Genomic DNA, 144179 nt, shown 5'->3' on the forward strand with positions numbered 1-144179 from the left:
GCAGAATCTGACCCCAAAAATGTTTTTTTGTCCCTTCCCCATACCTTACAGACTGAGGTTGTGTGCTGTGGCATTGGCGGCTGCTCATAACCCCCAACACTCCCTGCTAACAGCACTCTCTCTCCTGACACCTGGATCCTCGGCTGGCGCCTCTCCCGTTCTCCCACCTGCACACAAGCTACGCCAGGCGGTGAGCTCTGCACCCAGGACTCTCTCCTACCACCTCCCACAGGCCGTGCCCACCGTGTTGCCCCAGGCACAGCCTGGGCTGGCCACTGGCTGCATCCTGCTTTCCTGCATGTTCCAGGGGACCATCCTGTTCTCTCCCAAGAATCAGCAGTTCTGCCCCCACTGCAGGGGCAGCAGGCTGATTCCTTGATGACTAAATGACCATTATAGGCTTGGCTGTCTAAATGAAGCTTACAGTAAAGCTTTTTCACTAAAGTTATTTATTATGCAAAAGAGTAAGGCTCTAGCAAACCAGTATAAATTAAGACCAAGCAGAGTGGGTTTTCCATTCATCACCATGTGCCCTTTTATTACACAGCTCTGTTCTAACACGTCAGCTGAGGCTCTTTTTGTGATGCCACTGTCCTTTGGGATCTTTCTAGGTTCGAGCTATACCAAGTCGTCCTTCAAGGCCTTCCCCATTTGATGAGATGGGTTTGTCTCATTCCATGAGGTGAGCAAGTGGCTGCAAAGAACGTGGTCTTGCTTCTCTCGCTGCCAGCTCACCTGTTCAACATCTGCAATGACACCGCTCTGTTCTTTCATCCCAGACTCTTCACAGCTCGCTTCCCTGTGACAGCATGGGCTCCTTGAGGGCAAGGCTAGGCTTGTTCATCTCTTGGTCCCAAAAGAGGGCCTGGCATACAGGTTCTATCAAGGGGAATGTACACTTGATTGCAGGAGGGCTCCTTCACACCCCTCCCCAGGCCTGTGGCTCCCCTGCTCCCACCCCTGATCTACCAATACCAGCTACCACCTACTCCCACCTTCCTCTCTGCCCCTTTCCTGGCCCAATCACCAGTTACCTTGAAATTAGGGGGCACGGTAACAACTGAAGCCAAATTTACAGCAGCAGCAAAGCTACTCAAAAGCTGACAGAACGATACAGACTATTAGGACTGGCACTAACATTGGTGGTTTCTCTGGGGACTTTACAAAACACACCCTGAATTCAGTTATGTTTGAGAAGGAGGAGGCCCGGCTCCCAGTTAAGACCCTGGAGCTGCAGGGAGTAGGGCCTGCCTACAGTCTCCAGGAAACCAGAAGACCTGAGAACAAGGTGCATTCACAGTGGACTCCTCAGGGAAGGGCATGGGGATGCACTCTCTCCCAGTGTCCAAGGACAAAATTCTGTGTGAGTTTGGAATTGGGTATGACCAAATGTTACAACTTGAAGCATCCCACTCATAAAGAGGAATACTTGGGTGGTGGAGAAATATGAGTGAACTGGGTTATAAATGCTTTATCCTGTATCTTTGACAATCTGGCTGTCTACAGGTCTGGCCTGTGAGTGCTGAAACTCCAGCAGCTATTAGCGAGGGGGCAGGGCTTGCATGTGGAGGGCGTCATAGGTGTCCTTGGTGGCCTTGCTGAGTCCCTGGGAAAAACAAATGAGAAAAGAAGAGGAGGTCAGAAGCCCTGTGTGGGCGTGAGCCTACCTGGAGGCTAAAAGGCATCTGCTGCAAGCTGGCCCGTGCCCTCCCCCCACGCTCAGCAGCCCGGGAACTGTCCCCGAGGCCACAGCTGAGGGCTCTGTGTTTTCGAGAAGCTGGCTGTGCTCAGGGTACACAATTCACACCGATTTGCAAAAACTAAGCACCCGACTACAGTAACATTTTCTTTTTAAAGTTATTTTTCTTGGTTGGTTTACTTCAGTCTTCTCACCCACCCTACTAGGTGTGAGGATAAGGCAGGGTAAGGCCTCTGCAAGGGCCCCGAGCAGTAGAGAAAGAGGCAGGAAATGGCTTGTTCGGTGTCCTTTACTCAAGACCACACAGCGTCTGGGCAACTGCCACCTGTCTGCCTTGCTCTGTTCCCCCAGGGCTCCCCTCGCCACCTCCTTAGAGTCAAGTGATCTGCTTGAAAGGCTGAATCCCAACCCTGCCTCAGGGACTGACTGGCAGAGCAGTCACTACAGGCCTGAAGAATGGGTGCCCTTGGCTTGCCAAGTTCAGCTGTTGAAGAGCTGGCACTGCCAACAAGAAACACAAGGGGGCCTGAGCGTGGTCCTAGTTAGACGGCGCCGTCCTGGGAAGCAGGGCCGGCAGTGCAGACCAGAGGCACCGCCAGCTGCACTTACCTGGTAAAGACCGTCCTGCCCCTTGCCTCTTCGCCGCTGGTTCTGTGGGAGTGAGACAAGAAAAGGCTAGAAAGTCAGACAGTTGGCAGCGGCTTTCCTGCTCAAGGGTCCTACTCGGAGGGCCCCAGATAGTCAGAGCTGACCATCTCCTAGCCAGCAGCCCTGCCCAGGGAGAGAAAGGCCCTCAGGTCACTGGTTAGACCTTGGCCTCTGCAGAATAAGGTGAAGCCGGGCTCTGACGAGGCCCAGGTTTGCTCTGCCCGACGCAGACCCTCATCAGATTCTTGGATCTGGGCTGCATGGGTGCTGGCCACATTGCCCACTGCTTGGAATAATCGGGCCTCCCTGCAGCTCTCAAAATTCTTGGCTAACTAGGAAAGTCACTATGGAGGTTCCTCAAAAAACTAAAAGTTGGATTACCATATGATCTTAGAAAACTACAATTCAAAAGGATACATGCACCCCAATGTTCACTGTGGCACTGTTTACAATAGGCAAAACAGGGAAGCAACCTAAATGTTCATCAAAAGATGAATGGATAAAGAAGATGTGGTATGTATATATGACAGAATATTACTTGGCCATAAAAAAAGAAAGAAAAAATGCCATATGCAGCAAATGGATGAACCCAGAGGTTATCATACAAAGTAAGCCAGAGAAAGACAAAAACCATATGATATTACTTACATATGGAATCTAAAAAGACTATACAAATGAATTTATTTACAAAACAGACTCACAGACTTATAGAGCAGACTTATGGTTGCCAAGAGGGTAGGGGGAAGGATAGATTGGGAGTTTGGGATTAGCAGATGCAAACTATTACTGACAAAATGGATAAATTATAAGGTCCTACTACATAGTACAGGGAACTATATTCAATATCCTGTGATAAACCGTAATGGAAAAGAATACGAAACAGAATGTATATAATCACTGAATCACTTTAATTAACACAACACTGTAAATCAACTATATGTGAATGAAACAAATTAAAAATAAATTTTTTATCGAGTCATTTATACTCCTTGGGAAAAGCAAGTATGTCATGAGTACAAGCTCCAGCTGTGGAGTCTGTTCCGATTCTGGCTCCCTAGCACCAGCTTCGTGACCCTGGGTGAGTTACTGAACCATGCGCCTGGAAGGCACACGTCTCTCCAGGTTATTGTGGGAGTTAAATGAGGCCATCTGCCTGGAAAGCATGAGCCAGGCCAGCAGTGTGGGCACGCTGCATGTGCAGCTACACAGGGACCAGACTCAGAAGGCTCAGTGCTCCGCTCTCACCATCTGGACGTCCTTAATCGTGTGTGAACGAGGGTCCCACCATCCCAAGTGCTGAACACGCTTTGACACACATTAGTCACTTGATTATTATTAATGGGACAGATTTTACCTTTTCTTGCAAACCATAGGCCACTTTAGAATTTAACTTGGTTTTTAATCCTAAAGAGCATCAGTCCTTTCTGAGCACCTTACATTCTATCAAGAGATGACACAGCTGGATTAACCACTGCCTCTGGTGGCCATCCCATGGGCTTTTGCAGGTGACAGGAGGAAGGCATGGGACTCTCTGGAACATCCCCCACACCACCCAAGCCTGGGGAACAAAGAAAGAGCAACACTCACGTCACTCTTCATCCCGATCTCACTGTAGGCCTCCGCCATCTTGTCTTTTCTTAGCTCCTGAAAAAGAGGGCATGAGACACTGGTTTTACCAACCAATGTAGAAAACTGTGGACCCCCCTGCAAAAGGGAACCTCTAGATTCCCAAGTGGGGGGGGGGGGGTTTCTAAATTCAAGGCTCCAACAATCAGCTCCAACTCCACCCTCTTCCTTTGGAAACCTCTGAAAGCCAGCCCTTTGCATTGAGTTGAGAAGCTCAGGTTAGAACCTGAGATAAGATGTGGACTCCTAGCCAAAAGGCACACATGTTGGACAATGCAAGAGCTCACTCGAAGGGCCCAGAATTATTTATTTAAGCAAGTTGTCTCTTTACATAGCCAACACCATAGGAAGAAGTAGCTCTCTTTACAGTAGGTTACCCCCCTGCACTGGTCCCCCACACACTGATCAACACCCAGAATGGGGAGGTTTTCAACAAGAGGTGAAACTCAGGGACTACTCTGGATCCTAGGAACAGGAGTGCCTCCCAGGGGCTTGCCCAGCTTGACCTCACTATCCCTGCCGGGTCCCAACCAGGCTGACCCGGGAACTCCAGCGGCAGGCACAGGGGCCGAGAGAGGGAAAGCAGGCCGAGGGGCCTTCCTACAAGCAGCCACTGCAGGCAGCAAGCAGGTGAGGTGTAATTCGGCCCCAGGAAGTGAGAGTCAAGTTGGGCAAAGACCACAGGGCAAGAAGCCAAACCTTTGTCCAGAGCCCTTCTCCAGCCCTACCCCCCAAATTTCCAAGGAAAAACATGCCACCTCCTCTACTCACATTGTACACGACTTCGTGGGGGTTCTTCTTCCTCTGCTGGGAGAGAGAAGGGGAAGAAGTTAGCATGGGAGAAACAGGAACCCAGGCCAGGGGAGCTGAGGCTCCTTCCCCCCGCCCCTTCCCCACAGCTGTGGGCTCCTCAGCCCACGTCCCCCCCACCGGCGCCTGCAGTCCCGCTCAGCCGCCCCAGGGCCCTCATGGCCTCATGCTCCCTCATGCACACAGACACGCTCTCACACCCAAGCTGAGCTCTTAAGACCCCACCTCGGGCCTCCTCCAGCTGCTCCTTTTCCCACAGTGTGTGGAGTTTACAGCTGAAGAGGCAGAGCTGCTAAGAGCCTGGTATCAGCGTTGCCACATTCACACAAGAAGGCCTGTGTGACGCAGAAAGGCGCGCGGGGCAGCGGCGGGGGACGGGGTTGCCAACGGCCGCCTGGCCAGGCCTCTCACACAAGGTCCAGCACGGTGAAGAGCGTGCGGGCCCCAAGGAGCCCTCCTCTAGCTGCCTGGCTGACCCGCACACACACACTCACGCCCGCAAACACAAAAGGCCTTACCGGTTTCGCCCCCATCTCAGGGTCGAAGCCCCCTCTCCTATCCAGGACTGCATACTCCTCTCTTCGGCCGACATTCAGCTCCTAGAAGATGCAGAGATGAGTCAGAGATGAGAAAGCAAAGCTCAGGAGGATGGGGCCGGTAGGCCAAGGGAGTTCTTCAAGAGTGGCGGCTCACAAAGGAAGTAGGGACCAGGGGATCCATCGGCTACGAGCATCTCGGAAAGCCTCTCAGAGAACATATTACTGGGCGGGGCGGGGAGGGAGTGGGCGGGGCGGGGAGGGAGTGGGCGGGCGGAGGGGGAGGTGCATGATCTATTCGATCAAAGTCCCACTGCGCGGAGACAGTGAAATCGCTTCTCCACCGCAGCGAAGATCTATACTTTCCTTTTCCACCCCCATCCCTCTGGTCCGTGAAACCGCTGCCGGGCGGGGGCTCGCTTGGAGCAGGCACCGCACTAAGGGGGCGCCCGCCGCGCAGCACACCGCTAGGGAGCGGCATCCTCCCAGCACCTCCACGAAGCAGGCATGGTGACTGTCTCCGTTTTACGAGTTAGGAAACTGAGTCCCAGAGAGGTTAAAACACCCTGCAGGGCTAATGGCCGCGGACCAGACCCACAGCCGAGCCCCTGGCCGCTGTTCCCCCACGTCCCGGGAGAGGCGTGCACCTTCTAGGCTAGGCTCTCCGGAAGAGGCGGACTTACGTTGTAGACCGGGTTCTGGCCCTGCTGGTAGGCGGGGACGTCGGCACTCCTGCTGAACTGGATGGGGAAGAGGAGAGAAAGCGCTTTACTTTCTGCGCGGGCAGCCTCGCTCCGCTTCTCCACTGCAAACGCGTGCGCCCTGTCTGCTGGGGCTGGGCCCCTGCGAGACCCCGGGGCCTGAAAGCCTCATTTCTGAGCCCAGCTCCCATTCTCCTCGCAGGAGTCAAGGGCAGTCACCGCAGGTGCCCCGGCGCCCGCCCTGGTTTCCGCTCCCAGGCCCGTGCCCTCGCGCGTGCGCAGAAGCGCCTGCCTCACGGGCCGCGCCCACTGCGCTCCGGGTTTTCCCCCGGCCCCTTCCTCCCAGGGATTCGGAGAACTAGTTGAGAGGTGCCACCTCCTATCTTGACCCCTGCGGCCGGGTGCTTTCCATGTGGCACTGTGTCCTGAGGACCGAGGCTTCGTCTCCCTTTGCCCACGCCACGGCCACCCCCACTCCCCGCCCCAGCCCCTGGCTGGAGCTGCAGGGCCCTCGGTGAAAACCCATGCTCTGGGTTAACATTCCCACGTAGGGATGAAAACCGGATTTGAAGAGAAAAGGCTAGCCAAGCCTGGGTCTGCAGTTGGACAGCAGGGTCTGGAAAGAGACTGCAGGCTCCCACCTCCCTGCTCTTCACTGAAGCATAACCCCCTTTCCTGGCAGAACCTCTGCCTTGAGACGCCTAAACGTTCACACATCTGTATGACTCCTCACTAAGACTCCAGCACCAGTGTACACTCATCCTCCCACTCTTGTCCGGCTAAGCGAAACACCACCCCCCACCTCTCCAGCCCACCCAGTGTGCACACTTGGTTGGTCTCTGCTTTGCCCGTGGATACCAACCACTCATGCTTGAGACTTCCCAAGACCAAGGCCCTCTGGACATCCCCCGAGTTGGGAAGCCCCTGCCCTCCCCCCAGAGGCCAGTGGCACCAACCTTCGCTCTCAGAAACAGGGCAGTGACAATAACGCCATAGATGAAAAGGATCCCGTCCAACAGGTAGCAGAGTTTCGGATCGAGCAGGCCAAAGCTCTGCGCCGCTGTGTCAAGAGATGAGATTGATTAGCCAGGTCCAGGTGAAGGAACATGTCTGGTTGGGGGGGCGGGGCGCGGGTACCATGACAGGTGAAGGAAATCATGATGAGGGCTGGATGCATTCTCCATACCCCATTGGACCACAACCTCTCTCCCGCCTTGGCCCAGCCTCTGGGGAAACCTAACCTGCCCCAGCAGGGGTCACGGCACGCGGCAGGGCCACAAAGCCTGGAAGACAGGAAGGAGGTAAAAACTAAGTGGGGGAGGTGAAATTGTCCCTTGTGCACACTGTGCATGAAAACACTGGTGCTGCTCCCAGCGTGGGAGCCCAGATAGGTGCGAGCCCCATGTGAACCACGTAATCTGGAAGCCACCCCAAATTGCCAGGGGGCCCCCCAGAGTATGTGCCATGCAAACTAAAGTACAATGGGGTTCGGGAAGGAAGTACAGTAAACAGCATTTTTTGAAAGTTCACTACCCTGTGAGAGGAGACACGGATTTAGCCTAGACTGTTCTTCCTGCCGGGTGTGTGTGCAGCAACTCCAGTGTAAAACGGGGTGTAGTAGGCGTCTAACTCCTCCCCTGCCTGCTCCCACGGAAGCCGCAGGCCCGCGGCCGCAGTCTCTCCCGGGCCGAGGGCGCCCTCTCATGGCCGCCTGCAGGACTACCTCGGGACTAAGGGAGCGGATACCGTGCCCTTGAAGGCCTCCTCCTTGTTATTAGTTCTGTGACTTGGGGCAAGTTGTTTACCCTATTTCAGCTGCCTCTTCTGCTGACCAGGGTGAAAACTATAACATTCCTTTAGTGTTTACTTCGTGCTAGACACCGATTTGATGTAATAGCTCGTCAGTTCCTCCCAACAGCACCACGTGGACACAGAAGCAGGGAGAACTCCGGATTTAGTCAGGAGCACTCAGCAAGTAAGAGGCAGGGCAGGTGAGCCCAGATGGTGTATCTCCCCAGCCCACCCCCGGCCTCCTGGGCCGAGCCCTGCCCTCACTCTTGCAGGAGCAACGTTTTAGCTTCTGCCACAAGCCCCCGAGCAGGTGATTCAAGGCTGCACCCGAGTCCCCACCCCCAGCCCTCTTGAATCCTCTGTTCTCAACCCTTTGACTACTTCCCTAACTCAGGACCCTCCACCCCCACGCCCGCCCCAGGCACTGAGTTCTTTGTAAACTCCCCATAGTCCTTGCTCAGAAACCGTTTTCTGTCTGAGTAAAGTCTAGCCCTGACTTAAGCTCAGGTCCAGCCCCCGCACAGGGTCTCCCCACACTGTCCCTCCTGCCCTACCTGCCTGCCTTTACCACAGTCGGTTCCTCTATCTGCCCACGGTTGCGAGTGCTCATCTGCCGGAGTGGGACTCGGTCCCGCCATCACAGCCCCTAGTGAGAGTTCCCTGTGCTGGAGGAGGCGCGAGAGCCTGCCTCTACAGAGCACGCTACAGACACAGTGTGCTGGGTTATGAAATTCCCCTCCTCTGGGATGTAAGTGCTGGACAACAGTGGCTGCATTTTCCGCATTCTTGCCTCTTCCTTCACTCCCAACATCAGAGCACAGACTAGATATATGGAATTTTCACGGAAGATACCAGGCCTCCTATGCAAGATTGGCCTGACCTCTGGCCCTGAGGTGGTGCTGGAAGCCGCTGCTGACCGAAGGTAGGGGATCTGAAGGCCACTCCAGGATTCTAGCCTGGAAAGTCCCATGGACAGAAGAGCCTGGCCGGCTACAGTTCATGGGGTCGCAAAGATTCAGACACGACTGATCACACACACACACCACACACACTGAAGGCCTATGGGAGACAACCCAGCCCCCTGCAAAGGCCATGTTTGGTGGCCACTCCACCCTAGCTGGGGTTATTTTTTTTCCTTTTAGGACTGGAAGGGTGTCAGCGGAGATTTATTTGGGTGGTTGAGATTCAGAAAAAGGGTTGGGAGAAAATCGCTCAGTTGCCTGTCACATAAAATGAGAGCAGAAAAATTACTGGGCAGTAAATTTAGAACAAATAAGGAGAAATATTTCTTGGTGTTCTGCAGAGCCAGTGCAGTGAGGGAGAGGATTTGGCCCCTCCCCAGAGATAAGTAATAGGAACGAATTTCTTTTTTTTCTTTCTTTTTGAACAGCAGCATGATTTTATGACCAAAGACAAATGTGCTGTGTGTGGTTTGGTCAAAAAAGGATATTAATCGCCACATACACCCCAGGGTGGAAACTTCCCTCTGTCTAGTCCAGCTGTGCCCATGCGAGGAGGAATGCGACTGATGAAGGCAGTGATAATCCAGAAAGTTCCTTGAAGGGACCCAGGGCCTAATTCAGTTGTGTGGCTAATTAAATATTTATTGGGCATCTGCTTGATGTCAGGGGATATTGAAATAGAAAGAACCCTGGATTGGGTATCAGTGGGTTCTATCATTAGTCCTTCCTCTGCCACTAAGTAGCTGTATGGTTTTGGGCAAGTCACCTCACCTCTCTGGGCCTGTTTCTCCGTCTGTAAAATGGTGGGTCATCCTGTCTACCTTAAGGGTGTGGTGAGAATCAAATGAGAGAAGGTACTGGTAGGTGTTTTTATAAATTTCTTCCACATGTCTAACATTTGAGTAGGGCCTTCTGAGTCCCTGCTCTTTTAGGGCTCATGTCTTAGCTCTTGAGGCCACACCCAGGTTGGAGGGGCTTCCCTTGGACAGCAGGCAGCTTTCCAAGATGACAACTCAAAGACAGGAGCCATAGACACTCCTAGGTTCTGGCTTCTTCCGTGCCTCCCCATCCCCAAGAGAGAGACCCATTTTCCTCCTTCCCGGAGCATCTTGTTTCTGTCCCCACCATATTCAGTCCCTAAGAGAGGTATTTAATGGGATTATATGGTGGCTGTTTTCCTAAACAGGAGAATCTGTTTTATTTCACACTTCCCATCCTCTGCACCAGATCTACAGCACCCAAGAGAACCCCAGAATTTGCACAAGTACCCAGATACTGATTAAGAGTTCTCATTCTCAGCCCTGGTCGCATGTTGGGATCGGCCTGGGGTCCACTCTGAGCCCAAGTTCTCATTTGATTGTCTGGGGAGGGGACTGGGCCAGTGCGCAGTAGAGCCGAGCTTCAGAGCGGCAGTGTCCCTCAGGCCCAGCCCTTCTCAACATACAGCTGTGCCCTACAACAATATAAATTCACTGCCAAAAAGAGACAGAAAGCAAAAGCAAAGCCTCAGCCTTTTATATGCACTGTAATTTTTGTGTACTTCTCAACTGTGTGCTATTGAACTTCTCTAAGCCTCAGTTTCCTCATCCATAAAACAGGATAATATTAACTGTCTCATTAGGTGATGGTGAGGCTTAATTATCTCAATAAGATAATTAATGCCTGGCATGTATTAATAATAAGTGCTCTGTATATCAGCTATTGTTATCACCATGATTTTTTTTTCCCCAAATCACCACCAATATATTTGTTTGAGGGAGAAAGGGTCAAATCATGTCAAGAACTTTTAGAGCAGACAGGATTAGGGACACCGATCTGCCTAACTTCTGGGTGTTCACAACTGCACAGGAAGAGCATGTGAGGCGACACCAGGTGACCAAAGAGCACGATGGGAGGATGCATTCTGAGGAGGTGCTGCTTCTTAGCAGAAAATGAGGACGGAACCTCCTAGAGCCCAGGATCCTCCTAGCACAGGCCAGGACATGATAGTGACCTGGTGAAAAAGAATCTCACCCTATTTGCAAAGCAAAAGAGCAGAGCTCCCAGCTGAGCTGCAGAGTGAAAGCTGGGGGTGGAATCTGACCCCGTGATCCTTCGCCTCCAATCCGGGCCTCCACAAACCGTTCTGTTATCCCCTGCACAAGGCAGACTCAGCAAATTGTGAAGTTAGGACGAGTCTTCCCAGTTCCCAACCCCATTCCACTGTATCCAGGTCCAACAGGTGACCCAATCCCAGGGCACAGACCCAGCCTCTCTGGACCCCCACTTCTGGGCAGACATATGGCAAATATGGGAACAGAAGCCCAGCTGGACTGGAACCCATCTGAATACTGATAGGTTGCAGTTGTCCTACAGGTACTCCAGGATCAGTCCTCACCCAAGGTGGTCAGGCTGAAACAGAGCAATTATTTAGGTGATTCCAGTTGCTCCAGGGCAGAACACAACCTGGCAGAAAAGAAGGCTGGAGCTTCAGAAGAGCTGACCCTGCACATCCAAGTGCCTCCTGCCGTGGATCCGGGATCAAAACACAGGGAGCGAAGGGGACCCAGTCTGGGACCTGCGGCTGTTCACCACCGTGAGACTGCCTGCCCGCATGCTCACTCCAGTCTCCATCACAAACGGTGTAGGTCCAGGTGGTCAGGGCCTGCCTGAACTGGGAGCCTGGATTCTAGGTGTTTCCTAGCCTCCCTTTGTCATCATACTGTCATCTATCAGGTAGGCACTGGAGAAGTGGGCCAACAGCATGATAAACTGGAGCCTTCCTGCCAGGTGGCATGCGTGAAATGAAAATAAAACTTGCGTGAGTGTTGCTAAAAGAGCTCTCTAAAACTAAGCCAGGAGACCATTAAGAAAGTATGACTTATGAACATCTCAGCCTGGATGGAATCTGATCTTTTGACCCAGTGATGTCACCCAGAACACCTGCCAGAAATTCAAGATACTTACTAGACCCTTACCTTAAAATAACTCACGACAACCTATCTACTTATGGAACCCACACTCTAAAACAACTTGTGATTCCTTAAGGACAAATATTTTCCACCTCATGTTAGAGCCAACCACAGTTCTCAGCAGGCGACTCTTAACAGCTTGGTGGCTTTTTGTCTTCATAAACCCGATTCTTTCTCTTCCTCGGAACACTCTTTCAGGGTTACCTGAATCTGCATCTCCTGAATTGCAGTACTTAAGGCCCCAATCAACAATGACAACAAAATAAAGATTCCAAATAAACTCTTTGCTTATTTGTAGGCTCCTGCATGATCAGATGCCTGGAGGCTCCAGGGGAAGCCAGGCCTTGTTGCGGAGGGAGACGCAATGTGAAATGTTCACAAGCTGCTGTGATTAAGTTTCAAAAGCCAGCAAACAAAAAGAGCTGTGAATTCAGAGTTAGGCAAAAGCTCTGTGTCCTGAAACCAAAGGTGAGGTGCACGTAAAGCAGAGAGGTGTGTCAAAGTGTGTCTCTCCACATGTTGCGTCTAAAAATGGTATGAGTTGTCTTAGTGAAAGTGAGCCCGCCCATCTCTATACACCCAGTTGTCACCTTCATAAAGGCCCAGAGTTAGGAAGTTTCATGGCACTGACCATTAACAGAAAGATCCTGGGTCCCCAAAAGGCAGCCTGAAGGCACTAGAGTCTGATTTCTCTGGATGAGAGGTATTTGAATTATGTCCTTTGTCTGTCTCCCAGGCAGACTATGAGCTTCCACAAACAGACGGAACAGGACTTATCAACCTGGTCCTGCTGTCACCCAAATCTGCAGACACACACTGATGCCCATCTCCCGCTCCAGCAAATCCTTTTTAGGAGCAGGGTGTCTGTCGAACTCCATCACATCCAATTAGTAAGGATACTGCCCATTTGAATCCCAACATGCACTTTTAAAATAACTTCCTGTACATGATCAACTTTGATTCTCATGAGAGCCCAGAAGGTGAGCAAGGGGCTATTACTAGACCCAATTCACAGACCGATAAACTGAGACCAGAGGAGTAGAGTACTTTTTCTGAGGACACGTGCAGGTTAGAGCCAAGCTGGATGGGACACTGAGTCCCTGGTCCCGGCTGCTTGTCTAACCTCTCTGCCTAAGGTGCACCTCCCCTTTGGTTGCAGGACACAGAACTTTCACCCACCTCTGAATTCACAGCTCTTACTGTTTGCTGGCTATTGACACTTAGTCACAGCAGCTTGTTAACTTTTCGCATGGTGTCTCCCTCCCCACATGGCCTGGAAAGCACAGATGATGCATTTTGGTTTCACTTGCTTATTTCCCCTCCTCACCTAGCACATACCAGGCCACTTAAGAAGAGGAAAGAGCATGAGCTTTAGAGCCAGAAAGCCTAAGATTTAAATTCTGAATCTGCTTCTTACCAGCTTTGTGGTTTGGGACAAGTTTCTTAACCACGCTGAGCTTCAATTCCTCTATCTGCAAAAGGGGGTTATTAAGTCTGACTTCACAGGGGAGTTATGCAAATGAAATGACACCGGTGTGTGGGGAAAGTGCCCTGTCTGGCGGCACGTGCTGAGTGAGTCCTGGGTCTCAGGTGACCTTCTCCACCATGATAGAGGCTCTGAAGGTACAAGCAGCAGCAGGAGTAGACCTGGGCTTCCCACTCCTTCATGCCAAGGTTAGGGACAAAACCTGGGCAGTTTCCCCAGCTCAAGATGGAGCGACGCCCCTTTCAGTGTATATGAGGATAAAACCACACAATGCGTACATGGAAAATGCCTGGTATACAGCAGGAGCTCAATAGTGGGTGGACATCCTGAGAACTCTTGGCTTCACCAAATGATAACAAGCTAACTTACATCTGCACTGTGTTCAGCTTAGAGAACTCTTTGCCCTTGAGTTATCTGGTTTAATCCTCAGAACAACTCTGTATGATATGGGAAGAATGATGCCACTTCTATTCAGATGAGGAAATTGAGTCTCAGAAAGATTACTCGACTAAAGAGTTCCCAAGTTTTATCTGATGCAAAGTCTCTCCACTCTATCTGGATGCTTCTGGAGTTTCTCTCTTCCAGAGAGCTTCCCACCTTTTAAAAGAATTTCTTCTCTGATACCCCCAGCCTCTGCTTGAATATCTCAGGTGACAGAAAGCTCACCACCCCCAGTTACTGGTGGAGAGCTCAAATTTTCAGAGCTTCAAAAAAATAGCTTTGGTCTTAGATCTGCTTCCAAAAGCACAAAGAACACAAATTCTCCCACATCTATAGGGACTGTAAGATCCCACCCACGTCCAGCTTGTCTCCCCCTTAATAAGAAGCCCTTTAACATCACAGCAAGAACAAACCCTCTGAAGGCAGACAGCTTGAGTCCGAATCCTGGCCCTGCTGCTTAACTAGCTGTATGAATATGGGGTAATCACAGCCACCTCCCAGGGTAGATGGGCTGGTGAGCTCTCAGTACGCAGGACCTGATGGTGTTGATTCTAATGGCCTCCAATTCAGGTAGGAGGAGACAGCTTCCAAGCCTCCTGAACTCCTTCTGCCACTCCAACCTTGAGCTCAGGGTCTGGCTGCTGCCCAGCTGCACCTCCAGACTCAGAGGCAACTGGTGATGACATTGCAGGCTAAGAATTTAGAAAACAGGAAGTCGTGTGTGTTCAGGAAGGCAGCAGTGATGGGTGCTTGTTGCTGGGAGTGATGCCCAGCCCGTCCACCGCAGCACCTTAGGCATCCAGACCTCCCCCTCAGGGGAGTGGCTCTTTGATTGAACAACTAACTTTCACTGCAGCAGGGAAAATCTAGACTAGACTCACAGGATGATAGTTATAACCACTAGTTGAAGATTCATTTTGTGCTAGGAAGCACATGTGAGTTTTCCCGTTTGATCCTTAGAGCAACTATGACTATACAGCTGGGGAAACTGAGACTCAGAGATGTTTAATAACTTGCCTGCGGTCTAGAGCCGGGGCTAAACCTAGACCTATCTGAATCCATAATCCAGATACCGTGTGGTCCAGAGTCCTAACCACCAGTTGGTATTGCCCTTGGACGACTTACTGGTCTTCAGGGACAGGGAGAAAGGAGCCTCACCAGGCTTTGGAGAACTTCTTTTTCAGAGGATCCATGTTAGTAAGTGATATTAACTTCACAAATGGCCTTCTTTCTTTGAGGAGGCAGAAGGCTGAAAGGCCTACGGGGTTAATAGCTACAGCTGGCCTGCCATCACATGTGAGGCCAGCACCCACACTGGCCAATGCCTAGAGAGGCTGATCCATTTGGGAACATCCTAATCACCTTGACCTACATCCTTTGTTAGTACCAGTTAATTTTTTAACACTTCCCTTTCTGTTGGAGTATAGCTGGCCAGTAATGCAGTGCTAGTTTCAGGTGGTACCGTGTAATTCTATCTGCTTAGCTGTTGTGGCCGTGCTGGTCTCGGTCGCTCCGTGGGCTTTCTCTGGTGGGGAGCGGGGCCAGCTGCGGGGTGCAGGCTCCTCGCTGCAATGGCTTCTCTTGTGGCAGAGCACAGGCTCTAAGGCACACACGCTTCAGCAGATGTGGCTCATGGGCTCGGTGGTTCCGGTGCTCGGGCTTAGTTGCCCTGCGGTATATGAAATCTTCCGGAACCAGAGACTAAAAAATGTCCCTTGCATTGGCAGGTGGACTCTTAACCATTGGACCAACTTTCTGTTAAGGGCTGAATTGTGTCCCCTCAAAATTCATATGTCCTAACTCCCAGTGCCTCAGAATGTGAGTGTATTGGAGGTGGGCAGCCGGCATAATTTCTACCTTCTGAGAAAATTGTAAGGAGGGAGCACATTGCATGTAAGCAAGAACCTAGCACAGTTCCTGACACATAGTAGGTACTCAAAACACCATGATAGGCCACTGTTATTAGGAGAAGCTGCAGGCATGGTGCTAGGCAGTGAGGAGCAAGCAAAAACACAAATAAGTAGCTTCACAGTTGAGCAGGGAGGTGAGAGAGACGCACAGGACGCTGGGGACAGCCAAGGGAGACGGCGCTCGTGCTCATCCGTGCTCTGGGGGTAAAGCAATGACAGATCGTGACCTCCCTTGGTAAGCAGAACTCACATTTCAGCTCTTTCCATTTATTACATCTTCCCAGTGGCCCCTCAAGGCCAGCAGACAAGTCTCTCATTTTAGTGGACAGCACTTACTCTGTGGCAGGCAGTTATAAACAAGTTATATATACACGTGTATATATAGACACACACACACACACAGAAAGAGCAGTATCTATGTATATATGTATATATATCTACATATTTTATTGCTATTGTTTAGTCACTAAGTCATATCCGACCCTTTTGCAACCCCGTGAACTGTAAGCTGGACAGATCTTACTTGCTCCACATTGCAGATAGAGTCTGAAGGTCAGGGAGGTGAAGTGACTCCTGAGGCCCCGTGCTGTGCATGCCGCAGAGCCAGGAGAGAGGCCAGGAGGAAGCTGGAGGAGAGGCCAGGTCTTGCCAGGCCTTTGGTCTTTCACACAGCCCACAGCCCTCACAGCGTGCTCTTGAACATTAGCCCCATTTAAAAGAAATCCACTCTAGAACAAAACCCTCATGTAAAAATTCCAGGCAGGATTTTGCCATTTCTTTGAGACTTTCATTTATTCTGTTAGCCTGCAGATAAACCGTCACTGTATGCAGAGATAAAAGCACATTTTTACATTTATTGATGTTTATTACATCATTATCTGCAGGAGCAAAACAAAAAGAGGTAGAAGAAGACAAACAATGTAAATGTCCACCAGCTGGAAACCAGATAAATAAATTTTGGTATATTTATGTAAAGCAGTTCAAATAAACAAACACAACAGATAGTTCTATATGTGCTGCTATGGAAAGATCTTCAAGATATTTAGATTAAAAAGCAAACTCTGGAATGATGTATACAATACTTGTGCATGAACAAGAAAAGGCATATTACATAGCCTGCATATGTATGTGTGCATGATCAGTCACTCAGTCGTGTCCAACTCTTTGCAAACCCCTGCACTTAGCCTGCCAGGCTCCTCTGTCCATGTGACTCTCCAGGCAAGAATACTGGAGTGTGTTGTCATTTCCTCCCCTAGGGGATCTTCCCGACCCAGGGATCTGACCCTCGGCCCCAGCGTCTCCTGCATTGTAAGCAGATTCTTTATCGGTGAACCACTTTGGAAGCCCAGCTTGCACATGTATACTTATACATAAAAACGTATCTGGATGGTTTATGTTTGGGATGATGAACAAGTTCTGGACACATTCGTGATTATGATAAATCTCTCCATTTAAGGCTCTTCAGCTTCTGTAAACATGGCTTATCCTTTTTGGTGTACAAGTTTTGTACACAATTTGTTAAGTATACTCTCTGTTTGAGAAGAAGCCACTGACCAGGAGAAAATATTTTTGAATCACACGTATAAAAGAGGATTGAGTCCTGAATATATAAAACTCTAATATACATATGGGAGTTGGGGAGAGAAATTGTTCTGTATCATGTTTGTGATCATGGTTACGTGAATCTATCCAAATCTTACAGCTCATAGAACCACACACCAAAAATAGTGTATTGTTAATTATCTTACTGTTAAGTCTGTAATATTAAAAAATTAAAAATTTATGACAGTAAAAAAAAGAAGTCTAGAAACAGATAGTGGTGAGGGTTACACAACATTGTGAATGTACTTCATACCACTGACTAGTACTCTTAAAAAATGGTTAAATGGTAACTTTATATGACTTATAATTTACCACAATAAAAAAGTATCTATACCTATCTATCTATCTACCTATCTACCTATATATTTGGATTGCTGCATACACAAAATACAGTATTCACAGTAACTCTGGAGAGGAGGGAGTTGAGGGAGAGTTTGGGAAAATTTTACTTATTTTCTACTTTGCACATTTTGGGTTCTTTGAAACTTTGTGATAGTATATTACATTTATAATGTTAACCCGACAAAAACAAAGGACAAAAACAAAACCCTTAAATAACTCCATGTTTGCGCAGCACAGTTCTAGGCAAGCAGAAAGTGAAGGGAGGGATACAGACCTGTCCATTTAGCAAAGCACCTTGAACCTGACTGTTGCACAATACATTTCTGGTGATGACTTACTGGGATTTGGAAGTAATTCAAATATACAGAAATGTTTACTCTAATGGTATTTTGGGAAATTTTAATACCTTTGTGCATAAACACAGAAACAATTACTCCTGATGGACAGCACAATCATAAGTGAAAGTGAAGTCACTCAGTCGTGTCCAACTCTTTGCGACCCCATAGACTGTAGCCTACCAGGCTCCTCTGTCCATGGGATTTTCCAGGCAAGAGTACTGGAGTGGGGTGTCATTTCCTTCCCCAAGGGATCTTCCCGACCAGGCATCAAACCCAGGTCTCCCGCATTGCAGGCAGACGCTTTACCCCCTGAGCCACCAGGGAAGTCCGCAGCACAATCATAGTTGCTGTTACTGTTATTCAGTACTGCAGAAAAGACATACTTTCATACTCAAGTTCCTCCTTGCCCCATCCTTGACACGAGCACCAGCCCAGCAGGTGAAAGCCGCTCTGACCCACTGCCTTGCTCCACTCATGCCACTGCCCCTGGGAGTCAGGCACCTAAGAAGCCAAGCAGAGTTCGAGGCATCAGGAGCTGCGCTACCAGAATAACCCAAGGGAGACCATCAGACAGAAGGCAGCCAGAGAGGCACTCTTTGAAGCCCTCATCTGCCCTCTGGGAAGGCTCCTACTGACTCCAGGCAATTGAGGCTACCTTTCCCGGCTTGCACAGCACCCACAGCAAAAACCTGTGTATGTCTCTGCTCGCCTGATAGCCCCTCCAGCCAAGGCGCGCCCTGAGCCTGGGGCTGTGCTTGGTCCACTGCAGAGGGCCCTGTGCTGGGCTCCTTTGGATACATGCTGGCAGGCTGGGGGCAAGTCACAGGATGAGGCCTGCCTACCAAGCTTAGCTTCTCCCAGACTGGTGGGAGGAAATGCTATTATGATTTGAAATTATACATACTTTAGCGGGCAGGGTAAATTCGCTGAGATTTTAGAGGCAAGCCTGAGCCTTCATGAGGCCAAGTTCACAGTCCCCTATCTGGGGTCCCTCCTGGAAAGGAGATGGAAAGAAGCAGTGGAAGGATCTGGGGCTTCTCCTGAGGTGGTCGTGCTCACTTACCCCTGGGCCCTGGCCACCCAGCTGTGCCAGGGGTGGGCCCTGAGCCCACCAAGTGCCGCTCAGAGGCTGGGCTCTTCCCTCCACCCACACCCAAAGCCCAGGTGTGCCATACCCCAGCCTAAGGTTACCAGCCGAATTCATGAAGAATACCCCTGCCCAGAGGAAGAGGAGTTCTGGACTGCGCGCGCGTGCACGTGTGTGTGCGTGTGTGTATGTGTGTGTGTGTATGTGTGTAGGGGGCCTTAAGGTCCTTCCCCACGAGGCCAGGGTGGGCTCTGGGCGCTCACCCTCTCGGTGCGGTTACTGGGAGCAGCAGCTCCACCCCGGGCCCACAGCTGTCTCCTAGCTCGAGGTTTCCTGTCGAGCTCAGCCATCCAGGGCCTGGGTTATCACCGGAGATCTCCCTTCTGAACCTGAACTGCTCGCACACTCTCAGGCACCCGCCCCCACTTGCGGTCCCTTCACCCCGAACCGCACCGCCCCCGGCCTCTGCGGGGAAGTCGGCCCGGCTGGGAGCGCTCGAGGTGGGGGTGGACGGGGTCGGGGGCAGCTGGATCCACTCTGGACCTGGGGGCTGGGGCCGCAGGGGCTGTGTCCCGGACGCCAAGGAGAACTGGCCAAGGGTGACCCTGAGAAGCAGGGACCCGCCGGGCCCTGCGGAGTGAGGAGGTGGGGGAGCGCACGCGCAGATCGGGAGGCCTGGCTCTGGGTCTCCGAGAGCGTTGAGCGCGCGTATCCAGTCTTAAGGCGCGGAGGACAGGCCGGGGCCTTCCGGGAGGCCCAGGAGAGAGAAGGCCCTCTGGAGACAGAAGCCTCCCCACGAAGAGCCTCCAGCCTACGAGCTCTGCGCCCCCCTTCTCAGAGAGCCAGGAGGAGCGCAGGGATCTCTCGGTTCTCACACTGAGGGTACTCCGATGTCAAAAGATGCCGCTCTCAGAGTCCATAGCGGCTTTCACTTTGGAGCCCTGAACACGCGGTAAGCCGCGAGCGCTGGATTTTATCCGCCCCCCTGCTGGGGCAGCGCTGTGTGGAGCTCTGGGAATCCACAGGTGGACTGCCCGTGTTGGGGTGTGTTCTCTCCCACCCAGCCGAGGGGCGAGGGGCCATGCCGGGAGGGCAGGGCCCCAGGAGGTAGCCCTTGTCAGCTTCTCCTGGTTTTCTCCGACATGAGCTAACCAGGTTGCAGGACAGGGTATTATTCTGACTGAGGACATAAAAGTAATTGAGCTAGCCCCTAGGTGAAGAGGGGTTGTTTTACTCCTCTGGACTGGCAGCGGACCCGAAGCTCTCAGCAGTGCTGGCCTGTTTGGTCCGGGGCCTGTGTCAGAATCACTCCAGAGTAGCTGAATTAGTCTCTAAAGGGAGATCCAGGGATCTGCATTGTAACGTGATGCCCCATGTTCTCTCCTGTGCTTCACTTCAGGCTCTGCTGCCTTCTGGGTTGATTGGGTCTGGAAGGTTCTAGGCATACATCCAGCCCCACCTGAACATTTGTGGACAGGCTGCTCCTTGAAGGAAGGCAACCCCAAGGCTCTCTGTTGTACGCACAGAGCAACCCCACCAGGACCAGCACCCCCACACTCTGTCACTGTTGTCAGGGAAACCCAAGGGCCCGCAGCCTGACACTGCAGGTGCATCTTAGGTTATCTTTGGTGCCTCTCATTCCTCACATTTCATTGTGCCACCGTGTGATCTTACATGCACATCATGCTGCCCCTGCCATGACTACCTGGAGTTCTGCTCAGTTTAAAATAGACTCACAAGGACAGTCCTGAAATTTCCTATCTTTCTGCTGCTGCTGCAGCTAAGTCGCTTCAGTTGTGTCCGGCTCTGTGCGACCCCACAGACGGCAGCCCGCCAGGCTCCTCTGTCCCTGGGATTCTCCAGGCAAGAACACAGGAGTGGGTTGCCATTTCCTTCTCCAGTGCATGCATGCATGCCAAGTTACTTCAGTCGTGTCCAACCCTGTGCGACCCTGTGGACAGCAGCCCACCAGGTTCCTCCATCCACAGGATTCTCTAGGCAAGAGTACTGGAGTGGGTTGCCATTTCCTTCTCCCTTCATCCTTCTAGTTCCACTTTTTCCACACCCAGTCATTTGCTGAGGACCAGCTTGCTGGCTGCTGGGGCCTGCCTGGGTAGCTCTCATATCCACCCATGTCTTGGTAGATTTTGAACAGCCGGCATGAGATGCCATCCTGGGTGGTGCCGGGAGCTGGGGTGGACCCCTCACACTGCCCAGCACTGTCTTAGCGTGAGCCTCTGCTCTGGGCACCAGCGTCACAGCGGCTCTGAGCAGCTTAGGGGCCCTGCTGGTTTGCTCAGGGCTGTGTGGAAATAGGATGGGGAGCCTGGTGAAGCATGCTTTCATCCCTGTTGCAGGATTAGTTGGTGAGAGAGAACAAGTCCAATTTACCAGGACAGACCAGGACAACCCTCAAACGAAAAATAATGTGGCAGCCAAAATGGAGCTGGCGTCTCACGCTTGAATATTGCCACTGATTTATCCTGGATGAACAAAGGGTGAAGATCACCTACCAACCCTGGAAGATGAGAAGTGCTGTGAGTTGAAGCAGGGAGCCTGGGAATGTAGGAGTAAGTGCAATCTTGTATGTAAACAGGCACTCGAGAGTTTTCCAAGATGCTGCCCACAGCTCTACACCCAGATCCTGCCTTTCCCCTTCCCTCTAGTAATCCTTTTCATGTCTTTCTCAGCTCTCTTGTTCCTCTCAGGCTTCCTTTCCAAAAAGCTCCAGCCCACACCAGCTTCCACTGCAGTCATTATATTTTTTTAGTACAAAGAGCACTTTGTTACTCTCACTGTGTCTAAAGGATTCTTTTCTACTCAGCTAATGCATGTTAGTAGGGGTAAAGAAAGAGCCTGGCTTCTAGTTCTTTTGATTCTATCATGTAGAAAGCCCAGTGGTAGGCATCACCAAGACATAATCGCTGGGATGATTAAGAGGCTGATTGATTGATTGATAACTATTAATGCATAAGAATGAGATGGTTGGATAACATCACCGATTCAATGGACATGAGTTTGAGCAAATTCCAGGAGATAGTGAAGGACAGGGTAGCCTTGCATGCTGCAGTCCATGCAGTCACAAAGAGTCGGACACAACTGAGCGACTGAACAACAACAATGATGCATAAGACACGTGAATTTTGCCCCTTACTTTTCAAAGAACCTATGAGTTGGAAGAAGCCTGAAAGACTGTCTTTATGGGAGTCCGGGCTAACACCATTACCTAAGGTGAGTGACCTTATGGAAACTATTTCACCCTTGGTTTCTTCACCTCCAAAATAAGGCTGTTCATATAACAGTCACTATGGTTCCCTCCAGCTGTGATCTGTGTTCAAGCTAGTTATTAGGAAAAAACTACTCAAGATTTCTTAATGAGCAGATGTCACAAAAGTGTCAGATTTCCAAAGTGCCCTCCCCCTTCTCTGGTGTCCCTGCATGAGCATGAGTAAGTAGGAAGAAATGCCCTAGCCCCTGAGCCTGCAAAGGAGAAAGACTGGCAAGGCCTTTTTTCATGAGTGAGTTCCAGGCTGTGAACAGCCCCAGGCCCTGCCATGCAGGACGGCCACCCAGGGGCAGCATCCTCAGCATCCTACTGGCAGCTGAGCAAAGAGCAGGCTGAGTCTCACCCAAAAAGGATGAGTCTTCTGGGAGGACCAGACAGTGGCTTCCAAGAAGACTCCTCACCTCATCCTTCCATGAAACTGTCCAGCTAAAAACTTTTACTCACTTTTCCAGACTCAGATCAAATGTTACCTCCTCTGGGAAAACTGTGCTTCCTTCAGGCAGAACTAATCTCCCTTCAATGGTCACCTGTTTCTATTCTATGGGGTGCCGGAAAAATCAGGAATCATGAGTTAAATTTATTGTTAAACAGAATTGTAGTTACATTTTTCAAGAAGATAGAGTCAATATGTTTTCCTTCAACTTTCAGATACCTGTTCAGGTAAAGTACTTCTAAACTGAAGAAATGGATCCAATTGTTAACCTTGTTTTTAAAAGATAAAAGAAATACAGTACTTTCTTTGTGTTTTCAAGCCTTTTGGACACTCTGTAGTGTATTTCTTGTGTTTTTTTTTTTAACATTGACAATTGCGCTCATTCCTTTAAACTTAGAAGGATTTCCTGATAAGTTGTCGGGAGGTTGAAGTAAATCATATCGAGCATGTTGTTTGAAAATGTCGTTACCATTCTGTTTAAAAATAAGTTTATGATAATATTTCTGACTTATCAGACATTGTAGCTTTTAATACATGTTCACTAAAGATTTGATGACAGGTCTGTCTTAAAAATTAAACTCCACAAGAATATATTTTATTCTTCTTTATATTTCTTTCTCTGCAATCCCTACCTAATGCCTGCACAAAGTAAGAGATCCTAAGTGTGTGATGAAGAAATAAATGATAAATTCCACCTGGATTCACCCCTGCCCTTGCTCTCAAGCTGAGCCCAGAGTGGGCTGCCTCTCTCAATTCTGTTTTCAACTCTCTCTCCCTAATCTCCAAAAGCTTGACAAGAAGAAATAAGATTATTTGTCTTTATGTCTCAGATGTCCAAAAGAAATGTGAGTGGGTGTGTGTAGCAGTGTGCAGGAAAAGCCCAGCTTCTTACCCGCGGAGAGTTATTTCTGAGTTCCTGAGGTTGGAGCTGGGTGGGCGTTGGGATCACCTGAGGGAAGGGCAGGTACATTCCCAAGTCTTTTGTGCCTGCTCTGTGTGGGGAGTGGTGGAGGGGGAGCTGACTGATTGAAGCCCAGCCAGAGCTGGAAGGCTTTCCTGGAGGTGTGTTTGTCAGTTTGGCAACCCTTCTGCGCCCAGCCCACGCCCCATGAGCACTCGCCTGTGACGTACCTCGTTCTCATGGATCAAAGGCCCCGCAAAGCCTGATGCCCCTGCAGCTGCTGGGGACGTGGGTGATTGTGGGCTGAGAGTCAGCCTGCCGGCCTGCCATCTCTGATCACAGCTCTCTCCCATGAGAGGGAATTCACCCCATGGCTCCCAAGCCAGCCTCCACCCTCCCTCTTCTCTGGTGGAGGCAACGTGGGACGGGGGAGCCTGGCAGGTCACCTCCTCTCTTGCTATCTCAATTACCCCATAATCTGGGTTTTCAGGATGTCTCGCCAGGACAACCAGAAATCAGTGAGATCTACCAGAGCCTGGGACACTTGCAGAGCACCCTGTGACCACTCATATTTAACCCTCAGTCTAGATTTATAAGCGGGCTTCCTGAGTGACTCAGATGGTAAAGAATCTGCTTGCAATGTGGGAGACCAGGGTTCATTCCCTGAATCAGGAAAATCCCCTGGAGAGAGAAATGGCTACCCACTCCCGTATCTTGCATGGAGAATCCCATGGAGAGAGGAGTCTGGGGTTGCGAGAGTCAGACATGACTGAGCAACTAACACTAGATTTATCAGCATATACACAGAGGTGCAGATATCACTATAGAGAAGTAAAGGAAGAAAATTCATAAATCTGTTTATAGTGCTTTCATTTCTGGTTTTTGAAATTACAGATGATTTAAACCTTTCTTATGCCTTTTCCAAGTTCTACAGTATATTATATAAGAGTACAGAATTTTTAAATAAGAGAAGATAGTAAAATACATTTTTAATGCCTTTTATTAGCCTTCTCCACGCCTTAGATGTGCTTTAGATCAATGAAAATCTAAATTACTCCACATTCTTCACATACACATGTAGACAGGAGGTAGGCAGCTGATGGGATGCTGGAGTTAAAGACTGGTTCCAGTCAATTCACAGAGTAGTAGAAGCCCACGGTAGAAGTAGTGGGACGTTTAACACGGTACAACCCACGCAGGACTTGCTGCCATCACAGACCCGTCAGGGCCGATCCCAGTCTCCTCCCCGCCTGGCTCTCTTCAAGCCCAGGAGGCAGATGGAAGCTGTCTGCTAGTCCTATTCAGGGACTGGCATTCCCCTCTCACGTCCCAGGACAAGGACCAGGCTGGGGTTTTGGGTTGCTCTTGGGTCACAGGTCAACTTTCCTGGAATCCCTCCCGAAACCCAGCTCACAGGAGAGGCCCTGAGTCTGGCCGTGCAGCTGGACTGGTGTGGTTTAGGGAACAAAACCTGAGTGATGGGGGGGATGCTGGAAACAATGGTGTCCCTTGGATATCCGAACAGGCAGGTTGTTCGACCTGGATCGGGACCTAGGAGTGTCTGCATGTGTGAATGAGTGTGTCTATACACACAAGAGCCCATGAGAGAGGGCACGCCCCGTGTCTCAGAAGTGTCTACACCAGGAAAGGTGGTTAGGTATTCCTTTGGGCCGGAGCCAATCCCTGGTAGGAGAGGTTTGACAGAACACTCTAGGCTCATCTACAGAGAAGAGGCACTTGGGCTGTTTCCCAGAATGGCTTCTCTCTGTGAGAAGAATGTGGCCGCAGGAGAAGGCGGCCAGACCAAGGCTGGCACTCCTGGAGAGAGCCCTCCTTGGCTGAGGGACTGAAGCCCCTCCAGCCCGCCTCCTGTCTGCCCTCTCCTGTGTCAGCCTGTCTTCAGTCTGGTGCAGCTCCTCTCTCGGCCTTTCTCTCCAGGGTCTCCCCCCGCACTCCCCTCAGTTCTCCCCGTCTAGATTTCTGTCGCCCATCTCCGCTGCACCTTTCGTCTGTCACCAGATGGCCGCTTCCTGAGGCGGCGTCAGTCCCTGTCGCCTCACACAGACTTGGGTGACACGTTGCCAGCAGCCCTAGCCCTAAGAACTTGGCAACTCCTTTGGGTTGATCCAACTTTCTGGAGGATGGACAGTCACCCGGCCATCCTGGCAACCCTTCCTAGCGTCTGTATGTGGCTTTCCTGCGTGACCACTGAGCATGGACTGCTCTGGGCTGGTTAGCGTAGAAGTCACACTGTCCACTCTGGTAGAGGAAGCATCCAGGGAATTGCAGTCAAGACTGCCGTGCAGTCAAGACTGGTCCTGCCTGTGACCAGGGGGAGCAAACCCTTCTTAATCTCCAGAGAGGCCAGGTATAGACGGCAAACTCAGAAGCCACAGTCATATCAGCTGTCCTTCATGTTAGCACACCAGGATGCACCCAGTTAGTGCTGCTTATCCCTGCCGCCATCTGACTTCACATGTCCAAAACCCTGGCAGCAGAGACTGGGAAAAGTCATCATTGGTTTTTTTGTTTGTTTGTTTTTTAAGGGAAGGGGAAAGGGAGGGTAGCACACATACACTTATTCACAAGAAAAAAAAAGTCTTTCATGGAGATAGTCTGCTGGGAGTAGTCTGCTGGGATATTTAGAATCTAGGATTGTAACTTGGCATCTCTTTTGATCCTGCATTTTAGCCTCCAATTTAGTGGGATCTTGACATTGCACTAATTATTAGTTGAACATTAAGTTCAAAGGGTCACTATTTTTTGTAACATCAGACATTTAAAGTTAAAATTATTGACCACATTGAAGTGAGTGCTTGAAATTTGATCTGAATCTGCATCAATTTATTTCTTAAAATTATTAAATTAAGGAGAATGTCACCCTGTTGCCTGAATTTAAACCAGTGATTCATTTCAGCTAAAGAAGTTTCTTATTTCAGGAATGCTACATCCTACAAATTAAAGGGGGATGGTCAGAGAAATGGTGAAGAAGAAAAGGTTTGTTTGCTTATTTGTTTGTAATATTTTGGTTCCTGACTTAGGAAAAAAACCACCCTGGAGATGACCTTCTCATTCCATCACCCCTAGAACAACAAAACACCCCCAGAGATCCTGATACTGCTAATAAGGCACATTCCTTTTATAACTGCCTTCAGAAGAACCCCCTGCAGTTGTGACTATGCTGTGTGTTTGGTTATGCACTGCTTTTCTCCAGCGTGTATCAATTGTAGCTGATAGCAATTGTCTTTTCACTGGGCAGTACTAAAACTGCTTTTACATTCTCTTCCTTTGAGAAGCTTGATTTATAAGTGGAAATAATAAGTTCATAATTATTCCCCCAAGTAGGAGCCAGTCTTCTTGAACAAAACCACCCCACGATTGCAACCACACAGGATGAAGTCAGTTTTTCTGAATTCCCAATTTATGCATTCTCAGAAGGCACCTAATTTATTTCCCCATCATGTATTTGGGCTTTTCACGAACACTTAGCACCAAATACAGAAGCACCAAATACAGAAGCTGCCTCCCTGCTGCATGGAGTGTAAGGGATTCCTCAGCTGAGGAGGAATTTGCCTCCAGATCTTAACAACTCTAAGGGTGGCTTTCCTTAAGAATAACTCAGAAAAAGTCCTGTTAGTAAACTCGCTGGGAGAAGGGGCTGCTAGAACCAGCTGCCTCCTGCTCTGGGCAAGGGTGCTGTCTCCTGAAGCAGTCCAAATACCTGAACTCCCCAAAGCGGATTTTCTCAGCCCCTGATCCCTTTTCTGAAAGCAGAAAGCTGGCCAAGCAGGAAGCTGGGTGAGTGAAGGAAAATGGAGAAGAAAGGGAAGAATTTTGCCTGCAGTTTTCTACCTTCAAATCACTGGAAATGAAAGGTGACACTGCTGACCCAAAACTTCCGTTATCTTTGTTTTAAAAGCAAACATTTTAAAATTAATGTAAGAATAAAGCAAAAAGAAAGATTAAGAGAAATACAGTTGCTGGAAAAATTCAAAGATTGCAATATTTATCTGCAGTTTCTGTTAAAAAAAATGATGCCTATTACTTTAGAGCTACATTGTATTAATTTCTGGAGAAGGAAATGGCAACCCACTCCTGTATTCTTGCCTGAAGAATCCCATAGACAGAGGAGCCTGGCAGGCTACAGTCCGTCGGGTCACAAAGAGTCAGACACGCCTGAAGCCTTAGCACAGCACAGTAGAACCCAGTGTTAATCCACTTTTCTTCTCTCTCTCCCTCTGTCCTCTCCATCTTGCTCTCTCTCTTCCTGCCTTTATTTCCTTTTTAAATTAATATCACTGTCTCTTGCCTTTCTCGCTTCTCCTCTTCTGCCTTCCATCTTCAGTCTCCCTTTCCATATACTCCCCCTCCTCCCGCCCTCCACCCATCCCTCCCTTCCTCCTGCCCCTCCTTCCTCCCTTCCCTTCCAAAGACCTGTCCAGAGGTGGGATATGCTTACGACCTCATACACAGAGTTCCCGTGAGACTCCCCACTGCCGTCTACCTCGCCAGCCTCCTTGGGCTGACCAGCTCCTCATAACCCAGCGGGTGGTGAGGTAGAAATCTACTCTTCCTTTCCTCCTCCTGTAGTGTTTCTCCGGCTCGTTGTAGGTGAGGAACAGGGCAGTGATAGCACTGGTTTCCTTGAAATATTTCAGGGAACATTTTCTTTCACAGTGGGAATTATTTATCTAGCCCAAACTGCCAGAAAATTCTAAGCATCTAGTCATTTGGAGGTCATTGATGACTGGTCATGCCCTATCCATATTTCTCTGGCTACAGTTGAAGCAGTTCTTTGAGCAGTCAGCTGGGTAATATTAACTCCCTTTCCTTCTTCTGTGCTAATTTGAGTTCAGATGATACATAGCCAGGCACAAACACACTCCTGACAGCAGTTGCCAGGGAATATTGCTTTTTTGGACTTTGACATCAGCTCCAACTCTGAGTGGAATTTAAGTGATATTTACTGCATAGAAATTCCTCTTTGGAGCCCAACCTTTCTGGCTTAGCCTGCTGACAACACATTTATTCTGGCATCAACCAGCCCAAGACTCAAACTTAATTAACTTCACTGGGGGCTTGGGTTGCAGCTTTGGGGTTTGTGGCTCAGCACAGATCTCATGATTGGTACCAATCGTGGCATTTAGAGAACCTCAAATCAAACAAATTCACAAAGAAAAAAACCTGCCTTCTTCACACTTTTCTGACCATTTGCCAGGTTAACTTCAACCTCCTTTAGGGAAAAAAAATCAGTTTGTCTTTGGAGTGATACAAAGTGCTACATGATTTTGTGCATTAAACTCCATCTTTATGTTGTACTACTTTAGACTTTTTTTAATGTTAGAATTTGGAACTAATGGTTTGGGGAAATTTTTCATTTAGTGATGATCTGCAAAATAATTATTCCCCTGCTCTGCTTTTTCCCTGCATTTTCACCCCAACTTCCCCCCTGAGTTTTAAGGGTCACCTGTGTGCTGTGGTTAGTCGCTCAGTCGTATCTGACTCATTGCGACCCCGTGGACTGAAGCCCGCCAGGCTCCTCTGTCCATGAGGACTCTCCAGGCAAGAACACTGGAGTGGGTTGCCATGCCCTCCTCCAGGGGATCTTCCCAACCCAGGGATCGAACCCCGGTCTCCTGCATTGCAGGCAGATTCTTTACAGTCTGAGCATCAGGGAAGCCCAAGGGTCACCTAAATACTGAAAATAAAGTGTAATTCAGTTTCGTTTATGAGAGAAAACATAGTGTATGTATATTTATACATACATATATATACATGCATAGGTACATACACATACACTGAGCAGCAGTTTCAAGAGTGGGGACTGTTAAGTCAAGTGAGTAGTCACTGGGTAACATGAGCGTGACGTGCTGGAACACCCTGATTAGCTAGTTAGCGGTAAAGCATCTGCCTGCAATGTGGGAGACCCAGGTTCAATCCCTCAGTTGGGAAGATCTCCTGGAGAAGGAAATGGCAATCCATTCCAGTATTCCTGCCAGGAAAATTCCATGGATGGAGGAACCTGGCAGGCTACAGTCCATGGGGTCGCAAAGAGTCGGACACGACTGAGTGACTTCATTTCACTTCCATATCAATACAAAGGCATCATAAGACTTGGCTCTTGTTCCAAAATTCCAAAATTACTTTATCCAAAAGGATAGCATCCAGGCCAGAACCCAGAGGCGACTGAAGGTTTATGATGAATGCTCATCATTGTGGTGCATGCCCGCTTTTTAAAATTTACTGTGGGCTCCAAGCTTGTTAACAAAGTTTTGCCATTTGCTCCTGGCTAATTCTGAGGTGAACATTATCTGATTTTCAGCACCCCTTCATGCAAACACAAAGTCCCCAGTGGAGGGCCCCAGCCACGAATCACCTATTTTCCACCTCTGTTTACCACCTGAAAACCCCCACATCCCATTTGGAATGGTCAAAGGACATGAATTCTGTAGGGGAATCTTCCTTTCAAATAATTCTGTTGCATTGGGTTATTAGTGCCTTCCTGCCTGCTTCTCAGCCTTAGTGACCCAGAAGACAAACTTGGCAGATAAATAGGAAACGCAATAAATGTTTACATTCCTTCCCCAGGGACCCTGGAGCTGGTTGGTGCTTGCTCGAAATGTCACAAGGAGTAAAGAACCCTGACCTGAGTGTTGGGAGCTGGCTGTTGTGACTAGCCTCTCTACGGGCTTGCCTGGTTTTCAGTGATAGTTTGGGCCTGTCTTGAGGTTCTGCTTTATTCTTATATTTAAGGGTCTGCCTGTGGAGAAAGAAATGGCAACCCAGTCCAGCATTCTTGCCAGGAGAACCCCATGGACAGTGGAGCCTAGCAGGCTACACCCCATGGGGTTGCAGAGAATCAGACATGACTTAGCGATTGAACAAGTGTCTGCCCATACACCCGCTCAGCACCCTCTGTTCCCAGCTCCTAACCCAGCCAGATGAAACCCAGCAGAGCCGCTACAACCCAGTGACCTAAGGCCTCTGTCTGCTCGGTTTAATATCCGTATGGTACCTCTGTGGGCTATTTCCCACCCTGTACACTTCCTCATTCCAGATATTTGGTAACAAATCGAAATTGCAGGGGCCATATTACATGACACAGTTCTCCAATCCCCTTAATCAATTCATAATTGACTTTTAAATCACTTACGTGCAAAAGCAAATAATAATATCCCCACTGTTCAGTAGCTAATAAATTCTAACTCATGAAAACTGAGGGAAAAGGCTTAGACCATAAACATTAAATATTTATATAGATATCACACCCACATAGACATATAAAAGCACATACACATTTTAGGCATCACTATTCTTTAGCTTCTTAGGTGATATCCAATAAGGAAAGATTTCCAGCAGGAAAAAAAAAAATTAAAGGAAGATTTGTTGCCCTGAAATAATTATAAGAAAATATCCCTGTAATATCTACCCTCCTTTCCCAGTAAAATAAAAAAGAGAATTCAAAAATACTGAATTGACAAAATTATTTTTTCTCTATTGTGTGAAAGGTAAGTTAATATCCACAAGAACTTAGAGTTCCCACACTTGAAAGATGCTCTATAAATACAAAGCATCATTATTATTTTTTATTAATAAATGATATTTATTTATATCATTTAGTATTGAACAGAGTCAATTTTTTCATCTGAACCATTTTTCAAACCTCTCACAGTACAGGCCTATCTGATGGGAGCTCTGACGTGAAGCCAAAACACCTCTCACAGACACAGAGAGATTATCAATCAGTTTAATGTAGATTCCTCCAAGTCAGCCTCTCAGAAACCCAGCAGGGCTGTCTCAGAGCTGCTTTCCTTTAATTAAGTCAAGTGAATTACACAGTGAGCCCACGTCGCTGGGCTCACACAAGGGAAATGGATGATCTTTCCACTCTCACTACCCTGCTCCCAAGCAGGAAAAACCGAGGTGAGGGAGCCCTCCTCTCTTCCCAGGGCAACCCATTTAGCACAATAGTAAAGCATTTGCCTGCAATACAGGAAATCTGGGTTCACTCCCTACGTGGGGAAGAAGGGAATGGCCACTCACTCCAGTATTCTTGCCTAGAGAGTTCGAAAAGGCTACAGTCCGTGGGGTCACAAGGAGCAATCATCACTTCACTTCCAACCTCTTCCCACCTCCCCTGCCAGCCCTGACATGACCGTTGTGTCCACTCTTTGCAATCCTGTGGACTGTAGCCTCCCAGGTTCCTCTGTTCATGGAATTTTCCAAGCAAGAATAGTGGAGTGGGTTGCCATTTCCTACTTCAGGGGATCTTTCCAATCTAAGGCTCAAACTCTTGCATCATGCATCTCCTGCATTAGCAGGCAGATTCTTTACCATTGCACCGCCTGGGGAGCCCTGCCTTCTGCTTATTGTAACCAACAAATCTGTAGCAGCTCATACTCCTATTCCTGGTCAACTGGTCTCTCCTGGACGGAGCTCCTTCACTTCCCTGGCCCATTGTGAACGAAGGGGATTAAAAATAATATATTCTTTTTCCTTCCAAGCAGTGGAAGGAAGCCGCTCTCTCAAGCACATAAAGGAAGCAAACTGCACTCAAAAACGGAAGTTTCTAAAACTAAAAATAAGTGATCTGCTTTTTAAATAAATCTCTTTTTAACACTTTGGCAAGCAGGATTTATCCATTTGCAGAGTTGAACCCACTTGAATAATCCAAATGTACTGGCTCTAAACAAAGGCCCATCAGACTAATCAGCTTAATTGGAAAATGGAGACATAGGATTTTCAGTTGTGCAATTCAGTTGCACATTTATTCAAAAGGATTCACTGAAGAAAGGGATCGACTCTCGGCCTGGCCTCCAGGACTGGCTGACTTCCAGCCTGCTGAAATGGCTACCTTTGATGTTGACACATTTAAGATGGTCCTAAGCATTGTAGCAGCGTTTTTTAATCTGGCATTTTTGTTAGCCAAACATAATTTTATTCTCAAGAATGATGCCATTACTGGAGAACTGGGCCTGAAAAATGAGGGAGAGATGAAGGAAAGGGTACAGGCAAATGATCTGAGGTTTTAGAGTAAATCAGTCCCTGGAGTTCATTTGTTTGTTCCTAGCCATTGCAGAAATGTTTCTAAGTGCCTGCTGTGGGCACCGAGGTGGTCACAGGGGCACTGTTGCTTTTGCTGATGCCTCCCAGACGTCTTGGAGAGAATAAGGGTCTTCTCAATCTGCTTAAACTCACTCCCTTTGTGATCTCATCATTCATTCTCAGGGCATTAAAATCCCACCCATGTGCTGTTGACTCTGGAGCATTTGTATCTGTAACACTGACTCTCCCCTGAAATCCAGACTTGAACATCCATTTGGAGATCTAATGAACAGTTCAGCTCTAACAGGACCTCCTGCCCCAAACCTGCTCTTTCTCTGGTAATTGAGTAAATGTTAGGATGAATTTGATTTTTCAATTGAAAAGTGACATTTATTTTTATATTCTTTATAACTTTTCTGATAACAGGAGTAGAAATGTTAAGTATAGGAAAATTAGAAAATATAGAATATGTTGAAAAAGAAAATTAAAATTACCCATAACTCTATCACTCAAACGTAATCACTGTTAACATATTATGATATTGTTACATGCTTATTCTAATGCATTTTTTCAAATCCTTAGGGGTTTTGTTTGATTCTACTTAGGATTATGTTTTTCTTTTTCTTTTTTTTTTTTTTTTTTACTATTTTTGCTATATACAATTATTTAGCCACTCTGCCTATTATTAGAAATTAGGTTATTGTTGATATGTATTATAAATAGTGTTGTAATACACATCCTTAAACATAGATAATAAATTAATTAATTAAAATTCCTCTGATTATATCTTAAGAAATAAATTAAGACACAGGAAAATGCCGCCAACAAGAATAAATTTTTTGGAGCTCTTTAAGCTCAGGATTGAATTACTTTTCAGAAATCCGGTGTCAGTTTATCCTGAGCAGTTTTTGAAAGGCTCCAATTCATTGTAGTCTCACCGATCTTGGGTATTATCATTAAGCAAACAAAAACCGAAACAGCCTACCCGTAAGGAAAAAACAGACTCTAATTTTACATTTTGCATTTCTTTGATTATTAGTAATGTTGAATATTTTTTCATGCATTTTCTTTGTGTGTCTCTCTCATTTTATGACTTGTGAGACAATGACTTTTGCTTGCTTTTGTTTTTTGGTTTTTTTTCGATGTGCTTTCTTTAGTGTTGGCCTCTCAGTCGTGTCCGACTCTCTGCAACCCCATGGACTGTAGCCCACCAGGCTCCTCTGTCCATGGGATTCTCCAGGCAAGAATGCTGGAGTGGGTTGCCATGCCCTCCTCCAGGGGAGTCTCCCCAACCCAGGGACTGAATCCAGGTCTCCCACATTGCAGGCAGATTCTTTACCATCTTAGCCGCTGGGGTTTCTTGATTTATTTCAAAAAGTATGCTACATACTGGGGATATTCACAGTTTTCCCATTATACTTATTGCAAATATTTTTCCACTTTGTCATCTACTTTTCATTTTGTGTCTTTCACACATATAAATTGTGATTTAAATCACCAATTTTTTTGCTTTTAGTCATATGCTTAGAAAATGTTTCCTCATTTTGAGATCAAATATATTTTCACTTATATTTTCCTGAAAGTACTATTTTCAATGATATTCTGAGAAACACTCACAATAAAAAACTTAGGAAGAAAAAAACAAACTTAGGAAGTGTTCTACGCAGCAGCTCAGGTTGGCAGAATTATACCTCTTATGTGTGAACACACCACACACACAGTGTGTGTACAAGGCGAAAAGCAAGTCTAACAAAACTGACTTTATCGGTTGAGACGCAACAAAATTAAGGAAAAATTGTAGACTTATGTCAAGGAGGCAGTAACAATATAGCCAAGATCACTGTTTTACAGCCAGATTAGAAAAGATATAACTGTACTTCTACTAGGATTTTGCCGCCATTAAAACTGGGTCCTAACAATTTTACTTTTATTTTTATTAACTCCAAATTAACTTTTATATTTAATTTGTCATTTTTTTAAAAATAAAAATCAAAGGAGGCAGAGGTATGTGTAGGAAATGTTTTAAATACATATTCGTAAATGAGACTGCTGCCCATCTTGTGGCTCATCACGCCCCTCCCATACACTACAACTTCTAGACAGGCTTGGGTGGCCCCCTAGCCTAAAACTTCCCTGTCCTATTGGGCTGGCACACAGGGTCGTGGACACATATTGATGCTTACAAACCCTCCACTCTGGACCCTGCTGTCCGGCCTCCCTGGCAAGTCTGCCTGTGGGGCCTTTACCCTACAGCCCAAATATTCTATAGATCAAGACTGGAAAGCTGGACTCCTCAGGTGTCTGCTACCATTTATTTTCTTAAGTTGTACACACACACACACACACTCCCATAGTCTTACAGAGAAATCTATTCTGAGACCTTTGCTTGAAACACAATATTTCCATATCAGACTCGCTGATAGAGTCTCCAGGTAGTCCTGTCCTCTGAAATGACCAGCCTCCATCGGAGCCTCCACCCACGACCCCCAGGAGCAAGCCTGGCTTCTTCCTCCCTAGGCTAGCCACTCTGGGTCTTCCTATCATGCAACTTCTATCTGAGAGCAGTTTCCACCTGGATATTGTTTTGAAAACGAATGCAATTGCTTCTTGCCTAGTTTCAGTTTCCCAGCAGATGTGATACCTCCAGTGATACCTCCAGTCCTACCTCCCGGGATCCCCAGAGTTTCTCAGCTGACTTCTCCTTTAACCCTCCTTGAAGATGAGGAATGGCTATTATCCCCACTGTGTAAAAAGTGGGGGTGGGGGGACTGTCCAGTTCACACAGTTGGTGTGTCCACTGTGAGCCCTGGGTCTCTCTTTCCTCTGCCGCAAGCAACTCCATGTTCTCCCTTTGGGTATGGACTCAGCCATCAGACAGGAGCCCCCAAAACATTCCTGACTGGAGATCTTCTAGACCTTGTGGAACTCTCACTGGGAACTCTGCCCGCTTCATGTGGCGTTCTGTCACCGGGTGGTTCTGCTTGTCCCCAGCCTCCTCGTCACACTGACCTGCCCTTGGAAGCTCACTGCGTGTGCTGTCCCCTACTTGGGGGCACCTTGCGGATCTGAAGGCCCACCTCGGTCCATTCCCCTTGAGTGTTCTGTGCCCTTTCCACTTCACACTTGTCTCTGGAGGGCTCTGCCTGCTCTACACAACCCCTGCCACCCGCCCTTGGCAGATTAGATAAAGCTATGTAAACCGGAGGTACCCCACTACCTCCTCCCTAAATGTTCCTCTCTGATTTGCTTTCAAGATAAATCTGCCTAAATATAGATAGATAAATAGAGATACTGAACTCTCACTGCCCCCCTTTCCTTCTGCCTGGTTCTGAGTCTGGGGGTGGGGCCAATGCAGGGGAGGGGGAGCCAGCCTCAGGGAAGTTACTGCCTGGGCCTTTAAAGTCAGATTTTTATCTCTTTTCCCCTCCACCCACCCACCAGCATAATCAACGCATCGCTGAGACACCTGCTTGGGTGGGGGTGGCGGAGCAGCGGCAAAGGGGGTAGAGGGCGGCCAAGTCACACTTGCTTGTTGTATAGAGAATTCTGCTCCTGGCTACAGAGGCCAAGAGAGACATCTCTTTTGGTTACAGTGGCCAGGCACAAAAAAGACTCTTAGGGAAAGACAGAGCCCTACCGTGGAAATACGTCCCAGGTCTGGGCAGGAGATACACAACATGAATAGGACTCACAACGTCAATACTGGATGATACATCAACGTGGATGATGCCAAAGAGTATTGGACTTGAGTCAAAAAGAACTTTGGAGTCAACCTGAAGAGGTTCCCCTGGCCAACAATAGAAACACTTAAACATCCATAAGAAAATGACTACAATGGACTAAAACTCTTAAATATGCTTAATTCTATGCAGTCATCATGACACTAGAAAAACCAACACATTCATCACTTTCCTTTGCAGGATGCTTAGGCACCAAGTCTTTACTTTGTATTTTTTTACTTAAAAATCCCATACTTTTGGTTACAAATGTCTCAAACATACATGAAAATAGAGTAGTGGAATGAACCTCTGTACACCTATCATTTGACTAAAAATGCTCAGCCCACAGCTCTTCTTTTTCTAAATGCTCACCTACTCTCCCCTCTTGGGGTCAGTTTGAATTCGATCATAAAACTGTGTATCCATCATTTTATGCAAAGATAACAAACCAGTGAAAATAAGCATTTATTCTGGGTATTTATCAGAGTAACCAAACAGTGAGGACTTTATAGAAATATTCCACTAAATAGATGAAAAAAGAGCTAACTCCTAGTGAAATAGCAGCTCTAAAACTAAGCGACGATCATCAATGGCTTCTCATGTCACCAAAAGGGACATCATGAATCTCCTGATAAAAAACACCAAAGCACCTTGAAGTATACTTGCTACAACACCTAACCTGAATCCCATCAAGCCTCCAAATCCAGCTGCCAGTTTATATAGTACATGAGGCAGGAACATGAAACCACAGGGATGAAGTCAGCGAAATCCATACTGCGGGAAACCATGGGATAGACAGCCTAGCATCCTCAACAAGAAAGTTCAAGGAAATAAAGAGGGTTGGGAGGAGGGCAGGGTATGGGGAAGGAAAAGTATAGATATACACGAGATGAAGCCACATATAAGCCAGTTAGGTTCTCATTCAAACAAACACACTGCTATGTTGAAAAAGGAAAAAAAGCAGATTGGAGAAATGTAAACCCTGACCATATGTTTGACGATCTTAAGGAATTGATAGTAAATTGTGTAGGTAGGATAATGGTATTGTAGTTACCTTTTTAGAAAGTCCCTAACTTTTAGAGATACATACTGAAATATGTATATATAGTTTATTATATTATTTTCTCTATATTTATTTATATTTTCTCTCTATATATATTTCTCTATATTCTCTATATTTATTTTCTCTATATTGTTTCTTTCTGCTCTTGGAACAGAAAGAGCAACCCTGGTTTCCCCCTTCAGAAGTCAGGGATCTGGTTAGAAGTGAAGCTTCAGAGGTAAGTATAACATGATGGGTTGAATTGGCACATCTCCCAGGCTGCTGGACTTTGAGATTCTGGTTAGCTTTCCAAGGTGAGCTCTGATTCTGGAGCTTCTCTGTGCCTCCAGGGTGCCAGACCCACAGCTAGGCCTTTGAACACCTCGAACCCCTACTAAGCAGGGGAAAAAAGCAACCCTTTCAGGGAGTTTTGGGTTCTTCTCCACTCTACTTAACTGCATCCTTAATCCCTATATTCCCTTCCTTTACCTATAAAATCAGAGCAAAATCACTAAATTCAGACGGTTGTCATAAGGGTAAAATGGCATAGTAAATGTGAAGCTGCTGTATAATCAAATTAATAGCTCACCGTAATATAAGAACTAAATATATTGAAGGCTAGCTATGTTCCAGCTTTAATTCTAAGAGCTTTACATGCATCATCTCATTTAATCCTCGTCAGTCCTGTCAGGGGTGTACTGTTACTATCCTCAACTCACAGATGGGGAAATCAAAGCACAAGGACATAAAGGATCAGTGCCAGATTTGTGTGTTTGTTCTTAATGTGCAAAGATGGAGAGGCTGCCGGCCACCCAGTTACAACGAGGGACAGCAGTAAGACCCCTCTCGGAAACTATCTTCAGATGAAGGCTTGTGGGTCTCTGAAAGGTCTCTGTTCGGTGGAGGTGGCCCTGAGAGGGTAGCACAGTGAGCTTCATGCACTGCGGATGCCTTACTGTGAAACTGCTCATTGCATCCCTCTCCCTCCTCTTTCAGGAGCCTGAGTGAAATCAAATCAGGGGACACCCAGAGGCTGTTAAGGACAAGGACAAAGGTATTAAGGACAAAGTCCATGATCTTGGGCGATTTTACCTGGACCCTGTCCTGCCCCCAGCCTCAGGTGGTCAGTGCCAGGTGACAGGCAAACCAAGCTGCCTTGCTTGTTCTCAGGCAGACCCGGGGAACGGGTACCGGGTGGCTACTAAATGTGCCGCCTGTGCCGTGGCAGTGTGCGGCCAGAACGACCCTCCCGAGCTGCGCCTGGCACCCATGCAGACTCTTGCAGACTGGCTCTTGTGACTGCTGGTGCCTTCTTGCGAAATCACAGTGTAAAACTGGGAACGACCTGGAGACCACAGCTGCGTGCTGCCACAGCCGGACTCCCCCGCCACCTCCCGGAGCCAGGCCAGCCAGACCCTGACCCAGGCTGCCCTGGAAGTTCCCAGTCCAGCCGCGCTGAGGCCCCTGGAAATTCCTAAACACCTTCCTTCTGGGCTGTGCCCTGAAGGACCAGACAAAGAATCAAGAGGCTTGACCAGCCAGGCCTTGGCCGTGTGACGGGCTGAGAGGTTTGGGAAGGGCACCCTTTGTTGCAGTTCAGTCGCCATATGTCAAAGCCGCTGAATTTCTGGCTACACTGCAGGTGCCTAGGGCCCAGCACACACAGGCGGAGAGGCTGGCTGCGACTGGCCTTCAGCAGGCGGCCCCACAGGCAGCCCCATAGCTGCACTTCTGTTTCTAGCCATCCAAGGGGACACAGAAAAGCTCGGACCTGCCCGAGTGGAAAGGCCACCTGGCGAAGGGCCTTGAGGCCATGAGGAATGGCTGAGATGAAGCTGCTAAGCCTGGCAAAGGCAAGACCTGGGGACCTCAGAGATGTTTTCAATATCTGAAAGTTTGTCTCCTGGAAAAGAGCCTCAGCATGCGAGTGTGTGCGTGTGTGTGTACTTCAGGTCAGTAAAAGACGCTTCACTGAGAACTGGTTGGAGAGGCCATAGGGCAGTAGGAATGCTGGCTCTGAGTCAGAACGTCCAGAGTTAAATCTCACCTTCTGTGCCTCAGTTCTCTTGTCTGTGAAGTGGGAACAGAAAATAATACTTATCTTCAAGAGCCATTGTGAAGATTAGAATGAGTGAGTATACACAAAATGATTGGAATGGTCTGCTACCTGCTCAATTCTCAATAAATATTAGGTTAACATGATGTTAACAACTGTCCAAAACAGAAACTTGTATGATATGATAAATGAAGCAGCAGGATTAAAGTTGTATGTGATGTGATTTCTATCTTGTTTTTAAGATGCACATTATTCTGAAAGAAAACTAGAAGAAAATACCACAAAATATCAACAACAGATTAAGTGATTTCTGGACAGTAGGATTATGAATGGTTTAAATTTTTACACTTCTAAGTTTTGCAGATTTTCCAGGTAAGCATGTAATACAGCATAAACAAAAAAATTTTTTTCGAAGCCATCTCTATTTTCAAAAGGTCCAATGTGCTTAAAGATGTAATGATATCCTGGTCATTAAAAGGGTTTAAAATACACTGTCACTAAAAATATTCAAACCCACATGACTAATGGACAGTTGTGGTATTTATACTATTTAATGTCAAGCATGGAAGAAAGCCAGTGCGTAAAAGCAAAGATTGGAGAGAAATCAGTGACAAGTAACAGTGGTTACTCTACAGAGATGGATAACTAGGGTTTGGTTGTTTCTTTATTCTTCTCTGTACTTTAAACATTTTCTAAATAAAATGTGTATGACTTTGAAAATGGTGGGGGAGGGACACTAAGTGGAATGAAAACTAAACCAGAAAGAAATCAAAAGAAAAGGAGGTCAGTCTCAATAAGCTCAAAGGCTCCCCTAGACCTGCCGGTCTAGTTTCCATGACCATAACTCTGTGACCACAAGATGGTGGCAATTACATGACATGACACATCCGCCTTGATCTACCACACACTGCAGCCCAGTGATGGTCATGCCCCCCTCCCTCCCCCTTCCCCTTCAAAACCACCTAGAAGTTCCGGCTTGCTTTTGCATCACATTGCAAACCTCCCCTCCCACCATGCGGCTTCAGTGTCTCAGGCTTTGGTCACTTAACTTTCCACGTCACTCCCACCTCAAAGGCCTGCCTTTTGGGGGCCTCACTAACCCCAGCACTCTCTGTGCCTGGGCCACAGCTGATCCCTCACCTGGGACCCCTCCTCCTGTCAATGCAAGCATTCGGGTTCTACCCATCAGTCAAGGTTGTCCTCCTGCAAATGCCCATTTTTTCCTGCACCAACTAATTTACCATGACTACATTCTTTACTGCTCTTGACCCTGTGTCTTGTTTGCCCATTTGGATGTGAGCGTCTCGACTATGGAGCCACATTTGCTACTCCTCTGTTGTCTCCCATGCCCCAAACCAAAACACCGAGCTCCATGCTGAGCAAGGGTTACTCAGAGTCTAAAAACGAAACTGGCTGAACCATTTTATCAATGGCCTCTGCCCCACGGTCTGCCACCCCAGTCCCACCCTAGGCTGAGATCCAAATAGGCAGACATGCAATGGGTTTGAAAAGAGAATAGACCTGGCCCAGGTAAAGATGATTTGTCAGAGTAACCCTGCGGTTAGGACACAATCCTGCCCTGGAGTGAAAGAAACACGATTCTGACTTTTCTCTGAACGTTCGGTATTTGGTTTAGAACTTCTCAACATGTGCCAAATGGAGAAGAACTGGAGAAACTTTGGTAGGGTCGGGACAGTGAGAAACAGCTGGGAAAGTGGAATAAAAAGTAAAGAAAATAGGGTGAATTCAGCTGGAGAAAGCATGGATAAAGCAACTCTCTTGCTTTTTCGATGATCCAGCGGATGTTGGCAATTTGATCTCTGGTTCCTCTGCCTTTTCTAAATCCAGTTTGAACATCTGAAAGTTCATGGTTCATGTACTGTTGAACCCTGGCTTGGAGAATTTTGAGCATTACTTTGCTAGGGTGTGAGATGAGTGCAATTGTGTGGTAGTGTGCCACACGCTTACTGCCAAATTCAGACTTAAAATGAAGAAAGTAGGGAAAACCGCTAGACCATTCAGGTATGACCTAAATCAAATCCCTTACGATTATACAGTGGAAGTGACAAATAGATTCAAGGGATTAGCTCTGATAGACAGAGTGCCTGAAGAACTATGGACAGAGATTTGTGACATTGTAAAAGAGGCAGTGATCAAGACCATCCCAAAGAAAAGAAAAGCAAAAAAGCAAAATGGTTGCCTGATGAAGTCTTACAAATAGCTGAGAAAAGAAGAGAAGTGAAACACAAAGGAGAAAAGGAAAAAGGAAAGATGTACCCATTTGAATGCAGAGTTCCAAAGAATAGCAAGGAGAGATAAGGAAGCCTTACTCAGCGATCAATGCAAAGAAATAGAGGAAAACAATAAAATGGGAAAGACTAGAGATCTCTTCAAGAAAATTAGAGATACCAAGGGAACATTTCATGCAAAGATGGGCACAATAAAGGACAGAAATGGTATGAACCTAACAGAAGCAGCAGATATTAAGAAGAGGTGGCAAGAATACACAGAAGAACTATACAAAAAAGATCTTCATGACCCAGATAACCATGATGGTGTGATCACTCACCTAGAGCCAGACACCCTGGAATGCAAAGTCAAGTGGGCCTTAGGACGCATCACTACAAACAAAGCTAGTGGAGGTGATGGAATTTCAGTTGAGCTATTTCAAATCCTAAAAGATGATACTGTTAAGGTGCTATACTCACGATGCCAGTAAATCTGAAAAACTCAGCAGTGGCTACAGGACTGGAAAAGTTCCATTTTCATTCCAATCCCAAAGAAAGCCAATGCCAAAGAATGTTCAAACTACCACACAATTGTACTCATCTCACACCCTAGCAAAGTAATGCTCAAAATTCTCCAAGCCAGGCTTCAACAGTACATGAACCGTGAAATTTCAGATGTTCAAAATGGATTTAGAAAAGGCAGAGGAACCAGAGATCAATTTCCAACATCCGCTGGATCATCGAAAAAGAAAGAGAGTTCCAGAAAAACATCTATTTCTGCTTTATTGAATATGCCAAAGCCTTTGACTGTGTGGATCACAGTAAACTATGGAAAATTCTTCACGAGATAGAAATACCAGACCACCTGACCTATCTCCTGAGAAATCTGTATGCAGGTCAAGAAGCAAGAGTTAGAACTGAACATGGAACAACAGACTTGTTCCAAATTGGGAAAGGAGTACATCAAGGCTGTATATTGTCACCCTACTTATTTAACTTATATGCAGAATACATCATGAGAAACGCTGGGCTGGATGAAGCACAAGTTGGAATCAAGATTGCCAGGAGAAATATCAATAACCTCAGATATGCAGATGACACCACCTTTATGGCAGAAAATGAAGAAGAACTAAAGAGCCTCTTGATGAAAGTGAAAGAGGAGAGTGAAAAAGTTGGCTTAAAGGTCAACATTCAGAAAACTAAGATCATGGCATCCGGTCCCATCACTTCATGGCAAATAGATGGGGAAACAATGGAAACAGAGAGACATTATTTTCTGGGGCTCCAAAATCACTGCAGATGGTGACTACAGCCATGAAATTAAAAGATGCTTACTCCTTGGAAGAAAAGCTATGACCAACCTAGACAGCACATTTAAAAGCAGAGACATTACTTTATCAACAAAGGTCCGTCTAGTCAAGGCTATGGTTTTTGCAGTAGTCATGTATGGATGAGAATTGGACTATAAAGAAAGCTGAGTGCTGAAGAATTGATGCTTTTGAACTGTGGTGTTGGAGAAGACTCTTGAGAGTCCCTCGGGCTGCAAGTAGATCCAACCAGTCAATCCTAAAGGAAATCAGTCCTGAGTATTCATTGGAAGGACTGATGCTGAAGCTGAAACTCCAATACTTCTGATACCTGATGCAAAGAACCGACTCACTGGAAAATACCCTGATGCTGGGAAAGATTGAAGGCGGGAGAAGGGGGAGACAGAGGATGAGATGGTTAGATGGCATCACCAACTCAATGAACATGAGTCTGAGCAAGCTCTGGGAGTTAGTGATGGACAGGGAAGCCTGGCGTGCTGTAGTCCATGGGGGTCGCAAAGAGTTGGACACAACTGAGTGACTGAATTGAAGTGAACATGCTAGTCTTTACTAGATGAAGAGAACCGTGGCAACTGTGCATGCTGTGGTGGTATTTCACCTCTCAGAGACAGCCACCCTCCCCAGCCAAGCCCCCGGCATAGCAGGAGGGCGCTTCCTACTCAACCAGCCCATGAGCCACCTCGAGATCTCTCCCAGCTCCACAAGTTTAGCCTGGAGCCTCTTAAACCTGAGACAGTAGGGTCTGAAGGATGCAAACAAGGGTGATTGTGGAATATTCTTCTCAGGTGACCTTAGAGAAAATAGAGATATTTTAGAGAATGGTTTAAGCAGGATTTTTGAAACTTTTTAACTCTTTGATCCACTGTCTTTCAAACCAAACATGAAGATGCATGTGTTCCCCATAAAAATAGTAATTATTTTGTTAAAAAAGATTATAAAGTATTTTTATAATCTTGTTTTTAAAATTATTTAGTTACAAATAATTTATTTGATTTGTGACTGGCTACAATTTCTTGGCTTTTATCATGCAGTCTTGGGAATTTTTATAATGTGAAAGAACTTCAGCCTACAGCTTGTTTTCACATGTAAGATTTATGTGAATATTAAGTCAGCAATAAGATTGATATAAAGCACAGTTATAGTATCACCTGAGACTCAGTGCCTGGTGTATTGTTTCTCGATCATTATCCATTAAGAGGTGTTATAAGAAAATTGTTATGTATGCTGCTGCTGCTGCTGCTGCTAAGTCGCTTCAGTCGTGTCCGACTCTGTGCGACCCCATAGACGGCAGCCCACCAGGTTCCCCCGTCCCTGGGATTCTCCAGGCAAGAACACTGGAGTGGGTTGCCATTTCCTTCTCCAAGGCATGAAAGTGAAAAGTGAAAGTGAAGTCGCTCAGTCGTGTCTGACTCTTAGCGACCCCATGGACTGCAGCCCACCAGGTTCCTCTGTCCATGGGATTGTCCAGGCAAGAGTACTGGAGTGGGTTGCCATTGCTTTTTTCTGTTGTTATGTATAATAGAATACAAAACCTTGGAAATAACTTACATCTATTACAATATTTTAAGTGTAGTCAAAGCTATACCTTTGTTAAAATTATTTTCATTTATCTGCTCTCCTAAAGCTTTCTCTTAAAGTGGCTCCATAAAAAAAGAACAAGGTATCTCAGTGCTCTGACTTCCCCTCCTTTGGGCCTAAAATGGTGAAAAACCCCTTCCTGGCTGCTTTCTGTCTTTCAGATCCACTCAGGCCATCCTCTCCGCCTTGGCCGCCAGCTTCCCTCTGCCCATGTGAGACGGGTTGGGGTTAGGGGTGGGGGGACAGGGACTCTGCTGGTCTTGGACTCACCTTCCAGTCTGATCTCAGATTGGTTCATGGATGCCTTGGGTAGGTTCGGTGGCCCTTTCTGGTTTTTGGCCCAAACAGATTCCCTGCTATGATGAACTTGTGGCTTAGACGGTAAAGAATACGCCTGCAATGCAGGAGACCCGGGTTTGATCCATGGGACAGGAAGATCCCTTGCAGAAGGGAGTGGCAACCCACTCCAGTATTCTTGCCTGGAGAATTCCATGGACAGAGGAGCCTGGCAGGCTATAGTCCACGGAGTCTCAAAGACTTGGACACAACTGAGTAACTAACACACACCCACAAAGCTTTCTGTTTCTCTTGGGAGAAAGTTGGGAGTAGGGTGAGGTAGGATTTTTGAGAGCCCATGGGGAATGCACATTTTAGTGCCATCAAATATGGGTTGAAATTGAAAGAAAAAATTAGAATTACTGCTCTGATTATTTTGTGTGAAAAGTCATATTTCTTTTTGAAAAGGCTTAGTTTTCTTTTGGCCACACCTTGAGGCATGTAGGATCTTAGTTCCCTAACCAGGGTTCAAACCTGCATCCCCTGCCTTGGAAGTGCAGGGTCTTATCCACTGGACCACCAAAGAAGTCCCAAATTTCCTGAGAACAGATGCAGTAAGTCCATGATGCAATCCAGTTCTGTGCATTAGGGGCTTAAGAAATAGCTTATTGAATTGACTAATACTTAGTACTCCAGATGGAGACACATTGAAAATTGCACTATTGTCCCAACTGTCTCCAGGGGAAGTAGAGGGGAATTATAAGATCATCCCTTCATTTAGCACCAAGAAACTTATAAAGAAATCTTGCTTGCTCATTTCACAGGGGACACTGAAGCACAGGGCAGGTGGAGAAAAAGCCTATGCTGGGTGCTGAGAAGGCCCCGAGGCTGCACTGAAGCTGATTTCGGCCTTTGGCAAAAATCACTGGGTGTGAATCTTGACCAAGCAACCTGCCCTGCCCCAGCCCTGGTCGGGGGTCCTGCTCTATTCACCCTCTGGACACCCTGGAAGGCAGCCCAGGCCCTGAAGGGGCTGTCCCCTGAAAAGTCCTCTGACCTGAGGATGATCTCGAACCCCCATCCCTGCCCCACTAAGGACAGCACTGTCCCCCACCATTCTGGGATGAAGGAGTCAAAATGACACCTCCTCTCTCTCGTAACCTTTCAGAATCCAAAGCTCCAAGCTCATATGGTCTCCCCACTGCTCAGGAAATGTTGAGCTCCTGCAGGTACTGATGATAAAGAAAGAAGGCAGGTGGGTCTACCCCACCAACACTTGACCCCATCCAGACACTGTCTTCCCAGTTGTACCTAGATTTTGTTTTGAAGCTCTCCTCACTGCTGCGGGCCAGGTGGAGTGAGCCTCTTTTCTCTGAGTGTGCAATGGGCTGGCACCCAAACAGTGGGTTGGCGTTCCCTTCCTGCCCTCCTCTGCCCACATCCCTCTCCCATCTCTTGCCCTCCCCAGAAGCAAAGCCCCTGCAGACTGGGGCCAGGTGCTGACCTTTAAGAACACAGAGGGCTGACAGAAAACAGAGGAAACCCAACTGCTACGGAAGCAGCAGGGAGGCCCGGGCCTCAGGCCTCCCAGCACCGCGGAGGACTGGAGGGACTTTAAGCGATTCTTCTGGACTCAAGTCCAAAATGCCTTGTGCCTCTTGTACCGGGAAGGACCCTGCGAGGGGAGGTGGGGTGGCGGGGGTGGGGGGCCTGTCAGACACAGGCTGCCACAGTGCTTCAGGCCTGAGCCGAAGTTTGCCTCAAGGCAGGTGAGAAACTAAAAAGGCGGGAGGGAGAGGCCTGGGGGCCCTTTCTGAGCTGGCCGATCTGATCTAATATCCACCCTCCCCTGCCCCCATGCTGCTGGCTGAGATCACAGAGCAGCTAATCAACACTCTAACACCTTCCGCGTATACATTACAGTGTCCAGTGAAGACGATCCAGCCCTGCTCTGGGATTGCTGTCTGGACCCCACGAATCGTTACCCTCTGCCCCCTACCCGCTTTCCCACCAACCTGTGATGTCGGCATGCCCCCTAGTTTTTCCCCACCAGGGTGTCTGTTACTGTTTCCTATGTTCCCCACACTGGTTATAAAGTGCATCTCATTCAATCCTCAGATCCTGCCCAGGGAGACGGAGCACAGTCTCCCCATCTTACAGCGAGGAGGCAGACGCTCAGGGTCAGTATGTTATCTGCCCAAAACCACACAGCGATGGGTGGAGGAACACATTACTCTGTGAGGGGTGAGGCCCACTTTACCCACAGTGTGGCACCGGCTTCTGGAGGCCAGCTGGGGCACGGTGCACCATGAGCCCCGTCTTGGCGATGATAATGACACTGAAAGTATTTTGCATTTGGCCAGCACTTTTCAGCAGAGCCCCTTGGATCAGACTTGGGGCATGAACTGAGTCTGAGAAGGGGTGCTGGTCCCCTTTCCTCCTCCAGCCCAGGGGTGACCTCAGCCACTTCTTGAGGGATGTGAGAAATGGTTTGCCCACCAGACTGGTTGAAGCAACAGTCAGAGGTCTCTCAAACAGAGGCTATCCAGCTGCCCACAGCGAGTGTCCCTCCGCCCTGTATCGCCCACACCCAGTGCGAGGCAGGGCTGGGGGCAGAGGACCACAGTCCCAGCTCTGCCTGAGGGGCAGGTAGGTCAGGACTGCGAGAAGTGGGACAGAGGTGGGGACGCGCCGGTCAGCGGGCTGCAGGCACAGCCCTCCCTGCCTCCATTCCTCAGCTCTGGCACAGAAGCCAGTGACCCACTTTAATTTTTGTCCTATTTCTCTGAGATTAACGCAGTCTTCGGGAGTCTCATTCTTTTAACTCTGATCATCATTCAGACACCACCTGCCCACCCTTGCCCTTCTCCTCCCACTGACTTCTCCCTTCCCCACGAGCTGCCTATGGGCATGGGGATTCCTTGAGGCTCCACTGCAGTCTCCTGGCTCTCAGCAGCCCCATCCTTGTCCTTCCCCTCAGGAATCCCAGCGGCTAGGGTGGAGGTCCTGGAGGAGGAGGTGCCAGCTGGAGCCCTCTGGCCAGAGCAACTGAAGGCCTGTCCTACAATTAACTCTGACCATGGCCACTTGAGGAAAACAGAGGAGAGGACATCCCTGGCTGAGCAGGTCTGCAGATGGCCTGGGGCACGGGACAGTGGAGGTTGGGAGCCCCGGGATGGAATTCGTGGCCCTGCCCCTTCCCGCCTGCCGTGCCTCACCAGACGTTTCAGAGGAGAAGCCCTACAGCTAGTAGACTGATTAACAGTTCAGCAGCTGTCTAATTGCAGAAACTCAGCCCCGGCCTTAGATTGTTGGAGACTCAAGAAAACGATCTTCCATGAGCACCCCCAAATCAGGGCCCCCGTCTTACTCCTGGAGTGCTGGCAGGCAGAGGGGTCCAAGTGCCAGGCTCTTGTGGGGGAGGATTCTTGGCCTACCACGTCATCCTCGGCGGTTGAGACCCTGGCAGGCATGGGAAGTGTGAGGGGCAGAGCTCAGGACAGATCTCCTTTCTGCCCTGCCTCCAGCCCCAAATCCCCACATACACTCTGGGTAGGATTTAACTATTTCCCACCAAGAACAATGTGAGCTTTGCTTTCTGCATCCCTCTGGCTGAGCCCCAGAGGAGACCAGTATGGTTGTAGGGTGGGCATGGGGAAAGAAGCCGCACGCTGACAAGGTTGAACACCAGGACTTTAGCCAAAAAGAAAGTGATGGGGGTGCTGGAGTGGAGGTAGGGACAGGATTTGCAGTTGGCCACCTTCCAAGAGCCTCCTTCCCTTTGCCTCCCTGTCCATACTGACCCCCGGACCCCTTAAGGGACACACCACCATGCTCTGAGGGGCAGATAAACTCAGCTCAGCTGCTCCCAAGAGATAATAAGAGAAGAAGCATTTGTTAGCCAAAGAAATGAGCAACATGGAAAAGTCAGTGGAAAGAAAACATGTTTTGATCACAGCAAGATCAAGAAACTGGTTTGATTCTTGCCTCAACCCCCTCATTTTTCATATGAGAAATCAAATTCAGAAGGGACACAGGACTTGCCTGAATCATCGCAGCTCTTGAGAGACAACTCGGGGAGGTGGCAAGTGCCCTGGCCTTGGGGACCCAAGTGCTCTGGACAACGAGCAAGTCACTGAACCTCTGTGAGCATCAGGGGCCAGCTCTATAGGGTTGCAGTGGGGCTCAGCAGAGATTGCTTATGTGAAAATACTGTGTCAACTGAAACACAAAAAGTAAACAGAAAGGGCTCCGTGGCAGAACTGGGACCAGAACTCCGATCTCCTCAGGCCCAGGCCCCATCCAGCGCCTCACTTCAGCTGAGGGCAGAGCATCAATCTGGAGGGCACAGCTGCACTGGCAGGCAAATCTGTTTCTCACGGTGCAGAGGCCAGTCTCTGCTACCACATCCTCTCTCTCTGGCTTGTGGGACCTGCTGCCTGCTAGGAGGGTCAGCACAGAAACGCCCCCTCCCACCCTGTGAGAGAGCTCTGACCGCCGACACTGGGCCATGGCCAGCTGCTCATACACCCTTGCATGAGTTAGGAAGAGGCATCTTTGCGGAGGCTGGGCTAGACAATCAACACCCCTCCTCCAGGCAGGCGCTCCTGGGCCCCCACTGTGAGGCGGCACAGACATACTCCAGGACCCACCGGCAGCCTCGGCCCCGCCCCCCCAAACTGATAACAGTTGGCGCACCATTCAGAGGGGTCGCTAGCCTCACACGGTGAGAGCCGGGCCCACTATCCTTCCAACAGCGCTTTATCTGGTGGTTTGTCTGTGCGCGACAGACGACAGAGCCAAAGGGAAAGAGCACCCGAGGGCGTCAGAAGATGCAGTCCTTGTCCCACATCACTGCCTCCTAGCTGTCTGCCTTGAGGCACTCAGTCAGCCCCCCAGAACCTCAGTCCCCCCATCTGCCAAATGGGGACGCCAATTCCTCTCTCAAAGCGTTTGCAGTGAGGCACAACCCAGATGACACTGAGAGTGCCTTGTAAAGTGAAAACCAGGATATGGTTCTAAGATGTCACTAGCAGGTGTTCTAACAAAAATTTTTAAATAATTTTATTGTTAAGATAATGGTTATCTTGAGACTTTTTTTAAAAGTAGAAAAAAGGCTTTCTCTGATGAAGCAAAACCAGTATTTCCCTCTCTATATGTGCACATGTGCTTTTAAAGCCAGTTATGGAAGCATATTCTTGTAGTTAAAATAGTTATAAAATAAACTCAGGGCAGTGAGTATATGGTAAGAGCAGGGAGGAGGCTGTCCTGAGAGTCTCTGAAGAACGGGGCTGCCTTTGGGCTTGGTGACTTCTACGAGTGTGAAGGCAGCTGCTTGCCCCTCCATTTCATTAGTCCACACCTCATGGAGAGGCAACTTGAAAAGCAGGGTCGAGAGACACATAATGGATTTTGTGAGGCCTACACGAGACTGATAAAATCCAGGGCAGGATTTTCCCAAAAGGGATGTGCAGAATAAAAATGGACAAGAGAAAGAAGAGTTCCTAGAAGGATCTCCCCCGTCCTCTGTTCTGTAAGGACAAGGTTTGGGACAGTTTAGGGCTACACAGGGGGCACAGTGGTAAGGAATCCACCTGCAATGCAAGAGACGCAGGTTTCATCCCTGGGTCGGGAAGATCTCCTGGAGAAGGGAATGGCAACTCACTCCAGTGTTCTTGCCTGGAGAATCCCATGGACAGAGGAGCCTGGTGGGCTTTGCAAAGAGTCGGACAGGACTGAGCGACTGAGCACACACATACCCATGACGGTTTAAAATACACGTGGTGTGAAATTAGCACTCCAATAACAAAGACAAAAGGGCTCCCACATCACTTTCTTTGAAAATATGTATTCAAATATTACAAAATGTTATCACAGGATTTTGTGTCTGGAAAAGGGGCTAATTAAAGATTTCCTGCCTGCTTTATGAATAGGTGACCCTTCCACTGAGACTCCAGCAAGGTTGTGTCTATTTAGTTGTCCCTGTTCATTTTCTTTCTGTTCATCTGGCTTGGTCATGGAACTCCGTGGAAGTGTGACCCAGTTCAGGGACCAAAGAAGCAAAATGCTGCCATTCACTTTAGGCTGTGTCTGCCCAGAAAACTAGCACCCTGGAGACTGGGACCAAGGACAGGGACTTGGGTCCTCTCTCCTGAGATCCGTGAACTGAGATGTGACTGGCCTGTGGGAAAGAGGTGGAAGGGTTCCTGGTTGATCGGTTTTCAAAGGGCAAGAGCCCAGCTGCTGGGCAGCAGCAGCTTTGTTGGACCAGGGCAGCCCCTCCCCGGGTTCTCCCCTCCTCCCCCTTTCTCACAGGCACTTTCCTGAAATGAAAGAACCGAGATGACTTCATCCCTTCAAAAGCGGCTTTAAAAGTACATGAAACACAAGAGTGAATGCCACGCAGCCCTCCTTCTGACCTGTGTCCGCACTGAGGTGCTGGGACCAGCAGGCCTTGGAGGAAGCTGGCTTTCTGCCCAGGAACGCCCCTCATCTCCACCCCCTTTTCCTGACCTTCTGGCCCGAGTAAGGAACAGTGGCTGGCTCATCTTTGTGTCCCTCCCAACACGGAAAACCACAGCAGAAAGCAATCCTTGTCCCTCAAGCAAATACATACGGGCAGGAGGGTTGATGTACATCCAGAGGGCCCCTGGACTTGTGATTCCAAAAACCTCATTCCAGACTGCCCTCAAGCCCTTCCACCTTTTCACCTCATCTTGCCCCCATTTTACTTAATTTTTCTTCTCGTGATCTTTCTATTTCCCCCTCTCCTTCTCCCTTTTCTCCTTTGACATCTCAGAAGAAACCTACATAAACAGCTATTTTATTTGCATGTGTGTTAAACTCGTTATTTGTTAAATTAAATAGCCACTTTTTGGTATATTTTATTCTATATTTATAAATTCTGAAATCCTAGTTTTGCCATCTCTTTCTTTTAAAAACACCACCTCATAGCTATTAAAATGGTGATTACTGGACTTCCCAGGCAGTCCAGCGATTAAAGCCCCACACTTCCACTATGGGGGCGTGGGTTGAATTGCTGGTCAGGGAACTAAGATCCCACATGCCACGTAGCATGGTCAAAGTTTTTTTAAAAAATAAAATGACTACTATCAAAAATAGAAAATAATGAATATTAAGGAGAATGTGGAGAAATTGGAACATTGTGCACTACCAGAGGGAATGCAAAGTGGTGCAGCCACTATGGAAAACAGTTTAGTGGTTCCTTCCTTGGAAAATTAAAAATAGAACTACCACAGAATCCAGCAATTCCACTTCTGGGTATGTACCCAAAAGAACTGAAAGCAGAGTCTTGAAGAAATTATTTCTACACCCATGTTCTAACAACATTATTCACACCAGCCAAAAGGTGGAAACAACACAAATGTTTATCAACAGATAAATGGATAAACAAAATGTGTATACACAGAACAGACAAGAGCTCAGTCTATAAAAAGGCAGGACCTGATGCAGGCTACAGCATGGGCAACTTCTGAGGATGTTATTCCAAGTAAAATAAGCCAGATACAATAGGAAAACTATAGTAAGATTCCATTTATACAAAGTACCTGGAGCAATCAGACTCAGAGACAGGGTAGAATGGCGGCGGCTGGAGCTGAGGGGAGGCTGCAGGACGAGCTGCTGTTTATTGGGGTAGGGTTTCAGTTTTGCAAGATAAAAAGACTTCTGTAGATGGATGGTGGTGGTGGTTGCACAACAATATAATATACTCAATCCCATTAAGTGCACACTTAAGAATGGTTACGGTGGTAAATTTTATGAGTATTTTACCACAGTGAAAAACAGGGGGCAGGGGGGTGTGCAGAATCTAGAGGCACATACTGTTAAAACTGTCTTAGGCATTATGACTGTCGCATTCCACATGTGTGCGGGAGGAGGAGGAAGAAGAGGTGAGCAGGTTAGGAGTCGTGGTGGGTAGACTGCTGTCCACAGTGAGGCTTAACCTCGTAGCACCAAGGAAAGCAGGAGACCTCGCCTCTATCGGTCCATCCGTTACTCCCTGGTTCACTGTCACTTGCTTTTCTGAGTCCAACATGTTTTAGCTTCTAGAGGTGAAGGCAGGCAACAGCTGGTAAAGTTTAGAAGCCAATGTGCACAAAGGAAAAAAACAAAACAAAACACCCAGAGAACAACAGGCTGGCGAACTCTGTGAAGCCTCTTACTAGCAGGGAGGGGAATTTTTCTCTCCCTTCTCACAGGCTGCTCTCTTCAGCTTCAAATCATCAACAAACACCTCGGCTGGGGTTAGCCCCAGGTGGGGGACACCCCATGCCCTAAAACCCCCTTCTTGAACTGACAGTTCAGTTAGCCCCAAGTGGGGGTGGGGAACCACTCGAATCCATCTCAAAGGGACCCCTCTGTGGGTGGGTGAGAGGGAAGGAGGCTGAAATGGCAGTCTTGTCCACAGATGGGACACCAGTGTGGTGTCTGCCTGGAGGAACAGGCCCCATAGTCACAGAAAGCTTCATTCCCAGGATACCATGGGGTCTGCTGGGGGCTGAGAGGAAGGTGATCGGGAGTGGGAGGTGGGGGAAGGGTTTTTTTGGATTTCATACATAGTCCACTTCTGGGCAGGCAAAAATTATTTCACTGCCACCTCAAAACTTTCCTGCCCACCACCCACCACTGCCATTTACTTAATTTTCCTCCTCTTTTCTTTCCATCTTCCCCTTTCCTTCTCTACCTTTCCCCTGTCTGCTTCACAGAGGAAGCATCAAGAGACAGCTATTGCAACATAGAGATCAGATGTGTGGTTGCCAAGGGGACGAAGGGAGGAAGAAGGATGGACAGGGAATTTGGGGTTGGTAGGTGTGAACTGTTACATTTGGAATGGATTAACAACAAGGTTCTACTGTAAAACACAGGGAACTATATCCAGTCTCCTGGGATAAACCATAATGGAAAAGAATATGAAAAAGAATGTATGTATGTGTAAAACTGAGTCACTCTGCTGTATAGCGGAGACTGACACAACAATGTAAACCGACTATACTTCAATTAAAATAAAGCTGCCGAGAGAGGGAGAGAGAGCTGGTCCTTAGTTGGGCTCTTTCTAAGTATGGCCCCTGGTTAAGGGCTAACTTGGGTTGTATCTTTGGATCCTCACATGATCCATATGAGATAGGCGTTATGGCATCCACTTTACTGATAGAGGTTCTAAGGCTCAGAGAGGTTACATAATATGTTCAAGTTCACACAGTTAGAACCTGGTAGAGCTCAGATTCGAATGTTAATGGTCTGCCTTCAGAGCCAAGACTCGTCACTATGTTGCTATATTTTTTTGCAAATTCTCTTTCCTCTTTTTTCTCCCAGTCCTCTTCCATGTCTTTCTCTTACCCTTCCTTTTCCTAACACAGTAGATTTGTTGATAATGGTGTCAGCAAGGAATGGAGGAGAAATCTGACTGATAAGAAGAGGAAGGAGGCAGCCAGGCTCAAGCCCCACTCATGACACTAACGTAGATTTATTTTCTGCCTGTCTTTTCCAAAATGTCTGAGTTCCAGTGCTAGAAGGGAACTTACTAATCATCAATGTCCAAGTCTCCCATAACGTACCAAATAATAGGATCAGAGACATCAAGTGATGTTCTTTTTTTTTTTTTCCAAGTGATGTTCTTAAGGCCACATTGCTAGCTAATGGCAGAGCTCAGGCCCAGAAACTGGCCACCTAACTCCATGATTTCCCTGTTCTATAGGCCTTCTCTATAGGTGGATGCTGCTAGGTTTACTTATCTAGAATCATTCATTTGTTCAGGAAGCATTTGCCAAAAACTTACCCTGGTCAGGCATGGAATCAAACCCCACGAGAGACCGAGGACACCTGGTGTGTTCTCACTCTTGCTGAATCTGTGTCTACAGGGGCAGCCTGGGGGACCCTGGACCTTCTTGCTGGGGCTCCAGGGATTGCGAAATGAGAACATGATCTGACAGGGTGCTCTCAGGGGTGATCTAGGCTGAGTCTTTCCCAAGTTATTAGTGGGGCAGGACGAGTATGGGAATACAACTGGTCCAGGTGAATTGTCCAGGGTGGGGGTGGAAAAGGTGGGAGGTGGAGACGGCTGATAAATAAAGCTTGCTTCCTGGGAGCCCTTTGCTGTCTCTGTTAATGGTGTACAGCCGAGGCCTAGGGCCAGTTCAGCAAAGCCTCTGCCCAAGGATTAGAGACGCGCTTCAATCCTGTCTGAAAGTTTCAGATAATCTCGTTTTACATGGGACATGGCCAGGTACTTGGCGTATTCCAGAGACCAGTACTGGGTTGACTTGAGGATTCAGAGTTTAATCAACATTGTAGCCCCTCACACTAGTGAGAGCAGGACTTTGTTGCAGTTTGCCCGTCTCTGACACGGAAATAAGTTCCTCACCATCAACCTCTCAAGTCTGCTGTGAGGGTCAGATGAGGAAATAGGTGCAAACTAGTCACTAAGGTAGTAACTAGCACAAAGGCAAGAGCGCTCTTGTGGTTGCATTGTCGGAGTTTTATTTTGCACTGTGGCTTTCCACAATCTGCATCACTGGATTGTTTTAAGGATCAGGTAAGAGCATGAATGAGGTGTTCCTCAGAGAGAAGGAGCTTTGCCTTGTATTCTGTACCCCTTCTAGGGCCTGGATACAGAGAAATCTTTATTAATGCAATTGAGTTTAGTGCAATGTTGAATGTGACATTTTGTCAAAAACCACCAGTGTGGGAGAAGGCAATGATTACATCAGACTTTAAAATCCAATGTACTAATTGGATTTCATAGTTGAAATGAGGGCTAGAGACCTATTGTGAGGCCTTATCCTAGAGAACTAAGTTCCTTCTCCATTTGGTTCTTGTCCCCAAAGCAGTTCAGGGACCTCCATTCAGACACAGTGAGGAGGACAGGTCTGGAGGAGAGGAGGCCTGGTGGCCCAGGTGGCCACCCGAAAGATTCTAGCAGACTTCTCATACTATCTTAGGAGTACTTTCAAAGTCCAGCATGGGAAAAAGTTTCCAACAATGACATAGCAATTAGGATCATGGCTTTGGTATGAGACAGTCCTGAGTTTTAAATCCAGGTTGCCGACAAAGGTCCATCTAGTCAAAGCTATGGTTTTTTCAGTAGTCATGTATGGATGTGAGAGCTGGACTATAAAAAAGCTGAGCACCGAAGAAATGATGCTTTTGAACTGTGGTGTTGGAGGAGACTCTTGAGAGTCCCTTGGACTGCAAGGAGATCCAACCAGTCAATCCTAAAGGAAATCAGTCCTGAATATTCATTAGAAGGACTGATGCTGAAGCTGAAACTCCAATACTTTGGCACCTGAAGTGAAGAACTGACTCATTTGAAAAGACCCTGATGTTGGGAAAGATTGAAGGCAGGAGGATAAGTGGATGACAGAGGATGAGATGGTTAGATGGCATCACCGATTCGATGGACACGAGTTTGAGCAAGCTCCAGGAGTTGGTGATGGACAGGGAGGCCTGGTGTGCTGCAGTCCATGGGGTGGCAAAGAGTCAGACACAACTGAGCAACTAAACTGAACTGAACTAGCTACTTTTTAGCTATGTAGTCTGAGATGAACCTGTTTCTTCTATAAAGATCTGTAAAATCTGGATATCATGGGGCTGTTACAAATGCTTGAGAGGAATAATTGCAATAATGAATGGTGTGTGCTCAGCCCCTAGCTTGGTACTGGTAAGTGCATATTAAATGCTGGAGGCAGGGGTAGTTGTGCCCCAAAGAGTTAACAGAAGCTGATACTAGTAGAAATTCTTGGACTTGTCTTATAGAACAACAGATAACAGAACAGCTTATTAAAACCCCTTTGCTTTTTAAACTGCCTTCATTGATTAAATCTGCTTTAGTTTAGTTTTTTTTTTCCCTCTCTTTAATTGCATACCTTCCCGGACTCATGCATTGCAGTTGTTTTACAGGGACTTGGAGTCAGCTCTTGTCCAGTGTGAACCAGCTGGGGCTGGTTAGGGCCCCTGATCTTAAAACTGGGCCTGCATGGGGGTCTAATGAATGGCATTTTGGTGTCAGAGAGCTGACAGAGGCTTCTCTTACAACTGTCAAAGTCTGGAAAACTCTAGCCTCAGATTGTGCTAAGTGTATCCATGTTCAACATGCATCCAGAGGCATGTAAGTGAGATGCACCTGCGCAGAACCCTGTGGCTGCACCTTTTCCCTACCTCCAATCACCTTTCCCATGCCTGCGACCACCCTGTTCGTTCCATAAATATCCTAAACCCCATCCTGTGGAGGATCTGACTCTTTGCACAGAGTCGAGCAGGCAGTAGGAAGAAGAAACTCAAGCAAGAAGCAGTTGAATGTCAGAGGTGCTAGGCCGAGAGAGAAATTAGCAATACCAGCTGATGAGCAGGACTTCGTGGGTGGGGCTGAGAGGTGGACATAGGGTAGGAGGAAGAAAGACCACAACCAGGGAGACAGTAAGGCAAGACAAGAGTCTGACCAGGGACCGAGTTGGTCAGAGGTTTGAACTTTGGGGACTCTCCCTACCTGGCCTCCCTTCATTTCCTGAGAGATCTCTGTATGGATGTGTCTTCTGCAGTCATCTGTCACCGTCATAAATGTCTGACGGGGATGATAGAAGAAACCCGTCTTGGTCTTTGTCACCATGGTTACAAATGGCTATCAGCTTTGCCCCTTGAAGAGCAGTCCAGGAGAGGTGTGATGTGTGCTCTGTCTCACATGAGATCACCAACAGATGGGGATAGGCCTGGAGTTTAGGAAGCTTCATGAGAAAGGTGGGTGATGCAAAGTTTGGGCCCAGGAAGGCACCAGAAGCAGGCCCCAGGAAGTAGAGACACTGAGGGGAGGGGAAACCTAGAAAGTCTATTGCCAGGAATTGATTCCAAGGAAATAACCCCAAATGTGGATCTGATATATGTACAGAAATGTCTGCAGCAGCAATGTTAATAATGCGCCAAATTGTGAAGACATTTAAATGTCTGACAATAAGCAGTGGTAGAATAAATTATGGCACTCTATCGACACTAAAACTGATATAAAGAAATATTTAACAAGAAGGAAAAAGGGCCATGATTTATTGTTAAATGAAAAAAACAGTTACAAAACTAAATGCCCATATTCAAACCTCGAAGGATAATCACCAACATCCTAATGAGTTTTTGTTTTCTCTTTGTTCTTTTCCATAATCAGTATGCTTTGACCTTGTAATCATTAAAATATGAAAAAAAATGTTGTGTTTAATGTGTGCGTGCAATGCAAGGTTCTAAAAACAGGCAATAAAATCTACCCAATTTTAAATAAGATGCAGCAGAGTGACTGACTTCCAGGTCATGTTTGTTTATCTCTCATTTTCTTTAGTATTCCAGGGCAGGAGAACCTTTGCACTTTTAGGGGCAGCATCAAGTAAATAGAGACATAAAGATTGTAAAGGCTGTTTGATTTGGAAACAGTACTGGTTTCCTTAGATAACAATTATCCTAGAATTTAGAGTTAAAATAAGACACAGGATAAGAGGAAGGAAGCTGGTAGTACAGAAAGAGTACTTGTCTGGGAGTCCATCCTGGGCTGTAGACTAGAATAGCAAACTGCTAACTGGAACAAACTTAGAACTCCCTATCAAAGGGACACTGAATCCCATTTGTGACCTAAATTCCACCTCCAACATATTTCTGGCTCAGCCACCAGCTTTTCAATTCTGCCTCCTTTCTTGGGGCCAGTGAACCTAGTGATTGGGACAAAGGGGATCCCCTAACGTTTTTACCAAACATAAATTCCATGATCAGAAGGGAAGAGAGGTGGCCCCCTAAAAGTCACCTTCATCGTTTTCCCCAGGGCTGTCCTGGCAAAGCATGCTTTTGAAGGTCTTTCCTTTTCTCCTTGGTGCCTAGTATAGACCCTGCTGCAAATGTGTGATGGGTGCTAGCAGCTAGGTCTTGGGATCCAGGACTGTGGCAGCTCTCTGCCACCCTTCCCACCCTTTAGCCTCTCCTCCAACTCTGGCCAAGGCAGCAGCGTCTGTGCTGCTCATATCAAGAACTGCCTTCCCATCCACCCATCTGTTCACATTTCTATCCCTCTGTGGCTTGGTGACTTTGGTTGTTTTTCACACCCCCGATCAACAATGCTTTGGCATATTTCTACGTGAACTGACACCTTTCCAACCTTTTCTTCTGGAACATGCAGGTCCCTCAAGAGTCGGAGAAGCAGGGACACTGAAGTGAGAACAGGTTGAGAGGGCTTCCAGGGAGCTGAAGACAGGCATACGCTTCAGGGATCATCAGAAAATCCTAGATGCCAGCCCAGAGGGACTTGGTCATTGCCCGACACTCCTTTTGACATTTCTACTTTATCCATTCAGTTATTCATTCTTTTTTTTTATTATTATTTATAATAATAGAAAACATTTTTTACAGGCCTACCATGTGCCTCTCTCCATCTAGGCCCTTGACACACATTATCTTTAATTTTCAAGTTCTTTAAGGTAGGCAATCTTCATTTTATGAAGGAGCAGACAGTTTTTAGGACTTTCCCGGTGGTACAGAGGATAAGAATCTGCCTGACAATGCAGGGGATGCAGGTTCAGTCTCTGATCTGGAAAGGTCCCACATGCCACAGAACAACTAAAACCCATCTGCCACAACTACTGAGCCTGTGCACCTAGAGTCTGTGCTCCACGAGAAGCCCGCACTCACCACCGCTAGAGAAAGCCTGCGAGCACCAGAGACCCAGTGCAACCAATAACTAATTGATTCAAATGTTAGAAAGGAGCAGTTTCAGAGAGGTCAAGTCACTTGCCCAACATCACGTAGCTAGGTAAAGCCAGAGTTTCAATTAAAGTCTGGCTGTCTCATAAATCTATGCTCTTTCCACTTCCTGTTGAAACTGACCTCCCTCAATCCCACCATCTAGATGGAAATAAGAAAAGAAAACAGAAGAAGGAATTTGCCAACTTGAAGACACAGTACCAAGTGGCTGCCTTCCATGAGTTATAGCTGTCAATCTTGGGAAGAGCCTTCCAAAAGCCAGTCTCACAGGGCAGCCCTGAGGCTGCCTGACTTCACCTGATGTTGAGAAAGTGCTTAGCCTCCTGTACTGGGCAACTTAAACCAAAATGAAGTTAGACTAGATTGTCCATCAGGCCAAATGCATCACTGAGTGACTGACCAACGAAAATGATGGCTTTAAGCCACTAGTTCTCAACCAGGGGCAGACCTTGCCCCCTAGGATTTGGGCAACATCTAAAGACTTTTTAGATTACCACAACTTGGAGATGCTGTGGATAAGAATCCACCTGCCAATGCATCTAGTGGGTGGAGGGCAGGGATGATGCTAAACAACCTACAAAGCACAGGACAGTCTCCCACAGCAAAGAATTATCCAGCCCCAAATGTAACAGTGTAGAGGTTGAAAAGCTCTGAGCACTCAATCAAAAGCTATTTGATGCAACCGGAGACCAAATATCAAAAAGAGCAGATATTTTTCTTCCTGTACAATTGTCACTAGAGTTAAATTGTACAAGAGTTAGTAGTAAAAATAAAGGCAAAACAGATTAAAGACCTAAATTATGGATGGCCACTTAAACCTCTTAGAGGAAAACATAGACATAGATCTTCTGGACATAGATTGCAGTAAGACCCTTTTTGACCCACTGCCTACAGCAATGAAAATAAAAACAAAAATAGACAAAAGTGGGACCTAATTAAACTTAAAAGCTTTTGCACAGCAAAGGAAACCATAAACAAAACAAAAGACAACCCTTGGAATGGAAGAAAATATTTGCAAATGAAGCAAGTGACAAGGGATTAATCTCCAAAATATACAAATAGCTCATGTAGCTCATTGTTTTTTTAAAAAAGGGAAAAAATGAGCAGAAGACCTAAGTAGATATTTCTCCAAAGAAGAGATACAGATGGCCAAGAAGTACATGAAAAGAAGCTCAACATCACTAATTATTAGAGAAATGCAAATTAAAACTACAATGAGATATCACCTCACACTGGTCAGAATGGCCACTATCAAAAAATCTAAAACCAGGACTTCCCTGGTGGTACAGTGGATGAGAATCTGCCTGCCAAGGCAGGAGACACAGGTCAGATCTCTGGTCAGGGAAGATTCCACACGCTGCAGGGCAATAAAGCCTGCAGCACAACTACGGAGCCCGTGCGCGGAGAGCCCGTGCGCCACGAGAGAAGACGCCACAATGAGAAGCTTGGGCCCTGCAGCAAACAGTAGCCTCCGTTCGCCGCAACTGGAGAAAAGCCCATGCACAGCAACGAAGACCCAGCACAGTCAAAAATAAATAGCTTTTAAAAATCTACAAACAGTAAGTGTTGGAGAGAATGTACAGAAAAGGGAACCCTCCTACGCTATGGGGCAATGTAAAATTGGTACAGCCAATTTTCCTTAGAAAACTAAAAATACAATTACCTATTCCAGCAATCTCCCTCTTGGGCATCTACCTGGAGAAAACCATTATTCAAAAGCGCATGCACACCAGTGTTCACTGCAGCACTATTTACAATAGCCGGGACACAGAGACAACCTAAATGTTCATCAATAGAGGAATGGATAAATAGATGTGATACATATAGACAATGCAGTATTACTCAGTCATAAAAAAGAACAAAGTACTGCCATTTGCAGAGACACAGTTGGACCTATAGACTGTCATATAGAGTGAACTAAGACAGAAAGAGAAAAATAAATATCATATATTAACACATATATGTGGAATCTGGAAAAATGGTACAGATGAACCTATTTGCAAAGCAGAAATACAGACACAGATGTAAAGAACATCTGTGTTCTTTTGTATGGACCTCAAGAGGGGCAAAGGTGGGTGGGATGAAATAGGAGACAGAGATGGACGTATATGTGCTACTGTGCATGAAATAACTGACTAATGAGAATCTGCTGTGTAGCTTGGGGAACTCAGCATTCCGTGGTGACCTAATTGAGAAGGAAATCTCACAAAGAGGGGATGTATGTACACACGACTGATTCACTTTGCTGTACAGCAGAATAACACAGTATTGTAAAGCAACTACTCTCTAACAGAAATTAATTTAAAAAATATGGCAAAATGGATCTTTCCAAATAAGAGAGAATAAAAAGTTAAACATTAAAAAAAAGAGTCCACATCCTGTTAGGCCAGTTAGTTGGCACTGTATATTTTTTCCAGTTTGCCTTCTTCAAGAGTGGACCATAAAATATAATTAGCTCTTCTTTGGTTTAAAATCAGAAATGGAAAATTTAACCTCTAAAAGGAAACAGAAAATGAAAAGTATGTGTAACAATGAAGTTCAAGTGCAAATTTTAGTTGAGTGCATTCTTTTTTGTAAGGTTTTATATCTCTTTGCAAGCCCCCCTTCCAGGCCACAGATACACACATAACCTGTCCACATGTAACTGTGTAGGAGAAAAGCTTGGATTTGAATCCAGAAGAATAGAATTCAATTTCCAACTCTACCAACGAATAATCTTGAGCAAATCACCTATCTTCTTTAAACTTTAGCTTCTCCACCAATAAAAGGGGGCTAACCTATACATTTCAAAGTGATATGAATTTTTCATACAGTAATTTACATTAAAGCAATTCACAAAACTATGAAGTGTGATTTAACTACTCACAAGATGACAATCACACACACAGAGGGCTTCTCCTCCACAGGGCATGTGTTCTTTTATTATATTTTCTCATTTTATCACTGCCTATGTAAGTTTCTCTTAGGTGATACTCTATTTCTTATGCTGCACTGGAGAAATACTCATTATATTTTGAAAACAAGCTGAATTCAATTTATTTTACTCATGTCCCAAAGGAAATTATTACTTCTCCTTAATAAGATTTATTATTATTAGAAAACAACACATCCTGTTACAATGAGAAAGCTTAGGATAAACAGGCAGACATTTATGATGTAGCTTCCCATTTTCCCAATGATGAGATCTTGACATCACCCAATACTTTCTTGTCCTACAATAACTCTTACCACTTTGAGCCAGACTCTAAATGCTCTATAATTCTCACCTGTGTTTGTCTTTCCTTAACATGATGTTGGATTTTTACTTTCAAAATCAACACAATTTCAAGGATTATAAAAAAGTTGAAAATAGAATATCATCCTTTCCTTATAACCTGAGCTTCTGGTAAGAGTAGAGAGGGGGTCTGCACACATGCTTTGTTAATTAACTTTGATGCTCTTGAAGCACTGGTAACAATCCTAACACACATGATTTCTCATAATTGCCTTCCACCCCTTGCCTGTAAAGGCTTGTTATGCAGAACAGAATTATTTTGTGGGTGAATAAGATGTGTGTCATGACGTGCTGTGAGTTCCTGAGAATAGAAACTCCTATGACTAAATTCCCCATGAACACAGCAAATTAGAGAAAATAACAAATGCTTTTATCCCTCAGGCCAGCCAAATCACTTCGTGTTTCCATTTCACTTTAGTGAGAAAGTTATTGACCTTGAAGACGCTACCCCAACAAATGTATGCCATTTTTGTTTTAAGTTCCACACCTGTGCTATCTGCTCACTGAAGTCAACCACCCACTTCAGCTCTGCAGCTGCCTAAGGAGGACACCTCAGGTGTCTCCCTGGTGCCATGGGCTGGGATCAGGCAGAGACATGCAGATACTTACTGATGGGGCTTTCTTTCAAACACAAAGCTGGAAAAGTGGGCATATTTAGTGGTGGATGTAGATCTGAACCCAAGCATCTGACTTCTGTTTCCATTGCTGTTACCCAGGGGTGGCAAAGTATGGCCTACAGCCCAAATCTGGGCAGTTACCTGCTTGTAAACAAAGTTTTTTGGAACACTGCCATGCTTACTGGCAAAAACAGCCACAGACAGTATGCAAACCAGTAAGCATTCTTTAGTAAAGAATCCACCTGCAATGCAGGAGACCCCAATTTGATTCCTGGGTCAGAAAGATCCACTGGAGAAGGGATAGGCTACCCACTCCAGTATTCCTGGGCTTCCCTTATGGCTCAGATGGTAAAGAATCTGCCTGCAATGCAGGAGACCTGGATTTGATCCCTGGGTTGGGAAGATCCCCTGGAGAAGGGAAAAGCTACCCACTCCATTATTCTGGCCTGGAGAATTCCATGGACTATGCAGTCAGAGAGTCATAAAGAGTTGGACATGAGCGAGGGACTTTCAGCAGAGTTGAGTAGCTGTGAAAAAGACCTATGGCCCATAAGCCTAGAATGTTCACTACCTGGCTCTTTGGAGAAAAAGTTTGCTGAGCTCTGTTTAACCACTGGGTTTCATTCAAGACAGTCCAATGGTAAATGCTTTAGGCATGAAAAAAACAAGTGTCTGGGACCTTGCCTCCAGAATCTTTCAATTGGAAAAATGAAGTGTAACCACATAAAAAGTTCATTAATAATACAAAAGTTGGATGATGACATGAGTCAGCAATTAACGACAGCCCAGGGCACTGATCTTATGAACCGGTGGATATCAAGGGCTCATGGGCTGGGCACCAAGCCCAGCGCTTTTCATGCATTAAAGAGTTTGCTCCTCACAAAACCCCTCTGAGATAGGTATCATTATCCACATTAAACAGATGAAGAGCTCCAGATCAAGAAAGCCTTTATTTGCTCCTAAGGACACACAGCTGGAAAGTACTGAAGGTAGGCTTTGAACCCAGTCAGTGTGACTCCAGAACCCATGTTCTTCATCGTCCATTGAGAGCGACAGATGGTGAAAACCTGAGTTCAGTGAAGGGAGGGGTTATTACTGGCTGGGTGGGCTGCAAAGGCGTCAAACCAGAGATGGGATCTGAGCAATGCCAAGAAGGATGGAGAAGAGTCTGAGAAACAATTCTCCCCACATTTTACATTAGTCAAGAGCAGCTAGCCCTAGGGAGGGGGCTTGGCCAGAGGACAGGTCTTTCCTAGGACTAACTGCTCCTGGATCCAATCTGAACATCCAGTAAGTGTTTACTCACAGCTCTCAGTCAATTGCAGACAACCCTGTCACCACACATCAGGGGGTGGCCCGGAGCACAGTGGGTGAGCAAATGGTGCTGGCAAGAGGTTTGTGTGCAGGTGTCTGGTGGCTGCCCCTGTGCCCCTGGGAGAGTGCCTGAGACAGATCTGTCTCAGAGCTATGGAGAGAGGTGCGGTCAGCAGCACCCGAGCCACCCAAAGAGAGGCTCAGGTCTGGTCTCAGCACCCACACCGCAGGCCCTCCTCTGCAACTGTGTTCATGGTGGAGGTCAGCACACTGAGGGGCCTGGCAACGGCGGGCATGCAACCTAGGCTGCACCAGTCCTGGGACAAATCTCTTAGTCACGGAGAGCTTCGGTTTCCTCATCTGTAAAATGGAGAACGGATGCCAGCTTCACGGGGTTGTCATAAGATTGGATGGGCTGTGAGATGGGACCCCACGTGGAAACACCAGGTGCACGGAGGCACTTGATAAACATTCAAGATGGAAGTTAAAGGTAAATGGCAAGCTGGCAACAAGGGAAGGAATCTGAAATAAATGAAGACTGTCCTACTTCAGAAAGTGGTTCTTTTCTCCCAAATCAGCTGAGCAAGAGGGATTCCTTCCTGAGGATGTGAACCTCACAGAGTGACCTTCTCTTGCAAAGGAGGGGGCCGTTTTCCAGCAGTAGAATAAAAGTGGTGCTGCTTCCATTAGAGTCAGTTGCTCCGGGTCAGCACACTCTCCTCCCACAGCCTCCCACACCCACATCCCAGAGCTCTCTTCGGGTGCCGTTTGTGAACAAGAAGAGAAAGAAATCCTAGAAATTATACTATTTGCCACGAATACCTTTTTAATACATCTTCCTGTCCCTTTCCTGCCTCCTAATTCTCTGTCTCTCTCTTGATCTCTGTCTGTCTCTGTCACACACACACACACACACACGCATACACACACAATCTTCTTGTAATATTAGAGAAAGTCAAGCCACTCTGAGTCCTGGTCTACTCATCTGTATTTGGAAACAAGCAAGTCTCACTAGAATAAAAATCTATTCATAATTAAACACACTCACACAGCCATTCCTTGTAATCAGGGCCCTAATCCTGTTTCTGAAATGCTCGTGGACTGCAGAAAGCTCTAGAGAGCAATGGCCAATTCCTGGTGACTGTTCGCAAGAACTTGTTTAAAGCATTTGTTAACTCAAAACTGAACTGGAACAACCCTGCCTCACAGCTGGGGCCCCCCAGCCCTGGAAACACTTTGTTCTTTCGCCAGCCGAGGAGAACACACACAAGGCAGGAGGGGGCGGCCGCAGCTGCCCCCCTGGCGCTTCCCCCTGTCGGAGTCCCTGTGCCATCCAGACTGCTGTCATGTGGAATCTAGATGGAGATTGGAAAAAGAGGGCCTGGAGCAGGGTCTGGAACTGTCTAAAATCCAGAACAAGCCCTGCTGCTTGAATTACCATGCAGACTCATTTCTAGATTGCAGAATGTGCTGGCGATGTTTTTCTAAAGGGCAACCCCGGTGCTCCCAAGATGGGAAGCACCCTCCCCTCTGACATGTTTATTCCATCTTCCGGAGGAAGGGAGGGGACAGAGCTGGCTCAGCAACCCCACAGACTGCATCCACACCAGTTACTTCAGAGGGAGCTTGACAGTCAACCAGGCTGGAAACGAACACTTATGCCTTGGGCTGGAAGTGTCCTCCCCTTAGCAATGCCTGATGGCAAAGACCCCTGTGCATTTGACATGCCTCTTTTCTTTCCTCACTGAAGCACATCATGGTGAACAACAACCAGTGTTCAAAACAAATAAACTGAGCCATCACAGACACAGCCCTTCCAGATAGTCTTAGGAGAGGTTGAGAAACATATTCTAGTATTTAGGTAAGAAATTAAAATGCTGACTCAAATCATAATTTCAGCAAAGAACATGGTGCTTGGAAAGTTTCACAATCTCTCTGTATCCCTGAGGCACCACTGTTAAGAAGGGTGTCTTAGTTCAGATTCTTCCAGAAGCAGACCCTGAGATGAAGCTTGGAGTACAGGTTCTTTATTTGGGAGATATTCCCAGGAAGCACTGGCGGGTGTTATGGACTGAATCATACCCTGTGAAAGATTGTCGTATTCCTAACCCCTCCCCACCCAGTACCTGTGAATGTGACCTTATTTGGAAATAATGTGCTGGCAGATGCTCAAGTTAAGATGAGGTCACTGGGGTGGGTTCTAACCCCATAGGTCTGTGTCCTTACAAAAAGGGAAAGTTTAAATGCAGAGACATACTTCCACATAGGGCAAATGCCATGTGGAGTTGGGGGCAGAAATCAGGGTGTAGCATCTACAAGCCAAGCAATGGCAAAAATTGCCAGCAACCACCAGAAGCTAGGAGAGAGCATAAAACAGATTCTCTCAGAGAAGGAACCGACACCCCACTAATTCCTTGGTTTTGGACTTCTAACCTCCAGAGCTGTGAGAAAATCATTTCAAGCTATGGTACTTTGTTACAGCAGCCCTAGGAAATGGATATAGTACATATGTGCAGGAGTCTGGCGGGAGCAGAAAGGAACTCAATAAAGGGGGGCCTTATCAGCTAGTTACCACTCTTAACAACAGGGCTTCATGATGCTGGCAAATTTGTGGAAATAGGTGGTTCAGAGTTAGCATATGTGACAGCAAGGCTATCTGGGTCTGAATTCAGTCCCTGGCCCAGAGCTGCCCCTGCAGGGCGTTAGGCCTCCGGGCCTGCCGGCACCTTCTGCACTGCCTCCTGCGTGGCCAGGGGCACAGAAGGGAGCAGTCTCTGGGACCCGAGCAAGGCCTCAGGCTGAGAGGGGCAATTGGAGGCAGCTGGAAGGCAGGCCAGGCACTGAGGGGGAGGCCAATGTGGTATGAACATGCATCATCCACTACAGAGGACATGCTAAACCTTCCCCAGGCTGTTAGGAGTTTCCGTTGCAGGGTTTAGCACCTAGGTTATCTAAGAAGGGTAAAATATTACTGACCTCTCTTTTCATTGGGACAATCCTCCCAATCAGTGTCCCTAAATTATGTCCCCTTAATCATTCGCCTGTCCTGATTGCCATGGGGATATGAGTAGGAAACGAGAGTCGCTCAAAAGGAATGGAGCGTCTAAGTCCTTGCCTGGGCATTTACGTTCATACTGCGGTCCTGCCTTGGATGCGTTCCTCCTGTTCTTGGGGTGTCTTCCTCTCCCCTCTATGCACTGAGTCCTACCCATTCAAATCCTGTGACCCCAGTGTGCATCCCTTTGTTCCTCCAGCGTACCTTTCTGAAAGCCCTTACATTTGAACTACTTGATACTGTTCTCCACTGAACTTTTTTCAAACGATTCTGCAGACCATTTAATAGCAGTTCTCTGAAAAAATGCATGCCAAATTGGGTCAAATCAATTCATACAGTATTACACTCTGTTTCTCCCTCTCTTCCTCTTGGGGATGTGTAAGGCACATTTGTAGAGAGAAGGTTCTGACAAGTCCTGCAGTGAAATGACAACAAAAGAAACTTTCCTTAAGTTTGCTCAAACTAGTGTTTCCAGTATGTCTATCCCTTCTTGCTGTGGTACAGCATTCCTATCTTGCAGAACACAGTTTGGGAAACAATGCCTTTGTTATAAACTTCAGTGAACAAGACCTTTAGGAGTCAGCTCCTCTGGATGAGCCGCTGGCCCAGGAAGGGAGTCAGTACTGGCCTTAAGTGGGAGTGGGCTCCATGCCACCGTCCCAAGGGCCATGAATGTGAGGTCCCCCAGGCTCTTCACCCCAGAACCATTCTGAGGGTGGGGAATGAGTTTCCAGGGACGGGTGGGGCGCTACTAAGAGCCCTTCCTAAAGTAAGACATTCTGTCCTAACACCAGATCTGCCCTATCCCAGCTTTTTGTGGCAAGCAAACCTCAACTCCTACCACAAAGTTCATAACAAATGTAAGCTATTATCTCCCAGGGGCGATATAGTTCATAGTGGGGGCCAAGCTGCCTGGGGTCAAAGCCCAGCTCTAGTTCATGCGCCACTGGGCCTCAGCCCCCGACCTGCATCACGGGGGCACCAGCAAAGTGCCAGAGGACTATCGGACCTAATGCATGTAAGCAACACAGAGAACAAGCTCCTCTCAACAGGTGTTGACTGTTCCTGCAGCTCACGTCACTTCACCAGACCAGTCAGATACCTCTATCAGGTCTTGAAACTGTGAGTTCTCTGAGCATGGCAACTGGGACTTATCATTGTGCAGTAGTTGACATGTAATGGTGATTTCTCAGAAAGTATATTCAGGATGAGTTAAAGGATGGCTATGCTCTGTATTTTATTTCTACTGCTGACATTATTTCCAACAACAAAATGTTTTGTTATAACATACCCGCTTCACTAATAGGAAGATAACTTGATTTTCTCTCGTTGTAGTCTTTTCTCTCCAGCTAGAGAGGACCTGTCATGACTAGATGGCTGCCAGGGCCTTTGATCAGAGGGTCACTGTCCTGTGGTCTCCACGGCTCCGGGCAGTCACAGCAGAGGTGTTTAAGATGCCATTGATTTATCTGTCTCTCTTAGTTATGAATGGGGTGCCAAGCAGGGAGGTTCTATACCCAAGTAGAACCGCATCACAGAAAGCTCTTAAAAGGAAATTCTTTCAAGTCCAAAGGGTCAATCTTGCTCATCCTAGGAAGGTCATCCGGTGGTAAACAACTGATAAGAAAATCTGGACACATCTCTCCTTTAAGAAAGTTAAATGTGTCTGTCTATGCTGTGAAAGGGCTTTCTCAGTGGCTCAGCAATACAGAATCTGCCAGCAATGCAGGAGATGCAGGTTGGATCCCCGGGTCAGGAAGATCCCCTGGAGGCAGGCATAGCCACCCACTACAGTGTTCTTGCCTGGAGAATCCCACGGACAGAGGAACCTGGTGGGCTACAGTCCACTGGGTTGCAGAGAGTCAGACATGACTGAGGCTACTTATCATGCACACACGTATGCTATGAAAATCCACTAAGTGAAAATTCACACTCATGAAAACAGTTGAATTAGAAAATGAATTCTTCTATTACTAAATGATTTGGTAACACTCTCCTAAGTAAGTGTTGTTATAATATTCTCTTCCACCAAACTTTCAAAGAGACTCATCCAGCGGGGGGGAAGGTCCTTTTGTATGTGGTTAATATTTTTTTTCTTTTAAAAAGCAGTTTTGTTGAGGCATCATTTACATATAGTAGGCATTTTCTGAACCTAGATATGGTAATAATATAAGGAATTTGGATCACTCGTTTGTTCATTAAACTTTTATTTTATATAGACAAAAAGTACTTTCCCTCCACTCAAGCTTCTACACACCAAGTTCCCACTGTTCTTAAGATTTTTGTCCATTAATCCTGCAGGTCCTAACCTGCCCACCTACAGGGCAACAGGCTGAGGGAGGGCCTTGCTTTACAGCACCTGCTCTTCTGTAGCCCCTGAGAGAAGATCAAGTCAGCACTCCTCCCAGAATCCTGTTAGGAGCAAGACAGACAGAGAATAGGCATAAAGAAAGCTAAACACACATGCATACAAATAAATAGAGCCAGAGTGCTTCTTGTCTCTTGGACCGCCATTTCTTCTCCGGTAAAATCCAAAAGTAGAACTTAAAGGTATCTATCTTTTTCAGCTCAAATATTCTGTGATTCTGTCATATCAGGGAAGCCCCACTTAGGTCACAGAAAATCTTTCCAGAGAGGCTCCGTTCTTACCACTGAAAGTAAAATTCACTGACAGCATTCCCCATACCCACCCCAGCAAATCATGATATTACCAAAGCCACTTTTGATTACAAAATAGTTACACTATATGAAAGGTGCATTCCTGATGATTTTCCAAAATTCTAGTTAATTTCTCACAGGAATAAATGCAAAATTAGAGCCACATTATTGTAAATAGTGCACATAAATTGAGACCTTCTTTGTTAATTTTTTGTATTGCATTATTTTGCATTTGTATAATTCAAAATCCCATTAAATGTGATTTTTATATTCCCTTGGAAAGGATTTTTTAAAAACCTTCAGAGAAAAGGAATGAAGGTGATAGAAGAGAAGGGTAAAGTCCCATGGTCATACCTGATGGAGAAAGACTGTGGGTTTGAAGGAATTCTATGGGGAAGGCATCCAGGATTATAGAGAGGACTCCCTAGAGAGGACTCATTACAGGGAGCGCACCTAGGCCCATTGAGAGGACTCCCTAGAGAGAGCCAAGCAACGCAACATCGTCTTCCTTGGGTAATCATTCTGCACTGAATCTGAGATGATTAACCAATTTGGAGGTTAGATGCCTTTTTTTTTTTTAATTGAAGTTACTCCAGGCTTGCATGCTTCTATGAAATATTCAACCCCAAATTTAAAAATTCCTAAACAGCCAAATCCTCTCTTTATCCCTCGGCACAGAGTAGCCATTTTGTGCTCTTAAAAATGACTGACAGGAATTTTCTGAGGAAGCTATGGTCAAAAACCAAACCAGAAATTAGACTGGCTTTAAATCTGAGGCTTTGTGTTTAGAGCCATAGCTAGAAAATGATGTGTTTTTTTCCTAATGAAAAAAATCAAGAAATTGTCATGAAGATCAAAAACTGCTCTCCAAACCTTCCCTTTTACATCCTCCCGCCAGGCGACTTTGGATTGCAAGAGTTCGTGATTATAACTTTATTCACAATCCGTTTTTGGTTTCCAAGCAGCTCCCTCTCCAAGATGAAATTACAAAGCCTTGAAAATTAGAGGCACCCTTCTGCTCACCCCAAAGAGCTATTGCTGATGAGATGCTCTGTTGAAATGGAAGGAATTTGCTTTACAGCAGCCTCCCTTGTGGAATTCTGGATAGGAACATTTAACAATACAGCATTTGCAATGGGCAGGTGAGAGCTGACCAAGTTTTTAAAGGGGATTTCACAGGCCAGGTCAGCAGGGAGATGGATGGGTGAGCTGCGGTAGATACAATTATTTGACTTTCTGAGCTGTTCTTTTGAAGCCTCTACACTTAATAGAAAGAAATAGAAAAATCCTCTTTGCCAACCTTTTGTAGCTCAATCTTTATTGTTCCCACCGAAATCCAAAGAAAACAGACAAGATTCATTTTGTCCATAAAGCATTTGTGTATTTTATATAGGTCTGGGTTTTGAAGTGTTGATAGTGAAGTAGAAGAAAAGACAAAGTTTCCTCTCTAATCTGAAGAAATCAAAGGGAAAAAATTTCTGAAACTCTAAAGCCTAACTTAGAAGTCCTGGGTGGTATCTCCTGATATATGTCTCTTTTGCTATTAAACTCAGCATGGAAATTAGCACAGGCTCACAAAATGACAGAAATTAGACTAAACCATAAAGAAGCAAGCCTGTAGGGAAATTAAGACTTTTTCATAAAACCTGAAAACATGACCTACAGAACTAGGGAAGCTTTCTCTTAAAGAAAGAAAGCTCTTCTTTCTTTTCAGCATCCATCTCTCAAAGACTGGTCTGGTTAATGGGCTGGTTGGGCCAGCCATCTATAGGATTGTTTGTAGATGAGAAGTGCTTGGTAAATACTCACTCACGGATAAGTCAATTGGTTTACCAAACAATTTGTTTTAAGTGAAAGATTTTGTTTTCATTTTAAGTTAAAATTTTCCTTTTTTTTAAGTTAAAAATTTCTTAATTTTTTATTCCTGGTATCAATACCACAATTTATGGGACAATATACCTGATATACTGAAAAGAAAAAGAGAAAGCTTCAAGTGATAAAAGACCTCAGGAATGTACATCTGATATTACAGTGCATTAATCAATAGCTACACTTTTTGCAAACTGTGGCTATGACAGTCCTGAATAAGAAGGCTTTCTGTTTAAGCTGCGATAACTTTTCTGACTATGGTCATCATTCCTTCTGTAGCACATTTTTACAGCCCCTTCAGTGCAGTTTGGAGGACTGTCTCAAAGTAATCTGCAGCTTTCCTGATAACTCCTCGCTCTCTCCTGCTAAGAACTTTAGCCCTTTTCTGCTGAGTTGTTGGAACCTTCTGATACCACATCCACCCCTCCACTACCAGATCTATGACCACCAACAGAGGGACTTGAACTTCTTCCACCAAAACTGTCCCACTTCATAGGCACATAATTTGATTGCTGTTATTCACTATAATTTCCAAATCATTATAGTATCCCCACTACCATAGTTACCACTGCGAAAATGTCCTCCTTCGTTGTAAGCATTATATCCTCTGCTACCATCAGCATTTCTGTTACCTTGGTTTCCATATTCTGGCCCACCGCCACAATAGCCTTCTCTAATGCAAGAACCAGGACCATCGTGATAGTTGCCACCATCACCTCCAAATTTACTATATCCACTATCGTCTCCTGCTGCCACCACCTCTATGACTATAGCCTCCTCTTCCATCAAAGTTTCCACCATGGCCAAAGTTTCCTCCCTAGCGCATAACATTGCCACAAAAGTAGTCTTTCAAATTATATTCTTCTGTATCTTTAATGCCACCAATAGAAATTTTCTTCACTGTTAAATGGAAGCTTCCCTGGTGGTTCAGATGGTAAAGAATCTGCCTGCAATGTGGGAGACCCGGGTTCTATCACTGGGTCGGGAAGACACCCTGGAGAAGAGTATGGCAACCCACTCCAGTATCCTTGCCTAGAGAATTTCATGGACAGAAGAGCCTGGTGGACTACAGTCCATGGGGTCGCCAAGAGTCGGACATGACTGAGTGACTAACACTCTCCTTCACCTTCTTTAGGAAGAGCTCTCTTTGACTTTACTACACACCCATCAGCCTTGTGTGGTCCAACACACATTGCCCCATCCACCTCTTGTGACTACAAAAATAAGTCACAAAACTAAAGACCCTGGAACATTTTGTTTGGAGGTCTCTCATGACCACACAGTCTATGAGTGTGCCCCATTTCTTAAAGTGTTCTATTAAACTATCATCTGTAGTTTCAACACTCAGACCACCAAGCAACAGTTTTTTCAACTGCTCTGGTTCCTTTGGATCAAAGCAGTAGCACAAAGACACATAAAATTCTGAGTATTTTAGCAAGAATGGCAGATTTTGCTTTAAAGCAGCAAACTTTTTTTAAAAAATCATATTTTCAACTAAGTACTTCAAAGAAAACACAGGGCAGAGAATTAAATTCTTGTCACCTTAGAAAGGTCTGTAAGGCCTAAAAATGCGCCGGCAGAAATTTCAGCAAAAATGAGACCATTTGTAGCATTTTCTGCTGGGCACCTCCTCCCTCTCCCTTCCAATTCCGAGCTCACTTTCCCAACTGTGGAGTGAGGAGGCCATTGAAGGCCATTGTGCTACGCAGATGGTTTGAATAACCAGATACTGAAAATAACTATCACCCATTAAAAACAACAACAACAAAAAACTATCAGTCTGGCAATATCAACTCTCTACAGCCAAAATAGGTTACTAAGAGCCACTTTATTGAATTGCTTATCGATCTATTTTGAGGGCAGAGAGAAAGAAAAGCATCAAATGTATTTTGACTATGAATTTTGAGGGTCAAAATTCATAGGATGACCACTGTGGGAAGAACTGATGAGAATTGGGGAACTGGTGGCATTTTCTGCTGACTGGTATGTGTTGTTGAAACTCTGTGTGCTGGGCCTCCACTGAGAAGCGCTCACCGTGGGGAACATTTGTGTTGGATTTTTAACTATGAGTTCTGAGAACAGTTTCCCACTTTCCTTTGTCACCTTAATGCTGCTGATAATGTCAACAGTGAGTCCAGGAGGTCCTCACATATCTGGACTTGATTATAAGAGGAAGACTGTTTCCACAGGTGGGGGCAGAGTAGGGTCAGCATTCTAGGCAGAGGGATCTGAGAGGAAGGTGGAAAGAAAGAGAGCAGCCTTGGGAAAAGGGCGAGTTATGAAAGGAGTTCTTAGGGCAACTGAGTGACCTGGAGAAGTCTCTGTATTAACATGGATAGACCCAGAGATTGTCATACTGAGTGAAGTAAGTCAGACAGAGGAGATACGTTGTACGACATTTCTTATATATGGAATCTAAAAATAAATTTATTTACAAAACAGAAACAGATTCACAGACTTAGAGAACAAACTTAGGGTTGCAGGGGCGGGCGGAGGAGGATGCGGGGAGGGGATAGTTAGGGAGTTTGGGATGGACATGTGCACACTGCTGTGTTTAAGGCGGATAATCAGCAAAGACCTACTGTATAATACAAGAAACTCTGCTCAATGCTTGGTGGCAGCCTGGATGGGAGGGCAGTTTGGGGGAGAATGGATACATGTATATGTATGGCTGAGTCCCTTCACTGTTCACCTGAAATTGTCACAACTTTGATAATCAACTATACTCCAAGTAAAATAAAAAGTTTGAAAGAGAGAGAGAAAGAAAAAGGTCTCTATAAAGGAGTTGCTCACACCTCTCCATAATCCTAGAGATTCTAGTTTGGACAGAAGTTGTCTTAACTCCCTTCTGCCACAGAATGCCTGGAATGGGTTCAGCGACATCTCAGCTCCGCCATTCTCCTGCCTAGATTGCCAGCTCTAAGCTCAAGCAATGTTTGCCCTTCTTTCTACAGAGCTGTCCTGCTGCCACCAGCTTCCTCTTAAATGCGTAGAAAACCACTCACTGGTGCACATGGAGAGACATACCAGCAGATGCAAGACACGTTCATTTGCATGCAGACAAGCACACACGTATACGAAGCATGCCAGTGAACTCACATGCTGGGACACACCAGAACATGTGCACAAGCACACAGCCTCACTCACACCTTCACACGTACACTGGGGCGCAGACACTTTTACCTCGAGCAGAGCACGCAGGCAAACACACACCGGCACATGCGTGTGCTGCACCCACACTGAGCTGCCCCATGCTGCAGTCCCCGGGTTCACCTGATTCTCCTGGCTTCTCCGGCCAGTCTGCCTCCCAGGGCCGCAGACTGCAATCTCCACCTCCACCCCACCAGGCCATCTTTCCTACTCTTCTCCCTATGATAGCTACCCACTCCAAGTCTCCCAGGCTGTAAGATGAAAAAGCAGTTCTAACTCAGGGCTGACATTCACATTATGGTGTAGAATCAGAACAACATTACATGGTGGGGGGCTGGTGAAATGTAGGAGCATGCAACTGACGTTCTAGTACCTACAGCAATACAGAGAAGTGGGGACTTGTTTGATCTTATGTGGTGGTGTTGGTTCTAAGCCATTCTCCCCAGCTCCAGGGTTTGGTGAAAGCCACGCACCTGTAACCAGCACCCCTACAGACACCCGGAGAACCCCCCCGGAGACTTCTCTTTTCCCAGTCTTCCTGCCGGGCAGCTTGGGGATCAGCCCCACTAAGATTCACGGATGTTCAGAATCTGGCAATTTAATGCTTCTGCTCTGAACATCAGACTTCTTATCTGTTTGCTTTCCCCAGTCAGCAGCAAAAGGCTTTGCACTTTCAGAGCTCAGCCCAGGCAGATGTAAGTGGACTCAAGGCTAAAATCTGACATAAATAATTAATAATTGATTGTAGACATTTGTTATTTAAAGATAATTCTCCCACTCCTTTAGGATTTATATTAAAAAACTAAATCTCAACTCAAAGTCTATGTGTAATATTAATAGTACACTATTCTTTTAGAAAAAGTCACCCCACAAAATCTTACACACTTAATTAAGATACATTGTTACCAAGTAGATCGATTAAAGGCTATCATTTAGGATCAAATCTTCTCAAATACAATTTAATTTATATTTTGATCTCCACCTATGCATAATGTGGTAGCGGCAAGGAGGAGTGACTGCATACACAGAAGCTGGTTGAATTGCAAACTGAGGTTGGTCCCTCTCAAGAAATGCTCCCAAATATGTGCATTTATTAAGAGGAAAACAGAAAAGATGGATTTTACCATTTGGGGTGAACATGAGTTCAGAATTATAGTAATAGGCCAGAGGAAAACACAATCCTATATTAACAACCAAATATTTTATACTCAGGAAAAAATATATTAATGAGGATACTCAGTATCAAAACAGTTATTTCTTACTTCAGAAATTTAAAGGAAAATCACAATACATGCTTACTAAGGGGAATACCTTCAAAAGTCTGCTTCAGAATTCAGTCATTGCATGAATAATACTGTAAGTTGACAAAAAGACTAGTGGAGAGGCTGCATAGAACATTCGAGAGCACATACCTTGAACAAGGGATCAGAAAAATTGTGTTTGGGGCCTGGTTCTACTCAGGCAAGTCCCCAAACCTCTGATCCTCATTTCTCTTTCTATAAAGAGAGAATCTCACTACTTTTTCAGCTGCCTTACCAAAGGAGAGTTGCGAATGAAGGTACTGGAAAGCATTTTGTAGATATAAAAGGGTAACTGCTCAAAGAGAACGTTGGTCTGGACCAGCAAGGATCCTGCCTGTCTTTGTTCAAATGCTTTCTATTTATTTTTCTCCCCTTGAGCCTGAAAATTAGTTGCTGAGTATCACAAATCTTAACCAGCAAGGAAAGCGGACAGTGGAAGCTTCTAACATTTCCACCATTGCAATTTGACTGCTTCAGACAGCAATTTGCTTTCTCTTCAAGTCAGTTCTCACCAACAAAGTCCTTGTGCGGCCATAAATCTACGGCCGATGCACAAGGGTAAGGAACAAGCCAGAAAATGTTGGACTCTGTCCTTGAATTTTTCACAGTAGGAGCTTCCGCTTAAGAGAGTTAAAAATATTGTGATAAAGTAGAAGTCTGAATTCTTTTTAAAAAGTGTTTATTTGTTTATTGGAGCTTCAGGGAAGAGTAAGATTTAGGTTCCTAATTCTATGAGCAAATACCAGTGAGATGGTAGGCAACTTAAACATTCTTTTTAAAAGTATGGTAATTTTACAAGACCATGTAATTTATTTTGTAGCTGAAAGGGGTGTTCTGCTCTCTTCTCATCTTACAGAGGCAAAAACTAAACACATTTCTGCCCAAGTTTATGCTGCAATTTAGTAACAGAGGAAGAAAAAGAAAGCATGTTAGTACCAGGGTTTCCACTTTCTTCTAGCAGAAAAATGATATCCTTTCTATTTTGTAGGTAGGGAAACTGAGCCACACATCATAATGATTACTGCTTTTGCAGCACTTCTGTGTACAGGCACTTCTAAGTAGTATTTCCACCCTACACTGCGCTGCATGAGGTAAGACATCGCTACCGCCATCTCGTAGAAGAAGAACGGGGATCTCAAGGTAAGCACCAGGCCACAGTAAAAGGATGGTGAGGAACCAGGACTTACATCCAGATCTTTTTGGTTCCATGGCCTACTCTGTCCCTCCACCCTATTGCCTGCTCCAGAAAAGATAAGAAACACTTGCAGATGGTCAGTTAGGGAAAAAACTCTCTTTCCTTGATGGAAAAACTGTTTAGACTTCAATAGAAGTCTAAAGTATCCTGGGAAATGTTTTTTTACTTTAACCTATTCTTTTAATTATCAACCCTAGAGAAATTAGCCCAAGGAAATAAGTCAGAAAAAAAAAATTTTAAGCTATATATGTTAAGATTTTCTTTCAGGATTAGCTATAATAACAAAAATTAGAAATACCCCAAATGTCCAACAATAAGTAAGAAAATATGATGCATAAACTATGGAAGTTTACATAGCAATTAAAAATAATCATGAAAGCTAGGCATAAAAAAGATACTCAGAATAAAATATTAAGGGAAAAAAGCACACGACATTGTTTTTGTAATAACAACTGTAATAAGCTCCAATACTTTGGCCACTTGATGCGAAGAGCCGACTTCAGGGTCAGAAAAGACCCTGATGCTGGAAAAGAGTGAAGACAGGAGGAGAAGGGGACGACAGAGGATGAGATGGTTGGATGGCATCACCGACTCAATGGACATGAGTTTGAGCAAGCTCCAGGAGATGGTGAAGGACAGGGAAGCCTGGCGGGCTGCAGTAGTCCGTGGGGTTGCAGAGAGTCAGACACGACTAAGCAACTGAACAACAAATAACAGCTATGTAAAGATATGTAGATACTTGGGAAGATAGTGGAATGGAATGTTTTTCAAATTCATAACTTCCTCTGATTTTATGATTTTTTAAAAATATCTCAAATGAAGAGAGAAAAAATGATAGCTAGTTGAGATATTTACTTAGTAACTGAGACCATATTGGGCTATAATGATTAGATATCCTGTTTTTTTTTTCTTTCTATATTTTGAAACAGATAATTGAATAATGTGATTTATGCTTTAATCCACAAATTTTTATTTTTCTCCTTGTTGCCTTTCATTAATTTATTAGTCCATTAGTTAATCTCCAACAGTGGTAGCCTTCTTTATTTTCTGTTTTTCCTTAATCAGAAATTTTTCCAAATCAGAAAGTTGAATCATATGAAATTATCATTTTTGTATGTCTCAAATGAATATAGAAAATTTCTTATGGTCCAATCAGAAACTTTTAACAATGGTAGGATTTTATCTTAGACCATCCTTATAAATCATTTTAATCAGTCTCTTTATTCAAACTGCCTTGCTCCCTCCACCAGTTTAATTTTTAAAGTACTTTGTTTTACGCTAAGTTCTCTAGAAGAAAGGTCTACATAATGCCCCTCCATAAACCATTAAAGTGAATTTAATCACACAGAAAGGTCTGGATTTCATTCATTCACCCACCCTTTTAATTTACTCAACAAATATTTACTGTGTGTAATGTCTGCTTCAAACACTGTGCTAAGTGCTTGGATATATCTCTCTCTGAGCAAGATTAAAGCATCTTTTCGCTCAGAAAACATAGATTGTGTTTTAGACTGGAAGGAGTAGTTGTGTATGTGCAGTGACTAAACAGATCATTTTGTTTCAATTAACAGATCAAATGACTAGTTTGATTATTTTTTAACCAAATGGACTTTATGTTTTGTCAAACTGGTTAAATCTACAGTCACTTTAGTGTTGAAAAGAACTAACCTTGGCCCAAGCAGAGAAGAAATTTATTTCAAACTATTGCTGCTATTTTTTTAATCAGTTAGCTGTGAGTGAAAGTCGCTCAGTCTTGTCCAACTGTTTGCGACCCCGTGGGTATACAGTCCGTGGAATTCTCCGGGCCAGAATACTGAAGTGGGTAGCCTTTCCCTTCTCCAGGGGATCTTCGCAACCCAGGGATCAAACCCAGGTCTTCCGTATTGCAGGCGGACTCTACCAACTGAGCCACCAGGGAAGCCCCCGTAGGGAAATAAGGCTCAGGAGAAAAAGGATGAGTGTATTTGTACAACTCTAAAGCAAGACAGTTCCCTAGTGGTGCCTGAATTCTTTGAAATAAGACAGAAAACTCCATACTCAGGGATTCCTGAAAATAAAATGCATATCCAATTTAAAAAATAAATTTTTTAAAGACAAAGGCAAAAATAAAATGATTTTTTTTTTAAATTCAGCAGTGGTTATTCACCTAAGCAACAGTTTCGCGGCTCTTTTTCTAGGGAATGTTTTGTAGCAGCAAACGTGTAAATAGGCTAGCAAATCTGAGAAAGGCCATGGTAGAAAATGAAGCAGATCATGCGGATAAGCAGAGCCAGATGACCAGAAATCAAAATAAACCACTGGTGAAAGTGTCATCCATGAAAAACTTCCTGGCATCCTGGCATCACTCAAAAGTTTCCCTCAAGCCCAGCCCCAAGCAGTTTAAGCAAAGGTCTGATTGCAAACAATGTTCAGTTAAATACCCTGGTCACTGTGCATCCACCCCAACCATTTGGCTGAAATTCTGGCTGGCCACCCTGACCAGTGATGACCAGGCAAACTGTTCTAATTTGCTCCTCCTAACTACTTCTATATATTAGTCATATTTTCACTTTGAGGGAATATCCCCTGGAGGATAAGTGTCTCCGAAAAATAAAAATGGTTGCTGTAACGCTCCTCCTGTGACCCCGCGAAGGTTCACAGCTGGGCCTGCCACTGGCAGGGATCACCAGTGTGCTCCTGAGCTGTTACAGGTGAGCTCAAAAACCAAACGAAGGGTGAACTGGGTCTCAGCGGATGGAGAAAATGTCCAGTGCTGCTCTGCAACGCAATCAAAAGCAGATTAAGAATCCTAACCATGGGTTTCCACTTCCTGTCACTGGGTAGCGAAAACAAGAAAACAGTCCAGGGTGTGATAGTAATAAAAATTAATACAACTTTTATATATTGACTGTTTAGTATGTATCAGGCATGTAACATTTACTTCTTGTTTTCACAACTCTGCAATGAAGGTTATTCTTACTGTAAAGGTGGGAAAACTGAGGCCCAGAGAGGTTAAATAACTTGCCTAAGGTTGTACGGCTGAAAAATTGGCAGCACTGTGATTGGCCTGACTCTTCCCACAACACCTTTTCCTGAGACTCTGTGTCAAAGCTGCATTTCTTTACAAAGGGAGGACCAAGGCCACATGTGAGGTAGAGACCACCTTGGTGTTGAAGGCACTGATGAGTTGAGGGCTCTGCAGACAAAACTCCGCCCATACCATTAGGCACTCTATCTTAATCTCTTTCAGCTTCAAGTGACTGTCTTAGCAGACTCACCCAGGAAGACTTCCTCAGGTAGACAGACTGGGGCATTATTTGCTGTGATCTTAATGATCTGGGCAATTGCAAGAAAACAAATGGTAAAGTCTTAGTAAAAAGAAGAAGCCTTAAAAGGGTTTGGGGAGTAAGTAACTTAATTGAGCGAGAAAAGAAGGAAGACCGCAACTCAAATTTCATCAGCAGCCTTTCCTCCAAAGGAAATCATAAAGCATGTCTTCTCAGCCAACATGGGTGCTTTCTGTGGCCCTTGGTGTTAAAGGCCTCTCTTAGCCTCCCTTGTCCTTCCCTCAATGAGGCTAGGAGCCTCATCTAAAAACAGCTGAAATTTCAGTCTCCAAACTGGCAAAGCAAGTGACTTTGAAAGGTGAATCTAAAGCTTTTTCTTCCTGTATACTGCTTGTGGAAACGGGCATGGCCCCCATCTTGTCTCCTGGGTGGGGTTTTGTTTACCACTCCTGGCAGCCACTACCACTCGAGCAGCTTTTCTTTTCTTTTCTAATTCTATTGCCCCTGCCTTAGCGCCAAGGCTCAAAACTTCAGATGGTGAAACCATCTCCTGAGTATAGTCCCCAAACTTGAAGCCCAGGGTCTGAATCTATTGCCGTCATCTGTTCCCTCTGAAGTCACTGAATTCACAGGCTGTGATGGCGTCATGGGTCCTCCCGTGCCCTGCACACAAGGACGGGCTGCTCTGGGCTCGCCCTGGGGTCCTTACCCCACAGCACCACGTGACTCATACCCCGCAAGGCCTTTTCTGAGAAGAGGCTGTGATGTTACAGAAAACCCCATGACTACTTAGCCCTCGAAGCCCCCAGGGCCCTAGGCCAAGGCTGGGCCATGTTCTCTGGTAGGAACGAAAGAGCCAGGGCTCTCCTGATCTCCCACCATTGTTGTCAAACACCCTCCCACGCTGAGGCGAGCTGTAAAGTGGAGAAAAGGCCTTGGTTTTTGACCACTCTCCCAGTTTTTTAGATTCAAATACAGCTTGTCCCATTTCTTGTAAAAATGCCAAGATGTCAAACCCCAGACAGAATCCATTTCGTCTTCTTTTCACTTATTATTATCTGAGCTAGAAAACACAGTGGGAATGAAAGGATTGTAGAAAAGCTAGTTTCCGGGGACTGAAATGAAGTGAGAAGTAAGTTCTCTTGTTGGTTGGTTGTTCCTTGTGGTGGTGACCTAACAAGTCACATCCTCTCATCTGTCCCCTCCGTTCTGTCAGCATCTCTGGCTTTTTGGCCTGAGACAGAGAGCTGCCTAAAGCAAGGGGCAGTGGGTGAGTCACGGAGCCCGGGGTGGGTGTGTCGTCAGGCAGCCCTGGCTGTGGGGTGCAGAGGCAGCCATGTCAGAGCTGAGAGTAGACGTGGGCCTTGAAGAAGGTCACTTCCCTCCTTCATTAACCCAGTCAGTGCCTGGCCTATGGAGATGCTTCAAGTAAGCCACAGTCATGACCCTCTCTGCCCAACAGCACATGAAACATTCTTTGTTGGCGAAGCAGGAAGGTGGCTGAGTGACGGAGCCAGCAAGCTAGTAAAAGAAGAATACACAAAGACTCGGGAAATGCTTCAGCACAAAACGTGGCCCGGCTGATGTTTTCTGGCCCCTTCCAGCTTCTGTTAACTTCTCCCTCTCCTCTTGTCCACTCAAGTCCTGCCTCAGTTCCTTCTCATCCTTCCCCATCACAGACTTTTCTCTCTCCTTTTATCACTGGAAAAATCCATACTTCACACAGGTCTGTTTTCAAGCTGCTGACTCGAAGCTAATTTCCAGCTTGGCCATAATGAAGCAGATGTCTCTATAGAAACAGACCCTTCCCTGTCCAGCTGACCATTGCTTTGGGGAGGGCAAGACTTAAAGGAGACACTGGCTCTTCTCCACTCTCTACTATCTCCCTCCACCCCACACACATACGTACAAAGGGCTCATTCCCATCGATACATCCAGCCTTACCTGTAATTGGGAACTGTGCCTGCAGGATGGCCACAATAACGAGTGCTGTCCACTTCATCTTGTCCTTCCCCAGGATGGTGCCAGGAGGCAGAGGCTGAGGCAGCTGTGACTGGATGAAGAAGAGAAAAGGAGTCTCTGCTGGCTTTGTTCTGCTGCTGCCTCCTCAGGAAGTGGAGGACGATGGGCCTTTGAGAAGGCACCTGCCAACCGGGCCAAGAAACTCACACTCCCCCTTTCGGTTCACAGGCAGGAAGCTCTGGAGGTTTGAGGGTTTGGGGTGTGTGTATGCATGTGTGTATGTGTGTGTGTGTGTGTGTGTGTGTGTGTGTGTGTGTGTGTGTGTCTGAATTTTTGCTTTTTTTTTTTGGTCTCCTTTAACCATTGTTTTATTTTCCTTCTTTCTAATTTTTGTTTGAGTGATAGTTGCTCAGTCATGCCTGACTCTTTGTAACCCCATGGACTGTAGCCTACCAGGCTCCTCTGTCCATGCAGTTCTCCAGGCAAGATTAATGGAGTGGGTGGCCATTTCCTTCTTTTTGCCTAATTTTTGTCTAATTCTTTTTGTCTAATTTTTATCTAATTCCTATCTTGATTGGTGTAGTCAGCCCCTAAGCAAATACAAGTTACCAGCGCATTTAAGAATGTTCGCTGCTCCCCTAGATTCATGTATTTTATGGTGGTTGGCGAGACAACAGAGCTCTAGGTTCAGAGTCGGGTAAAATGTGGAGATGGAATACTCGGATCTCAGTGCCACCTCTGCTATCTGCTTGCTGTGCGGCCTTGAGTAAGTCACGCAACATCTCCAGACCTCAGCATCCCTGCCTATGAAGCAAATTGCTGAGGATGCAGATCTGAACTTGACTGGAATTTGGACCACAGAAAACAGAAAAATTCACATAATACTTCAAACACGTTTGTTATTTGGTAGCATTTAAACATTGAACCAACTTACAATATTAAAAAAGATTCATACTGATAAATAAACTTAATAGAAAGTGTAAGATCTATGTGAAACAAACTTGCAAACATTATTGAAGAATACAGAAAGGACTTGGGTAAATGGAAAGATGTGTCTTGGTCTTTGATAGAAAGCTTCCTTTTAAGAAGCCCACGATTCTCTCTAAATTAATCAACCCATACTTCTACAAACACCAACAAAAGTTTTAGCACAAGATAATCTTGGTTGAAAGTTTGCATGAAAAATTAATGTACAAAAAATAGTGAAGACTCAAAAAAAACACACCAATCAAAGAAAAATATAGGTAAATTGGACTTCACCGAAATTTAAAACTTTTGTGCATAAAGGACAGTATCAATAAAGTAGAGACAATCCACAGAAAAAATAGTTGTAAATCAAATATTGATAAGGGTATAGTATTCAGAATATATAAATCACTCCTACAACTCAACTAGAAAAAAAAGTAAAAATCTGCCAAAGATCGGAATAGATATTTCTCCAACAAGCACATGAAAAGATGCTCAATATCTTTGGTCACTAGGGAAATGAAAATCAAAACTACAGTGAACTATTACTTCGCACACACTAGGATGGCTAAAATTTAAAAACACAAAGTGTTGGTAAGGATGTTAAGAAATTGGAACTCTTGTACATTACTGTGGAAACGTGGGAAATTTCCCTATGGAAAATGTGTGACATTTCCTCAAAAATTTAAATAGAATTATCACACAACCCAGCAATTCTACTCATAGGCATATACTCAGGAGAACTGAAAACATGTGCACATTAAAACTTGTACGTGAATGTTTATAACAGCATTATTAAAAATAGCCCCAAACTGGAAACAACCCCTATGTCCATGAACTGAGGATAGATAAACAAATCATATATCTGAACAATAAAATATTATACTTGCAACATGGTTGAAACTTGAAAACAGTATGCTAAACAAAACAAGCCAAACACAAAAAGACCAAATATTATATGATCACATTTATACAAAATGTCTATAATAAGCCATGGAGACAGAAAGTAGATCAGTAGTTTTCAGAGGACAAGGAAAGGGGAAAATTGGGACTAATTCTTAATAGGTATGAAGTTTCTTTTGAGAATGATCAAAATGTTCTAGAACTAGATTGTTGTGATGATGTATGACACAGTGAATATACTAAAAATCACTGAGCTGTACACTTTAAAATGGTAGACTCATGTGAATTACATCTCAGTACAGAAATAATGCTAAATAAGCAAAAGAACAGCCAGGAAAAGTCTGTAAAAGAGGAGCAATGAGTGTGAAATAACCCTGAAAAACATTGAGCATACAGAGTGACATGATTACCATATAGTAGTTGTGATCTTATAGACTCAAACATACATGGTCAATTGGTTTTTTATAAAGGGACTAGGAAAATTCAGATTTTATAAAGGGACTAGAGAAAAATAATTGGTAAATTTGACTTCATCAAAATTAAAACTTTGTTCATTGGAAAACACCATTAAGAAACTGGAAAAGCAAGCCATTGAGTCAGAGAAATTATTTGTAAACACATATATCAGACAGAGGACTTATATCCAGAATATATAAAGAACTCCTTCATATCAATAATAAGATAATTAAATCAACAAGAAAATGGATAAAATATTTGAATAGAAAATTCCTCAAAGAAGATAAATGGTCAGTAAGCACATGAAAAAGATGCTGAACATCACTAATAATTAAGGAAACACAAATTAAAATACAATGAGATACCACTACACACCTACTAATATAGCTAAAATTAAATAATTGACCATATCAAGTGTTGACAAGGATATGGAGGAACTGGAACTTTCATACATTTGATGATAAGAATGTAACATGATACAATTTTGGAAAAAGTTTGGCAGTTAATGAAAAAGTTAAACATATGTCTAATATATGATTCAGCCAATTTACTCTTAGGTATCTGCCCAACAGTAAAGGAGATATATTTCCATACAAAGATTGATATGTGATAGTCATAGCAACTTTACGTTTGTAATAGCCAAAAACTGGAAACCACCCAGATATCCATCACCAAATATATGGATGAACTATGATATATCCATAATGAAATAATACTTGATAATAAAAAGAAATAAGCTATTAGGAACAAAACAACATGGGTGACTCTCAAATCATACTAGGTGAAAGAAGCCAGGCAAAGAGTAAGTAAATACTGAATGATTCCATACATGCACAATTCTAGCACTGTCTTAGTGTCTTTACAATTAATAAGTACCTAAACATTGTTCAATTACAACAAACACTATTTTTAAATTTTTATTTATTGATTTTTGGCTGCACTGGGTCTTCATTGCTGCACACAGGGGCAGTTATACTCTAACTAGTATAACTCTAACTCTATACTCTAACTATAACCTAGCTGTTATACTCGGGCTTCTCAATGTGGTGGCTTCTCTTGTTGCAGAGCACAGGCTCTAGGGTGCACAGGGGGCTTCAGTAGTTGTGCTGCAACATGTGGAATCTTCCCGGACCTCCGCATTGGCAGGCAGACTCCCAACCACTGGACCACCAAGGAAGTCACAACAAATACTTTTTGAGCTCCTACAATGTGCCAAGCACTGTACTATAATACTGAAAGACATGACTGAGTAAAACAAAGAATCTTCACCCTCATGAAATTTTCAGGCTTGTAAGGGTCTAAAAACATATCAGAAAGTGAGTAACAGAAAATTCATAGAAAAGGAAGCAGCAAACGGCTTTTTAAAATGTTTGTTTGTTTATATATGGCTGTGCTGGGTCTTCGTTGCTGGGCATGGGTTGCTCGTTGCGGTGCCTTCTCTTGTTGCAGAGCATGGGCTCTCGGCGTGCAGACTTCAGTAATTGTGGCACACAGTTTAGTTGCCAGCATGTGGAATCTTCCCACACAAGGGTTGAATACATGTCCCCTGCATTGGCGGGCAGATGGAATGCCACTGGAATGCCAGGGAAGTCCTGGCTTTTAAATGAATGAAAAATCCTCAATATGACTCCAAATGAGATAAATCAAAATTATAACTACAGTGAATACACATTCTTACCTATTATATTGGTATCAACCCCTCTGCTGGGTTCTATTTTCTCTTGCCTCTCAAGGACCTTATTCCAGAAATTTTCTCTTCTTTCTCCTTATCTCTTGTTATCAATATACAAGCATGTTATTTCTCCCATCTTTAAAAAAATCCCTCAAATATTTGAGAAACCTTTGCACATTGGAACTTGCTATAACTTTTGGTGCCGTGGGAATCCAAAGAGTGAATCCAGGCTTCTACATATGAAGAAGGCTGGATTAGCCTGCTGGGGACACAACTCAACTGACTGCCAGCACTGACTTCCAGGTAAGTGAGTAAAGTCATCTTAGATCACCCAGCCACAGCAGAGTCACCAGAGAACTGCAGTCACATGAATGATGCCAGCTGATGCCAGAGTACTGCCTACCTGAACCCAGCCTAAGCTGCTGACCCACAGAATCATAAATACCTAAAACAGTTTTTGTTCTAAATTACTAAATTTGGGACAGCTGTTATACTGCTAAATAACAGAAACACTCAAAATCCTCATATCAATCTCAGGAAACGATCTAATTGGCCCATGTTGGGTCTTATGCTCACCTCTTGGATCAACCATTGTTCCCAGTGGGAACAAGACAAGTCTAGAGATGAGACATTATGATTAACAACCCTACCAGAATCATTTATCATGAAAGGGAGAAATGGAAAGGTATTGTTTGACACAATAGCTGTCCAGTAGTGCCAGCCTTGTTCTGGTGAGTGCAGTGGGATGGGGCTGGGACCTACAGGAGGATCAGACAGGGTCAGGAGCTGAGAGAAAGTCCAAGTAGAACATAGTGACCAGCAACTGTGAGTTCCCTGTGGAAAAGATCTGACTATTCCTTATGATTGAATCCCTAGCTCACAGTACATTTTGGATGGGTAGATGAATGGGTGGATGTATGGATTGTAATATCCAGGATGGCAGGAAGTCCAACGCTGCCCCTACTGTTGAGAAGAACACAGCAAAAGGAATCTAGAAACTGGTAAATGCAGCAATTCCCAGGTTCCTGATCACCAGAGGAAGAAGCACAAAAAAAGAGGACTGGCTTCTGTCCTTGGTGTTTCCAGAGGCAGTCACTCCCAAGGGTTCTCTGGAGTAAGGAGCACATCCCCAGGCCTTGAGACCCGATGCACTGACCTAAGCCCTGCCCACCCTTCTTCAGCTGACTGGTCTTAGACAGGAAAGAAGTGGGAGGCCAGTGCTTGTTTCCTTAGAGGTCTCTGTTGGAACAGAAACGTCTGCCAATCCCTGCAGAATCTCACCCAGACACCTCCACAGGGCCTCATCTTTGCCACCTCACCTTGCTGTGCCCAAAATTTATTTACCTCGTAACTGTAAGTTTGTACCCTTTGGCCAAAATCTCCCTATTTCTTCCACCCCCTACCCCCTGGTAACTGCCATTCGGTTGTTTCTATAAGTTCATCTTTTTTAGATTCTATATATAAGTGATATCAGATAACATTTGTCTGTCTCTATGTGACTTATTTCACCCAGCATAATGCCCTCAAGTTCCATCCATGTTACAACAAATGGCATATTTCCTTGTTTTTCGTGGTTGAATAATATTTCATTGTATATATATGTATACTACATTGTCTTTATCCTTTCACCTGTTGGCAGATGCTTGGGCTTTTTTCTATGTCTTGGCTATTGTGAATAATGCTTCAATGAACACGGGAGTGCAGATATTTCTTCAAGATCCTGAGTTCATTTCTTTCAGATGTATAACCAGAACTGTGATTGCTGAATTAGATGGTCTCTATTTTTATTCTTTGAGGGACCTCAATACTGTTTTCCATAGTGACTGCATCGGTTTATATTTCCACCAACAGTGTGTGAAGGTTTCCTTTTCTCCACACCTTCATTTGTTATTTGTAGACATATTGGCAATGGCCATTCTGACTGGGGTGTGCAGGCAAGACATCCCCAGCAGTTCATGGACTAGCTTCTTGATGGAGCCAACAATGCACTTAGAATCTGCATCCCTTTAGTGCCCCTAGGAGTCCTATCTCTTCTGCCCCCTACTCATATAGATCATGATTCAGTACTCTGGATGTAATGAGAGAGAAATTGGCCCTTTGAGGAGCACCTCACACAGCTAAGGAGCATCACTCACATGCTCTCACTTTGCCCTGTAGAAGAAATCACAGGCCTGAGAAGATGTTGTTTATTCCTTAGCTATGCCACCTCAGGGGAGGGATGATGCAAGTCAAAGTTGTTCCTCTTACCCACACCAATACATCCAAAGGCATATATTTTTTGTTACAACAGAGTGCTAGAATTTCTTCTCTGGAACCTGGACTTCCACAAAGGGTCTGTTGTCTGTGGATGACTGTCTGAGACAGTGCTCTCTGGGGACTCCCATACCATGGATGAGAGCAGCTGGAGCCAGTTCATGGGCCAGTATAAGATCCACAGCCAGGACCAAGGTCTGTATGCTCACTACCCAACAAGTCAGCAAGGCAAGACTCTTTCCGAATCCTTTGGCATATGGTACTGGATCCCAGAGCTCCCACAAAGGCACTTCTGCCCATTGATGGATGTCAAATTGTTGTTATGGAGAGTGGATTATACATGAGGGATGTCTTACTCAGCTAGGTTGTTGATGTCACTCCATCAATTTCGGTTTAAAAAGCCAACTATTCCCCTCTGGTTACAATGTTGATGAGGCTGTCATGTAAAGCCAATCACCTTCTTTCTCCCTGGAATTTAAATCTCAAGAAAGTGAAAGAAGACCTAGAAACATTCTTCATTCATTTTTTTTCTGCTTGGATTCATCCATCCCAGGAGATGTTCATGTTCTGTGGTTCTATGAACACTGTTCCAGTAAAACTCTTTTTTTGCTCAGTTTACCTACAGTTGGTTTTTATTGCTTACAACCAAAAGATCCTAACTCCTACATTGGAATGTTCAGAAATTGTGTTAGCTTTCTATTGCTGCATGACAGAGTATCACAAATGAAATGACTTAAATCAACACAAATTTATTACCTCATAGTAATGTAGGTCAGTCCAAGCACAGTGGGAGAGGGTTCTCTGCTTAGGTGCTTACAAGGATGAAATCAAGGTGTTGGCTGGGGCTGCAGTTCTCATCTGAAGCTCAGGGTATTCTTCCAAGGCTATTGACAAAATTTATTTCCAAACAAATATAGAACTAGATCTCTATTTTCCTGCTAATGATTATCTAGGGACTGTCTCAGATCCTAGAGAATATCTGCATTCCCTTACTACATGGCCCCTGTAGGCAGTTCACTGCATAGATGTTTGCTGCCTCCTAGCCCAACCAGAGCACACCTCTCTGACTTACTCTGCAATCACCTTGAGAAAATTCTGCTTTTTTGTGTAATTTTATTTATTTGCTTGTTGGCTGTGCTGGGTCTTTGCTGCTGTGCTCAGGCTTTCTCTGCTTGCGGTGAGTGGGGGTTATTCTCTAGTCGGGGCGCCTGGCTTCTCATTGTGGTGGCCTCTCTTGTTGCAGAGCACAGCCTCTAGGGCCCCAGGCTTCAGTAGCTGCAGCACGTGGTTGTGGTCTGTGGGCTTAGTTGTCCCATAGCGTATGACACCTTCTGGGATCAGGGATTGAACCCATGTCCCCTGCACTGGCAGGTCGATTCTTAACCACTGGACCACCTGGGAAGTCCAAGAAAACTCTGCTTTCAAAGGGTTCACCTGATTGAATCTGGGCCACCCAGGATAAAATAATATAATCACAGGAGTGATATCTCATCATAGTCCCATGTTCTTTTCATAATCAAGGAGGTAATGAGAGGCACACACACCAAAGGATGGAAATCTTGGAGGCCAATTTATGATTTTTGTCTCCCACAGAAGAGCTATGGGAAAAGATGCTTCTTTCTCTGTGAGGATCAGGTATGCCTGATATCCAGTCCATCTTTCTCCCAAACGGAGGAAAATTGCTGGGGAATGAATCTACTCCAGAGGAGGGCAGAACAAGAAATGTGTAATGACAGGTTGAAAACTTACTGCATCCACTGAGAACCTAAAGGCCTGCCCATGGGCTTTTCCATTTAATAAGCCAATAACCTCTCTTTTTTTTTTACTTGCTTATTTCTAACTTTATCTTGACTTCATATATATTTTTTTACTGAAGTATAGTTGACTTACAATGTTTCAGGTGCACATAAAGGTGATTCAGTTACACATAAACACGTATATTATTTTTGAAATTATTTTCCATTATAGCTTATTACAAGATATTGACTACAGTTCCCTGTTGCTTGTTGCATATCTACTTTTTCCATTAGAAATCTAACATTCTATTCATATAAGAGCTTTCCTGGTGGCTGACAGTAAAGAATCTGCCTGCAATGCGGGAGACCTAGGCTTGATCCCTGGGTTGGGAAGACCCCCTGAAGGAGGGCATGTCAACCCACTCCAGTATTCTTGCCTGGAGAATCCCATGAACAGAGGAGCCTGGCTGGCTACAGTCCATGGGGTCACAAAGAGTCAGACACAACTGAGCAACTAAGCACAGCACATTCACACTAAGTTAAACAAGTGGAATCAAAACATCATGAATTTTTTAGTTAAACAAAAATTCATAAGTTTTCTAATTATATATATATATATATATAATCAGAAAAAGTGAAAAAAACCTAGATAAAAGTAAAAGATCATCATATAGTCCATTTGTTTTTAAACATGGCTGCTCATTAGAAACATATCTGGAGGTCTGGAGAGAAAAAGCAATACCTGGGCATTTGTATTTTTCAAAATATTCCACGATAATTCTGAAATGCATCTGAATTTCAAAAATGATTACAGGTTTTTCTATTAAATGGTAGTTTTGGTGATACAGAGTTTTATTATTTTTCTGTTGACCAATCATGATAAAATGGTATTAAGTAACTGTTACATAATCACAATAGTAAAAGAGGTTTATCAGTTTTCACAATCAATAGGAAGACAAAAATTAAAGATGATTACAATTGCAAGCCATGATGGGAACATGACTAACCTAACAATATAAAATAATTACATACAATTTGGTGGGGTCAACCAGAGTGATGTGGTAAGTGGAAGTGTGTACATGCACATGTTCTCATCCACCCAGCCAGTCTTTGTCTTCGGGTTGGTGCATTTGATCCTATTACCATTTTCTTAATTGTTTTGAGTTTATTTTCTGTAGGTCTTTTCCTTCTGTGGGCTTCCCTGGTGGTTTAAAGAATCTGCCTGCAATTCAGAAGACCTGGGTTAGATCCCTTCATTGGGAAGATCCCCTGGAGAAGGGAATGGCAATCCACTCCAGTATTCTTGCTTGGAGAATTCCATGGACAGAGGAGCCTGGTGGGCTCCAGTCCACGGGATCGCAAACAGTTGGACACGACCGAGCGACTAACACACATTTTCCTGCTCTTGTGTTTCCTGTCTAGAGAGGTTCCTTTAGCATTTGTTGTAAAGCTGGTTTGGTGGTGCTGAATTCTCTTAACTTTTGCTTGTCTAGAAAGTTTTTGATTTCTCCATAAAATCTGAAGGAGAGTCTTGCTGGGTAGAGTATTCTTGATTGTAGGTTCTTCCCTTTCATCACTTTAAATATATTGTATCATTCCCTTCTGGCTTGAAGAGTTTCTGTTGAGAAATCAACTGATAGATAGCCTGATGGGAGTTCCCTCGTATGCTATTTGTCATTTTTCCCTTGCTGCTTTTAATATTTTATCTTTGTCATTAATTGTCAGTTTGATTACCATGTGTCTTGGTGTGTTCCTCCTTGGGTTTATCCTGCCTGGGACTCTCTGTTTCCTGGACTGGTTGACTATTTCCATTCCCATGTTAGGGAAGTTTTCAGCTATTGTCTCTTCAAATATTTTCTCAGGTCCTTTCTCTCTCTCCTTTCCTTCTGGGACCCCTATAATGAGAATGTTGGTGCACTAAATGTTGTCCCAGAGGCCTCTTAGGCTGTCTTCATTTCTTTTCATTCTCTTTTCTATATGCTGTTCTGCGGCAGTGATTTCCACCATTCCATCCTCCAGGTCATTTATCCATTCTTTTGTCTCAGTTATTCTGCTATTGATTCCTCCTAGTGTTATTATTCATCTCTGCTTGCTTGTTCTTTGGTTTTTCTAGGTCTTTAACAAACATTTCTTGCGTCTTCTCCATTCTTTTCCCAAGATCCTGAATCATCTTCACTATCATTATTCTGGATTCTTTTTCTGGAAGGTTACCTATCTCCATTTCACTTAGTTGTTTTTCTGGGGTTTTATCTTGTCCCTTCATTGGGGACATAACTTTCTGCTTTTTCATCCTGAATAAGTTTCCGTAATGCAGTTTTTGTGATAGCTGCTGTGGGACTGTGGTTCTTCTTGCATCTTCTGTCTTCTCTCTGTTGGAAGAGGCTAAGAAGCCTGTGTAAGCTTTCTGATGTGAGGAACTGGCTATGAGGAAAACTGAGTCTTGCTCACTTTTACTTGCTCAGTAAAGCTTTAACCCAATTATCCGCTGATGGCTGGGGCTACACTCCCTCCCTGGTATTTGTTTGGCCTGAGGCAACTCAGCCCTGGGGTCTGCAGGCTTTCTGGTAGGGTTAGTGGTGACCTCCAAGAGGGCTTATGCCATGGAGGACTCTCCGGGTCTGCTGCTGCTAGCGTCCCCATCCCTGTGGGGGGCCCCGCCACAGGGTGCCCCTCCAACACTAACAGGTAGTTTTGGCTCAGTTTCCTGTGTGGTCACTGCTCCTTTCCTCTGGGTCTTGGTACACCCACGATTTTGTTTGTGCCCTCCAAGACGGGAGTCTCTGTTTCCCCCAGTCCTGTGGAAGTCCTATAGTCAAACTCCTTCGGCCTTCAAGATCAGATTCGGCAGGGATTCCCAGTCTCTTGGTTGGACCCCCCAGGCTGGGAAGCCTGACGTGGGGTTCGGAACCTTCACCACAGCGGGAGAACTTCTTTGGTACTGTCCTCCAGTTTGTTAGTCGCCCACCTGGCAGATATGGGGTTTGAGTTTATCATGATTGTGCCCCTCCTACATTATTGCTGCAGTTTCTTCTTTGTCTTTGGATGTGGGATATCTTTCTTTGGTGGGTTCCAGTGTCCTCCTGTTGATGGTTGTTCAACAGTTAGTTGCGATTTTGGTGCTCTCACAGGAGGAAATGAGTGCACGTCCTTCTACTCCATCATCTTGAACCAGAAGCCACCAATAACTTCTCTTAAGCTATTTGCTTTATATTCTGTACCTTGCATTTGAAGCAGCCTTGAGTATTACAGATGCTGAAAATGCAGAACCATTAAAGACATATTTGTAAATTCCATAATTTTACTTGGGTCTAATCTGTGGGAGTTTTACTTAACGGGCCCCTCCCTTCAAAAGATTATTTGTCCTTAAGAAAATTAAGTCACAATTTTCTTTAAGGAGACATTAAAGAGGAAATGCATACCTAATGTCCAAACACAAGAAAACCATAAATGAAAAGACTGCACAAGGATATAAAAGATTTTAAAAATTACAAGAGATGGTAAAAATAAGCTAGGGTATGGGTAAATTAAAGAGATACTATCAAGGCATGACATAACCTACTGAAGATCACTGCTGATGGTCAAAGACCTTCCACCAGAAAAAGACCGTTTTCTGCTTTGGGGATGCCTTTACATCTGTGTGTCACTTTCATATATGTTGTCGTGCTTGGTCTTCATGATGACTCAGTAAGGTAGTCAATACGGGTTTCCACCTTATAGTTAAGGAAACTAAGATTCAGAAAGATTGGGCAAGTTACTTAAACTTGCCCAAGGTCACAAAGCTGGTAGTGGCCAAATAAGGATTAGAACTCAGCTTTTCTGGGTGCTGGTTCGTGGCAGTGTGAGACCATGAGCTTTAAAACAGCTGGACCTCAGTTCAAATTCCAGTCCTACCATTAACTACCTGCCTGACTATTGACTACATTAATAATGTTTGAAACTCCTCATTCTAAATGGGCTAGCAATGGACTCATTGGACTGTTGGAGGAAGGAATACAATGATATTTGTTATGTCCACGATATAGAAGGTGTTGGAAAGAGTTATTCCTTTTGAAGTCTTTCAAAGGAGGTGAGATCACCATAGTTGCCTGGGGAAAGGACCCCAGAGAGTTGTTAAATGTTTGGGGCAGATTATGGAGGCAAAATCTTTCTAGGAATGGTAAGGGGGTGGTCCCAGCATCTGTGGAGAGGGTGGGAGACAGAGAGGAGCAGATGAGGGATGAGGTAGGCAAGTCCTCAGAAGGGGAGGCAAGGCCCCATGGTATGCGCCCTCTTTTGCATTCTGCAGCTCTTGAACACCAGGTCAGAATTTAGGGCACCTGCCTCCTCATGTTTGTTATGAGCATGTGATTCCAGTTCTTGGGCTGGTTTGGATAATATGTTTAGCTTCAGAAGTCTCATAAAGTCCACTCCTGGAAGCAACAGACGAATGGATAAAGAAGACACAGTACATATATACAATGGAATATTACTCAGCCATAAAAAAGAATGAAATAATGCCAGTTGCCACAACATGGATGAACCTAGAGATTATCATACTAAGTGAAGTCAAACAAGGACAGATATATGATATCACCTATATGTGGAATCTAAAAAGATGATGCAAATGAACTTATTTACAAAACAGAAACCCTCACAGACTTAAGAGAATGCACTTACGGTTGCCAAAGGAGAAAAGGTGGGGGGAGGGATAAATTAGGAGTTAGAGACTAACACATGCCCGCCACTACATATGAAATAGACAATCAACAAGGACCCACTGTAGAGCAGGAAGCCCTACTCGCTGTTCAGTAATAAACTATATGGGGAAATAACCTGAAAGAGAATGGCTGTATGTACATGTATAACTGAAGCACTTTGCTGAAACTAACTCAGCACTGTAAATCAACTGCACTCCAGAATAAAAGGAAAATTAAATTTTTAAAAAAGTCTGCTCCTAGATATCTGAGCAAACACAAAACTGTCCTCTGAAATGAGCAAGCTTCAAACTATGAGACACCAGTACATCTGAGAACCCAGTTCACAACTATATTAGAATCAGTGAATGTTCTCATGTTCCTTGCCTCAGCCAAGGCTTAGACTTACTTCTGACCCTACCAAATGGCCTTCCCTCAGCATGGTGCCACAGAGAGCTGCTACTAAAGGAATGCACGGATAGGGATCTTCTCCCATCTTTAATTTGCCATGTGACCTCAAATCACTTTCTCTCTCTGGGTCTTGGTGTCTTCAGTCATAAGATGAAGGAGTTGAATTTTTAGGTGGATTTTCCATTACTTGATACTGAAAAATATCCTGAGAAATAAACAAAGATATTTGGATTCCTGTGTCAGAAAAGCAGCACTTGGAGGGCTATCCAATACCACGAGACCTGGTGCAGTGCCTTGCATATACTTGAAGCTCAGTATGTGCTTGTTACATAAAAAGTGGTCTTGATTTGTATTTGTAATTTAAACATTAAAAAAAAAAGCACCTTTCTTCCCTTTTTAAAAAAAGAGATGAAAGGACTGAACTAGATGCCCCTCCCAAGTTGTCCTCTATCCAGAACTTATATTTAGGGTTAATGATTCCTGCCTCTCCAGTGCCCCACTCTGCTTCAGCCCTGCCCACTGTCATCTGCCCCTAGGGGGAGGCACAGGGTCATGTGTTGCTGCCACAAGTACATCCTGGGTGGTGTGATCCTGCTGCTCCTTGCTGGTCATCCACACTGACCCAAGGGCAGGCAGGGTGACCAGGATTCCATACAAGGTTCTGGATGTTGGTTTTCAGGGGTCTGCCAGGCCCGACTGTGCTGGAGGTGCTCTGACTTCATGCAGGTCACATTTCTGTCATCTGCAAAAGGGAAGGACTGACTGAACTTGCCAGAGGCAGAGACAGCTGGCTGGCTCAGAAGTCCTCTTTAAGCCCAGCCAGGCCTTTTGTTGTTGTTTAGTCATTAAGTCATGTCTGACTATTCCATCCCATGGACTGCAGCACACCAGGCTTCCCTGTCCTTCACTATTCCCTGGAGTTTGCTCAGATTCATGTCCATTGAGTCCATGATGCCATATAACTATCTCATCCTCTGCTTTCAATCTTTCCCAGCATCAGGGTCTTTTCTGTTGAGTCAACTCTTCACATCAGATGGCCAAAGTGTTGGAGCTTCAGCTCCAGCATCAGTCCTTCTAATGAATATTCAGTGTTGATTTCCTTTAGGATTGACTGGTTTGATCTCCTTGCAGTTCAAGGGATTCTCAGGAGTCTTCTCCAGCAGCACAATGCAAAAGCATCAATTCTTTGATCCTCAGTCTTCTTTATGGTCCAACTCTCACATCCATACACGACTACTGGAAAAACCATAGCTTTGACTATATAGATCTTTCTCGGCAGAGTGATATCTTTGCTTTGAATATGCTGTTTAGATTTGTCCTGACTTTTCTTCCAAGGAGCAAGTGTTTTTTAATTTCATGGCTTGTGGTCACCATTGGCAGTGGTTTTGGAGCCCAAGAATATAAAATTTGTCACTGCTTCCACTTCTTCCCCTTATATTTGCCATGAAGTGATGGGACCAGATGCCATGATCTTAATTTTTTGAATGTTGAGTTTTAAGCCAGCTTTTTCACTCTCCTCTTTCACCCTCATCAAGAGGCTCTTTAGTTCCTCTCCACTTTTTTCCATTAGAGTGGTATCATCTGCACATCTGAGGTTGTTGATATTTCTCCTGGACTTTGGGAATCCCGCCCCCCCCCCCCCCCCCAAAATAGGCATATGTCCTCTTGCCCCAGAAACTAGCCTGAAAGGGGCCTACCTCTCGGAACTGCTGGAGAGGGACTGTGGGTCCCCAAATTAGACCTTTACTGTCCCTTAGAACATTCACCAGCTTATGGGGAAGACAGAGTGGTTAAAAGACCAAGGGGGCTGGAATTCCAGCGGTGCAGCTGGCCTGGCTACATGACAGGTGGATTAAAGAGGATTTTCCTGCTCTGGGCCAACCCTCCTTGGGCAATTCAATGCAGTTCCACAAGGACCCCTAGTGGCTGTCTAGTCAAATTACAGTTTCCCTGGCTCTTCCACAGCTGGCTGCCTGGGCTGAACTCTGAGCAGGTTTAACCCTGCTCCTCCACGGCGCACACCTAGCACATGATGGGAGAGGGTTTCCTCCAAGGCCCAGTGAAGACCAGTGACTGACCCATGACAGGGGAGACCTCCCTGCAGTGTTATTACTGAGAAAATGGCTGGCTCCTTGCTCCTCTACAGCCTGACCAGTGTATCCACGTCATGAGGGGCTGTGGGCTATCCCACATCGTGATGGAGACTGAATAATGCTAACAGACACCCCTCCCATCCTAGGCATCATCCCCAACTAACTACCAAGGGGACCCTCTCGCAGAGCATTTGCATAGGGTACTGGCAGTGTTTGAGCTGGGATTTGGAGGCTTCGGAGCTCACTCTCTCTCCCGTGCGCTACTGGCCCCCAAAGATGTCAGCATACCACTGTGAAAACCTGGGGTTTTCTTACAGAGAAAAAGAATTTCTTGCCAATGATTTTTTTACTGCATGTCTTTAATACAAATGGCAAGACATTTCTTCAAAAGACCCAGACATCACCAGCAGATGAAGGGTCATTGGATTCTTGGGGAAAGAGCTAGATTTAAGGGCAGGGCCTGACAGGCAACTGTGTGAACTTCCCCAACCTGACTATCTGGGAACTCCAATCTTCTCCCCAAAGTAAGAAAAATAATGTGTTCCATCTACTTCTTGGGCTTGTTGCAAGGATTAGATAAAAATGCTGTGAATGAACCTATTTTATAAAATTAAGTCCTATGACAATCATAACATTTATTTTTGAGAAAACTCACCTTATAATTACCAATTGATATTTGAATAAAGGAAAGAAAAGCAACAAGTGTTTATTGAGTTTGACTCAGCAGGTAAAGAATCTGCCTGCAAAGCAGGGGACACAGGAGACTCAAGTTCAATCCCTGGGTCGGAAAGATCCCCTGGAGGAGAAAACAGCAACCCACTCCAGTATTCTTGCCTGAAAAATCATGCGGACAGTGTAGCCTGGTGAGTTAAAACCCAAAGGTCCCAAAGAGTAGGGCATGACTGAGCCACAAGCACACACAGGCAGTGTTACCATCCCCAGATGGGTCAGTGGTAAAGAATCCGTCTGCCAAAACAGGAAATGCAGATTCGATCACTGAGTTGAGAAGATCCCCCGAAGGAGGAAATGGCAACCCACTCAAGCATTCTTGCCTGGAAAATCCCAGAGGAGCTTGGACAGAGGAGCTTGTCAGGGTACAGTCCATGGGGTCACGAAGAATCAGACACGACTGAGCGACAAAACACACACATAGACCACTACATAAGAGCTGCCGATTAAAATCACACAGTACTATTTTTACCTATAAATTCAGTGTAGAGTGAACACTTTCATAGACTGTTTGCAGGACTGTTCATTGGCACAGTCTTAAGGGCAATGTGTAATAGCTTTCACCAGCTTTTTGCTTGGGAATTCCACTGCTGGGAATCTCTCCTAGGAAACAGAGGTGTAGGAAATACTTCATGCATAATGATTTCTCCCTTATAACAAGGAAAAATTGGAAGTAATTTAAATGGCCAAATACTGGAGAAAGTGGTAACAGCCCTTAACTTTGGCCTATGCAGTCTCCCTTCAGTTAGCATACCTTCTTTTTTTCCTTTCAGGAGCTCCACTTCAAAATCTGTCTGATCCACGTGGTTCTGACCAGTGCTGAGCTGAACTGTCAACTGCAGGGAAAGAAACAGGAGGCCTGGCCAATGAACGCATTCCCAGACACAGAGATTATCCAGGAATGGCTCCCATGGCTGGGGAAGAGGCATCCTTTTTGCCCTAAGATTGCTGACTTCAGTTAAAACCTACACAGTGGAAAGAGGAGCCAGGAGATGAAGAGCTGGTTCTGAAGGAATATTTTAAGATCAATTACCTCTTCTTTTTGCTTAAACTACTTTGACTCAGGTTTCTGTCACTAGCAACAGAGTGCTAACACAGATCATTATTTGGTAGCTGAAAGAGATCAATCTGATGAAACATTTGCAGCCATTCTAAACCATCTTTATGAATGGTTTCTAGTAACATAAGCTTATGGTAAAGTGAAGGAAGTGTGATACACAATCAACATATAACATGATCTTTATAGTTAAACATTTCCTGGGAGCAAAGATGTTTCTTCTAAGAAGACACATCAGAATACTAGCAGTCATGCTAGCTGGTGAGATTACTAATTTTTAAACTTTTATTTGTGTATTTCCCATACAAAGATACATGTGTGCAAGCTAAGTTGCTTTGGTCATGCCGGATTCTTTGTGACCCCATGGACTGTAACCCACCAGGCTTCTCTGCCCATGGAATTCTCCAGGCAAGAATACTGGAGTGGGTAGCCACTCCCTTATCCAAGGGATCTTCTTGACCCAAGGATCAAACTTGGTCTCCTGAATCGCAGGTAGATTCTTTATCATCTGAGCCACCAGGGAAGCCCCCATAAAGATATATATCTTACAATAAGTAGTAAGGAAAAATTAAGAAAAAGATACAATTTTACTGATTAATTTATACCTTCCTTAATTTCCAAAAGGACCTCAGTTACCATTGTCTTCTCAGATGAAAATATACAGAGCATCTCTTTTTGAAGTGACAGTTTGGAATTTCCCTTACAATATTGACCTACCAGTTTTGCACCAAGTAGAACGTTTTGGTTTTTTTTCCCCCAGTTCTAAATCTGAAAATATGCCCCACTACAGGAAAGTAGAGTCTCCTTTTCAACGATTTTGTGATCTTCAGTCTGACTATTACTAAGAAGGAAAATGTGACATGAACAACCTCCAGTCAGAATATGTATGCATTGATCTCATGGAGCTGAACCTCAAGTCATAAAGGTCCGCACTCCACCTTATACTTGAAAGGAATCTAAAGCTGGACTAAAAGACAGAATGAACCCTGACTATTGGCCACAGTCTAGTAAAGATACACGACTTTGACCTGGTGAGGACAAACCCAAGGCCAAGATGATGTCACCAGGCACAGCCCCTGGCTTAGAAACTCAGGTTCTTCAGCCACTCCATCTCCCTGCTTCCAGTTTTCTCTTTTCTCCATCAGGGCCTGCCTTGCTTTCTGGGCCAAAGCCAGTCCGAGTCCAAAACACTCAGCCCCTCTCTCCTTCGGGTCAGGGTTCTGCCCCAGTTCTGCAGCAGGTAACGAAGCGTGTGACAGGGAGGGGTAAATCCACGACAGTCAGCAGCAGCAGCACAGACCAGGCCTCAGCTTCTCCCCTTGGCTCTGCTGGGCTACTTTCACTCCAGGGTCATCTTACCGAGGTCATCCATCCCACCCCAGCCCACAGTGGACTCCATCAGCTCTGCTGTACCACAGTCCCCTCTCATCCACGGGTTTGCTTTCTGCAGTTTCAGTTACCAGTGGCCAACCTCAGTCCAAAAATATTAAAAGAAAAATTCCAGCAATAAACAATTCGTACATTTTGTGTGTGCTATGTTGAGAAGCGTGATGAAATCTCACACCATGAATCATCCCCTTGCCCAGCGAATTGACGCTCTATGTACCTGTCAGTAGTAGTGGTCTTGATATCACAGTGCTTGTGTTCAAGTTACCCTTATTTTACCTAGGGCAATGTTGGTAATTCGTATAGTCTTTCAGTTCAGTTCAGTCACCCAGTCGTGTGTTTGCGACCCCATGCTTTATAAAATAAACTTTATCGTGTGTATGTATAGGAAAAGAACATAGTACATATAGGTTTGGTATCATCCTGGGTTTCAGGTATCTGCAAGGGCTGGGGACAGTCTTGGAAAAGATCCCTATGTATAAGCGGGAAATTATTGTTGTTTGGTCGCTAAGTCATGTCCGACTTTTGCGACCCCATGGACTGTATAGTCTGCCAGGCTCTTCTGTCCATGGAATTTCCCAGGGAAGAATACTAGAGTGGGACAGGACAGTGGGTTGCCATTCCTTCTCCAGGGTATCTTCCTGACCCAGGGATTGAACCTGTGTCTCCTGCATTACAGGCAGATTTTTTTTGCCACTGAGCCATTTGGGTAAGCATGTGGAAGATTACTGTTCAAAAGACCAGCATCTGCACAAAAAGTGGTCCACAGTGCCCCCTGGTGATCAATCAGAACATAATGGGGACTTAATTTGCACATTCAATTAAAAAGGAAGCCACAGCATCTTCAGTGTAAAAAGTGGTTGACTCTCCTCTGTGATAATTGGATCTTACTTGAATACAGGTATTTTTACATGGTACCAAATAATGAAGAGAAAACTCACAATTACTGAGTAAAGGGAGAAATACAGATAGACATTCTCAATTTAATTCTATCACAAGTTACCTTGGCACCCAAGGCCCTGAGGAAAGACCCTTGACAAAGACTGCATTCTGGTAAGCCTCCAAATTTTAAGACATAATGAACCATTTACTAATAGGAAAGGGTCAAGTTATTCACTTTAAGCTTTAAATCAGCCAGAAGTTAATATAACAACCTGCTAAAATAAAAACACAAAAGGATTTCAGCAGTGGACAATGAAAAAAAGTGCAATAAATATTACCATCTCTTTGTAAGAAAATAAATACAACACATTTCATGAAAATAATGCTTTTTATTATTAATGCTTTGAGTAAGAAACCTCCTCCACCAAGTTTAAGACACATCATTTTTCTTAAAGAGAAGCTGTTTGCTGGATTTCAGGTAAGTTCATTTTGTAGTTTCAAACTCATATTCAACTTCCTTTCTCTTAGCCATTTAAGGATCCAGTTGCTTGATTCCAGACACACCTTTTATAAAGGATCTCATAAAGTCTTCTAAAATCATGTATATAGGTAATAAAAACACAATTTCTTCCCTTCTGAAGAAATGTGATTTTTTAAAATCGTGTTGCCCTCCCTCTGATGACCTGATTTAAGCAGTAACAGCATTAGAAGCCACTTAGACATTTGAAGAAGTTGAAAAAGGCTTAGGCCATTATTGAGAGAGTTGGAAGATGGATTTTGGCTCTGGTTGAACCTGGTTCATGTCTGGGTTGACGTTAAGAAATGTTATAAAAGAACACCAGAAATAACCTACACATAAAATACCCCCCTTTCTTTTTTCTTTCATAATCCCCTTTTGGGACCAAAAAAAAAAAAAGTGTGCTTGTGTGTATGTATTTTGAGAGGAAGAAACTAATCACACAGTGTCCACTTAGCTGAGGAAGTCAAATTCAGAAAATTTTATGAACTTCCTTTATTAAGTCAGATTAAGGAAGTTTTATGATCCTTTGTTCTAGATATTTATCAATTTAGACTTGAAGAATTTTTTGTTTTTGTTTTTTTAAGTTCTGTTTAAGAGATAGTTTTGCCTTGTGCTGGATTAACAACACCCAGGACTGTCAAACATAAGTGGACCATGAGTGGGATGCTCCATTTGTGTTTCATCATTGTTTGTTTGTCTTGGCAAGATTTATTCAGGTGTATTGTAATAGAAGCCCTTAATACAGACTCAGGCAGCAGCTGTGGGGGCGTGACCCTCTCCCCAGCACAGTGGATTTCAGGAATTAAGAACACATACTTGAGTACTTTCAAATACCAATGGTCAATCTAAAACTGGTAACTGTTCCTCTTCAAGGAGCACTGTTGGCAAACTATTTGGAATTAATGGAATAAAACGTTGATCATAAAGAAAGACACCTCTCTATGAAAATGGCTTCAAAATATTTAAAAAAAAATATATATATATATATATATATCTCCAACAATCTCATCTTCCAAGAAATCCAGTAATAATCCAACTCAATTCTGTTAGCAAGCAAGCAAAGAAAGAAAACTGGCTAATCTTCTGGCAAACTTCCCATAGAAAAACAATAAGTGCTTCAAATCAGTGTGAAACATCCTAAGAAATTTCACGCATGAGGTTAAATTCGCCATATGCTGCTTCACCTAGAGAGGGGAAGAGAGAGGAAGAAAAACTATTTCATTCAACTGAGTTGACAAATCAGAAGTTAACTCATTCTTGGGAAGGGCTAGAGACACTTCTGATCTAAAAGTTTTAAGATCTCAAGTTAATTTTGGGCACTTAGTGTAGTAAAGAAAAATCTGGGTTTGCTAAAATGCAAAAAATTCATTACTAAAATGAGTCCTGGTTTAGGGTCAGGCCTAGGGTCTTCCTCTCAGCTCTCATCCCACCTCTCCAAATATGACGCTGATACACTTTAGCAAGCACGGCCGGGACAAAACACTGGTCAGCAGCTGTGGCTACTGTGATCATCGCATTCGAGAATATTGGAAGAGTTAAAAGACAAATGAGAGCAGAAGGGGTCCCCAACATTAGAGTAAAAGAGCAGCAGTCATCCAGCACTCAGCCAGGGAGGTGACCTTGACCCATTTTCCTATTGTGGCCCTGACCACGGCCATCAGGAAATCTATCTCCAGGTAAGGGAGAGCGGGCAAGTTGCAATCCACTGACCTCTCATTACCTCCGTCTTTGGGTACCCCAGAGGCCTGCTGCTCAGACTTAACAGTGAGAGGAGGCAATTGCTGATACTTATGAGAAGAACTGCTTACCCAAGCACTTCTATACATACTTCTGGTAAACATTACCACCTTCCATTCAATGTGAGTCTAGCAAGACAAGGACTACTGTACACTCTCTTGGACTATTAAACAGTCCTGATGGCAAACCTGGTGGGTGGAATGGTGGGGGACCCACTCCTGGACTCTGAAATGGGTAGGAGTCAGAAGCATCTATTCCAGGTCACATTCAAGGCACTGCCCATTCCTAGGATTCTTGCATCCTGTCTCAGGAGGGGTCACACCCTGGGCTAGTCTTCTGCCCTCCTCCCACAGGACAGGAAAAAATGCTCCCTCTTATCTCCAAGCTGTAGAAAAGGCCCATTCATCTATGTTAATACAGTAGAAACCTCAAATTTATCTTTTTAATTGACTTCTTCAATGTGCAGACTTATGGGTTTTCTTTTCCAGTTTTCCTTTGTTATTAAAGCAAACATAGCCCTCAGGCATGTTATTTAGACAAAGATAACTGTACTTCAGAGACTGTCACATCCTGTAAAAGTGAACTTTAACCTTGAAGAGTGGGCCTGTCATCTTACTGACCGTCCTTCTTGATAATCTGTTGCCCAGCCATAATGTTATAATTGCTACCTCTGTCTTCCTTCCTGAAAAGATGGCTTTTCAGGTCCAGAACACAATCGCTGGCCTGGACCTCTTCTCTTGCAGGCACAACAGCAGAATAAATGCCATGACTGATTCTTCTTTGTTGTTGTTAGATTCTTTATTCAAACAGGGGGCTTCCCTGGTGGCTCAGAGGTTAAAGCATCTGCCTGCAATGCGGGAGACCTGGGTTCGATCCCTGGGTCGGGAAGATCCCCTGGAGAAGGAAATGGCAACCCACTCCAGTACTCTTGCCGGGAGAATCCCATGGACGGAGGAGCCTGGTGGGCTACAGTCCACAGTCGCAAAGAGTCGGACAGGACTGAGCGACTTCACTTTCACTTTTCTTATTCAAACAACATAATCAAGAATCATTGTCTCAAAGGATCAGCCTGACAAGTAGTCAGTATTTAGTAAACACCTACTCTGTGCCATGCACTCTCCTAGGTTAAGTTTGGGATGAAAAACCAAAACTAAAACCTGAGTTTTGCTGTGAAGAGATTTACAGTCATGATGGAAAGGCAATGATTCACCAATAGAACTGTTATATAATATAATAAGGCAGAATACATGAATGCTGAGAATTTAAGCTCAAACCTGAGCTGCAACCTACAAAGTCTAGCTTAGCATGGACACTCTCATCTCCACAAATAGCAGCCAGTCTGTTGCAAGCAGAAAGTGTTTAAATTACACTAGAGTTGGAGCCTGGTCAGCTGCCAGTTTGGAGAAGGCAATGGCACCCCACTCCAGTACTCTTGCCTGGAAAATCCCATGGACGGAGGAGCCTGGTAGGCTACAGTCCGTGGGATCACAAAGAGTCAGACACGACTGAGCGACTTCACTTTCACTTTCAGCAGCCAGGGATGTAACCAGAGGGGCAGCAAAACCTCCTGGTTAGAAACAAGGTGGAGGTTCTAGAGCTAGAATGCTAGGCTTTGAATCCCAGCATTATTGCTTCCTAAAACTTTAAGCAAGTTTCTGACTTCTTTGTGCATCAGCTCTCCATCAGAAAAAAAAACAAAGAAAAAAAGACTACCTAACTCATAGGACCGCGGTGAGAGAGAGTTCAGTGAGTTCAGACATGGGAAGCCACCAGTAAGCACAGCCCACAATGCCCAACAAACGCTACTGCTGCTGCTCTTACTGTCATCACCATCCGTGAGGCCTTGAGGCTGCCAGACAGGCCAGCGTGACCCGTGTCGCCTGGGAAAAGTACCAGTCCCCTGTATTCCTTCATTTGAGCCCTAAACTAATTTCAAAAACCTTGATCACACCCTTCTGTCCTGTCCCTTCCCCATCTTCAGGCTATGTTCTTCTCTTTCATTCTCTCCGATCGCTCCTTCCCTCCAAGTGTCCATTTCCTGGCAGGATGGACCGCACACTCCCACAGGCACTAGAGGACCAGGGTCTGCGGATCTGGATCACATGCTCAGCCGGCATGTGAATCCTTCACCTTGGGTCAAGTGCCAGGTCTGATTCTCGTGAGAAAATGCCATCATGGGTCAGAACTAGCCTCCACAAGCACAGACCTAAGACAGGGTCTTGGGAATTCCCTGGCAGCCCAGTGGTTAGGACTCAGCTCTTTCTCTGTTGTGGCCCAGGTTCAAACCCTGATCAGGGAACTAAGATACTGCAAGTCATGGGGCGCAGGGGTAAAAAAAAAAAAGAGCCTCCACCTGGTGTCCTAGTTTGTAGATAGAGTTCAGGGTGTCTGTGATGGGGAAGAAACTGGGATGGAAAGAGGTTTTCATTTTCATTAAGCTCTAATTGAAATGTATTATTCTTTTTACTGATGAATGTAGGCAATAAACTAAGAGGTGACAGTGTATCTGTGATGGCCACTGACAGAAATATAGGAATTATAGATACTTTCATATCACGGCACTGTTGCTGCCAATGTCTTAAAATATTCAGTTCTCACTACTCTGAAAGTACAGGAAGGTTATGGACTCTCTACTGGAACCTACTATTTAATGTATTCATTAAAAAGCCAACATATTACTATATATCCCATATTTTACATACCCCACATTTTGTAAAATATTTTTATAAATGTATTTCCATATAGTTGGTTTCTTTTGTAATCTTATATACTTTATGTATTAAAAATATTATTCCTAGGGTAGTCACAGGCCTTACCAGCTTGCCAAAATGATCTATGATACATGAAATGGTTAAGACTTTTTTGCTTTAGAAGATTGAGGACCACTGATAAGGGCTGCAATATTAGAAAGATGGAAGATGTGTAAATACTTACTGAAAAGTAGCATTATAATATTCTGCAGGTGTCACTATTTTTGGTCCACCAAAGTAGTCCAGGACCCAAATATTGGTTATATTCAACTTAGCGAAGAACCAATTATGGCTGGATGGCCAGGTTTTCATCTCAGGGTGTCGAATGAATAATGAATTCTTTGCAATGTCCATTTCTGTTTCACTCACCTAAAAGATATATATAAAATAAACCTACTCATAGCAATGACATTTTGCTTTCTTGGCTGTTAAGAATGTGTGATTCTACCTCCCAGAATATTGGAAATAAAAGCAAAAATAAACAAATGGGACCTAATGAAACTTAAAAGCTTTTGCACAACAAAAGAAACTATAAGTAAGGTGAAAAGACAGTCCTCAGATTGGGAGAAAATAATAGCAAATGAAGCAACAGACAAAGGACTAATCTCAAAAATATACAAGCAACTCCTGCAGCTCAATTCCAGAAAAATAAATGACCCAATCAAAAAATGGGCCAAAGAACTAAACAGACATTTCTCCAAAGAAGACATACAGATGGCTAACAAACACATGAAAAGATGCTCAACATCACTCATTATCAGAGAAATGCAAATTAAAACCACAATGAGGTACCATTACACGCCAGTCAGAATGGCTGCTAACCAAAAGTCTACAAGCAATAAATGCTGGAGAGGGTGTGGAGAAAAGGGAACCCTCTTACACTGCTGGTGGGAATGCAAACTAGTACAGCCACTATGGAGAACAGTGTGGAGATTTCTTAAAAAACTGGAAATAGAACTGCCATATGACCCAGCAATCCCACTCCTGGCCATACACACTGAGGAAACGAGATCTGAAAGAGACACGTGCACCCCAATGTTCATCACAGCACTGTTTATAATAGCCAGGACATGGAAGCAGCCTAGATGCCCATCAGCAGACGAATGGATAAGGAAGCTGTGGTACATATACACCAAGGAATATTACTCAGGCAATAAAAAGAACTCATTTGAATCAGTTCTAATGAGGTAGATGAAACTGGAGCCCATTATACAGAGTGAAGTAAGCCAGAAAGATAAAGAACATTACAGCATACTAACACATATATATGGAATTTAGAAAGATGGTAATGATAACCCTATATGCAAAACAGAAAAAGAGACACAGAAGTACAGAACAGACTTTTGAACTCTGTGGGAGAAGGTGAGGGTGGGATGTTTTGAAAGAACAGCATGTATATTATCTATGGTGAAACAGATCACTAGCCCAGGTGAGATGCATGAGACGAGTGCTCAAGCCTGGTGCACTGGGAGGACCCAGAGGAATCAGGTGGAGAGGGAGGTGGGAGGGGGGATCGGGATGGGGAATACATGTAACTCCATGGCTGATTCATATCAATGTATGGCAAAACCCACTGCAAAAAATAAATAAATAAATAAAAGAATGTGTGATTCTAACATTCCACAAACCCTAAAGAGATTATTTAGTTATAAATCCTGATTTTTAAAATTTTTATTTCTAAAATTAATTATTGATCAATAATTGAAATATAACTCTGTATTAGTTTTAGGTGTATACAATATAAAGATTTGATATATGCATACCCTGCAAAATAATCACAAGTTTAGTTAACGTTCATCACTACACACAGTAGTAATTTTTTCTCGCCTTTTTTTTCCCTTTGTGCTGAGCACTTTTAACATCTACTACAAATCTTGATCTTAAGCCATCAAGAGGCAGTAAATGAAGCTTCAAGAAATGCAGAGAACAATGGAGATTTCAAATGTTAGTGATGATATATACTATAATGAAGTGGGAAACCACCATGAGTACCACTGTTCATTGTGAAATAGCAATTTCGAGCTGTCAGAGTAATTGGCAAAAAGTACTATAATAAAATATTGCTGGTAGTTACACTGTGTAACATTAGCACTTTTATCCCACAACATGCATATATTAAACACATAGATGGGTGCACATAAAGGATATAAGTCTTTAGAAGAAGCACAATGGAACTCAAGTGCATCTGCTGACCCTCCCCCTGTCTCTGACCATTGAAGAACACTCAGCTCCAGAAACACAGCCACATAGAATTTTGAGACCATGATTAAAACCTATCTGAGGTATTCATGATTGACAAGGTCAAGAAGTCTGCCTACTGGCTTAGCAATCAGATCAGTCCTCACAACACCTTGCCCTTTGCCCTTCCCACTGTTTTATTTAACCTCTTTAGCACTCACCCCCAACTATCTAAATTCACTTCTAGTATTTAATATAGATACTCTCCCTTGTCTTCAATTTTTAAAGTTTATTTTTAATTAGAGGATTAATTGCTTTACAATGTTGTACTGTGTTCTGCCACAGATGAACATGAATCAGCCACAGGCACACATATCCCCCCTCCCTCATGAAGCTCCACCCCACCTGCTAGGTTGTCACAGAGCATCGGGCTGTCCAGCGACTTCCCATTAGCTGTTTTACACGTGGTAATATATGTATCTCAGTGCTACTCTCTCAATTCATCCCGCCCTCTACTTCCCCCTCTATGTCCACAAGCCCGTTCTCTATGTCTGCGTCTCTATTCCTGCCCTGCAAATAGGTTCGCCAGTACCATTTTTCTAGATTCCATATTTATATGCATTAATACACAACATTTTTCTCTGACTTACTTCACTCTGTATTACAGGCTCTAGGTTCATACACCTCACTAGAACTGACTCAAATTCATTCCTTTTTATGACTAATATTCCATTGTTTATATGTACACATCTTCTTTATCCTTTCATCTATCAAGGGACATCGAGGTTGCTTCCATGTCCTGGCTATTGTAAATAGTGCTACAATAAACACTGGGGTACGTGTGTCTTTTCCAATTATAGTTTTCTTAGGGTATATGGCCAGTAGTGGAATTGTTGGATGGTATGATAGTTTTATTCCTAGTTTTTAAAGAAATCTCCATACTGTTCTCCACAGTGGCTGTTACCAGTCTACATTCCCACCAACAATGCAAAAGGGTTCCCTTTTTTCCAAATCCTCTCTAGCATTTATTGTTTGTAGATTTTTTGATGATGGTCATTCTGATTGGTGTGAGATCATACCTCATTATAGTTTTGATTTGCATTTCTCTAATAATAAGCAACGTTGAGCATTTTTTCATGTGTTTATTAGTCATCTGGATGTCTTCTTTGGAGAAATGTCTGTTTAGGTCTTCTGCCTATTTTTTTAATTGGGTTTTTTGTTTTTCTGTTGTTGAGCTGCATGAACTGCTTGTGTATTCTGGAGAGTAATCCTTTGTCAGTTGCTTCATTTGCAATTGTTTTCTCCCATTCTGATGGTTGTCTTTTCATCTTGTCCATGGTTTCTTTTGCTGTGCAAAAGCTTTTAAGTTTAACTAGATTCCATTTGTCCATTCTTGTTTTTATTTCCATTACTCTAGGAGATGGTCATAGAGGATTTTGCTGTGATTTATATCAAGGAGTGTTCTGCCTATGTCTTCCTCTAAGAGTTTTATGGTTTCTGATCATCTTTAATCCATTTTGAGTTTATCTTTGAGTATGGTGTTAGGAAGTGTTCTAATTTCATTCTTTTTCATGTAGCTGTCCAGTTTTTCCAGCACCACTTCTTGAAGAGACGATCTTTTTTCCATTATATAATTCTGCCTCCTTTGTCAAAGATAAGGTGCCCATAGACATGTAGGCTTATCTCTGGGCTATCTTTTTCCATTGGTCTATATTTCTGTTTTTGTGGCAGTACCATACTGTCTTGATGACTGTGGCTTTGTAGTATAGTCTGAAGTCAGGAAGGTTGATTCCTCCAGCTCCATTCTTCTTTCTCAAGACTGCTTTGGCTATTCATGGTCTTTTGCATTTCTATACAAATTGTGAAATTTTTTTATTCTAGTTCTATGAAAAATGTCACTGGTAATTTGATTGGGATTGCACTGTATCTATAGATTGCTTAGTCATTTTCACAATATTGATTCTTTTGATCCAAGAACTTGACATATCTCTCCATCTGTTTATGTCATCTTTGATTTCTTTCAACTATCTTATAGTTTTCTGTATATGGCTCTTTTCTCTCCTTAAGTAGGTTTATTCCTAGGTATTTTATTCTTTTTTGTTGCAATGGTGATTGGGATTGATTCCTTAATTTCTCTTTCTGATTTTTCATTTTTAGTATATAGGAATGAAAGGGATTCACATGTATTGATTTTGCGCATACTCCCCTTTTAATATACTTAATCTGCTTTCTGCTCTAAGCCACTGTTAAATACGGAGACAAGGAATCCAAACATGGGAAATATTGTACAGTGTACAACATGGTCAGGAGTATGAACTTTAAGCAGATGTTCCTTATATAGGAGCTTAATAGCTGTTACATCTGTTCAGCTTCAAAAAATAATTCCTTTTTCTTATTGAACATCTATCTGCTCAATTGAATAGTTCAATATCTTATTGAACACCTACATGAAAGTAACCAATTAAAACCTTTAGTTTTTATGAAATTCCTTTACATATTAGAATATATTCTAACTCTGTATCTCAATCACAAATTTTATTTTATTCTCAAAATATGTCTTCCTTCACTGTTGATGATCTTCTAAAGCCAGTATCTGTTCTTAAATGATATTTACCTTGATAACAGTTCCTGATAGTATTATGTGAGCACAGAGGGGACTCTGGGGATCAAATCCATATTTCCTGCAGAAACTAGTCTCTGCCAAAGACATGGTCAACGTAGCATATGGATTCTCCTGTAGAGATAAAATGAAGACGTCTCATGTGAAATGTTGTCTCTGGAGAGGTAATTAATTTCACAAGTTGCATACACATTGTCCCCAGAACTTGACTGTTCTTTCATGAAACAGTGAATTGGAAAATACCACCTTCCACTTGGGAAAATTACTACGTGGATAGAGACTGATCTTTATCCTCTCTCCAAAAAAAGTGTGTTGGAGGTTGTTTCGCATTTTAAGTAACTAACTCGGTAAGAATTAATGTTAAACACTTCTCTTTTTCTTAGACTCCTAATTTGTCCCATACTTACCAGAGGAATTATAACTACATTATCACCCAAATACAAGGCTGAACTCCAACCTTCACTGAAAGAGCTAAAGGATTAGACTACTGTGAAACTAATGCATAAAAATACCACAGTAGTTCAACTAGCTAATTGTACAATTTAAGCAAGAAAGTAGCTGAATCATGCTTCTTGGTTATCTTATACTAACAGAAACTATCATGTGATTTCAAAATTGGAGAAGTTGCTCTTTCCTGTTCTAGCAGTAAGAGAATTCTTAAATTAAAAATGTGATATAAGCAAAATTCCTAATTCTTTCTTATTCAGAAATCAGCTTCATAAAAGGCATTGTTGACAGATTACAGCAAAATTCACATGCTACATTTAGTGTTTTAAACCTTAAATGCCTTGTGTGTGGGATTTTGCCATCTCACAGTGACCCATCAAAACAGTGAGTCATAAAGAGATCTATTTGGAATTATCAGGCCAAAAATTTGCTGTCAACAAAACCTATTAGGCAAGGCACTAGGGAGACTCAAACAAGGTCTTTCCCTTCTCTGTGAGTTTATAATCTGGTTGAAAAGTCAAACATAAACAAAGTTTAAAAATGCAAAACAAAGACACAGAAGAGGTCAAAAGGTAGCACATAACTCACTGCCAAGTGAATGATAGTTAAGCACATTTGAAGTTCAGTGTAAGGAGATACCAGCACAGCCTGGAGCGATACGGAAACTCTAGGGAGCCTTGTAAGATAGTCAAAATCAGCACAAAAGTCAAAAGATGTATTAAAGGTAAAGTGAAGTGAAGTCGCTCAGTCGTGTCCAACTCTTTGTGACCCCATGGACTGTAACCTACCAGGATTCTCAGTCCATGGAACTTCCCAGGCAAGAATACTGGAGTGTGTTGCCATTTCCGTCTCCAGGGGATCTCCCCGACCCAGGGATCGAACCGGGGTCTCCCACATCGTAGGCAGACACTTAACCATCTGAGCTACTAGGGAAGCCCGTATTAAAGGTAAAGGGCATTGTAACTGCAAAAACACAGAATGGGGAAAGTATATGACAAGACTGTGAGTAGTAAAAACCCAATTTGCATGAAAGAAAGCTGAGGGGAAGGGGTAAGGGACACAGTAGTGAGAGGTAGAGGGTGTGGGTAGTGAGCGTGCCTCAATTCCAAGCTAAGGAGTCAAAACTGTATTTTATAGGCTGGCATCTGTCAGGGCTTTCCAAGAACCACCTGTCTGGAGAGCGTGTTAAAATGTGGATTTCTTGGTTCCATTCTCAGCCCAGGTATTCGCATTTTTAACAAACACCCAGGTGAATTTTACGTAGCTCTATGTTGCCAGATGTTGTTAAAGGTTTCTGGGCAGAGGGCAATGCTGAGTGGTATTTCGTTCATGTTATTTCGGTGGATAGGGTGGATAGAAATAGTCAGGAAGAAGATGGGTTAGAAAGAGGAGAAAAAATGGAAAGCAGAAACCAACTCTGACTGGTTAACTGACAGAATCACAGGCAGACTGATGTTGATGTGGCCATGCCTTTTCACTGCTATCACGGATCTGGGTAAATGTCATATTCTAGAGATGTCAAAGACCTGGGCTTGAGTTCCACCTGACAGCCATTAGCTGACTAGTCACAATTGAGTCTGCACCTCTGAGTGTGAGTTTACTCATTCCTAAAATGAGGAAGATAATATCAGCAAAAGTTTAAATATAATACTGTATAGCAGTGGTTCTCACCCCTTCCCAACATTAGAAGCATCAGGAGGGATTTGGGGGGTTATTTTATAATAAAATGTGTTTTTTAAAATGCTTTGGAATTGCACTTTAAAAACCTTCCCAGGTGACTGTATTTGCAGCCAAGATGGACCATCACTGATGAAACAGAAATGAACTTGCTCTGAGCAAATGTCTAAGGGAGTGGAGTGGGTGACTGGGAATAAGAAAATGGGGGAGCAGGGATGTATATACCTTAACTAAAGGAGGGTTAGCTCAGAGAATGCAGGCTCCCAGTGTCATAGATCTTCCCCTTTTTCAACAAGTTAGAAATTCAGGCTTCTAATTGCAAGCTCCATTTTTGAATGTTGGTAACTAATTCAAATTTATTAAAAACAAAACAGAACTCTGCGTGAGCCAAAGAAAACCTATCTGTGGGACATACTCAGTTCATGAACCACCAGTTCGTGACCTGCGTTTTGAAGGCAATAGATCTGGCATGAAATTCCAGTGCGGCCACTGGGCTTAGGGCAAGTTCTTTATCTGCAGAACCAGAGTGGTAACAGTCACCTCAAAGAGTGATTAAAAGATAGGATGAGGGGAAGATGAAGGGAAAGGTCATCCTGGCACACAGCAAGTACCTCATCAAATACAAGTTTCTTTCAATATAATCCATAAACAATGTTAACCTCAAGTCTAGGGATCTTTTGTCAAAAGGAAACTTCCCCAAATCTTGCTCCATCCCTGTACTCAGCATAGCTCTAGTCTTCCAGGTTGTGATACCACTCGAAGCATCAGAAATCCACCTGAGAGGTGTTAACTTGGCTCTGCCCCAAAAGGTGGATAAAGGGTGAGGGCCTAGTTCTCCAATCCGGTCTGCTCCCTACGTGGGAGGGTGGCGTGCACCTGAGGCCTATAACTTCTAACAATAAGAGCCCAGTTAATGAGACACCCTGCCCCAAGACGACTCAGGTGAGAAGTCCTCCAGGTGCTGGTAAAGAATACACCCCAAGTGCGTGGCACGGTGGCAAGGACGTGTGGGCAATTCTTGGTATTTAGTTGCCCAACAATTGGAAAGCTGTAATGCACGCCTATCCAGCGCAGGAGAGAAGATCCAGAGGTTTGGGCTGGGTTCAAACTCATCTCTATGAGGCCGGCTCTCCTTTCCAGGCGGAATTTAAGCGGTAGTCGAAAGGCTCGCGCGCGCTCCAGCCCCGCGGAGCCACACTGCCCCGCCGGCTCACCTGCACGTTGACCACCGATTGCTGCAGCGGGCTCAGGTAGAAGTAGGGCACGCCGCTGCCCTTGCCCGGGGGCCCGTCGCTGAGCGATAAGACGTCGGCGAAGGGCCTGCCGCGCACCCCCTCCTGCGTGGAGATGGTGGCCAGTGCGCCCCAGTCACAGACGTTTGTCACGAAGCGGGCCACGAGGGCCGCATTCTCCCGGGGCGGCAGCGGCGGCAGCAGCTCGGCGGCGCCCCAGTCCCCATGGCCCCGGCCGCCCCGGCCTCGCGCCGGTGCCACCAGCAGAGTCACCAGCGCGGGCGCCAGCAGGAAGGCGAGCACTGCGCGCACGAACCCGCAGGCACAACCCGCCATGATGGTGACCCCGGCGAGAGTTCTGGACGCGGCGGCCGACCCGGACCAAGGAGAGCCCCGAGTCGGGCCCCGCCCCCTCCGAAGAGGACCAATCGGAGTACGCGGGCGGAGGGCGGAGGGGCGTGTCCCTCGACCGGCTCCTCCACTCGCTGGGACTGACTGGTTAGCCACCTCCCTGTCGCTCCGCCCCGCGGCGGTCAGGACTGGGAAATGTCCTGAATGGGTGTTTGTTTTTTTGATGCCTGATGAAAAGGAGGCTGAGAGAAATTAAGCAGCTTGCCTAAGTCATACTACTAGGAAAGGACCAGCCTTTTCACATGTACGCCTTCCTTTAATACCTTTGGTTATGACTACCTGATATCTGAGACGAATTGCTGCGCATTCTACTTATGCTCCTCCTTTCCGTTCACTTCACTGTAGGCTTTGAAGAGCAGCAAAAGGTCCTAGTGAGAAGGACAGAAGCCCCCAATTTAGACTACTTTTGTAAACTACTCCTGGCGTTGGAGACTCTCAGACAGAGACACTTTGGTATTGTCAGGGTTCCATGCACGAATTTGAATTCATCAAAGTCAGTTGTGGCTTCCCAGATGGCGCTAGTGGTAAAGAACCCACCTGCCAATGTGTGAAACATAAGAGATGCTGGTTCCTCCCTGGTTGGAAGGATACCCTGGAGAAGGAAATGGCAACTTAATCCAGTATTCGCGCCTGGAGAATCCCATGGACAGAGGAGCCTGGTGGGCTACCGCCCATAGGGTTGCAAAGAGTCGGACACAACTGAAGCAGTTTAGCATAGGAGCCAGTTGTGGACCTAACTCATCAGGCTCGGGGGCAGTGGTTTCATCAATGCCTTGTCCTTGCTGACCCTCACCCCAGGTAAGTGGCATTTCCTTTTTACTCCTCCTACAATCTATTCTAGGGTGATTCCTATTTCTGATACTCTTGGGAATTAATAAGTAACCTCATTAACACCTGATCTGCCTTCTTTATAACTGTAAACTAAAGTCACATATCCCCAGAGTGAGTCCTCATCTCCTTGGCACTGCCTCAAACCCAAATTTTCATCGTTATATATGCCGCGTGGTAGTGTTGCCACAGGAGTTTGTCACTGACCCTGTCAATTCGTAAGCCTTGTAAATCTGGCCTCTGAGGCTGAGATGCTCAACAAAGGTGAGGTAAGTTCCCTCAGCTGCCCTGGGCTGGTCAAGTGAGCAGGTGAGAGTCACGGGTATGTGAGACGAAGCCCTGTCTCCGCTTCCTGCTTCCAACTCCGCCTCCCCATATTCAGCCGCAGAGATTTTAGGCTACTCAGAACTTGGGTGCAGAAAGGAAATTTACTCTGAGTAGCAGCCTTCAGTTCCCTCTGGTGGCCAAAGGGTGTTACACAGACTGCTTGCTCGTTCAAATACGGGGGTGAACAGTTTAGTCAAGTTGTTTTCCTTTTTAACAGCCGGATTAGGGAGAACTTCAAGCTAAATAGAAAACGAAATGGGAGAAATTTAAGAGGAGGAAGATCAGGTTTATCATTTTCAAGAAAATATTTAATGCAACTCGATTGAGTGTCTTCCAATTACAAATATTTCATCTGTTACTCTTAAGGAAAGAACATGTGGGTTTCAAATTTGAAGTTCTAATCTCAGCTCTGCTGCTGTCAAGTCATGTGACCCTGAAACTTTTATCTTTTTGTACCTCTGTTTTTATTTCTAAAAGGAAGAGTTGGATTGAATGATATCTGATACATCTTATGGCTCTAAATTCTGTTTTTCTGCTAACATGTGAAACAGAGGCCTTTTGTAACTTTCAGAACATGAATTTTTTTTTGTAAAAAGGTCACAATTTTTTTTTTTTGTTTATTACCACTGTTGCTGGTATATGGAATAACAATAAGCCCTATTACTGCCCCATTACAAAACAGATACCTAGAACTTGGTTTCATGCTTCTGAGCATGAGAATAAGGTCAAGAAACCCTTTAGTTTTAACCACCTACCCTCAGTGTCTGTCTTGAGCTGCTCTGCTCAAAATTCTCCTCCCTTGGTCACCAGAATTGCTACCCTACTCACATCTAGATCTCCATTCAAATGTCACTTCTTAAACATGCATCCTTGATCACTCTTTCTAAGAGGCTTTCCTGGGTTACTCTCTACTGGAAAACCCTATTTATTTCTTTCATAGTCTAGTAGTTTAAAACAAGTCACCCCAAGGTGTGCCGCTTTGACATGTGAATTTTTTTTTTTTTTTTTGGAGAATTTCATTTTATTCATGAGGCATTTTCTTCCTAATAAACAATGTTGGTATTCTTTGGTCCATTCAAGAAGCTCTGATATGATTACATCATTTGATCTAAGATTTTTTTAAATGCCTTTTAACTTCATATCTATAGAACAACATGAGATAATTCAAAGGGATTACAATGCCAAGACTGATTTGCAGTGATAACCATAATTACTAATTAGAGCCTTTGTTGAGAAGATGAAGCTGTTATCCTTTTTTGAGAGAAAATTGCTTAAGGGCTCTCTGAATATTCTGTAAGACGTCTTATTTCTATCCTGTTATTCTATTCTCTGCAGTGGTGACAACTGCAGAGAATAAGCTTATCCATAAGAATCCATAAGCAAATGGATTGATATTATGAATTATTTTAAGCTGGAAACAGTCAAGGCCCAAAAGACTCAGGAAGAAACTTTGAGCTTCCACCTAACTGCCTAAAAGAGTTAGAAGACTTGTTCCAGGAAGGAGCTATCAACACTGATAATTGTAGTGTAAGATGAACTAGTTGTTGTAGACAGAGAAATGCTGTCAGCCAGAAAGTAATACAGGAAGCTGCAAATAAAGAAAGACTTTATTTGGAGTTTTAAGAATTGCAATTCAGGAGACACAGATTTAGGTTACCCTGAAAGAGTGTTCCAAGGAAAAGAGGGATTGTTAAAGCCAAAAAAAAGCTATGAGGTTGCTAAAATTGCCTAGTGAGAATTATGATGACTTTAGAGTCAGAAAATATTTGTCCATAAGGTATCACAATCATTTTAGGGTAAATGTGCAACAAACAGATACTGTCACAAGTTATTTTAGGAGAAGGGTTCAATTAGTATCTTGAGTTTCTGGCAGCTGTTTGGATGACTTCACCAGGTCAAAAGGTCAGACTCCTTCCTGGCTGAGATAGGCTGAGACATAAGCCACATAAGTGTGCAGAAGTCATACTTCCTTAACACCTTCCTGGTTCCATTCTAGAGCGCTCTCTTAGCAATACCTACTCCATTTTTATTTTCCTTTCACAGAACCCAACAAAGTCTGTTTGTTAAATTCCTCTCTGTGTCCTGTTGTTTCTCTATGGCCCAGAAAACATTTATTTACCAAACATTTGATTTTTTTTCCTTTTCCTGTGAATTGCCTTATTTTCCTTTGAAGTCCCCGACTCCTACCCCTTACTCTTTAGTTTGGGATGACATTAGTGCAGTTCAGTTGCTCAGCCATGTCCAACTCTTTGCAACCCCATGGACTGCAGAACGCCAGGCTTCCCTGTTAATCAGCAATTTCTGGAGCTTGCTCAAACTCATGTCCATGGAGTCGGTGATGCCATCCAACCATCTCATCCTCTGTTGTCCCCTTCTCCTCCTGCCTTCAATCTTTCTCAGCATCAGGGTCTTTTCCAACAAGTCAGCTCTTTGTATCAGGTGGCCAAAGTATTGGAGTTTCAGCTTCAGCATCAGTCCTTCCAGTGAACAACCAGGACTGATTTCCTTTAGGATTGACTGGTTTGATCTTCTTGTACTCCAAGGGACTCTCAAGAGTCTTCTCCAATACCACAGTTCAAAAGCATCAATTCTACAGCACTCAGGTTTCTTTATGGTCCAACTCTCACATCCATACATGACTACTGGAAAAACAATAACTTGACTAAATGGACCTTTGTTGGCAAAGTAGTATCTCTGCTTTTTAATATGCTATCTAGGTTGGTCACAGCTTTTCTTCCAAGGAGCAAGCATCTTTTAATTTCATGGCTGCAGTTACCATCTGCAGTGATTTTGGAGCCCAAGATGACATAGATCTCAGTTAGCCTGACTGCTTTTGGAATCTTTCATGCTATGTGGATTCCCAGTAATACTTAATTAAAGTTTTCTCCTGTCATGTGTGTGTGTGTATACTCAATCTCTTAAGCTTTCTCCAACTCTTTGCGACCCCATGGACTATAGCCCACCAGGCTCTTCTGTGCATGGGACCTCCCAGGCAAGAATACAGGAGTGAGTTGCCATTTCCTCCTCCAGGGGATCTTCCTGACCCAGGTATTGTACCTGCATATCCTGTGTCTCCTGCATTGATAGGTGGATTCTTTACCACTGAGCCATTTGGGAAGCCCCTTATATCTCCTGTGTTATATCATTTTAATTATTCAACTAGTTAAAAGAACCAAGAGAGGAAGGGGGAAATTGTCCCCTCCCAACAATAGCAATCATAACACTCTGCAACAGCATATTTCTTTAGCTAGGCGTTTGTAACCCTCTGCAACTAGCATGTTTATTTAATAATAGCTGGTTATTTGTTCATTGTATCCCTCGTTAGAATGCAAGTTGCAGGAATGTTGTCCATCTTGTCCATTTCCATATCCTCAGTGCAGTGTAGGCACTCAATAAATATTTCTTGAATGACCGAGTTAATGAGTAATATTTGATGGAATGCTTTGCAGATAAAGCCTTATAAATCAACAATTAGCAAATGAGGACAACTGAATGGAGACACTCAAGAATAGCAACAGGTACTTCAACTCTTAGTTATCAAACTCTCCACATCGGAGTATTAGGAAAAGCCCTTAGTTAGGAGTGTCTGTATCAACCACCCGGATCCCACTGCTTCTCATCTGGACTTTCTGTCCATCTCTGAACAGCCTGAACTGACCCCCACCTCCCATAGGTCCAGTGGGAAATAGTGATCTCCTTACATCTGGGTTCCATCCTGGTGAAAAGTGTAACATCTTTTACATAGTGTTACCCTTGTCTATTTATCTGGGTCACTATCAGTCCCAGTTTCATCTAGTGCAAAAGCAGTATCCCAGCACTGAGAACAATGCCAGGCATCCAGCAGGCAAGCATTACATGCTGTTGACAAAATGAATTGTGTCAGGACAGTTATACCAACTGTAGAAGGTTCTCAGGCTATCTGCAATTGCTTAGGAACTTTCTTCTTTGCAGTATGCATGTTTCAAATGTTAGGTTGCTTAGTGAAGTGGTGAAAAGAGCTAGCTTTGGAGTAAGCCACCTATGCATGACCTTGATAGGGTGAGTTCCTCCTCATTAAAAGGGGGGAATAATAGCTCCTACCTCACTGGGTTTTTGTGGAGATTAAATGAGATAATACATTGAAAATACCCAGCATAGTCCTTGAGACATCACAAATGCTCAGTAATTTCTAATTGTCATCTTAGTGATTGTTACTTTTGTTCCATTCTTTCTGTTTCTACTTTCCCTTCTGCAGACCTGTATTTTGCTTCATTTAATTTCTTTTTTGAGATTTAATGCTTTCCACTGTGGCTCCTGTTTGGGGGTTTGTTTGTTTGTTTTAATGCCTTCTGAAAAAAAAATAATTTTACTAAATGGGAATTCCTCAAGCAGCTACTGAGAAATTTCATTGCCAACTCCTACTTTCAGCAGGAAAATGCCCATGCATGTGATTTTTCATTAGTAAGATGTCCTTTCTACCACACTTATCATCCACCCTCACTTTAATCAAATATTCCCAGACTTTAAAAAGCAGTAAAACAAACCTTTTGTTGACTACCTTAAGTTTTACATTTGACTCTTTCATGCACACTTATATTTGACTAACAATGGTTTTCCAGATATTTTGGAAATAACTATTGTTGCCTCTCAATCTATAGGACATGTTTTCCATCTGCTTAGATAGTGCTTGGTAAATAAAAAGACATGTTAACAAACATCTTTTAAATTAAGTGTTTTTAATCAAAAGCACATCAACTAAGCTTTAGAAGAGTTATCTTCCTAGTATTTTAATGATTTAGTAATATTAAATAGGAGAAGAAAGTTATCTGTGAGTCAGAAGAAAATTATTAAATTAGAATTTGTACTAAAAGTCAGCCTTTCACATCATTATCATAGTAATTTGAGTAAAAATAAGAGTATCTATAAAAAGATAAGATATACATCCACTTTGCCTGCCAGATGCCAGAATTTCCTCCCTTTATGCATTTGTGTATTAGATTTATGCATTACGTAAGTATGCATTGAGTGAGTCAGTCAGGCCGTGGGGGCACTGTAATAAGTGCTAAGATACCAAATATTAATAGACATTGTCCCTACCTTTTAGGAAAATTTCTGCCTGGTTAATTAACAGATAAGCAAATACAAAAATTATATTTCAGTGTCATTAGTGCTATGTAGAGAACTACGCAAGGAACAAAGGAAACTAGAAGAAGGAACTCGGGCCTATATCAAGGGAAGGCTTTATATCAGAGGCAATTCTTCAGTTGAAACTTGAAGGATAAATGGAAGGTTGCAGACAATGAGAAAGTGGGAGAGAGAGAAGGATGGGGAGGGTTTTATACAGAGGGCCTAGAATGTACCTGGGCACAGAGACATGAGGTGTTGGGAAGACAGTTGTTGTTGAAGGGAGTATGAAGAACCCCTGGTGGGAGACAGGCATGTCCAGCTGTGTAGGGGAAATGGATTGTTCCACAGGCTGTAGTAATCTCAGGGGTCTACTGGGAATGGATCCCCTTCTAAGGTCACTCACACTGTTGTTGGTGGGATTCAGTCCTTTGTACATTGTTGGATAGCAGGCCTCAGTTTCTTGCTGGCTGCTGGCTGAAGGCCTCCCTCTGTCCCTGCCACATGGGCCCCTCCACAAGCAGCTCACACCAGGGCAGCTGGATTCACCTGAAGCAGCTAAATGAGGGAGAAAAAGAGAAGGCCAGCAGGATAGAAAGCAGAATCTTTTTTTATAACTTTTTTTATAATCTTGGAGTGTCATTGCATCATACAAAGAGCGGGGATTAACACAGAACATAAATACCAAGAGGTGGGAAAGATGGGTATTTGGGATTGGTGAAGTTAAATAACCCTAGTGTTCAATTATGAATTTAGGAAAACATCTACAAGTTATATTTATCCTCCAGTCCAGCTCTGTACTCTCCTTTGGTCTCCTGCCTCAGTCTAGAAACGGAACACAATGCAAAGGGGGAAAGTGACTAAAAGAGAAACTCAGCCACATAAACTGAAAGTACATATGGTGGCAATAACATTTGGCAACAGTGGAGAAGCTGACACAATGGTGGCTATTTTCAAGTGACTCAACTAATGGTCTTGACAACCGAAGAAGGGCGCTCATGAAGCAGGACAGGCAAAGGTGGCCTCAGCAGGCAGAGTTTGCTCTCATTTGTTTGTGCGCCTGCAAGAGACATCTTGGTGATGGGAGAAGCTTGGATAGAAATAGAGGTCCCACTGTCATGAGTGGAGATGAGGGCCACAGAATTAGAGTTTACTGTTAACATGACCTGTTTTGTCTCCTAGGCAACATAAGCTACCTATGTAGGTAAAAGTTTCATTGGGAACAAAGAAAAATCATTGGCTTGCTTGCTTGTGGTGAGTGAGTAGGCTTTGGTCAGAGGTCTTAAAGTGGCAGGCACTACACTGAATTCAGAACAGCCATTCTTATGTTCCTCTTGTTGCTTCTGTAATCAGTCTCTCACAGGCTTAGGCTTGGAATCAAAGTCTTCACTTATCAAAAAAGTGTAGGAGTTGGGACTTCCCTGGTGGTCCAGTGATTAAGACTCTGCACTTCCATTCCAGGGAATGCAGGTTCGATCCTGGGTAGAAGAACTAAGATCCTGCATGCCATTCAGCCAAAACAAAAAGTGCAGGAGTGATGCAGGGAGGTGTGGGGTGGTGTGGGGTGATAGAAGTGACATGGCTGTTTGTTAGTAGTTTTTCCTAAAAGCAATATGGGAAATGCAAGTTAAGTTGTGACATATAAAATATTATGTGGCTTGCATATAGGGTTTATGTTGTTTAAATTTTGCTCCATACACAGTTACTTAAACCAATATTTGATAAATACTTATTATGTAATGTGAGGATATTTTTGCACAGTAGAAAATCCATGTTTACTAGATCAAGTGCCTTATTTCCAATAATCACAGGTTTCATAGTGTGGGGTATGATTTGATTTTAGAAGTTAAATTGTGACTGAAGGCAGTGTTAGTAACCTGGGTGACAACTAGCATAATAGATTCAGTGACTGGAATGAATTAAAAGTCCTTTAAAAGTTTTTCCTGGATTTCCCTGTTGGTACTGTGGATAAGAATCTGCCTGCCATTGCAGGAGACACAGGTTTGATCTCTGGTCCGGGAAGATTCTACATGCCTCAGAGCAACTAAGCTCACATGCCCCAAGTACTGAAACCAGTGCACCCTAGAGAAGCCACTGCAACTAGAGAGAAAGCCCAAGGATAGCAACAAAGATCCAGCACAGCCAAAAATATATAAAATAATTCTTTTTTAATTTCAGTTTAAGTGGAGGAAAATTGCTTTACAATGTGTTGGTTTCTGCCATACAACAATGCAAATCAGACATAATTATGCATATATCACCTCCCTCTTGAGCCTCCCTGCCCTCCCCCCATCCTACCCTTCTAGGTCCTCACAGGCTGGGCTCCCTGTGTACACAGCAACTTCTCACCAGGCATACATGGCAGTACATATATGTCGATGCTGCTGCTTCCATTTATCCCATTCTCTCCTTAATAAATTTTTAAAAAAGTTTTTTCTTATAAACTCCATTAAGGATGTGAGGAAAATCATAGACCAGAACACACTATAAAAAAATTCTCATGCTCCTTAAGTAGTTATAAATTCAGTTCAGTTCAGTTCAGTCGCTCAGTTGTGTCCGACTCTTTGCAACCCTATGAACCGCAGCACGCCAGGCCTCCCTGTCCATCACCAACTCCCGGAGTCTACCCCAACCCATGTCCATTGAATCAATGATGCCATCCAACCATCTCATCCTCTGTTGTCCCCTTCTCCTCCTGCCCTCAATCTTTCCCAGCATCAGGGTCTTTTCAAATGAGTCAGCTCTTTGCATCAGGTGGCCAAAGTATTGGAGTTTCAGCTTCAACATCAGTCCCTCCAGTGAACAGCCAGGACTGATCTCCTTTAGGATGGACTGGTTCGATCTCCTTGCAGTTCAAGGGACTCTCAAGAGTCTTCTCCAACACCACAGTTCAAAAGCATCAATTCTTCGGCGCTCAGCTTTCTTCACAGTCCAACTCTCACATCCATACATGACCACTGGAAAAACCATAGCCTTGACTAGATGGATCTTTGTTGACAAAGTAATGTCTCTGCTTTTAAATATGCTGCCTAGGTTGGTCATAACTTTCCTTCCAAGGAGTAAGCGTCTTTTAATTTCATGGCTACAATCACCATCTGCAGTGATTTTACAGCCCAGAAAAATTAAGTCTGACACTGTTTCCACTGTTTCCCCATCTATTTGCCATGGAGTGATGGGACCGGATGCCATGATCTTAGTTTTCTGAACGTTGAGCTTTAAGCCAATTTTTTCACTCTCCTCTTTCACTTTCATCAAGAGGCTCCTTAGTTCTTCTTCACTTTCTGCCATAAGGGTGGTGTCATCTGCATATCTGAGGTTATTGATATTTCTCCCAGCAATCTTGATTCCAGCTTGTGCTTCCTCCAGCCCAGCATTTCTCATGATGTACTCTGCATATAAGTTAAATAAGCAGGGTGACAATATACAGCCTTGACGTACTGCTTTCCCAGTTTGGAACCAGCCTGTTGTAAGTTAGAGCAGGTTATTCCTTTCCTCACGCCCGCCTCTCATTGCCCTTACTACCCGCACTGCTTTGCACTGCAGGTCCTACCTGGGCCATTCCTCGGCTTCCTCTCGAACCACAGCTCCTCCCCTCACTCACCCTACTCCAGCTACATGTCTCCTTGTTGATCCCCAAACATTGCAAGCCTTTTCCAACTTAAAGGCTTTATACTTGCCCTTCCTTCCTCCAAGAACTTACTTCTAAGTGAGCAGTTTGTGAGCCAGCTTCTTCTTACTCTTCTCAAGTGTTAGAGATAACTTCACAGAGACTCTCCCTGACCATCCCACCTAGCATAGTCATTTCCAGTCACTTCTAGCACCATCAGTCTTCTTTATTGCCTTCCTACCACTTGCAACAATGAATAATTACATGAGGTCATTCTCTGCTAGAATGGAAACTCTACGAGAGGAGAACTATCTTGGTTCTTAATTTGGTTGTTAATATAAAATACCAGACTGGGTGGCTTAAAAACAATAGGAATTTATTGCTGACAGTTCTGGAGTCAGGGTACCAGCATGATCAGAAAAGAGACCACTTGTAGGTTAAAGACTTCTGTGTCTGCACATGGTGGAAGGGGCAAGGGAGCTCTGTGCAATCTCTTTTATAAGAGCACTAATCCTAGTCATGAAGGCTCCACTCTCATGATCTAACCCCCCTTGAAAGACAAGCCCTCCTCACCTTCTAACATCATCACATTGGGTGTTAGGATCCCAACATGTGAATTTGGGGAGGTTGTAACCATTCAGGCCACAGCAAGGAGCTCGTCTGTTTTGTTCCACCTTGAATCCCCAGAGCACAGAACAGTGCCTGGTCCACAGTAGGAGCTCAAGCGCTGACTGTTAAACAAATTAGTACATATATGATTAAATCATGCAAAATATTTTAAATATTTTTAACTGAGTTTATTTCTATAGTGTATTTAACTTGGAAGACAATTTAAGATCATGCCACTGTACATTTCCATGCCTCTATCAGAAGAACTTATTCCTTCCTTCTTTGTGCCCTCACACCCCTAAAAATTCTGGGCCCCTCTTCAAACTATACAGCTGATTCTGTTCCTATTGTCCTATTCAAAAACAAATAACTTAAAAGTGAGAAACCAGAGCCCTCTACAAACAGACTGCTCTCAAGAGACTTTATTTTGAGTGTTACAGACGCATGGTAACTCTATTGCAAACACAGAGCCTGGTGCTGAAGTGCAGGCATGATTGAAACCTCACTCCCTACTGGTTCCTCACTGTGCAGGGATGAGAGGATGCCCTCTCCCACGGTGTTGCCCAAGCTGTGACCACTCTGCACTGTGAAACTGAGCTCCCAAAGTAACAACTCCTCAGTTATAGAGCCATCTCAGTGTGATAAATATAACAAATATTAATTACACACCCTGTGCCCAGCTCTATTCTAAGCGCTTTCATATGTTCTTCAGTTCAGTTCAGTTCAGTCGCTCAGTCGTGTCCAACTCTTTGCAACCCCGTGAATCGCAGCAGACTAGACCTCCCTGTCCATCACAAACTCCTGGAGTTTACTCAGACTCGTGTCCATCGAGTAGGTGATGCCATCCAGCCATCTCATCCTTTGTTGTCCCCTTCTCCTCCTGCCCCCAATCCCTCCCAGCATCAGGGTCTTTTCCAATGAGTCAGCTCTTCGCATGAGGTGGCCAGAGTATTGCAGTTTCAGCTTCAACATCAGTCCTTCCAATGAACACCCAGGACTGATCTCCTTTAGGATGGACTGTTTGGATCTCCTTGCAGTCATATGTACTAGAGGTCCTCAATCTCATATCTTCATTTCCAAAACACAGAAAGCACTGAAGGGATTCCCTGGTGGTTCAGATGGTAAAGAAGCTGCCTGCAATGCAGGAGACCTGGGTTTGATCCCTGGGTCAGGATGATCCCCTGGAGAAGGAAATGGCAATCCATTCCAGTATTCTTGCCTAGAGAATTCCATGGACAGAGAGCCTGGTGGGCTACAGTCCATGGGGTCTCAAAGAGTCAGACACGACTGAGTGACGAACACACAAACACACACCCAAAAAGCACTGAAAGCAGGAAGCTTTCATAAGTCACTTGGCAGCAAACCTTACCTCTGGGAGGTTCTTTATGGTTTTTATTAATAACCACTCTGCTTACTGTGTGTCTGTATGTGTCACACAAAATTCTGAATGTTATGGAAGAAAGGCAACCAGAGCACTGGCAGCATAAGACTTTATTCTAGAATTCCAGGTATGAGAAGTCCCTGAAAGGAGTGCTCAGCCTTGGGGAAGAAAGGGCTTCTCTTATGGGTTTTAGCAGGGGATCAGTTCTAATATAGCGTGTTACAGGAGCAGTTGGTCAAGGATGGGTCTCCGGAAAGCAAGGATTCTTTGTGCCCGTCAGCTGCCACGGCTTGGGCAAATTGGAATTCCTTGAGAGGAGCAGCTCGGGGCTAGAGTCGTGTGTTGTGGGGGTACAGGACTGTGAGGGCTCCAGTGGAGACTCCTCGGTCCTCCGGTGACTTTCACAGCGTGTGTGCTTCCAGGCTTCTTCCAGGGCCCTGCTCCAGACTCTGCTGCACTGCTATCTTATAGAAGATACGCCTTATTTCCTTTCTCAGGTCTGAACAAACTGACTTCCATGAGTTATCTAGCCCCAAGTTTCTTGGTTAAGAGATTATGAGCTCTTTTTATCAGCCTCATTTTATGCCCAAGGAAACTGAGGGCATGGGGTCAAGGAATTTACCCAAGCTGTGGCAGTTAGTGAGTGGACTAACAGACAACCAATTTTATGAAAATCATTCCCAAGTACCAGGTCAGCACCCAGGTAGGCACTGTGCTGTCCCTCAGGCCCCTGATGTTCTGCCCTGGGCTGGAGGCAGAGGCACTGCCTCTCTCCATCCAGAGGTCAAGGGTGAGCAGGGAGAATGCCCTCCTTGGCATTTCTATGTCCCTTGCCTCCTCAAGAGTTGAGGAGGAAGCCTGCAGTTATTTTCCTCTCTACTTTATTTCCTTTGTGATTTCTTGGCCATTGTGATATAATAAGAAACATATATTTAGTGTCTGGCCCTGATTCCATTCCCAGATGGCCCTCGTGGTAAAGAACCCACCTACCAATGGAGGGAGACATAAGAGACATGGGTTCGATCCCTGGGTCAGGAAGATCCGCTGCAGGAGGAAATGGCAACCCACTCCAATATTCTTGCCTGGAGAATCCCATAGACAGAGGAGCCTAGTGGGCTACAGTCCATAATGTCCCACAGAGTTGGACATAACTGAAGTGACTTTTAGCACGCACACATCTGGTTCCTAGCATAGAGCTTCCAAAACCTTTGTAACTTCCTAAGTGAAAGGAGCATCTTTTGTTATACTATTTGATTTAATCCCTGACTCTTCTACCTTGACCTCTGGGATGGGAAAGAGGTTGGAGACTGAACTAACAAATCACCAATGACCAATGATTTATTCAATCATGCCTATAGAATAAAGTCTCCATAAAACCCTAAACAATGAAGTTGGTTTGAGGTTCCCAAATTCCACAAGGACAGAAGCTCCTGTGCTCCAGACCTAGTCCTTGACTTACATACCTCCTCACCTGGGTGTTCATCTCTGTTCTCTATTATATCACTTACAATAAACTAGTAAACAGAAGTAAGTGTTCTCCTGAGTTCTGTGAGCTGCTCTAGCAAGCTGTCACCCTTGAGGGAGTCATGGAAACCTCCCATTTGTAGCCAAGTTGGACAGAAGTGTGGGTTACCTGGGGATCCACTATTGCATTTGGCATCTAAAGAGGTGGGTAGTCTTATGGGACTGAGCCCCTAACCTTTGGGGTCTGAGCAAGCTCTGAGTAATTGGTGTCAGAATTGAAGAACAGAATTGAATTGTAGGATACTCATTTGGTGCCAGAGAGTTGAAGCGGTTGATGGGGGAAACCCATACACATACTTTTGATGTCAGAAGTGTGGTGAATAGAAGAAAATTTTTCTTTAGCCACTGACAATAATTTAAGGAGTTTTTTCCTGAGGATTATTTACAATAAATAAAAAGTCAGAATGATTTTTTATTGAAAGTAAAAATAAAAGTGCTTAAGGACGCTAAAGTCTTTGGCCAGGTTCTCAAGGTCTAACGGGGAGGCCAAGGCAGCCTTTCCACCCACCCCCGTGCCGGAGCTCCTCTGGCCATGCATCTGTGGGGAGCGACTCCCACTAACAAGCCTGCTTTAACTCTCAGTAAATAATTTAAGAGTTCAGTTTTTTGAGTTTCTGGCAGGTGTTGTGGATGACATCATCAGGTCAAAATGTCAGATTCCATCCAAGCTGAGACATGCATAAGTCACACTCCTTAATGGCCTTATTTTAGAGAGCTCTCTTAGCAACACCAACTCCGTTTTGATTTTCCTTTCATACTAAAAACAATCTGGTCTTCTCATGTTCATCGCACCTAAACTTATTTATGACTCAAAATTCCACTTGTATTTCAGGAAATGTAATTTTGTTTGACAGGAGGTAAATACATGACATGTGGAGGTAAATTAACCCCCTTTCATGGGGCTGGCTCCAATGCCCAGGAGGGGCTGTGAGTTGTGGAATAACTGCTAGGAAGGCAGAGGGAGGCCGGAGAACAAAGGACACATGCAGAGCTGGCTCCCAGCCTCAGCCCAAGAGAAACATTCCTGACTTCCTACAACATAACAGAACTGCAGGGAACTCATTTCAATACTTCATGTGCTGGATCTGTCTTAATAAGATGTTGACACCTCTTGAAGAAATCAACTTCAATTATGATTTTTTAAATGTTAACCAATGGCATCCTCAAAGAAAGTCACCCGTAATGGAGGTCTATACTATTTTTTTTTTTTATGTCAGAATCCCTGTCAACTTAGTGGGACTACTTTTCCCTTTAATATTTAAATTCAAATAATTCATTTACTGGGCTGGGAAACTCATCATTTCCTTACAGAATAACTGAGTATTCTCAGGGGATTGTGTTACTCATAACAGTTTTGGGCTAAGTTCTTGATGTAGCTTGAAACTTTCTCTTCCTTTTGTCCTAAATTTACCCCAAAAACACTTTCTCTTAATCCTCCACCCCATTACCCACTCTACTTAACCCAAAGTGTAGCAGGTTTTTGTTGAAGATTTGGGGATGAAGTTACATTGCTATGTACCATAGCAGATTATATTAAATTAAATATTTGAATCTCTTTTCTAGAAAGTTTCCCAGGCTGCTTCAAGAAACTTTAATTTTTTTCTCTTTAATATGAACAGTAATTTAGCTTTAGGTCCAGCCACCCTGCTGTGGGGCTATTTTCCCATAACCAAAATGGCTTTCTAATTATTATGCTAAATAAAATACACTTTTTTTCCTAAAGAAATTTTGGGGTCCATTTTTAAGCTAGTAGGTTTTTTTTCCCCTCCCTCCAAATTAATAAAACTGTAAAAGGAAACTCACACAATGTAAGGTAGGCCAATAAATTTAAGCTTTTTGATTGAAATCATCTTATTCCTTCATATCTAAAAGACAAGGAGGAACATTTAAGTGGGTCAAGGGTTATCATGTTTGCTACTATCTGTAGTATACATTATGCTGTCCACTCACTGTTTCAGGCTGTCTGCAGTATCTCAGGGAGAACTATAGTTTCTGACCAATTTGGGGTTAGTGGGGTTATCTGACTAGTTCTGGCCAAGGGGCTGAAAGTGGAAATGATGTGTATCATTTTCATACTGGTGTGAGACTCTCTTTCCTTCTACCTAGGCAGCTGATAATGTTCCAGATTGTGGCTGCTCAATCCATCTGGACACTGTAGGGCAGATCCCTGCTTTGGCACAGTCATCTGCAGTGAACACAGTGAGTACATATTATGATTGGGAAATAGCAATGAACCTTTATTGTTTGAAGCCACAGCATAACTGAGCCTATTTTGACTGATATATTGTCTAATTTTAATTCTTGCAGAAACCTTTTGGAGTAGGTATTATTATCTCCATTTTATTGATGTGATTTCTCAGGTCACAGAGCAAATTAGTAGAATCTGTTTTCAAACCCATATCTATGCTCTCTACCCTGTATTTATAGATCCATTTATTAAACTTTACTTTCTGATGCATATCCTTACAAACTGATTCATAGTTTTTATAAATTTCAAATTCTTCTGTACAGTGATACCAATAAAATAGCACCATATAATTTTTACTATGCATTATTGCATTTGATCCTTGCAACAACTCTGTAGCAGGTTCTTCTTAGCCTCATTTGTAGATGATCCAAATGAAGCCCAGAGCCATTAAGGGACTTGTCTTAAGGGAGGTAGATATTACAAGGCAGAGCCAGGTCTTGAACCTAAATTTTCTGACTTCAGGTGCAGTGCCCTTTATAATTCAGGGTATCTTTCAAACTGTTAGGTAGTTAGAATAGGGAAAAGGAGTCCAAAATGGCGGTGGCTAAAAGACAAGGAAGGGAAAAGCCCACAAAAAATAGAACAGAGGAAGGTCAAAGGAAGGTCCGAGGACCGAAGTGAGGACTTCAGGTAGAACAGCGCTCCTGCCGACATGCCCTCACGCCTCAAAGATGGATTGGCCTGCTATCTTCTAAATAAAATAGAGCTGTAACACTGAGCTGTAACACTGATTTGTCTAAGAGCTGTAACACGGTCCGTTCGAGACCTGAGAGCTATAACACGGTCTGTCCAAGACCCGAGATCTGTGACCGGCCGAGAGGGCTTTAATGTCCGCCACTCCAAATCCTTGATGTGACGAGACAAGAGCCAAGGAGCATACATTCGCCTGACATCTATGGTGCCGCGACTCGGGTTTAACCTGGCTGAAACAACCCCTTCTCGGAAGAGGCCAAGCACAGCAGGAGCTCAACTCAGTGAAGCTCCGCGGTAGAAGCGAAATGAAGAAAACCCAGAGCAAGGGAAGTGATAAGAGGCCCATCATGCTGGAAACCGGGACAATGAAAACTGAACTCAGCAGAAAGCTCACGCGACTCAGTCTCAGATTCCAGAAGACCTCCGGTTAAGGTAGGAGGTCCTCGCTCCTATGGCTGGAGGGACATGCCTAGCAAGATCTTAACTCCTTTACAATCTCTCGTTTCTTGTCTCCTTGAACCCCCCGCAAACAAGCGGGCAGCAGTGCGTGCAACTGAGGGACTCTGGAGAAGCTACTCTTTGGTATGTCCCAAAGGCACTATCTGCTGGGCCCCAATAGCTGTTACCCAAGCCGGTGGGGGTTCTTCTGTCCTTACTCTTCTCTGTGCCAAGAATCAGGCCAATGAAAACTGTGAGCACCAGTCAGATGTTTAGCAAATTTTCCGTCAGGCTATGAAGGGGATTCCTTGGCACGTTTTTCCCACTGCTTTTTGCTCCTGTCCTTCAGCTCTCTCCCGGGACTAGAGCCCAACCAAAAATTAAGAGGTGGATTTGTTAGGATTCAGAGAGAAGCACATGCTTCAGGGTGTGGGCCATTGCCAAGGGTTAGGAATGCCGCCTGGTTAGGTTTTGCCAGTGGGGTCAATTCATATGCTAATGAGTGGGAGGATCATCCCAGTGGGGAACCACCCACTCCTCCCTCTTTTGACAGTGTCTTAGAGCTGTTCTGCCAACTCTGGGTGTGTCTTTTGGCTTATAGATTGGGAATTAAGGTTTACTTGAATTTGACTTGTCATCTTGGACCCAATTGGTTTTAATTGGTTTACGTTATGCCCTTGTGCTATGTCACTCTTTCGAAGATTGTGCTCTGCCCCCCTTCCCTCCTGTTTCATGCTCCTTTCCTCAGCCCCATCCAGGCCCACAATGTTGCCTCTACAGTCTTCTGGAGGGACAACCAGAAAATAGCTGGCCTTGGGAGGGAAATACTGTATCCCCTTAATCCTACCTGGCACTGGTCACACTGGAGATCTTTGGGACGCCCAACTCCAGTGCAGGGGTCCCAGGAGGTCATCAAGCCTGGACCTGCCTAGGGATCTGGTCCTCGAAAGGTTGTCACGCCTCAACCTGCTCAGGGATCCACCAGTCCCAGGGGTCCCGGGAGGTTGTCACGCCTCGACCTGCCTAGGGGCCCAATTCTTGGGAGGCTGTCACACCTCGACCTGCCCGGGAATTCGATCTCTAGGAGGCTGTCATGCCTCAGCCTGCCTGGGGATCTGCACCCTGATCCAGGGACGCCTGGATCTCAGGTTGCGACAGTACTAGGTAAAATGAGCTTACATCATGGTATCTATTCCCATCCATGGTGGGCAAACCAGCAATGAGTTAAGATTACAACCCCTTAATTCTACCCAGCACTGGTCACACTGAAGACCTTGGGGACACCCAAACTCCAGTCTGGGGGTCCCAGGAGGTCATCACACCTTGACCTGCCTAGGGATCTGGTCCTCGAAAGGTTGTCACGCCTCAACCTGCTTGGAGATCCACCAGTCCCAGGGGTTCCAGGAGGTCGTCACGCCTCGACCTGCCCAGGGGCCCAATTCTCGGGAGGCCATCATGCCTCGACCTGCCCAGGGATTCGATCTCTAGGAGGCTGTCATGCCTCAGCCTGCCTGGGGATCTGCACCCTGACCCGGGGACACCTGGCTCTCAGGTTGCAACAGTTCTGGGTAGGATAACCTTCAGAAAGACTCACCCCTAAGAAAGTCCACCCATGGAAACAGAAGGAAGCCTATTACTTGTGGGACTGTGTGCAGTCTCAGCAATAACTCAGGCGTCCAACAAGAACCCCATTGCCTTTCTGGAAAGGCTAAAAGGGGCCCTCCAAAAGTTTACCAATCTAGACTCAGACTCTTACGAGGGACAGGTGATTTTAAAGGACAAATTCCTGTCCCAATGTGCATCAGATATCAGAATTAAGTTACAACAGCTACAGCAGAAGGACTCTACTGCCTCTTTAGATGAGATGATCCAGACAGCCACCAATACCTTTTATAACAGAGAACAGGAAAAAGAGGCCAAGGCCCAGGAGAGGGAGAGAAGGAAAGAGACAAATCATGCCCAGATGCTGGCCGCCCTCCAGGGAAGCCCTATGGCAAATCCCGAGTCCTTGAAGGACAAGGCAGGAGGCAAATGCCTAATCTGTAGACAGGCGGGGCATTGGGCCAAAGAGTGACAAGCCTAGAATTGGCTTGCCACAAATGCCATCAACTGGGACCTTGGGCGGCACTCTGCCCTCGGGACCTAAGAGCCTCAAGGTCAAGTGCCAAGCCTTCCCTCAGGATGGTTCAAGAGGACTGGCCCTCTCCAGTCAGCCCGACTGTCACAGATAACCATCACGGGGCTGGAGCCAAGGGTGCAACTGGTTGTGGCAGGTAGGTCTGACAATTTCTTGGTTGACACAGGGGCCACCTACTCTGTTTTGATCTCCTACTCCGGAGCCTTCTCCTCCCAAACCTGTACTATTTTGGATGCCACAGGAAAAGCAACTACTAAAAGATTCACCCAAGTACTTCTTTGTTGCTGGGATGGACAAATATTTTCCCACAGTTTCTGGTGGTCCCTGAGTGTCCTACTCCCTTATTGGGAAGAGATATACTCACTAAACTGGGGACCACTCTTGTGATGGGAAGCATTTCGGCCCCTAAAGCTCTACAGCTCCTGGTTATTACTGAAGAACCCATTACACTTTCTCCAATAGAGAGGGACCAAAAACTATGGGAAGACAAAATTAACCCCCAGGTGTGAGACCAGGGCATTCCTGGACGAGCCCACCAAGCTGAACCAGTCATCATTGTCCTCCGAGATCCCACTCGGTTTCCTAACCAGAAAAAATATCCCCTCAAAAGAGAGGCTCGGGAGGGACTACAGTCTTTAATAAATCAATTCCTTGCTTGTGGGCTATTGGTCCCCACCAGTTTGCCATGTAACACCCCAATCCTCTCAGTAAAGAAAAAGGATGGAACCTGGCGAATGGTTCAAGATCTCTGGATCATAAATGAAGCTGTAGTCCCCCTACTTCCCACAGTACCCAATCCCTATGTAATCTTGGGAGAAATCCCACCCAGTGCCAAGTGGTTTACAGTTTTGGATCTCAAAGATGCATTTTTTTGCATACCACTGGCTAAGGAATCCCAATATCTTTTTGCCTTTGAGTGGGAGGCCCCAGGAGAAAAGCACCAACAGATGATTTGGACAGTATTACCTCAGGGGTTCAGAGATAGCCCCCACTTGTTTGGACAGGCCCTTAGCTGGGATCTCCTAGATCTGGACCTGGGACCTAATGGGAAAATATTACAATATGTAGATGACCTACTAATCTGCTCTCCAGATGAGGAAAATGCCCAACATCTTGCAATTCAGGTTCTAAACTTTTTGGCAGAAAGGGGATATAAAGTCTCCCGTGCTAAGGCACAGATGGTCGAGACAAAGGTCACTTACCTGGAAGTTCAGATTACGCACGGGTCCAGGAGGTTGTCCTCTGATCGGGTACAAGGAATCCTCCAGTTGCCCTCCCCCACGACTCGAAAACAATTGCGAGCTTTCCTGGGGCTAACTGGGTATTGTAGAATCTGGATACCCAACTATGGTCTAATTGCCCAGCCCTTATATGAAAGCTTGAAGAGACGAGATGATTCAATCCCACTGATGTGGGGAACTCCTCAAAAGAAGGCAGAGGCTACACCAAAACAGACCTTAACTCAGGCACCTGCCTTGAGGCTGCCAGACCCAGAAAAAGCATTTCAACTTTATGTCCATGAAAGAGAGGGAATAGCCTTGGGAGTGTTAACTCAAAGGTTGAGATCTGAGCCCCAGCCTGTAGCTTACTTATCCAAGAGACTCGATCCAACTGCCCAAGGCTGCCCGCCCTGCCTTCGAAATCTTGCAGCTATTGCAATCATTATAGAAGATGCTTTAAAACTCTCCTTTGGGGGCAAACTAACTATTTTTACCAGCCACCAAGTAAAACAACTCCTAAATGGGAAAGGCCATTTATGGATATCTGATCAAAGAACCCTCAGATATCAAGTGATGCTGATGGAAAATCCAAGCCTCACTATATCCACTTGTGAGATTCTTAACCCAGCCACCCTCCTGCCTACCCCTGAGGGCTCTCTCCCCTTTCACTTTTGTCTAGAAACCTTGGACCACTGGACAAAATCCCGATAGGCATTGTCAGAAGATCCTCTGACCAATCCTGAGGAGATTTAGTATACTGATGGAAGCAGCTTTGTCTTAGATGGAAAAAGAAGAGCCAGATATGCAGTAGTCTTCAATTTTGAGATCATAGAGGCTAAGCCTCTGTCACCAGGTACTTCAGCCCAATTAGCTGAGCTCATAGCCCTGACCCAAACTCTAGAGCTGGGAAAAGGAAAAAGAATAGCCATTTACACTGACTCCAAGTATGCCTTTCTGGTGCTACATGCACATGTGGCTTTTTGGAAAGAAAGGGGCCACTTGACCACCTGAGGGTCCCCAATCAAATATGGGGGATCAGATTCTTAGACTCTTGGAGGCAGTCCATCTGCCCACTGAGGTTTCAGTCTCCCACTGTAAAAGACACCAAAAAGGGAGAACGGAAGTGGCACGAGGGAACCAAACAGCTGATCAGGCAGCTAAGAGAGCAGCGTTACAGAACAATGACCTAATAGGGGTTGCCACCTTAGTTCCACAGACAAATTTCTAGATTAGATTGCCAGAAACTCCTTCATATACTGAAGGTGAGACTCTTAAAGCTAAGAGTGAGGGCTTTCAAGAAGATCATTCAGGGTGACTGCAAAAGGAGGGACTCCTTTTTCTGCCTGGGAACCTGCAATGAAAGTTGGTTAACTCCTTACATGCTACCACTCATTTAGGAGAAAAGGCCCTACAAAAATTACTAGAAAGGTCCTTCAGAGGAGCAGGCCTCCAAACAACTATAAGGCAAGTGGTCTCCTCTTGTTCCACTTGCCAATTAAACAACCCCCAAGGAGCTCGAAGACTCCAGCTCACCCAGCCCGTCCAATGATGTGGGACCTATCCAGGAGAGGACTGGCAGATGGACTTCACCCAGATGCCAGTTTCTCAAGGGTATAAATACCTATTAGTCATGATAGATACATTCACAGGATGGATTGAAGGCTTTCTCACCCTGACTGAGAAGGCTGAGGAGGTAGTAAAAAAAAAACTACTCCATGAAATCATTCCAAGATTTGGTCTGCCCAGGTCATTACAAAGTGACAATGGGACATCATTTGCTTCTAAGGTCACCCAAGGGGTCTCTAAAGCATTGGGCATTACTTATTATCTCCATTGTGCCTGGAGGCCTCAGTCTTCAGGAAAAGTAGAAATAGCCAGTCAATTCTTAAAATCAGTGATAAAAAGATAACCCAGGAGACCTCCCTGGGATGAAAGGAGGCTTTACCAATAGCCCTCCTCTGTACCTGTATTGCCCCTAAGGAACAGGTCGGTCTTAGTCCTTATGAGATGCTATATGGGAGACCTTTTGTTTATGTCAATGACCTCTTCCTAGATCCAGAGGTTCAGACCCTCCAGTCTTATGCATTGGCCATTGGGCAATTCCAACAGGATATACGCTTGTGGGGTATGAACCAGGCCCAAAAGACTCTAAGGAGTAACTACTATATGCTCCAGGGACTCAAGTCCTAATTAAAGTCTGGAAAGATGGGTCCCCAAAGGCTCAACTCCAGCCCACATGGAAGGACCCCTACCCTGTCATACTTTCTACCCCCCACAGCAGTCAAGGTACCCGGACATGACTCCTGGATTCACTACTCATGAGTCAAGCCATGGAGAAAAAGAGAAGAGGACACTCAATACACCTGTGAGCCCCTGGGAGATCTCAGATACCTTACCTATTCAGGACTACAAATCAGTGCCATTCTAATGAACACCCCAAAAATCTGGTTTGGGGGGATAAGATTTCTCAGGATAGCTCTGAAGAGCCAACACAGCTTCACAGAGATTGTACTCCAAAACAGACAGGAGATAGATCTTCTGATCCCTGAACAAGGAGGGACTTGAGCCACCCTGGCAATGTGAATTTAGAATTGGCTAATGCCCCTACTAGTCCTTGCTATGCCATATTGATGCTGCTTATGATTGCTCCATGTATTAAAAAATTAACTAACCTGGTTTGTCTCTGACCAGGTCAGGCTACAACATGCAGTGCCAGTTCAACAAAGATATAAAACTACAGCTGACCACGGAAAATATCATTCACCCTTAGATGGACACCACTATAAGGACTCTGAGGCTTGAGACTAGCAAGAGGGGGAGGCCCAATACCCCTCGTTGTCCCAGTTCAGCAGGAAGTAGCCAGAAAGACCTTGACGCCCCTATTCCCAAAGAATTAGGCCTCCCATCTCTTGAGGGGGGAATGTTAGGTAGTTAGAATAGGGAAAAGAGTCCAAAATAGTGGTGGCTAAAAGACAAGGAAGGGAAAAGCCCGCGAAAATAGAACAAAGGAAGGTCAAAGGAAAGTCTGAGGACTGGAGTGAGGACTTCTGGTAGAACAGTGCTCCTGCCTAAACCCAATTTGCATAGGGCAATCCTAGGGGGGAGAAAAAAAACATATAAAAAGAGGAGCCAAATGGCTCTCTCTCTCCCGTGCACTGGGGCGCTCTTCTCTTTGCGTCTTTGGATCGACGTGCCTTCATGCCTCAAAGATGGATTGGGCTATCTTCTAAATAAAATAGAGCTGTAACACTGAGCTGTAATATTGACTTGTCTAAGAGCTATAACATGGTCCGTTCGAGACCTGAGAGCCATAACACGGTCTGTCCAAGGCCCGAGATCTGTGACCGGCCAAGGGGGCTTTAATGTCCACCACTCCAAATCCTTGGAGTGATGAGACAAGAACCGAGGAGCATACACTCACCTGACAAAACCAACTACTTTTCCTTCACTGTAGAATGAGGTCAGTGAAATAAGCAATGATGATTCCATTTATTCTTTCATTCATTCCACACATACTTACTGAGCAGCTCCTACCTAAGCACTTCTTAGGTCAAATCTGATGGTAAATTCTGGAAATAAATTAGGAGAAAAAGATGACCAGTTTCCAGGAAGACATTTAAAGTTAGAAAGAGGGATGTTGGTGTTTGAGCCAGTTTGTACCAACCGTTTAGAGCTGATTCTGTGCATCTCTTATCTCTGAATTCAGGGATCTTGCAGCAGCTTGAAATTGGATATGGTGGAAGTATTTACACCATGGAAATTGGTAAATGCTATAAATCATGGTTTGTTTGTTTTTTTCCCCCTGCTGCTGCTGCTGCTGCTAAGTCGCTTCAGTTGTGTCCGACTCTGTGCGACCCCATAGATGGCAGCCCACCAGGCTCTGCCGTCCCTGGGATTCTCCAGGCAAGAACACTGGAGTGGGTTGCCATTTCCTTTTCCAATGCATGAAGTAAAAAGTAAAAGTGAAGTTGCTCAGTTGTGTCCGACTCTTCGCGACCCCATGGACTGCAGCCTACCAGGCTCCTCCGTCCATGGGATTTTCCAGGCAAGAGTACCGGAGTGGGTTGCCATTGCCTTCTCCGTTTTTTCCCCCTAGAGAAACCTTATTATAAATCATCTCTCCATTAATGAGGATTTTGTATGAGTAGTGGCCTTTTGCCTAGCACTTGAGAATGGAAAATAATGCAGGAGACCTGGGTTTGATCCTTGGATTCAGAAGACTCCCTGGAGAAGGAAATGGCAACCCACTCCAGTATTCTTGCCTAGAGAATCCCATGGACAGAAGAGCCTAGAAGGCTACAGTCCATGGGGGTGTCACAAGAGTCAGACGTGACTTAGCAACAAAACCACCACCACACCATATGCCATATGGAAAATAAGGCTAATGTATTTCCTGGTCAATTGCACCCTTGGACCACAGACAAAAATGCCCATAGCTTCCATGTCCAATCTAGGAAGTGTCTGTTATCTTTTAAGAAGAGGGAGGGTCATGGGGAAAGTCATCCAGAAAGAAATGAGGAATGATGAGTGGAAAATCTGCCTAACAGTTCAATCCTACTGTCATTAAATCTGCTTTCTCCAGACATGAAAACATAAACCTAAGAGGAAAGTCAGTATCAAGAAGCAACATCAGTAGCTGAGGTAGCATAAAGGAAGTACACATTTTGTTATCACAGGCAAAATCTTCAACAGCAGTGTTACATAGGGACTGCATGACATAGATTCCTTAGGCAACATTGGCCGGACTCCGTACCAAGATAATTCAGGAGAATAGAATCCAGAACAACCCTGCAGTGAACAGGATGTCAAGAGGGTAAAGATATAAAATTCTCACTCCCCAAATTAATAATTCTGATTTTATCCCCACCCTTCCATGGAAAGGTTGACAATTACTACCATGCTGCTAAATCCAATGGATACTTCACTTCTCAGAAGCATTCAAGACAATGGACCACTTCATTCTTCTCAAAACAGTGCTCCATTTGACCCCCTGTTTTTGCTCTCCTTGGCTTTTCACAATTTTTTGACACATCTTGGTCTCCTCTGCCTACTCCACCTTTTCTATTCAACCTTACATTTGAAGTTCCTTCAGGCTCTGTTATAAGCTTTCTGTCCTTCTCATTCTAGACTCTTGCCCTATGCAATCTTGTCCTCTCCTACAGCTTCATTAGGAGGGCAAAAACTCTCAAACCTATATTTCCAGCTCCCTAATTAGTAACTGCACTTGGATGTCTCACAAACCTCTCAACTTTAAGTCTAAAAATAAGCTCACCACCCAGTCTGTCTTTGCTCCTATTTGGTAACTCAGTAAAATGGTGCACTGCTGGTGTGCCACCCTGAAAACCTGAGTCCTCTTTGGCTGCTCTTTCATCTGTCACTTTTCATGGTGACTCTTCCTCTCAAGTTGTCTCTCTATCCCTTTCTTTGCACAAACGTTAAGGTGGTGACAACCACCATCTGGATGATTATAGTCGCCACTAAATATCTCTCTCTACTCTTGCCAGCCTCCATTGCCAACAATCTATTTCCTACAAAAAAGCAATGATCTATATAAGTACAAGGAATTGGGGTATTTGCCTGCTTTAAAACCCTTTTGTTATTTACCGTTGCCTATGGAATAATTTTTTTCTTAATTGAGGTGAAATTCATAACATAAAATTAACCATTTAAACACAATTCAGTGGCATTTAGTAAATTCACAATGTTGTCAAGCACTGCATCTATCTGATTCTTAGAAAATTTAATTGCCTCAAAATAGACTCCTGTACTTGTTAAACTTTGGCTCCCCATTCCCTCTTCTCCCTGGCAACTGCCAATCTGTTTTCTGTTTCAATGAATTTCCATATTCTGAATATTGTATATAGATGCAGTGAGCTAGGACCTTTTGTGACTGCTTATTTCACTTAGCAGAAGTGTTTCCAGGGTCTGTCCATATGGTAGCGTACATCAGTGCTTCATTCTTTTTTAGGACTGAATAATATTCCTCTGTGTGTCTATATGTGTGGTGTGAAGTGAAAGTCTCTCAGTCATGTCTGACTCTTTGCAAACTACCTCACAATTGCATTCATTTCACATGCCTGCAAGGTAATGTTAAAAATCCTTCAAGCTAAGCTTCAGTGGTACATGAACCAAGAACTTCCAGATGTATACACTGGATTTAGAAAAGGCAGAGGAACCAAAGATCAAATTACCAACATCCGTTGGATCATAGAGAAAGCAAGGAAATTCCAGAAAAACATCTACTACTGCTTCATTGCCTATGCTAAAACCTTTGACTGTGTGGATCACCACAAACTGTGGAAGATTCTTAAAGAGATGAGATTACCAGACCACCTTACCTATCTCCTGAGAAATCTGTATGCATGTCAAGAAACAACAGTTAAAATTAGACATGGAGCAACCGACTGGTTCAAAATTGAAAAAGGAGCATATCAAGTCTATATAATGTCACCCTGCTTATTTAACTTATATGCAAACTACATTATGCAAAATGCTGGGCTGGAGGAGTTACAAGCTGGAATCAAGATTGCCAGGAAAAATATCAAGAACCTCAGATATGCAGATAGTGCCACTCTAATAGCAGAAAGAACAGGAACTAAAGAGCCTCTTGATGAGGGTGAAAGAGGAGAGTGAAAAGGCTGACTTAAAACTCAACATTCAAAAAACAAAGATCATGGCATCTGGTCCCATCATTTCGTGACAAATAGAAGGGGGAAAAGTGGAAACAGTGACAAATTTTATTTTCTTGGGCTCCAAAATCACTGCAGATGGTGACTGCAGCCAGCTTGCTCCTTGGAAGGAAAGTTACAACAAACCTAGACAGTGTATTAAAAAGCAGAGACATCACTTTGCCAACAAAGTTCTGTATAGTCAAAGCTATGGTTTTTCAGCAGTCATGTAAGATGTGAGAGTTGGACCATAAAGAATACTGAGCGCCGAAGAATTAATGCTTTTGAACTGTGGTGTTGGAGAAGACTCTTGAGAGTCCCTTGGACTGCAAGGAGAGCAAGCCTGAATATTCATTGGAAGGACTGATGCTGGAGCTGAAGCATCAAATTTTGGGTCACCTGAGGCAAAGAGCTGACTCATTGGAAAAGACACTGATGTTGGGAAAGACTGGGGGCAAGAGAAGGAGGTGACAGAGGATGAGACAGTTGGATGGCATCACTGACTCAAAGGACATTGAGTTTGAACAAACTTCAGAAGATAGCGAAGAACAGGGAAGCCTGCCATACTGATGTCCATGGGGTTGCAAAGAGCTGGACACGAGGTTGAGACTAAACAACAAAGAGCAAGACTCTTCACTGTGGCCCAGTTCTGACTCCCACTCTGCCCCTCTTCACATCTTACACTCTCGCTATATTCTTTCTTTCTTTGCACAGCTCCATAGAGTTTGGCCTACACTGTTCCCTTACCTCAAACCCAGCAAAGCCTCTTTCCCAGGAATTTCTCAGAGTCTTCAGACAGGCTTAACAAATAAAATACAGGATGCAGATTTAAAGGTGAATTTCGGAGGAACTGCAAATAATTCTTTTAGCACAAGTATGTGCCATTCAATATTTGGGAGACACTTTTCCTAAAAAAAAAAAAAAAAAAAAAAAGAATCACTCTTTATCTGGAATTCAGCATTTCAGATTCAATGCTATATCTCTTTGCCAAATCTCTAAACCGTCCCTCCAGGGACCTGCTCACATATGCTCATAACAAATATCATCAGTTACTCTCCTAGTCCATGTTCCCTTGAAGGAAATCTGGAGGCAAACCTCACAATGCTGCAGCTTTATTGCAAATCCCTGGGCAGGAGACAAGAGCAGGAAAGGAGTGAAAGCAAATGCAAGGTGGCCCATTGATTAGCTGCCCTCGGCTGCGTAAGAGAAGACTGCTGGCTGCTTGATTGAGCAGACTGTCGTTCTGACAAGCCAGGTGGAAACAGTGCCTGGGAAGCATGCCTCTGGAGAAGGAAGGAGGGGGATGTGTCCGCCAGGTCTCTCCTCTCCTGTCACTGTTGAAGCTCACAGCTCTGCTGTGTGCTCTGCTCAGTGCTCAGTCCTGC

General features: G+C 44.7%; 2 protein-coding genes across 3 annotated transcripts; both read right to left on the reverse strand.

The window, feature by feature from the left end:
- Positions 1-432: 432 nt before the first annotated feature.
- Positions 433-83351, reverse strand: CD247 (CD247 molecule). The gene is made up of 8 exons (XM_065946281.1): positions 83205-83351; positions 6977-7080; positions 6003-6059; positions 5302-5382; positions 4745-4780; positions 3935-3991; positions 2309-2350; positions 433-1606 (listed from the first exon to the last, which is right to left on the reverse strand). Exons 1-8 carry the CDS (start codon positions 83260-83262, stop codon positions 1541-1543), a joined length of 501 nt encoding a protein of 166 aa, XP_065802353.1. The 5' UTR covers positions 83263-83351; the 3' UTR covers positions 433-1540.
- A 19457-nt stretch (positions 83352-102808) lies between these two features.
- CREG1 (cellular repressor of E1A stimulated genes 1) lies at positions 102809-115992 on the reverse strand. Of its 2 annotated transcripts, XM_065946295.1 has the most exons (4): positions 115583-115990; positions 112239-112358; positions 107631-107815; positions 102809-104143 (listed from the first exon to the last, which is right to left on the reverse strand). In XM_065946295.1, the coding sequence occupies exons 1-4, from the start codon at positions 115934-115936 to the stop codon at positions 104140-104142; spliced, it is 663 nt and encodes a 220-aa protein (XP_065802367.1). In that variant the 5' UTR covers positions 115937-115990; the 3' UTR covers positions 102809-104139. The 2 variants fall into 2 exon arrangements, with proteins under 2 accessions (XP_065802367.1, XP_065802377.1); XM_065946305.1 differs by lacking the exon at positions 102809-104143 and having other exon boundaries at positions 107627-107815; positions 115583-115992.
- Positions 115993-144179: the final 28187 nt, after the last annotated feature.

This window comes from Muntiacus reevesi, chromosome 1, assembly GCF_963930625.1.
Source record: "Muntiacus reevesi chromosome 1, mMunRee1.1, whole genome shotgun sequence".
Classification (NCBI taxonomy): domain Eukaryota; kingdom Metazoa; phylum Chordata; class Mammalia; order Artiodactyla; family Cervidae; genus Muntiacus; species Muntiacus reevesi.

Coding starts and splice junctions, on each gene's coding strand:
- CD247 (XM_065946281.1), bottom strand. CDS start 83,262: ATGAAGTGGACAGCACTCGTTATTGTGGCCATCCTGCAGGCACAGTTC. Junction 7,081..83,204: donor GGCACAGTTCCCAATTACAG/GTAAGGCTGGAT, acceptor CTCTTGACACAG/CGGCGCAGAGCTTTGGCCTG. Junction 3,992..4,744: donor CCCACGAAGTCGTGTACAAT/GTGAGTAGAGGA, acceptor CCTCTTTTTCAG/GAGCTAAGAAAAGACAAGAT.
- CREG1 (XM_065946295.1), bottom strand. CDS start 115,936: ATGGCGGGTTGTGCCTGCGGGTTCGTGCGCGCAGTGCTCGCCTTCCTG. Junction 112,359..115,582: donor AATCGGTGGTCAACGTGCAG/GTGAGCCGGCGG, acceptor TTATCTCTACAG/GAGAATCCATATGCTACGTT. Junction 107,816..112,238: donor TATCAGGAACTGTTATCAAG/GTAAATATCATT, acceptor TATATCTTTTAG/GTGAGTGAAACAGAAATGGA.